General features: G+C 44.7%; 1 protein-coding gene and 18 non-coding genes across 19 annotated transcripts; 2 read left to right on the plus strand and 17 right to left on the minus strand.

Annotated features, from left to right (window-relative positions):
- Positions 1 to 71: 71 nt before the first annotated feature.
- Positions 72 to 153, minus strand: trnas-uga (transfer RNA serine (anticodon UGA)). The gene has a single exon. It is a non-coding gene; the product is annotated as a tRNA-Ser (tRNA).
- Positions 154 to 6,081: 5,928 nt separating this feature from the next.
- trnas-aga (transfer RNA serine (anticodon AGA)) lies at positions 6,082 to 6,163 on the minus strand. The gene has a single exon. It is a non-coding gene; the product is annotated as a tRNA-Ser (tRNA).
- A 1,591-nt stretch (positions 6,164 to 7,754) lies between these two features.
- On the minus strand, positions 7,755 to 7,836 carry trnas-uga (transfer RNA serine (anticodon UGA)). Its single transcript has one exon. It is a non-coding gene; the product is annotated as a tRNA-Ser (tRNA).
- A 1,491-nt stretch (positions 7,837 to 9,327) lies between these two features.
- Positions 9,328 to 9,409, minus strand: trnas-aga (transfer RNA serine (anticodon AGA)). Its single transcript has one exon. It is a non-coding gene; the product is annotated as a tRNA-Ser (tRNA).
- Positions 9,410 to 11,000: 1,591 nt separating this feature from the next.
- On the minus strand, positions 11,001 to 11,082 carry trnas-uga (transfer RNA serine (anticodon UGA)). Its single transcript has one exon. It is a non-coding gene; the product is annotated as a tRNA-Ser (tRNA).
- A 5,483-nt stretch (positions 11,083 to 16,565) lies between these two features.
- On the minus strand, positions 16,566 to 16,647 carry trnas-aga (transfer RNA serine (anticodon AGA)). Its single transcript has one exon. It is a non-coding gene; the product is annotated as a tRNA-Ser (tRNA).
- Positions 16,648 to 18,239: 1,592 nt separating this feature from the next.
- trnas-uga (transfer RNA serine (anticodon UGA)) lies at positions 18,240 to 18,321 on the minus strand. The gene has a single exon. It is a non-coding gene; the product is annotated as a tRNA-Ser (tRNA).
- A 1,216-nt stretch (positions 18,322 to 19,537) lies between these two features.
- trnas-aga (transfer RNA serine (anticodon AGA)) lies at positions 19,538 to 19,619 on the minus strand. Its single transcript has one exon. It is a non-coding gene; the product is annotated as a tRNA-Ser (tRNA).
- Positions 19,620 to 26,433: 6,814 nt separating this feature from the next.
- On the minus strand, positions 26,434 to 26,515 carry trnas-aga (transfer RNA serine (anticodon AGA)). The gene has a single exon. It is a non-coding gene; the product is annotated as a tRNA-Ser (tRNA).
- Positions 26,516 to 28,007: 1,492 nt separating this feature from the next.
- On the minus strand, positions 28,008 to 28,089 carry trnas-aga (transfer RNA serine (anticodon AGA)). The gene has a single exon. It is a non-coding gene; the product is annotated as a tRNA-Ser (tRNA).
- A 7,223-nt stretch (positions 28,090 to 35,312) lies between these two features.
- Positions 35,313 to 35,394, minus strand: trnas-aga (transfer RNA serine (anticodon AGA)). The gene has a single exon. It is a non-coding gene; the product is annotated as a tRNA-Ser (tRNA).
- A 1,592-nt stretch (positions 35,395 to 36,986) lies between these two features.
- trnas-uga (transfer RNA serine (anticodon UGA)) lies at positions 36,987 to 37,068 on the minus strand. Its single transcript has one exon. It is a non-coding gene; the product is annotated as a tRNA-Ser (tRNA).
- Positions 37,069 to 38,659: 1,591 nt separating this feature from the next.
- Positions 38,660 to 38,741, minus strand: trnas-uga (transfer RNA serine (anticodon UGA)). Its single transcript has one exon. It is a non-coding gene; the product is annotated as a tRNA-Ser (tRNA).
- Positions 38,742 to 44,300: 5,559 nt separating this feature from the next.
- trnas-aga (transfer RNA serine (anticodon AGA)) lies at positions 44,301 to 44,382 on the minus strand. The gene has a single exon. It is a non-coding gene; the product is annotated as a tRNA-Ser (tRNA).
- Positions 44,383 to 45,970: 1,588 nt separating this feature from the next.
- Positions 45,971 to 46,052, minus strand: trnas-uga (transfer RNA serine (anticodon UGA)). Its single transcript has one exon. It is a non-coding gene; the product is annotated as a tRNA-Ser (tRNA).
- A 1,217-nt stretch (positions 46,053 to 47,269) lies between these two features.
- trnas-aga (transfer RNA serine (anticodon AGA)) lies at positions 47,270 to 47,351 on the minus strand. Its single transcript has one exon. It is a non-coding gene; the product is annotated as a tRNA-Ser (tRNA).
- A 1,591-nt stretch (positions 47,352 to 48,942) lies between these two features.
- On the minus strand, positions 48,943 to 49,024 carry trnas-uga (transfer RNA serine (anticodon UGA)). Its single transcript has one exon. It is a non-coding gene; the product is annotated as a tRNA-Ser (tRNA).
- Positions 49,025 to 61,270: 12,246 nt separating this feature from the next.
- On the plus strand, positions 61,271 to 61,352 carry trnas-aga (transfer RNA serine (anticodon AGA)). The gene has a single exon. It is a non-coding gene; the product is annotated as a tRNA-Ser (tRNA).
- A 56,745-nt stretch (positions 61,353 to 118,097) lies between these two features.
- Positions 118,098 to 141,610, plus strand: ipo4 (importin 4). Its single transcript, XM_088283073.1, has 30 exons — positions 118,098 to 118,469; positions 118,649 to 118,735; positions 118,925 to 119,004; positions 119,103 to 119,144; positions 119,782 to 119,911; positions 119,987 to 120,166; positions 121,570 to 121,635; positions 121,719 to 121,820; positions 121,917 to 122,000; positions 122,092 to 122,247; positions 122,341 to 122,394; positions 123,782 to 123,891; positions 123,972 to 124,080; positions 124,189 to 124,318; positions 125,568 to 125,681; positions 125,860 to 125,973; positions 126,036 to 126,159; positions 126,245 to 126,356; positions 126,436 to 126,563; positions 126,633 to 126,710; positions 129,762 to 129,819; positions 129,910 to 130,015; positions 130,130 to 130,323; positions 130,410 to 130,454; positions 131,341 to 131,466; positions 132,753 to 132,979; positions 135,977 to 136,109; positions 136,192 to 136,296; positions 139,761 to 139,830; positions 140,893 to 141,610. Exons 1-30 carry the CDS (start codon positions 118,404 to 118,406, stop codon positions 141,021 to 141,023), a joined length of 3,261 nt encoding a protein of 1,086 aa, XP_088139199.1. The 5' UTR covers positions 118,098 to 118,403; the 3' UTR covers positions 141,024 to 141,610.
- Positions 141,611 to 144,179: the final 2,569 nt, after the last annotated feature.

The following is a 144,179-nucleotide window of genomic DNA, read 5'->3' on the forward strand; positions in this document are numbered from 1 at the left end:
GATGCGATTTGTTCAACTGTTGAAAAGTCTTATCAGATAAGAGAACACCCGGTTCTCCTCTAAAAAGCCCACGTTGGCAGCAGGATTTGAACCTACGAGGGGAGACCCCAATGGATTTCAAGTCCATCGCCTTAACCACTCAGCCACACCAACAAAGTGTCCCCGTTGCAGGTTACATTTTCCAAGTACAATACAAATATTGCTACACTGCAGAAACCCATCAGCCACATGCACTCACTCCTCCCATTGAAGCAGATGAGGTTGCCGACTGTTGAAGGATCTAGAATACTCATCCTTGTTGTTCGACATTGGTGAGTATGAATTCCATCTTTCTCGTGTCTTGGGAATTCCGATGCTTTTGTTCCGAGAGGGAATGTGTTCTACCTTGTCCCTCTGGATCTGTGGCGGTTTCTCCGAAATTACATGTGGCATTCAGAAATTTGAATCAGTTTTTTAATTGCAAAAGAAATGAAGTCTAAAAACAGTCTTGTTCGAGCAAAACTGAGTTTGTAATGTCCTTCAAGGAGATGTGCTAGGGGGCAGAAATCCATCAGCCCCAAGTTTGCAATTTCCTTCAAGATGTGGACGCTTATCTAATAATATAAGCACTCTTTTTGATCCCAGAAGAGGTGGCCGACTAATGAAGGAGATAGAATACTCATCTTGTTGTGATATGCCTTAACGTGTCCGTTGCTACATAGTTGCTATGGTCCTTTTATGTTCTGGTCTTTTATGATGTCATATAGGCTTGATTCCTTGAGTATTTAAGAGCAAGTTATTCAGAGACACATCGTCAGTACGTTAAGCTTTCTTCATGTGAGGATGTCAGCCATTTTCCATGTGTTCTTTATCCAGGCCTGCTTGTTATTACTTGGAATTTTGTATATAAAGACTTTTACGTCGCCACCTCCGTCTCCTGTCTGCTTTTGGGTCCAAACCCCTCTCCTCACGTGACAGCACGTACTGACCATCATGGACCCAGCAGACCCAGAGGACCCAATCCACCGCGCCATGAGGGCACAAGGGGCACTGCTCGGCCAGCACGACCAAATCCTGAGGGAGGTTATGGAGTCTATTCAGAACCTCTCCAACACCGTCAACTCATTGACTATCCAGATGACGTCCAGCGCTCCACCACAATCGTCATCACCCACTCCGGCCCACACGTCCAATCAAGGAGTGACCGACTCACCCGCTACTGCTGTGCCTTTTCACCGTGAACCCAACATTCCGCCACCTGAACATTATTCTGGGGAGGTAGGAGCCTGTGTCCAATTCCTAGTAAACTGTTCCTTGGTTTTTGAGCAACAACCTTGCGCTTTTTTGGATGATCGCGCCAAGCTGGCCTCTGTCCTTAACTTGCTTCGGGGAAAAGCAGGGAAGTGGGCCAATTCCTTGTGGGAGTCAAAGTCGGAAACATTGAGATCATTTTCTGCTTTTTCCGAGGAGATTCGCAGAGTCTTTGATCAGCCCTTCCGTACCGAGTCTTCAGGCAAACGACTATGGGCATTACGTCAGGGCTCACAGTCAGCTGCAGAATATGCCATAGAGTTCAGGATTTTAGTCTCTGAAACAGGATGGAATGAGGCAGGACAGAGAACAGCCTTCGTTTGCGGACTGTCCGAAGAGCTTCAAGACAAACTGTCTACACAGGATGAGCCTGAGTCCCTCGAGCAATTAATCTCCTTAGTGATTCGGATTGACAACCGCATCAGAGAACGCCGTCGCAGTGCCAGACCTGCCCACCCTAACTCCCCTCACACGGCCATTCCGCGACGGATCGCCCAGCCTTTTGCAAGAACCTTGATGCCTGCTTCTGCCGGGGAAGAACCCATGCAACTTAGCAGAACTCGCCTCTCCCAGGAGGAACGCGCCCGGCGGGTTGCGCAGGGTCTTTGTCTCTACTGTGGAAAGCCTGGGCACTTTATCAATCAGTGCTCACTCGTACCCAGGGGTCCTCTTGATACCACAGAACGCCGCCTTAGGGTGAGCGACACTAGAACCTCTACTGAACCTCCTCGTCGCATTAACTTGCATGCCACTGTCTCCTCCCTCATGCATGATCAACCTTCAGAGAGGCAGGATCCGGAGACCATCATCCCCTCTTCATGTTTCATCAGGGCGGCTGTGTGGGACATTGAGCAAGCCGTCTTGCAGGCCCAACAACAGCAACCAGATCCTGGCTCGGGCCCTCCGGATCGACTCTTTGTCCCAGATTCTGTCCGCTCTCATGTCCTGCAATTGGGACATTCTTCCAAGTTGGCTTGTCATCATTGACTTGAACCCTCCAATTCCTGCGGCAACCCTTCTGGTGGCCCCGAATGGCTCAAGATGTGAGGGAGTTCGTCGCTGCTTGCCACACCTGCTCTCGGGGGAAGCCTTCTCACCATCGTCCAATGGGTCTTCTGCAACCCCTGCCCATCCCCAGCCGCCCCTGGTCCCACCAGTCGGTCGATTTCGTCTCTGGCCTGCCGCCCTCCGAGGGAAACACGGTCATACTGACTGTAGTTGACCGTTTCTCCAAGATGGTTCACTTCATTCCATTACCCAAACTTCCTTCCGCATTTGAGACGGCAAACATCCTAGTGAACCACGTCTTCAAGCTTCATGGCATCCCCATTGACATTGTTTCTGACCGGGGTCCCCAGTTCACATCCCAGGTATGGCAAGCTTTCTGTAAAGCTCTGGGAGCGTCCTCTAGCCTGTCTTCAGGTTATCATCCCCAGACCAATGAACATCAGAGAGAGTCAATCAGGATCTGGAGTTATCCCTCAGGTGTGTTTCGGCCCGCCATCCTGCTTCCTGGAGCCTACACCTACCATGGATCGAGTATTCCCACAATTCCCTCACCTCCTCATCCATGGGCATGTCTCTGTTCATGGTCGCATATGGATATCAACCTCCACTATTCCCTTCCCAGGAACAAGCGGTCGCCGTTCCCTCTGTCCGCGCTCATCTGCGGCGTTGCCATGCCGTATGGAGACATGCCAGAGCCGTCCTGTCCCGCACAGCCCAGCGCAACCAACAACTGGCCGATAGACATCGATCTCCGGCCCCTGACTATCGCCCAGGGCAAATGGTTTGGCTATCCTCCCGTGACCTTCCCCTCCAGACTGATTCCCGCAAACTAGCCCCCAGATTCATTGGACCGTTTGAGAATGAGAAGATCATTAAGATAAGATAAGATAAGATAAGATGTCCTTTATTAGTCCCACAATGGGGAAATTTGAGGTGTTACAGCAGCAAAGATATAGATCACACAGAGTCGGCGGCGTAATGTAGCCGTTAATGTATAACATTAGCAGCAGACATTCATAATGCATGCAAATATACACAGTATAAATGTATCTAGTTTAAGGAAACACTCCTAATGTATGTCCATTATACAGAGGGGGAAACACTGTAATGATAAAAACTACTAAATGATTGAAAATACTGCAATGATAAAAATATTGCAATGATAAAGTATACTGCAATGGTAAAAGTACTGTAATAGTAAAAGTACTGCAATGATAGAAAAATACTGCAATGATAAAAGTACTGTGATAGTAAAAGTACCGCAATGATAGGAATACTGCAATTATAAAAGTACTGCAAGGATAAAAGTACTGTAATAGTGAACGTCCTGCAATGGTAGAAATACTGCAGAGATAGAAGTACAGTAATAAGAATACGGTAATGTAAACAAAATACATCATTGGTCAATATTTAAGTACACCCTTGGCTGAAAGTGCAGTAGCGGTTTATATTGCATCCTAGGACTGCACAATTGCACTAATGCCCGCCCGTTTGTAGGCCTGACCCAATGTTCTTGTTAAAAAGTCTGACAGCAGTAGGCAGGAAGGAGCACCGAAATCTCTCTTTGGTACAGCGAGGGTGTAAAAGTCTATTACTGAAGGAGCTGTGAAGTGTTCTAAGAGTGTCATAGAGTGGGTGGGCTGGGTTGTCCAGCATTGATGACAGTTTTGCCGTATTCCTCCTGCCCCCCACTGAGTCCACAGAGTCCAGGGAGCAGCCCAGGACAGAGCTGGCCCTCCTCACTAGTTTGTCCAGTCTCTTTTTGTCCCGGCCCGAGATGCCTCCTGCCCAGGAGACCACTCCATAGAAAATGACCGGTGAAACCACCGAGTCATAGAAGTTCCTGAGGAGTGTTCCCCGAACACCAAAGGACCTCAGCCTCCAGAGTAGGAAGAGTCTGCTCTGACCCTTCCTATAGAGAGCATCTGTGTTGTCGCTCCAGTCCAGTTTATTGTTCAGATGAACACCCAGGTACTTGTAAGTTGAGACCCTCTCAACGTCTGTTCCCTGGATATTCCCTGGATATTCACTGGTGCAGGTGGAGAGTGCTGACGCATTAACCCTTCTGCTGTCCGTTTGAAGCTCCCGGCCTCCCTCCAGGTCCACCCAACTTTTCATGTCTCCCTCCTGAAGCCAGTCTCCTCCAGCCCCCTCAGTCCTCCTCCCGAGCTCCCCCCTCCGCCACTGGACGTTGATGGTCACCCCGCTTACATTGGGAAGAAGATTTTGGATGTACGTCGGCGTGGTCGGGGTTTTCAATATTTAGTTGACTGGGAGGGTTACGGCCCTGAGGAGCGTTCCTGGATTTCGAGATCCCTCATCCTGACACCCTCTCTGCTACGGGACTTCTACCGTGAGTTCCCTCACAAGCCAGGAAAGGCACCAGGTGGTGCCCATTGAGGGGGGGTACTGTTGTGAAATGCCTTAATGTGTCTGTTGCTACACAGTTGCTATGGTCCTTTTATGCTCTGGTCTTTTATGATGTCATATAGGCTTGATTCCTTGAGTATTTAAGAGCAAGTTATTCAGAGACACATCGTCAGTACGTTCAGCTTTCTTCATGTGAGGATGTCAGCCATTTTCCATGTGTTCTGAATCCAGGCCTGCTTGTTATTACTTGGAATTTTGTATATAAATACTTTTACGTCGCCACCTCCGTCTCCTGTCTGCTTTTGGGTCCAAGCCCCTCTCCTCACGTGACACATCTTTTGTTTTCTACATTTGCGAGTATGAATTCCATCTTCCTCGTGTCTTTGAAATTCCGATGCTTTTGTTCCGTGAGGCGATGTGTTCTACCTTGTCCCTCTAGATCTGTGGAGGTTTCTCCCAAATTACACGTGGCATTCAGAAAATTGAATCAGTTTTTTAATTGCAAAAGAAATTAAGTCTAAAAACAGTCTTGTTCGAGCAAAACTGGGTTTGTAATGTCCTTCAAGGAGATGTGCTAGGGGGCAGAAATCCATCAGCCCCAAGTTTGTAATGTCCTTCAAGATGTGGACGCTTATCTGATAATATAAGCACTCTTTTTGATCCCAGATGAGGTTGCCGACTAATGAAGGAGATAGAATACTCATCTTTTGTTTTCTACATTTGTGAGTATGAATTCCATCTTCCTCGTGTCTTTGAAATTCCGATGCTTTTGTTCCGTAAAGCAACGTGTTCTAGGTTGTCCCTCTGGAGTTGTGGCGGTTTCTCCTAAAACAGGCACGGTTTTCAGAAGTTTGAATCAGTCTTTCATATAAAAAAAAAAAAACAAGGTTTAAATCCCGTCCTGCTGCAATTGAAGGTAGTTTACACTAATACGTTTCTTGACCGAAAAGAATTTCGAACTTGAGATAAGTTGGCTGAGTGGTTAAGACAATGGATTATTAATACATTGTGTTCTGCACACTTGTCGATACTTGACATTTAAAATGGGACTGATACAATGGGAAAAGTGTCCTACCGTGCTAATCGGAATAGGTGGTGGGTTTATGGAAATAAGAACATTGTGTACTACACACGTGGGGATAAATTCCACCCTTGTTGGACCTTAACATATCAAATTAAGATGATGCTATTGGAAAGGTGTTTGACCTCTTTGGATATGGGAATGGTACTTTGGTAATATAAGAAGTTTTCGGAAATTTGTATGTCGTTAAATTGTGAAAGAAACACGGTCCTTGTCCGACAAAACGGGGTTTGCAGAAATGCAACCGATCCATGTATATAAATGGGAATGTTACGTGATATGTTTTATTAAATTCTGATATTAGAACATCAAGTTCCCTTCTAAAACGTACACGTTGGTGGCAGGATTTGAACCTGCGAGGGGAGACCCCAATGGATTTCTAGTCCATCGCCTTAACCACTCGGCCACACCAACACAATGTCCCATGCACAGGTGCCATTTTCCAAGTACAATACAGATATTGCTACACTGCAGAAAACCATAAGCCACATGCACTCACACTTCCCTTAGAAGCAGATGAGGTAGCCGACTGTTGAAGGAGATAGGATACTCATCCTTGTTGTTCTACATTGGTGAGTATGAATTCCATCTTTCTCGTGTCTTGGGAATTCCGATGCTTTTGTTCTGAGAGGGAATGTGTTCTACCTTGTCCCTCTGGATCTGTGGAGGTTTCTCCGAAATTACACGTGGCATTCAGAAATTTGAATCAGTCTTGACATTGCAAAAGATCCTTAGATTCTCCTCTGAAAAGCTCACTTTGGCAGCAGGATAAGAACCTACGAGGGGACACCCCAGTGAATTTTTAGTCCATCACCCTGACCACTCGGCCACACCAACACAGTTGCCCTCCAGAGGTGACATTTTCTGACGACAATACTTATTTTGCTAGGGGGCAAAATTCCATCAGCCCCAAGCACTCACTTTGATTCCATTGAAGCAGATGACGTTGCCGACTAATGGAGGAGAGAGAATACTCATCCTTTGTTTTCTGCATTTGTGAGTATGAATTCGATCTTCCTCGTGTCTTTGAAATTCCGATGCTTTTGTTCCGTGAAGCAATGTGTTCTACATTGTCCCTCTGGAGCTGAGGAGGTTTCTCCAAAAACAGGCACGGTTTTCAGAAGTTTGAATCAGTCTTTCATATCCAAAAGAACCACGTTTTAAATCCAGTCCTGCTACAATTGAAGGTAGTTTACACTAATACAATGTTTCTTGACCGACAAAAGGTTCCAACTTGAGATGAGGTGGCTGAGTGGTTAAGGCAATGCATTGCTAATACATTGTGTTCTGCACACTCGCCGATACTTGACATTTAAAATGGGACTCATATAATGGGAAATGTGTCTTACCGTGTTAATCGGAATAGGAGGTGGGTCTATGGAAATAAGAACATTGTGTTCTACACAAGTGGGTATAAATTCCACCCTCGATGGACCTTAACATATCAAATTATGATGATAATATTGGAAAGGTGTTTGACCTCTTTAGATATGGGAATAGTACTTTGGTAATATAAGCAGTTTTGAGAAATTTATGTCGTTAAATTGCCAAAAAGAAACACAGTCCTTGTCCGACAAAGGGCATTTGCAGAACTACGACCCTTCCATATGGATAAATGGGGATTTTACATGATATGTTTTGATAAATTGTTGAAGACCCTAATCTGATATTAGAAGATAAAGTTACCTGCGGAAAGATACACTTTGGTGGCAGTATTCGAACATGCAAGGGGCGACCACAATGGATTTCTAGTCCATCGTCTTAACCACTCAGTCATCACAGTATGCCAGTTTTAGGTGAGATTTTCCAAGTACAATACAGATTTTGCCAAATTGCCAAAGATCCATAGTCCAAACACTGTATTCGTCCAACAAAACACAGTTTACCCTAATGCAACCATTCTTGTAAAATAATGTGGATTTTATATTTTGCATGATGCGATTTGTTCAACTGTTGAAAAGTCTTATCAGATGAGAGAACACCCGGTTCTCCTCTAAAACACCCACGTTGGCAGCAGGATTTGAACCTACGAGGGGAGACCCCAATGGATTTCAAGTCCATCGCCTTAACCACTCGGCCACACCAACAAAGTGTCCCCCTTGCAGGTTACATTTTCCAAGTCTAATACAAATATTGCTACACTGCAGAAACCCATCAGCCACATGCACTCACTCCTCCTATTGAAGCAGATGAGGTTGCCGACTGTTGAAGGATCTAGAATACTCATCCTTGTTGTTCGACATTGGTGAGTATGAATTCCATCTTTCTCGTGTCTTGGGAATTCCGATGCTTTTGTTCCGTGAGGCGATGTGTTCTACCTTGTCCCTCTAGATCTGTGGAGGTTTCTCCCAAATTACACGTGGCATTCAGAAAATTGAATCAGTTTTTTAATTGCAAAAGAAATTAAGTCTAAAAACAGTCTTGTTCGAGCAAAACTGGGTTTGTAATGTACTTCAAGGAGATGTGCTAGGGGGCAGAAATCCATCAGCCCCAAGTTTGTAATGTCCTTCAAGATGTGGACGCTTATCTGATAATATAAGCACTCTTTTTGATCCCAGATGAGGTTGCCGACTAATGAAGGAGATAGAATACTCATCTTTTGTTTTCTACATTTGTGAGTATGAATTCCATCTTCCTCGTGTCTTTGAAATTCCGTTGCTTTTGTTCCGTAAAGCAACGTGTTCTAGGTTGTCCCTCTGGAGTTGTGGCGGTTTCTCCAAAAACAGGCACGGTTTTCAGAAGTTTGAATCAGTCTTTCATATAAAAAAAAAAAAACAAGGTTTAAATCCCGTCCTGCTGCAATTGAAGGTAGTTTACACTAATACGTTTCTTGACCGAAAAGAATTTCGAACTTGAGATAAGTTGGCTGAGTGGTTAAGACAATGGATTATTAATACATTGTGTTCTGCACACTTGTCGACCCAAGGGGGGGGCATCATACGTCACTCGTTGACTTTGAATGGGAAAATCGCCGCCTAGTGGAGAAAAATATATAAGCAGGAGCAGAGGTGGCTGTATAGTATTACCTGCCACCTCGTCTCCCGGCTCCACACACTCAATGGACAAAATGAATGAGAGAACAAGCCACGCCCACTTGACAACACGGAGAAGAGAATTTTCCTCTGAAGGCCCACCCCACCTTGGGGGGGTCGGGGGGGGGCATCATACGTCACTCGTTGACTTTGAATGGGAAAATCGCCGCCTAGTGGAGAAAAATATATAAGCAGAAAAGTGTCCTACCGTGCTAATCGGAATAGGTGGTGGGTTTATGGAAATAAGAACATTGTGTACTACACACGTGGGGATAAATTCCACCCTTGTTGGACCTTAACATATCAAATTAAGATGATGCTATTGGAAAGGTGTTTGACCTCTTTGGATATGGGAATGGTACTTTGGTAATATAAGCAGTTTTCGGAAATTTGTATGTCGTTAAATTGTGAAAGAAACACGGTCCTTGTCCGACAAAACGGGGTTTGCAGAAATGCAACCGATCCATGTATATAAATGGGAATGTTACGTGATATGTTTTATTAAATTCTGATATTAGAACATCAAGTTCCCTTCTAAAACGTGCACATTGGTGGCAGGATTTGAACCTGCGAGGGGAGACCCCAATGGATTTCTAGTCCATCGCCTTAACCACTCGGCCACACCAACACAATGTCCCATGCACAGGTGCCATTTTCCAAGTACAATACAGATATTGCTACACTGCAGAAAACCATAAGCCACATGCACTCACACTTCCCATAGAACCAGATGAGGTAGCCGACTGTTGAAGGAGATAGGATACTCATCCTTGTTGTTCTACATTGGTGAGTATGAATTCCATCTTTCTCGTGTCTTGGGAATTCCGATGCTTTTGTTCTGAGAGGGAATGTGTTCTACCTTCTCCCTCTGGATCTGTGGAGGTTTCTCCGAAATTACACGTGGCATTCAGAAATTTGAATCAGTCTTGAAATTGCAAAAGATCCTTAGATTCTCCTCTGAAAAGCTCACTTTGGCAGCAGGATAAGAACCTACGAGGGGACACCCCAGTGAATTTTTAGTCCATCACCCTGACCACTCGGCCACACCAACACAGTTGCCCTCCAGAGGTGACATTTTCTGACGACAATACATATTTTGCTAGGGGGCAAAATTCCATCAGCCCCAAGCACTCACTTTGATTCCATTGAAGCAGATGACGTTGCCGACTAATGGAGGAGAGAGAATACTCATCCTTTGTTTTCTGCATTTGTGAGTATGAATTCGAATCTTCCTCGTGTGTTTGAAATTCCGATGCTTTTGTTCCGTGAAGCAATGTGTTCTACATTGTCCCTCTGGAGCTGAGGAGGTTTCTCCAAAAACAGGCACGGTTTTAAGAAGTTTGAATCAGTCTTTCATATACAAAAGAACCACGTTTTAAATCCAGTCCTGCTACAATTGAAGGTAGTTTACACTAATACAATGTTTCTTGACCGACAAAAGGTTCCAACTTGAGATGAGGTGGCTGAGTGGTTAAGGTAATGCATTGCTAATACATTGTGTTCTGCACACTCGCCGATACTTGACATTTAAAATGGGACTCATATAATGGGAAATGTGTCTTACCGTGTTAATCGGAATAGGAGGTGGGTCTATGGAAATAAGAAATTGTGTTCTACACAAGTGGGTATAAATTTCACACTCGCTGGACCTTAACATATCAAATTATGATGATAATATTGGAAAGGTGTTTGACCTCTTTAGATATGGGAATAGTACTTTGGTAATATAAGCAGTTTTGAGAAATTTATGTCGTTAAATTGCCAAAAAGAAACACAGTCCTTGTCCGACAAAGGGCATTTGCAGAACTACGACCCTTCCATATGGATAAATGGGGATTTTACATGATATGTTTTGTTAAATTGTTGAAGACCCTAATCTGATATTAGAAGATGAAGTTACCTGCGGAAAGATGCACTTTGGTGGCAGTATTCGAACATGCAAGGGGCGACCACAATGGATTTCTAGTCCATCGTCTTAACCACTCAGTCATCACAGTATGCCAGTTTTAGGAGAGATTTTCCAAGTACAATACAGATTTTGCCAAATTGCCAAAGATCCATAGTCCAAACACTGTAATCGTCCAACAAAACACAGTTTACTCTAATACAACCATTCTTGTAGAATAATGTGGATTTTATATTTTGCATGATGCGATTTGTTCAACTGTTGAAAAGTCTTATCAGATAAGAGAACACCCGGTTCTCCTCTAAAAAGCCCACGTTGGCAGCAGGATTTGAACCTACGAGGGGAGACCCCAATGGATTTCAAGTCCATCGCCTTAACCACTCGGCCACACCAACAAAGTGTCCCCGTTGCAGGTTACATTTTCCAAGTACAATACAAATATTGCTACACTGCAGAAACCCATCAGCCACATGCACTCACTCCTCCCATTGAAGCAGATGAGGTTGCCGACTGTTGAAGGATCTAGAATACTCATCCTTGTTGTTCGACATTGGTGAGTATGAATTCCATCTTTCTCGTGTCTTGGGAATTCCGATGCTTTTGTTCCGAGAGGGAATGTGTTCTACCTTGTCCCTCTGGATCTGTGGAGGTTTCTCCGAAATTACACGTGGCATTCAGAAATTTGAATCAGTTTTTTAATTGCAAAAGAAATGAAGTCTAAAAACAGTCTTGTTCGAGCAAAACTGAGTTTGTAATGTCCTTCAAGGAGATGTGCTAGGGGGCAGAAATTCATCAGCCCCAAGTTTGCAATGTCCTTCAAGATGTGGACGCTTATCTGATAATATAAGCACTCTTTTTGATCCCAGATGAGGTTGCCGACTAATAAAGGAGATAGAATACTCATCTTGTTGTGATATGCCTTAACGTGTCCGTTGCTACATAGTTGCTATGGTCCTTTTATGTTCTGGTCTTTTATGATGTCATATAGGATTGATTCCTTGAGTATTTAAGAGCAAGTTATTCAGAGACACATCGTCAGTACGTTAAGCTTTCTTCATGTGAGGATGTCAGCCATTTTCCATGTGTTCTTAATCCAGGCCTGCTTGTTATTACTTGGAATTTTGTATATAAAGACTTTTACGTCGCCACCTCCGTCTCCTGTCTGCTTTTGGGTCCAAACCCCTCTCCTCACGTGACAGCACGTACTGACCATCATGGACCGAGCAGACCCAGAGGACCCAATCCACCGCGCCATGAGGGCACAAGGGGCACTGCTCGGCCAGCACGACCAAATCCTGAGGGAGGTTATGGAGTCTATTCAGAACCTCTCCAACACCGTCAACTCATTGACTATCCAGATGACGTCCAGCGCTTCACCACAATCGTCATCACCCACTCCGGCCCACACGTCCAATCAAGGAGTGACCGACTCACCCGCTACTGCTGTGCCTTTTCACCGTGAACCCAACATTCCGCCACCTGAACATTATTCTGGGGAGGTAGGAGCCTGTGTCCAATTCCTAGTAAACTGTTCCTTGGTTTTTGAGCAACAAACTTGCGCGTTTTTGCATGATCGCGCCAAGCTGGCCTATGTCATTAACTTGCTTCGGGGAAAAGCAGGGAAGTGGGCCAATTCCTTGTGGGAGTCAAAGTCAGAAACATTGAGATCATTTTCTGCTTTTTCTGAGGAGATGCGCAGAGTCTTTGATCAGCCCTTCCGTACAGAGTCTTCAGGCAAACGACTATGGGCATTACGTCAGGGCTCACAGTCAGCTGCAGAATATGCCATAGAGTTCAGGATTTTAGCCTCTGAAACAGGATGGAATGAGGCAGGACAGAGAACAGCCTTCGTTTGCGGACTGTCCGAAGAGCTTCAAGACGAACTGTCTACACGGGATGAGCCTGAGTCCCTCGAGCAATTAATCTCCTTAGTGATTCGGATTGACAACTGCATCAGAGAATGCCGTCGCAGTGCCAGACCTGCCCACCCTAACTCCCCTCACACGGCCATTCCGCGACGGATCGCCCAGCCTTTTACAAGCACCTTGATGCCTGCTTCTGCCGGGGAAGAACCCATGCAACTTAGCAGAACTCGCCTCTCCCAGGAGGAACGCGCCCGGCGGGTTGCGCAGGGTCTTTGTCTCTACTGTGGAAAGCCTGGGCACTTTATCAATCAGTGCTCACTCGTACCCAGGGGTCCTCTTGATACCACAGAACGCCGCCTTAGGGTGAGCGACACTAGAACCTCTACTGAACCTCCTCGTCGCATTAACTTGCATGCCACTGTCTCCTCCCTCATGCATGATCAACCTTCAGAGAGGCAGGATACGGAGACCATCATCCCCTCTTCATGTTTCATCAGGGCGGCTGTGTGGGACATTGAGCAAGCCGTCTTGCAGGCCCAACAACAGCAACCAGAACCTGGCTCGGGCCCTCCGGATCGACTCTTTGTCCCAGATTCTGTCCGCTCTCAAGTCCTGCAATTGGGACATTCTTCCAAGTTGGCTTGTCATCATTGAATTGAACCCTCCAATTCCTGCGGCAACGCTTCTGGTGGCCCCGAATGGCTCAAGATGTGAGGGAGTTCGTCGCTGCTTGCCACACCTGCTCTCGGGGGAAGCCTTCTCACCATCGCCCAATGGGTCTTCTGCAACCCCTGCCCATCCCCAGCCGCCCCTGGTCCCACCAGTCGGTCGATTTCGTCTCTGGCCTGCTGCCCTCCGAGGGAAATACGGTCATACTGACTGTAGTTGACCGTTTCTCCAAGTTGGTTCACTTCATTCCATTACCCAAACTTCCTTCCACATTTGAGACGGCAAACATCCTAGTGAACCACGTCTTCAAGCTTCATGGCATCCCCATTGACATTGTTTCTGACCGGGGTCCCCAGTTCACATCCCAGGTATGGCAAGCTTTCTGTAAAGCTCTGGGAGTGTCCTCTAGCCTGTCTTCAGGTTATCATCCCCAGACCAATGAACATCAGAGAGAGTCAATCAGGTTCTGGAGTCATCCCTCAGGTGTGTTTTGGCCCGCCGTCCTGCTTCCTGGAGCCTACACCTACCATGGATCGAGTATTCCCACAATTCCCTCACCTCCTCATCCATGGGCATGTCTCTGTTCATGGTCGCATATGGATATCAACCTCCACTATTCCCTTCCCCGGAACAAGCGGTCGCCGTTCCCTCTGTCCGCGCTCATCTGCGGCGTTGCCATGCCGTATGGAGACATGCCAGAGCCGTCCTGTCCCGCACAGCCCAGCGCAACCAACAACTGGCCGATAGACATCGATCTGCGGCCCCTGACTATCGCCCAGGGCAAATGGTTTGGCTATCCTCCCGTGACCTTCCCCTCCAGACTGATTCCCGCAAACTAGCCCCCAGATTCATTGGACCGTTTGAGAATGAGAAGGTCATTAAGATAAGATAAGATAAGATGTCTTTTATTAGTCCCACAATGGGGAAATTTGAGGTGTTACAGCAGCAAAGATATAGATCACACAGAGTCGGCGGCGTAATGTAGCCGTTAATGTATAACATTAGCAGCAGACATTCATAACAATGCATGCAAATATACACAGTATAAACCTATCTAGTTTAAGGAAACACTCCTAATGTCTGTCCATTATACAGAGGGGGAAACACTGTAATGATAAAAACTACTAAATGATTGAAAATACTGCAATGATAAAAATATTGCAATGATAAAAGTACTGTGATAGTAAAAGTACCGCAATGATAGGAATACTGCAATTATAAAAGTACTGCAAGGATAAAAGTACTGTAATAGTGAACGTCCTGCAATGGTAGAAATACTGCAGAGATAGAAGTACAGTAATAAGAATACGGTAATGTAAACAAAATACATCATTGGTCAATATTTAAGTACACCCTTGGCTGAAAGTGCAGTAGCGGTTTATATTGCATCCTAGGACTGCACAATTGCACTAATGCCCGCCCGTTTGTAGGCCTGACCCAATGTTCTTGTTAAAAAGTCTGACAGCAGTAGGCAGGAAGGAGCGCCGAAATCTCTCTTTGGTACAGCGAGGGTGTAAAAGTCTATTACTGAAGGAGCTGTGAAGTGTTCTAAGAGTGTCATAGAGTGGGTGGGCTGGGTTGTCCAGCATTGATGACAGTTTTGCCGTCATGCTCCTGCCCCCCACTGAGTCCACAGAGTCCAGGGAGCAGCCCAGGACAGAGCTGGCCCTCCTCACTAGTTTGTCCAATCTCTTTTTGTCCCGGCCCGAGATGCCTCCTGCCCAGGAGACCACTCCATAGAAAATGACCGGTGAAACCACCGAGTCATAGAAGTTCCTGAGGAGTGTTCCCCGAACGCCAAAGGACCTCAGCCTCCTGAGTAGGAAGAGTCTGCTCTGACCCTTCCTATAGAGAGCATCTGTGTTGTCGCTCCAGTCCAGTTTATTGTTCAGATGAACACCCAGGTACTTGTAAGTTGAGACCCTCTCAACGTCTGTTCCCTGGATATTCCCTGGATATTCACTGGTGCAGGTGGAGAGTGCTGACGCATTAACCCTTCTGCTGTCCGTTTGAAGCTCCCGGCCTCCCTCCAGGTCCACCCAACTTTTCATGTCTCCCTCCTGAAGCCAGTCTCCTCCAGCCCCCTCAGTCCTCCTCCCGAGCTCCCCCCTCCGCCACTGGACGTTGATGGTCACCCCGCTTACATTGGGAAGAAGATTTTGGATGTACGTCGGCGTGGTCGGGGTTTTCAATATTTAGTTTACTGGGAGGGTTACGGCCCTGAGGAGCGTTCCTGGATTTTGAGATCCCTCATCCTGACACCCTCTCTGCTACGGGACTTCTACCGTGAGTTCCCTCACAAGCCAGGAAAGGCACCAGGTGGTGCCCATTGAGGGGGGGTACTGTTGTGATATGCCTTAATGTGTCTGTTGCTACACAGTTGCTATGGTCCTTTTATGCTCTGGTCTTTTATGATGTCATATAGGCTTGATTCCTTGAGTATTTAAGAGCAAGTTATTCAGAGACACATCGTCAGTACGTTCAGCTTTCTTCATGTGAGGATGTCAGCCATTTTCCATGTGTTCTGAATCCAGGCCTGCTTGTTATTACTTGGAATTTTGTATATAAATACTTTTACGTCGCCACCTCCGTCTCCTGTCTGCTTTTGGGTCCAAACCCCTCTCCTCACGTGACACATCTTTTGTTTTCTACATTTGCGAGTATGAATCCCATCTTCCTCGTGTCTTTGAAATTCCGATGCTTTTGTTCCGTAAAGCAACGTGTTCTAGGTTGTCCCTCTGGAGTTGTGGCGGTTTCTCCAAAAACAGGCACGGTTTTCAGAAGTTTGAATCAGTCTTTCATATACAAAAAAAACAAGGTTTAAATCCCGTCCTGCTGCAATTGAAGGTAGTTTACACTCATACGATTCTTGACCGAAAAGAATTTCGAACTTGAGATAAGTTGGCTGAGTGGTTAAGACAATGGATTATTAATTCATTGTGTTCTGCACACTTGTCGATACTTGACATTTAAAATGGGACTGATACAATGGGAAAAGTGTCCTACCGTGCTAATCGGAATAGGTGGTGGGTTTATGGAAATAAGAACATTGTGTACTACACACGTGGGGATAAATTCCACCCTTGTTGGACCTTAACATATCAAATTAAGATGATGCTATTGGAAAGGTGTTTGACCTCTTTGGATATGGGAATGGTACTTTGGTAATATAAGCAGTTTTCGGAAATTTGTATGTCGTTAAATTGTGAAAGAAACACGGTCCTTGTGCGACAAAACGGGGTTTGCAGAAATGCAACCGATCCATGTATATAAATGGGAATGTTACGTGATATGTTTTATTAAATTCTGATATTAGAACATCAAGTTCCCTTCTAAAACATACACGTTGGTGGCAGGATTTGAACCTGCGAGGGGAGACCCCAATGGATTTCTAGTCCATCGCCTTAACCACTCGGCCACACCAACACAATGTCCCATGCACAGGTGCCATTTTCCAAGTACAATACAGATATTGCTACACTGCAGAAAACCATAAGCCACATGCACTCACACTTCCCATAGAAGCAGATGAGGTAGCCGACTGTTGAAGGAGATAGGATACTCATCCTTGTTGTTCTACATTGGTGAGTATGAATTCCATCTTTCTCGTGTCTTGGGAATTCCGATGCTTTTGTTCTGAGAGGGAATGTGTTCTACCTTGTCCCTCTGGATCTGTGGAGGTTTCTCCGAAATTACACGTGGCATTCAGAAATTTGAATCAGTCTTGAAATTGCAAAAGATCCTTAGATTCTCCTCTGAAAAGCTCACTTTGGCAGCAGGATAAGAACCTACGAGGGGACACCCCAGTGAATTTTTAGTCCATCACCCTGACCACTCGGCCACACCAACACAGTTGCCCTCCAGAGGTGACATTTTCTGACGACAATACATATTTTGCTAGGGGGCAAAATTCCATCAGCCCCAAGCACTCACTTTGATTCCATTGAAGCAGATGACGTTGCCGACTAATGGAGGAGAGAGAATACTCATCCTTTGTTTTCTGCATTTGTGAGTATGAATTAGACCTTCCTCGTGTCTTTGAAATTCCGATGCTTTTGTTCCGTGAAGCAATGTGTTCTACATTGTCCCTCTGGAGCTGAGGAGGTTTCTCCAAAAACAGGCACGGTTTTAAGAAGTTTGAATCAGTCTTTCATATTCAAAAGAACCACGTTTTAAATCCAGTCCTGCTACAATTGAAGGTAGTTTACACTAATACAATGTTTCTTGACCGACAAAAGGTTCCAACTTGAGATGAGGTGGCTGAGTGGTGAAGGCAATGCATTGCTAATACATTGTGTTCTGCACACTCGCCGATACTTGACATTTAAAATGGGACTCATATAATGGGAAATGTGTCTTACCGTGTTAATCGGAATAGGAGGTGGGTCTATGGAAATATGAACATTGTGTTCTACACAAGTGGGTATAAATTCCACCCTCGCTGGACCTTAACATATCAAATTATGATGATAATATTGGAAAGGTGTTTGACCTCTTTAGATATGGGAATAGTACTTTGGTAATATAAGCAGTTTTGAGAAATTTATGTCGTTAAATTGCCAAAAAGAAACACAGTCCTTGTCCGACAAAGGGCATTTGCAGAACTACGACTCTTCCATATGGATAAATGGGGATTTTACATGATATGTTTTGATAAATTGTTGAAGACCCTAATCTGATATTAGAAGATAAAGTTACCTGCGGAAAGATACACTTTGGTGGCAGTATTCGAACATGCAAGGGGCGACCACAATGGATTTCTAGTCCATCGTCTTAACCACTCAGTCATCACAGTGTGGAAGTTGTAGGTGAGATTTTCAAAGTACAATACAGATTTTGCCAAATTGCCAAAGATCCATGGTCCAAACACTGTATTCGTCCAACAAAACACAGTTTACCCTAATACAACCATTCTTGTAGAATAATGTGGATTTTACATTTAAGCATGATGAGATTTGTTCAACTGTTGAAAAGTCTTATCAGATGAGAGAACACCCGGTTCTCCTCTAAAAAGCCTACGTTGGCAGCAGGATTTGAACCTACGAGGGGAGACCCCAATGGATTTCAAGTCCATCGCCTTAACCACTCGGCCACACCAACAAAGTGTCCCCGTTGCAGGTTACATTTTCCAAGTCTAATACAAATATTGCTACACTGCAGAAACCCATCAGCCACATACACTCACTCCTCCCATTGAAGCAGATGAGGTTGCCGACTGTTGAAGGATCTAGAATACTCATCCTTGTTGTTCGACATTGGTGAGTATGAATTCCATCTTTCTCGTGTCTTGGGAATTCCGATGCTATTGTTCCGTGAGGCGATGTGTTCTACCTTGTCCCTCTAGATCTGTGGAGGTTTCTCCGAAATTACACGTGGCATTCAGAAAATTGAATCAGTTTTTTAATTGCAAAAGAAATTAAGTCTAAAAACAGTCTTGTTCGAGCAAAACTGAGTTTGTAATGTCCTTCAAGGAGATGTGCTAGGGGGCAGAAATCCATCAGCCCCAAGTTTGTAATGTCCTTCAAGATGTGGACGCTTATCTGATAATATAAGCACTCTTTTTTATCCCAGATGAGGTTGCCGACTAATGAAGGAGATAGAATACTCATCTTTTGTTTTCTACATTTGTGAGTATGAATTCCATCTTCCTCGTGTCTTTGAAATTCCGATGCTTTTGTTCCGTAAAGCAACGTGTTCTAGGTTGTCCCTCTGAAGTTGTGGCGGTTTCTCCAAAAACAGGCACGGTTTTCAGAAGTTTGAATCAGTCTTTCATATACAAAAAAAAACAAGGTTTAAATCCCGTCCTGCTGCAATTGAAGGTAGTTTACACTAATACGTTTCTTGACCGAAAAGAATTTCGAACTTTAGATAAGTTGGCTGAGTGGTTAAGACAATGGATTATTAATACATTGTGTTCTGCACACTTGTCGATACTTGACATTTAAAATGGGACTGATACAATGGGAAAAGTGTCCTACCGTGCTAATCGGAATAGGTGGTGGGTTTATGGAAATAAGAACATTGTGTACTACACACGTGGGGATAAATTCCACCCTTGTTGGACCTTAACATATCAAATTAAGATGATGCTATTGGAAAGGTGTTTGACCTCTTTGGATATGGGAATGGTACTTTGGTAATATAAGCAGTTTTCGGAAATTTGTATGTAGTTAAATTGTGAAAGAAACACGGTCCTTGTCGGACAAAACGGGGTTTGCAGAAATGCAACCGATCCATGTATATAAATGGGAATGTTACGTGATATGTTTTATTAAATTCTGATATTAGAACATCAAGTTCCCTTCTAAAACGTACACGTTGGTGGCAGGATTTGAACCTGCGAGGGGAGACCCCAATGGATTTCTAGTCCATCGCCTTAACCACTCGGCCACACCAACACAATGTCCCATGCACAGGTGCCATTTTCCAAGTACAATACAGATATTGCTACACTGCAGAAAACCATAAGCCACATGCACTCACACTTCCCATAGAAGCAGATGAGGTAGCCGACTGTTGAAGGAGATAGGATACTCATCCTTGTTGTTCTACATTGGTGAGTATGAATTCCATCTTTCTCGTGTCTTGGGAATTCCGATGCTTTTGTTCTGAGAGGGAATGTGTTCTACCTTGTCCCTCTGGATCTGTGGAGGTTTCTCCGAAATTACACGTGGCATTCAGAAATTTGAATCAGTCTTGAAATTGCAAAAGATCCTTAGATTCTCCTCTGAAAAGCTCACTTTGGCAGCAGGATAAGAACCTACGAGGGGACACCCCAGTGAATTTTTAGTCCATCACCCTGACCACTCGGCCACACCAACACAGTTGCCCTCCAGAGGTGACATTTTCTGACGACAATACATATTTTGCTAGGGGGCAAAATTCCATCAGCCCCAAGCACTCACTTTGATTCCATTGAAGCAGATGACGTTGCCGACTAATGGAGGAGAGAGAATACTCATCCTTTGTTTTCTGCATTTGTGAGTATGAATTCGATCTTCCTCGTGTCTTTGAAATTCCGATGCTTTTGTTCCGTGAAGCAATGTGTTCTACATTGTCCCTCTGGAGCTGAGGAGGTTTCTCCAAAAACAGGCACGGTTTTAAGAAGTTTGAATCAGTCTTTCATATACAAAAGAACCACGTTTTAAATCCAGTCCTGCTACAATTGAAGGTAGTTTACACTAATACAATGTTTCTTGACCGACAAAAGGTTCCAACTTGAGATGAGGTGGCTGAGTGGTTAAGGTAATGCATTGCTAATACATTGTGTTCTGCACACTCGCCGATACTTGACATTTAAAATGGGACTCATATAATGGGAAATGTGTCTTACCGTGTTAATCGGAATAGGAGGTGGGTCTATGGAAATAAGAAATTGTGTTCTACACAAGTGGGTATAAATTTCACACTCGCTGGACCTTAACATATCAAATTATGATGATAATATTGGAAAGGTGTTTGACCTCTTTAGATATGGGAATAGTACTTTGGTAATATAAGCAGTTTTGAGAAATTTATGTCGTTAAATTGCCAAAAAGAAACACAGTCCTTGTCCGACAAAAGGGCATTTGCAGAACTACGACCCTTCCATATGGATAAATGGGGATTTTACATGATATGTTTTGATAAATTGTTGAAGACCCTAATCTGATATTAGAAGATAAAGTTACCTGCGGAAAGATACACTTTGGTGGCAGTATTCGAACATGCAAGGGGCGACCACAATGGATTTCTAGTCCATCGTCTTAACCACTCAGTCATCACAGTGTGGAAGTTGTAGGTGAGATTTTCCAAGTACAATACAGATTTTGCCAAATTGCCAAAGATCCATGGTCCAAACACTGTATTCGTCCAACAAAACACAGTTTACCCTAATACAACCATTCTTGTAGAATAATGTGGATTTTATATTTTGCATGATGCGATTTGTTGAATCAGTTTTTTAATTGCAAAAGAAATTAAGTCTAAAAACAGTCTTGTTCGAGCAAAACTGTGTTTGTAATGTCCTTCAAGGAGATGTGCAAGGAGGCAGAAATCCATCAGCCCCAAGTTTGCAATGTCCTTCAAGATGTGGACGCTTATCTGATAATATAAGCACTCTTTTTGATCCCAGATGAGGTTGCCGACTAATGAAGGAGATAGAATACTCATCTTGTTGTGATATGCCTTAACGTGTCCATTGCTACATAGTTGCTATGGTCCTTTTATGTTCTGGTCTTTTATGATGTCATATAGGCTTGATTCCTTGAGTATTTAAGAGCAAGTTATTCAGAGACACATCGTCAGTACGTTAAGCTTTCTTCATGTGAGGATGTCAGCCATTTTCCATGTGTTCTTAATCCAGGCCTGCTTGTTATTACTTGGAATTTTGTATATAAAGACTTTTACGTCGCCACCTCCGTCTCCTGTCTGCTTTTGGGTCCAAACCCCTCTCCTCACGTGACAGCACGTACTGACCATCATGGACCCAGCAGACCCAGAGGACCCAATCCACCGCGCCATGAGGGCACAAGGGGCACTGCTCGGCCAGCACGACCAAATCCTGAGGGAGGTTATGGAGTCTATTCAGAACCTCTCCAACACCGTCAACTCATTGACTATCCAGATGACGTCCAGCGCTCCACCACAATCGTCATCACCCACTACGGCCCACACGTCCAATCAAGGAGTGACCGACTCACCCGCCACAGCTGTGCCTTTTCACCGTGAACCCAACATTCCGCCACCTGAACATTATTCTGGGGAGGTAGGAGCCTGTGTCCAATTCCTAGTAAACTGTTCCTTGGTTTTTGAGCAACAACCTTGCGCTTTTTTGGATGATCGCGCCAAGCTGGCCTATGTCATTAACTTGCTTCGGGGAAAAGCAGGGAAGTAGGCCAATTCCTTGTGGGAGTCAAAGTCAGAAACATTGAGATCATTTTCTGCTTTTTCCGAGGAGATTCGCAGAGTCTTTGATCAGCCCTTCCGTACCGAGTCTTCAGGCAAACGACTATGGGCATTACGTCAGGGCTCACAGTCAGCTGCAGAATATGCCATAGAGTTCAGGATTTTAGCCTCTGAAACAGGATGGAATGAGGCAGGACAGAGAACAGCCTTCGTTTGCGGACTGTCCGAAGAGCTTCAAGACGAACTGTCTACACGGGATGAGCCTGAGTCCCTCGAGCAATTAATCTCCTTAGTGATTCGGATTGACAACCGCATCAGAGAACGCCGTCGCAGTGCCAGACCTGCCCACCCTAACTCCCCTCACACGGCCATTCCGCGACGGATCGCCCAGCCTTTTACAAGCACCTTGATGCCTGCTTCTGCCGGGGAAGAACCCATGCAACTTAGCAGAACTCGCCTCTCCCAGGAGGAACGCGCCCGGCGGGTTGCGCAGGGTCTTTGTCTCTACTGTGGAAAGCCTGGGCACTTTATCAATCAGTGCTCACTCGTACCCAGGGGTCCTCTTGATACCACAGAACGCCGCCTTAGGGTGAGCGACACTAGAACCTCGACTGAACCTCCTCGTCGCATTAACTTGCATGCCACTGTCTCCTCCCTCATGCATGATCAACCTTCAGAGAGGCAGGATCCGGAGACCATCATCCCCTCTTCATGTTTCATCAGGGCGGCTGTGTGGGACATTGAGCAAGCCGTCTTGCAGGCCCAAAAACAGCAACCAGATCCTGGCTCGGGCCCTCCGGATCGACTCTTTGTCCCAGATTCTGTCCGCTCTCATGTCCTGCAATTGGGACATTCTTCCAAGTTGGCTTGTCATCATTGACTTGAACCCTCCAATTCCTGCGGCAACCCTTCTGGTGGCCCCGAATGGCTCAAGATGTGAGGGAGTTCGTCGCTGCTTGCCACACCTGCTCTCGGGGGAAGCCTTCTCACCATCGCCCAATGGGTCTTCTGCAACCCCTGCCCATCCCCAGCCGCCCCTGGTCCCACCAGTCGGTCGATTTCGTCTCAGGCCTGCCGCCCTCCGAGGGAAACACGGTCATACTGACTGTAGTTGACCGTTTCTCCAAGATGGTTCACTTCATTCCATTACCCAAACTTCCTTCCGCATTTGAGACGGCAAACATCCTAGTGAACCACGTCTTCAAGCTTCATGGCATCCCCATTGACATTGTTTCTGACCGGGGTCCCCAGTTCACATCCCAGGTATGGCAAGCTTTCTGTAAAGCTCTGGGAGCGTCCTCTAGCCTGTCTTCAGGTTATCATCCCCAGACCAATGAACATCAGAGAGAGTCAATCAGGATCTGGAGTCATCCCTCAGGTGTGTTTCGGCCCGCCATCCTGCTTCCTGGAGCCTACACCTACCATGGATCGAGTATTCCCACAATTCCCTCACCTCCTCAACCATGGGCATGTCTCTGTTCATGGTCGCATATGGATATCAACCTCCACTATTCCCTTCCCAGGAACAAGCGGTCGCCGTTCCCTCTGTCCGCGCTCATCTGCGGCGTTGCCATGCCGTATGGAGACATGCCAGAGCCGTCCTGTCCCGCACAGCCCAGCGCAACCAACAACTGGCCGATAGACATCGATCTCCGGCCCCTGACTATCGCCCAGGGCAAATGGTTTGGCTATCCTCCCGTGACCTTCCCCTCCAGACTGATTCCCGCAAACTAGCTCCAGATTCATTGGACCGTTTGAGAATGAGAAGATCATTAAGATAAGATAAGATAAGATAAGATGTCCTTTATTAGTCCCACAATGGGGAAATTTGAGGTGTTACAGCAGCAAAGATATAGATCACACAGAGTCGGCGGCGTAATGTAGCCGTTAATGTATAACATTAGCAGCAGACATTCATAACAATGCATGCAAATATACACAGTATAAACGTATCTAGTTTAAGGAAACACTCCTAATGTATGTCCATTATACAGAGGGGGAAACACTGTAATGATAAAAACTACTAAATGATTGAAAATACTGCAATGATAAAAATATTGCAATGATAAAGTATACTGCAATGGTAAAAGTACTGTAATAGTAAAAGTACTGCAATGATAGAAAAATACTGCAATGATAAAAGTACTGTGATAGTAAAAGTACCGCAATGATAGGAATACTGCAATTATAAAAGTACTGCAAGGATAAAAGTACTGTAATAGTGAACGTCCTGCAATGGTAGAAATACTGCAGAGATAGAAGTACAGTAATAAGAATACGGTAATGTAAACAAAATACATCATTGGTCAATATTTAAGTACACCCTTGGCTGAAAGTGCAGTAGCGGTTTATATTGCATCCTAGGACTGCACAATTGCACTAATGCCCGCCCGTTCGTAGGCCTGACCCAATGTTCTTGTTAAAAAGTCTGACAGCAGTAGGCAGGAAGGAGCGCCGAAATCTCTCTTTGGTACAGCGAGGGTGTAAAAGTCTATTACTGAAGGAGCTGTGAAGTGTTCTAAGAGTATCATAGAGTGGGTGGGCTGGGTTGTCCAGCATTGATGACAGTTTTGCCGTCATCCTCCTGCCCCCCACTGAGTCCACAGAGTCCAGGGAGCAGCCCAGGACAGAGCTGGTCCTCCTCACTAGTTTGTCCAGTCTCTTTTTGTCCCGGCCCGAGATGCCTCCTGCCCAGCAGACCACTCCATAGAAAATGACCGGTGAAACCACCGAGTCATAGAAGGTCCTGAGGAGTGTTCCCCGAATGCCAAAGGACCTCAGCCTCCTGAGTAGGAAGAGTCTGCTCTGACCCTTCCTATAGAGAGCATCTGTGTTGTCGCTCCAGTCCAGTTTATTGTTCAGATGAACACCCAGGTACTTGTAAGTTGAGACCCTCTCAACGTCTGTTCCCTGGATATTCCCTGGATATTCACTGGTGCAGGTGGAGAGTGCTGACGCATTAACCCTTCTGCTGTCCGTTTGAAGCTCCCGGCCTCCCTCCAGGTCCACCCAACTTTTCATGTCTCCCTCCTGAAGCCAGTCTCCTCCAGCCCCCTCAGTCCTCCTCCCGAGCTCCCCCCTCCGCCACTGGACGTTGATGGTCACCCCGCTTACATTGGGAAGAACATTTTGGATGTACGTCGGCGTGGTCGGGGTTTTCAATATTTAGTTGACTGGGAGGGTTACGGCCCTGAGGAGCGTTCCTGGATTTCGAGATCCCTCATCCTGACACCCTCTCTGCTACGGGACTTCTACCGTGAGTTCCATCACAAGCCAGGAAAGGCACCAGGTGGTGCCCATTGAGGGGGGGTACTGTTGTGATATGCCTTAATGTGTCTGTTGCTACACAGTTGCTACACAGTTGCTATGGTCCTTTTATGCTCTGGTCTTTTATGATGTCATATAGGCTTGATTCCTTGAGTATTTAAGAGCAAGTTATTCAGAGACACATCGTCAGTACGTTCAGCTTTCTTCATGTGAGGATGTCAGCCATTTTCCATGTGTTCTGAATCCAGGCCTGCTTGTTATTACTTGGAATTTTGTATATAAATACTTTTACGTCGCCACCTCCGTCTCCTGTCTGCTTTTGGGTACAAGCCCCTCTCCTCACGTGACACATCTTTTGTTTTCTACATTTGCGAGTATGAATTCCATCTTCCTCGTGTCTTTGAAATTCCGATGCTTTTGTTCCGTAAAGCAACGTGTTCTAGGTTGTCCCTCTGGAGTTGTGGCGGTTTCTCCAAAAACAGGCACTTTTTTCAGAAGTTTGAATCAGTCTTTCATATACAAAAAAAAACAAGGTTTAAATCCCGTCCTGCTGCAATTGAAGGTAGTTTACACTAATACGTTTATTGACCGAAAAGAATTTCGAACTTGAGATAAATTGGCTGAGTGGTTAAGACAATGGATTATTAATACATTGTGTTCTGCACACTTGTCGATACTTGACATTTAAAATGGGACTGATACAATGGGAAAAGTGTCCTACCGTGCTAATCGGAATAGGTGGTGGGTTTATGGAAATAAGAACATTGTGTACTACACACGTGGGGATAAATTCCACCCTTGTTGGACCTTAACATATCAAATTAAGATGATGCTATTGGAAAGGTGTTTGACCCCTTTGGATATGGGAATGGTACTTTGGTAATATAAGCAGTTTTCGGAAATTTGTTTGTCGTTAAATTGTGAAAGAAACACGGTCCTTGTCCAACAAAACGGGGTTTGCAGAAATGCAACCGATACATGTATATAAATGGGAATGTTACGTGATATGTTTTATTAAATTCTGATATTAGAACATCAAGTTCCCTTCTAAAACGTACACGTTGGTGGCAGGATTTGAACCTGCGAGGGGAGACCCCAATGGATTTCTAGTCCAAAGCCTTAACCACTCGGCCACACCAACACAATGTCCCATGCATGAGGTGCCATTTTCCAAGTACAATACAGATATTGCTACACTGCAGAAACCCATCAGCCACATGCACTCACTCCTCCCATTGAAGCAGATGAGGTTGCCGACTGTTGAAGGATCTAGAATACTCATCCTTGTTGTTCGACATTGGTGAGTATGAATTCCATCTTTCTCGTGTCTTGGGAATTCCGATGCTTTTGTTCCGTGAGGCGATGTGTTCTACCTTGTCCCTCTAGATCTGTGGAGGTTTCTCCCAAATTACACGTGGCATTCAGAAAATTGAATCAGTTTTTTAATTGCAAAAGAAATTAAGTCTAAAAACAGTCTTGTTCGAGCAAAACTGGGTTTGTAATGTACTTCAAGGAGATGTGCTAGGGGGCAGAAATCCATCAGCCCCAAGTTTGTAATGTCCTTCAAGATGTGGACGCTTATCTGATAATATAAGCACTCTTTTTGATCCCAGATGAGGTTGCCGACTAATGAAGGAGATAGAATACTCATCTTTTGTTTTCTACATTTGTGAGTATGAATTCCATCTTCCTCGTGTCTTTGAAATTCCGTTGCTTTTGTTCCGTAAAGCAACGTGTTCTAGGTTGTCCCTCTGGAGTTGTGGCGGTTTCTCCAAAAACAGGCACGGTTTTCAGAAGTTTGAATCAGTCTTTCATATAAAAAAAAAAAAACAAGGTTTAAATCCCGTCCTGCTGCAATTGAAGGTAGTTTACACTAATACGTTTCTTGACCGAAAAGAATTTCGAACTTGAGATAAGTTGGCTGAGTGGTTAAGACAATGGATTATTAATACATTGTGTTCTGCACACTTGTCGACCCAAGGGGGGGGCATCATACGTCACTCGTTGACTTTGAATGGGAAAATCGCCGCCTAGTGGAGAAAAATATATAAGCAGGAGCAGAGGTGGCTGTATAGTATTACCTGCCACCTCGTCTCCCGGCTCCACACACTCAATGGACAAAATGAATGAGAGAACAAGCCACGCCCACTTGACAACACGGAGAAGAGAATTTTCCTCTGAAGGCCCACCCCACCTTGGGGGGGTCGGGGGGGGGCATCATACGTCACTCGTTGACTTTGAATGGGAAAATCGCCGCCTAGTGGAGAAAAATATATAAGCAGAAAAGTGTCCTACCGTGCTAATCGGAATAGGTGGTGGGTTTATGGAAATAAGAACATTGTGTACTACACACGTGGGGATAAATTCCACCCTTGTTGGACCTTAACATATCAAATTAAGATGATGCTATTGGAAAGGTGTTTGACCTCTTTGGATATGGGAATGGTACTTTGGTAATATAAGCAGTTTTCGGAAATTTGTATGTCGTTAAATTGTGAAAGAAACACGGTCCTTGTCCGACAAAACGGGGTTTGCAGAAATGCAACCGATCCATGTATATAAATGGGAATGTTACGTGATATGTTTTATTAAATTCTTATATTAGAACATCAAGTTCCCTTCTAAAACGTGCACATTGGTGGCAGGATTTGAACCTGCGAGGGGAGACCCCAATGGATTTCTAGTCCATCGCCTTAACCACTCGGCCACACCAACACAATGTCCCATGCACAGGTGCCATTTTCCAAGTACAATACAGATATTGCTACACTGCAGAAAACCATAAGCCACATGCACTCACACTTCCCATAGAACCAGATGAGGTAGCCGACTGTTGAAGGAGATAGGATACTCATCCTTGTTGTTCTACATTGGTGAGTATGAATTCCATCTTTCTCGTGTCTTGGGAATTCCGATGCTTTTGTTCTGAGAGGGAATGTGTTCTACCTTCTCCCTCTGGATCTGTGGAGGTTTCTCCGAAATTACACGTGGCATTCAGAAATTTGAATCAGTCTTGAAATTGCAAAAGATCCTTAGATTCTCCTCTGAAAAGCTCACTTTGGCAGCAGGATAAGAACCTACGAGGGGACACCCCAGTGAATTTTTAGTCCATCACCCTGACCACTCGGCCACACCAACACAGTTGCCCTCCAGAGGTGACATTTTCTGACGACAATACATATTTTGCTAGGGGGCAAAATTCCATCAGCCCCAAGCACTCACTTTGATTCCATTGAAGCAGATGACGTTGCCGACTAATGGAGGAGAGAGAATACTCATCCTTTGTTTTCTGCATTTGTGAGTATGAATTCGAATCTTCCTCGTGTGTTTGAAATTCCGATGCTTTTGTTCCGTGAAGCAATGTGTTCTACATTGTCCCTCTGGAGCTGAGGAGGTTTCTCCAAAAACAGGCACGGTTTTAAGAAGTTTGAATCAGTCTTTCATATACAAAAGAACCACGTTTTAAATCCAGTCCTGCTACAATTGAAGGTAGTTTACACTAATACAATGTTTCTTGACCGACAAAAGGTTCCAACTTGAGATGAGGTGGCTGAGTGGTTAAGGTAATGCATTGCTAATACATTGTGTTCTGCACACTCGCCGATACTTGACATTTAAAATGGGACTCATATAATGGGAAATGTGTCTTACCGTGTTAATCGGAATAGGAGGTGGGTCTATGGAAATAAGAAATTGTGTTCTACACAAGTGGGTATAAATTTCACACTCGCTGGACCTTAACATATCAAATTATGATGATAATATTGGAAAGGTGTTTGACCTCTTTAGATATGGGAATAGTACTTTGGTAATATAAGCAGTTTTGAGAAATTTATGTCGTTAAATTGCCAAAAAGAAACACAGTCCTTGTCCGACAAAGGGCATTTGCAGAACTACGACCCTTCCATATGGATAAATGGGGATTTTACATGATATGTTTTGTTAAATTGTTGAAGACCCTAATCTGATATTAGAAGATAAAGTTACCTGCGGAAAGATACACTTTGGTGGCAGTATTCGAACATGCAAGGGGCGACCACAATGGATTTCTAGTCCATCGTCTTAACCACTCAGTCATCACAGTATGCCTGTTGTAGGTGAGATTTTCCAAGTACAATACAGATTTTGCCAAATTGCCAAAGATCCATAGTCCAAACACTGTATTCGTCCAACAAAACACAGTTTACCCTAATACAACCATTCTTGTAGAATAATGTGGATTTTACATTTTGCATGATGCGATTTGTTCAACTGTTGAAAAGTCTTATCAGATGAGAGAACACCCGGTTCTCCTCTAAAAAGCCCTCGTTGGCAGCAGGATTTGAGACTACGAGGGGAGACCCCAATGGATTTCAAGTCCATCGCCTTAACCACTCAGCCACACCAACAAAGTGTCCCCGTTGCAGGTTACATTTTCCAAGTACAATACAAATATTGCTACACTGCAGAAACCCATCAGCCACATGCACTCACTCCTCCCATTGAAGCAGATGAGGTTGCTGACTGTTGAAGGATCTAGAATACTCATCCTTGTTGTTCGACATTGGTGTGTATGAATTCCATCTTTCTCGTGTCTTGGGAATTCCGATGCTTTTGTTCCGTGAAGCGATGTGTTCTACCTTGTCCCTCTAGATCTGTGGAGGTTTCTCCCAAATTACACGTGGCATTCAGAAAATTGAATCAGTTTTTTAATTGCAAAAGAAATGAAGTCTAAAAACAGACTTGTTCGAGCAAAACTGAGTTTGTAATGTCCTTCAAGGAGATGTGCTAGGGGGCAGAAATCCATCAGCCCCAAGTTTGCAATGTCCTTCAAGATGTGGACGCTTATCTGATAATATAAGCACTCTTTTTGATCCCAGATGAGGTTGCCGACTAATGAAGGAGATAGAATACTCATCTTGTTGTGATATGCCTTAACGTGTCCGTTGCTACATAGTTGCTATGGTCCTTTTATAGACTGGTCTTTTATGATGTCATATAGGCTTGATTCCTTGAGTATTTAAGAGCAAGTTATTCAGAGACACATCGTCAGTACGTTAAGCTTTCTTCATGTGAGGATGTCAGCCATTTTCCATGTGTTCTTAATCCAGGCCTGCTTGTTATTACTTGGAATTTTGTATATAAAGACTTTTACGTCGCCACCTCCGTCTCCTGTCTGCTTTTGGGTCCAAACCCCTCTCCTCACGTGACAGCACGTACTGACCATCATGGACCCAGCAGACCCAGAGGACCCAATCCACCGCGCCATGAGGGCACAAGGGGCACTGCTCGGCCAGCACGACCAAATCCTGAGGGAGGTTATGGAGTCTATTCAGAACCTCTCCAACACCGTCAACTCATTGACTATCCAGATGACGTCCAGCGCTCCACCACAATCATCATCACCCACTCCGGCCCACACGTCCAATCAAGGAGTGACCGACTCACCCGCTACTGCTGTGCCTTTTCACCGTGAACCCAACATTCCGCCACCTGAACATTATTCTGGGGAGGTAGGAGCCTGTGTCCAATTCCTAGTAAACTGTTCCTTGGTTTTTGAGCAACAACCTTGCGCTTTTTTGGATGATCGCGCCAAGCTGGCCTCTGTCATTAACTTGCTTCGGGGAAAAGCAGGGAAGTGGGCCAATTCCTTGTGGGAGTCAAAGTCAGAAACATTGAGATCATTTTCTGCTTTTTCCGAGGAGATTCGCAGAGTCTTTGATCAGCCCTCCCGTACCGAGTCTTCAGGCAAACGACTATGGGCATTACGTCAGGGCTCACAGTCAGCTGCAGAATATGCCATAGAGTTCAGGATTTTAGCCTCTGAAACAGGATGGAATGAGGCAGGACAGAGAACAGCCTTCGTTTGCGGACTGTCCGAAGAGCTTCAAGACGAACTGTCTTCACGGGATGAGCCTGAGTCCCTCGAGCAATTAATCTCCTTAGTGATTCGGATTGACAACCGCATCAGAGAACGCCGTCGCAGTGCCAGACCTGCCCACCCTAACTCCCCTCACACGGCCATTCCGCGACGGATCGCCCAGCCTTTTACAAGCACCTTAATGCCTGCTTCTGCCGGGGAAGAACCCATGCAACTTAGCAGAACTCGCCTCTCCCAGGAGGAACGCGCCCGGCGGGTTGCGCAGGGTCTTTGTCTCTACTGTGGAAAGCCTGGGCACTTTATCAATCAGTGCTCACTCGTACCCAGGGGTCCTCTTGATACCACAGAACGCCGCCTTAGGGTGAGCGACACTAGAACCTCGACTGAACCTCCTCGTCGCATTAACTTGCATGCCACTGTCTCCTCCCTCATGCATGATCAACCTTCAGAGAGGCAGGATCCGGAGACCATCATCCCCTCTTCATGTTTCATCAGGGCGGCTGTGTGGGACATTGAGCAAGCCGTCTTGCAGGCCCAACAACAGCAACCAGATCCTGGCTCGGGCCCTCCGGATCGACTCTTTGTCCCAGATTCTGTCCGCTCTCATGTCCTGCAATTGGGACATTCTTCCAAGTTGGCTTGTCATCATTGACTTGAACCCTCCAATTCCTGCGGCAACCCTTCTGGTGGCCCCGAATGGCTCAAGATGTGAGGGAGTTCGTCGCTGCTTGCCACACCTGCTCTCGGGGGAAGCCTTCTCACCATCGCCCAATGGGTCTTCTGCAACCCCTGCCCATCCCCAGCCGCCCCTGGTCCCACCAGTCGGTCGATTTCGTCTCTGGCCTGCCGCCCTCAGAGGGAAACACGGTCATACTGACTGTAGTTGACCGTTTCTCCAAGATGGTTCACTTCATTCCATTACCCAAACTTCCTTCCGCATTTGAGACGGCAAACATCCTAGTGAACCACGTCTTCAAGCTTCATGGCATCCCCATTGACATTGTTTCTGACCGGGGTCCCCAGTTCACATCCCAGGTATGGCAAGCTTTCTGTAAAGCTCTGGGAGCGTCCTCTAGCCTGTCTTCAGGTTATCATCCCCAGACCAATGAACATCAGAGAGAGTCAATCAGGATCTGGAGTCATCCCTCAGGTGTGTTTCGGCCCGCCATCCTGCTTCCTGGAGCCTACACCTACCATGGATCGAGTATTCCCACAATTCCCTCACCTCCTCATCCATGGGCATGTCTCTGTTCATGGTCGCATATGGATATCAACCTCCACTATTCCCTTCCCAGGAACAAGCGGTCGCCGTTCCCTCTGTCCGCGCTCATCTGCGGCGTTGCCATGCCGTATGGAGACATGCCAGAGCCGTCCTGTCCCGCACAGCCCAGCGCAACCAACAACTGGCCGATAGACATCGATCTCCGGCCCCTGACTATCGCCCAGGGCAAATGGTTTGGCTATCCTCCCGTGACCTTCCCCTCCAGACTGATTCCCGCAAACTAGCCCCCAGATTCATTGGACCGTTTGAGAATGAGAAGATCATTAAGATAAGATAAGATGTCCTTTATTAGTCCCACAATGGGGAAATTTGAGGTGTTACAGCAGCAAAGATATTGATCACACAGAGTCGGCGGCGTAATGTAGCCGTTAATGTATAACATTAGCAGCAGACATTCATAACAATGCATGCAAATATACACAGTATAAACATATCTAGTTTAAGGAAACACTCCTAATGTATGTCCATTATACAGAGGGGGAAACACTGTAATGATAAAAACTACTAAATGATTGAAAATACTGCAATGATAAAAATATTGCAATGATAAAGTATACTGCAATGGTAAAAGTACTGTAATAGTAAAAGTACTGCAATGATAGAAAAATACTGCAATGATAAAAGTACTGTGATAGTAAAAGTACCGCAATGATAGGAATACTGCAATTATAAAAGTACTGCAAGGATAAAAGTACTGTAATAGTGAACGTCCTGCAATGGTAGAAATACTGCAGAGATAGAAGTACAGTGATAAGAATACGGTAATGTAAACAAAATACATCATTGGTCAATATTTAAGTACACCCTTGGCTGAAAGTGCAGTAGCGGTTTATATTGCATCCTAGGACTGCACAATTGCACTAATGCCCGCCCGTTTGTAGGCCTGACCCAATGTTCTTGTTAAAAAGTCTGACAGCAGTAGGCAGGAAGGAGCGCCGAAATCTCTCTTTGGTACAGCGAGGGTGTAAAAGTCTATTACTGAAGGAGCTGTGAAGTGTTCTAAGAGTGTCATAGAGTGGGTGGGCTGGGTTGTCCAGCATTGATGACAGTTTTGCCGTCATCCTCCTGCCCCCCACTGAGTCCACAGAGTCCAGGGAGCAGCCCAGGACAGAGCTGGCCCTCCTCACTAGTTTGTCCAGTCTCTTTTTGTCCCGGCCCGAGATGCCTCCTGCCCAGGAGACCACTCCATAGAAAATGACCGGTGAAACCACCGAGTCATAGAAGTTCCTGAGGAGTGTTCCCCGAACGCCAAAGGACCTCAGCCTCCTGAGTAGGAAGAGTCTGCTCTGACCCTTCCTATAGAGAGCATCTGTGTTGTCGCTCCAGTCCAGTTTATTGTTCAGATGAACACCCAGGTACTTGTAAGTTGAGACCCTCTCAACGTCTGTTCCCTGGATATTCCCTGGATATTCACTGGTGCAGGTGGAGAGTGCTGACGCATTAACCCTTCTGCTGTCCGTTTGAAGCTCCCGGCCTCCCTCCAGGTCCACCCAACTTTTCATGTCTCCCTCCTGAAGCCAGTCTCCTCCAGCCCCCTCAGTCCTCCTCCCGAGCTCCCCCCTCCGCCACTGGACGTTGATGGTCACCCCGCTTACATTGGGAAGAAAATTTTGGATGTACGTCGGCGTGGTCGGGGTTTTCAATATTTAGTTGACTGCGAGGGTTACGGCCCTGAGGAGCGTTCCTGGATTTCGAGATCCCTCATCCTGACACCCTCTCTGCTACGGGACTTCTACCGTGAGTTCCCTCACAAGCCAGGAAAGGCACCAGGTGGTGCCCATTGAGGGGGGGTACTTTTGTGATATGCCTTAATGTGTCTGTTGCTACACAGTTGCTATGGTCCTTTTATGCTCTGGTCTTTTATGATGTCATATAGGCTTGATTCCTTGAGTATTTAAGAGCAAGTTATTCAGAGACACATCGTCAGTACGTTCAGCTTTCTTCATGTGAGGATGTCAGCCATTTTCCATGTGTTCTGAATCCAGGCCTGCTTGTTATTACTTGGAATTTTGTATATAAATACTTTTACGTCGCCACCTCCGTCTCCTGTCTGCTTTCGGGTCCAAACCCCTCTCCTCACGTGACACATCTTTTGTTTTCTACATTTGCGAGTATGAATTCCATCTTCCTCGTGTCTTTGAAATTCCGATGCTTTTGTTCCGTAAAGCAACGTGTTCTAGGTTGTCCCTCTGGAGTTGTGGCGGTTTCTCCAAAAACAGGCACGGTTTTCAGAAGTTTGAATCAGTCTTTCATATACAAAAAAAAACAAGGTTTAAATCCCGTCCTGCTGCAATTGAAGGTAGTTTAGACTAATACGATTCTTGACCGAAAAGAATTTCGAACTTGAGATAAGTTGGCTGAGTGGTTAAGACAATGGATTATTAATTCATTGTGTTCTGCACACTTGTCGATACTTGACATTTAAAATGGGACTGATACAATGGGAAAAGTGTCCTACCGTGCTAATCGGAATAGGTGGTGGGTTTATGGAAATAAGAACATTGTGTACTACACACGTGGGGATAAATTCCACCCTTGTTGGACCTTAACATATCAAATTAAGATGATGCTATTGGAAAGGTGTTTGACCTCTTTGGATATGGGAATGGTACTTTGGTAATATAAGCAGTTTTCGGAAATTTGTATGTCGTTAAATTGTGAAAGAAACACGGTCCTTGTGCGACAAAACGGGGTTTGCAGAAATGCAACCGATCCATGTATATAAATGGGAATGTTACGTGATATGTTTTATTAAATTCTGATATTAGAACATCAAGTTCCCTTCTAAAACGTACACGTTGGTGGCAGGATTTGAACCTGCGAGGGGAGACCCCAATGGATTTCTAGTCCATCGCCTTAACCACTCGGCCACACCAACACAATGTCCCATGCACAGGTGCCATTTTCCAAGTACAATACAGATATTGCTACACTGCAGAAAACCATAAGCCACATGCACTCACACTTCCCATAGAAGCAGATGAGGTAGCCGACTGTTGAAGGAGATAGGATACTCATCCTTGTTGTTCTACATTGGAGAGTGTGAATTCCATCTTTCTCGTGTCTTGGGAATTCCGATGCTTTTGTTCTGAGAGGGAATGTGTTCTACCTTGTCCCTCTGGATCTGTGGAGGTTTCTCCGAAATTACACGTGGCATTCAGAAATTTGAATCAGTCTTGAAATTGCAAAAGATCCTTAGATTCTCCTCTGAAAAGCTCACTTTGGCAGCAGGATAAGAACCTACGAGGGGACACCCCAGTGAATTTTTAGTCCATCACCCTGACCACTCGGCCACACCAACACAGTTGCCCTCCGGAGGTGACATTTTCTGACGACAATACATATTTTGCTAGGGGGCAAAATTCCATCAGCCCCAAGCACTCACTTTGATTCCATTGAAGCAGATGACGTTGCCGACTAATGGAGGAGAGAGAATACTCATCCTTTGTTTTCTGCATTTGTGAGTATGAATTCGATCTTCCTCGTGTCTTTGAAATTCCGATGCTTTTGTTCCGTGAAGCAATGTGTTCTACATTGTCCCTCTGGAGCTGAGGAGGTTTCTCCAAAAACAGGCACGGTTTTAAGAAGTTTGAATCAGTCTTTCATATACAAAAGAACCACGTTTTAAATCCAGTCCTGCTACAATTGAAGGTAGTTTACACTAATACAATGTTTCTTGACCGACAAAAGGTTTCAACTTGGGATGAGGTGGCTGAGTGGTTAAGGCAATGCATTGCTAATACATTGTGTTCTGCACACTCGCCGATACTTGACATTTAAAATGGGACTCATATAATGGGAAATGTGTCTTACCGTGTTAATCGGAATAGGAGGTGGGTCTATGGAAATAAGAACATTGTGTTCTACACAAGTGGGTATAAATTCCACCCTCGCTGGACCTTAACATATCAAATTATGATGATAATATTGGAAAGGTGTTTGACCTCTTTAGATATGGGAATAGTACTTTGGTAATATAAGCAGTTTTGAGAAATTTATGTCGTTAAATTGCCAAAAAGAAACACAGTCCTTGTCCGACAAAAGGGCATTTGCAGAACTACGACCCTTCCATATGGATAAATGGGGATTTTACATGATATGTTTTGATAAATTGTTGAAGACCCTAATCTGATATTAGAAGATAAAGTTACCTGCGGAAAGATACACTTTGGTGGCAGTATTCGAACATGCAAGGGGCGACCACAATGGATTTCTAGTCCATCGTCTTAACCACTCAGTCATCACAGTGTGGAAGTTGTAGGTGAGATTTTTCAAGTACAATACAGATTTTGCCAAATTGCCAAAGATCCATGGTCCAAACACTGTATTCGTCCAACAAAACACAGTTTACCCTAATACAACCATTCTTGTAGAATAATGTGGATTTTACATTTTGCATGATGCGATTTGTTCAACTGTTGAAAAGTCTTATCAGATGAGAGAACACCCGGTTCTCCTCTAAAAAGCCCACGTTGGCAGCAGGATTTGAACCTACGAGGGGAGACCCCAATGGATTTCAAGTCCATCGCCTTAACCACTCGGCCACACCAACAAAGTGTCCCCGTTGCAGGTTACATTTTCCAAGTCTAATACAAATATTGCTACACTGCAGAAACCCATCAGCCACATGCACTCACTCCTCCCATTGAAGCAGATGAGGTTGCCGACTGTTGAAGGATCTAGAATACTCATCCTTGTTGTTCGACATTGGTGTGTATGAATTCCATCTTTCTCGTGTCTTGGGAATTCCGATGCTTTTGTTCCGTGAAGCGATGTGTTCTACCTTGTCCCTCTAGATCTGTGGAGGTTTCTCCCAAATTACACATGGCATTCAGAAATTTGAATCAGTCTTGAAATTGCAAAAGATCCTTAGATTCTCCTCTGAAAAGCTCACTTTGGCAGCAGGATAAGAACCTACGAGGGGACACCCAAGTGAATTTTTAGTCCATCACCCTGACCACTCGGCCACACCAACACAGTTGCCCTCCAGAGGTGACATTTTCTGACGACAATACATATTTTGCTAGGGGGCAAAATTCCATCAGCCCCAAGCACTCACTTTGATTCCATTGAAGCAGATGACGTTGCCGACTAATGGAGGAGAGAGAATACTCATCCTTTGTTTTCTGCATTTGTTAGTATGAATTCGATCTTCCTCGTGTCTTTGAAATTCCGATGCTTTTGTTCCGTGAAGCAATGTGTTCTACATTGTCCCTCTGGAGCTGAGAAGGTTTCTCCAAAAACAGGCACGGTTTTAAGAAGTTTGAATCAGTCTTTCATATACAAAAGTACCACGTTATAAATCCAGTCCTGCTACAATTGAAGGTAGTTTACACTAATACAATGTTTCTTGACCGACAAAAGGTTCCAACTTGAGATGAGGTGGCTGAGTGGTTAAGGCAATGCATTGCTAATACATTGTGTTCTGCACACTCGCCGATACTTGACATTTAAAATGGGACTCATATAATGGGAAATGTGTCTTACCGTGTTAATCGGAATAGGAGGTGGGTCTATGGAAATAAGAACATTGTGTTCTACACAAGTGGGTATAAATTCCACCCTCGCTGGACCTTAACATATCAAATTATGATGATAATATTGGAAAGGTGTTTGACCTCTTTAGATATGGGAATAGTACTTTGGTAATATAAGCAGTTTTGAGAAATTTATGTCGTTAAATTGCCAAAAAGAAACACAGTCCTTGTCCGACAAAGGGCATTTGCAGAACTACGACCCTTCCATATGGATAAATAGGGATTTTACATGATATGTTTTGTTAAATTGTTGAAGACCCTAATCTGATATTAGAAGATAAAGTTACCTGCGGAAAGATACACTTTGGTGGCAGTATTCGAACATGCAAGGGGCGACCACAATGGATTTCTAGTCCATCGTCTTAACCACTCAGTCATCACAGTATGCCAGTTTTAGGTGAGATTTTCCAAGTACAATACAGATTTTGCCAAATTGCCAAAGATCCATAGTCCAAACACTGTATTCGTCCAACAAAACACAGTTTACCCTAATACAACCATTCTTGTAGAATAATGTGGATTTTATATTTTGCATGATGCGATTTGTTCAACTGTTGAAAAGTCTTATCAGATAAGAGAACACCCGGTTCTCCTCTAAAAAGCCCACGTTGGCAGCAGGATTTGAACCTACGAGGGGAGACCCCAATGGATTTCAAGTCCATCGCCTTAACCACTCAGCCACACCAACAAAGTGTCCCCGTTGCAGGTTACATTTTCCAAGTACAATACAAATATTGCTACACTGCAGAAACCCATCAGCCACATGCACTCACTCCTCCCATTGAAGCAGATGAGGTTGCCGACTGTTGAAGGATCTAGAATACTCATCCTTGTTGTTCGACATTGGTGAGTATGAATTCCATCTTTCTCGTGTCTTGGGAATTCCGATGCTTTTGTTCCGAGAGGGAATGTGTTCTACCTTGTCCCTCTGGATCTGTGGAGGTTTCTCCGAAATTACACGTGGCATTCAGAAATTTGAATCAGTTTTTTAATTGCAAAAGAAATGAAGTCTAAAAACAGTCTTGTTCGAGCAAAACTGAGTTTGTAATGTCCTTCAAGGAGATGTGCTAGGGGGGCAGAAATCCATCAGCCCCAAGTTTGCAATGTCCTTCAAGATGTGGACGCTTATCTGATAATATAAGCACTCTTTTTGAACCCAGAAGAGGTTGCCGACTAATGAAGGAGATAGAATACTCATCTTGTTGTGATATGTCTTAACGTGTCCGTTGCTACATAGTTGCTATGGTCCTTTTATGTTCTGGTCTTTTATGATGTCATATAGGCTTGATTCCTTGAGTATTTAAGAGCAAATTATTCAGAGACATCGTCAGTACGTTAAGCTTTCTTCATGTGAGGATGTCAGCCATTTTCCATGTGTCTTAATCCAGGCCTGCTTGTTATTACTTGGAATTTTGTATATAAAGACTTTTACGTCGCCTCCTGTCTGCTTTTGGGTCCAAACCCCTCTCCTCACGTGACAGCACGTGCTGACCATCATGGACCCAGCAGACCCAGAGTACCCAATCCACCGCGCCATGAGGGCACAAGGGGCACTGCTCGGCCAGCACGACCAAATCCTGAGGGAGGTTATGGAGTCTATTCAGAACCTCTCCAACACCGTCAACTCATTGACTATCCAGATGACGTCCAGCGCTCCACCACAATCGTCATCACCCACTCCGGCCCACACGTCCAATCAAGGAGTGACCGACTCACCCGCTACTGCTGTGCCTTTTCACCGTGAACCCAACATTCCGCCACCTGAACATTATTCTGGGGAGGTAGGAGCCTGTGTCCAATTCCTAGTAAACTGTTCCTTGGTTTTTGAGCAACAACCTTGCGCTTTTTTGGATGATCGCGCCAAGCTGGCCTATGTCATTAACTTGCTTCGGGGAAAAGCAGGGAAGTGGGCCAATTCCTTGTGGGAGTCAAAGTCAGAAACATTGAGATAATTTTCTGCTTTTTCCGAGGAGATTCGCAGAGTCTTTGATCAGCCCTTCCGTACCGAGTCTTCAGGCAAACGACTATGGGCATTACGTCAGGGCTCACAGTCAGCTGCAGAATATGCCATAGAGTTCAGGATTTTAGCCTCTGAAACAGGATGGAATGAGGCAGGACAGAGAACAGCCTTCGTTTGCGGACTGTCCGAAGAGCTTCAAGACGAACTGTCTACACGGGATGAGCCTGAGTCCCTCGAGCAATTAATCTCCTTAGTGATTCGGATTGACAACCGCATCAGAGAACGCCGTCGCAGTGCCAGACCTGCCCACCCTAACTCCCCTCACACGGCCATTCCGCGACGGATCGCCCAGCCTTTTACAAGCACCTTGATGCCTGCTTCTGCCGGGGAAGAACCCATGCAACTTAGCAGAACTCGCCTCTCCCAGGAGGAACGCGCCCGGCGGGTTGCGCAGGGTCTTTGTCTCTACTGTGGAAAGCCTGGGCACTTTATCAATCAGTGCTCACTCGTACCCAGGGGTCCTCTTGATACCACAGAACGCCGCCTTAGGGTGAGCGACACTAGAACCTCGACTGAACCTCCTCGTCGCATTAACTTGCATGCCACTGTCTCCTCCCTCATGCATGATCAACCTTCAGAGAGGCAGGATCCGGAGACCATCATCCCCTCTTCATGTTTCATCAGGGCGGCTGTGTGGGACATTGAGCAAGCCGTCTTGCAGGCCCAACAACAGCAACCAGATCCTGGCTCGGGCCCTCCGGATCGACTCTTTGTCCCAGATTCTGTCCGCTCTCATGTCCTGCAATTGGGACATTCATCCAAGTTGGCTTGTCATCATTAACTTGAACCCTCCAATTCCCGCGGCAACCCTTCTGGTGGCCCCGAATGGCTCAAGATGTAAGGGAGTTCGTCGCTGCTTGCCACACCTGCTCTCGGGGGAAGCCTTCTCACCATCGCCCAATGGGTCTTCTGCAACCCCTGCCCATCCCCAGCCACCCCTGGTCCCACCAGTCGGTCGATTTCGTCTCTGGCCTGCCGCCCTCCGAGGGAAACACGGTCATACTGACTGTAGTTGACCGTTTCTCCAAGATGGTTCACTTCATTCCATTACCCAAACTTCCTTCCGCATTTGAGACGGCAAACATCCTAGTGAACCACGTCTTCAAGCTTCATGGCATCCCCATTGACATTGTTTCTGACCGGGGTCCCCAGTTCACATCCCAGGTATGGCAAGCTTTCTGTAAAGCTCTGGGAGCGTCCTCTAACCTGTCTTCAGGTTATCATCCCCAGACCAATGAACATCAGAGAGAGTCAATCAGGATCTGGAGTCATCCCTCAGGTGTGTTTCGGCCCGCCATCCTGCTTCCTGGAGCCTACACCTACCATGGATCGAGTATTCCCACAATTCCCTCACCTCCTCATCCATGGGCATGTCTCTGTTCATGGTCGCATATGGATATCAACCTCCACTATTCCCTTCCCAGGAACAAGCGGTCGCCGTTCCCTCTGTCCGCGCTCATCTGCGGCGTTGCCAGGCCGTATGGAGACATGCCAGAGCCGTCCTGTCCCGCACAGCCCAGCGCAACCAACAACTGGCCGATAGACATCGATCTCCGGCCCCTGACTATCGCCCAGGGCAAATGGTTTGGCTATCCTCCCGTGACCTTCCCCTCCAGACTGATTCCCGCAAACTAGCCCCCAGATTCATTGGACCGTTTGAGAATAAGAAGATCATTAAGATAAGTTAAGATAAGATAAGATGTCTTTTATTAGTCCCACAATGGGGAAATTTGAGGTGTTACAGCGGCAAAGATATAGATCACACAGAGTCGGCGGCGTAATGTAGCCGTTAATGTATAACATTAGCAGCAGACATTCATAACAATGCATGCAAATATACACAGTATAAACGTATCTAGTTTAAGGAAACACTCCTAATGTATGTCCATTATACAGAGGGGGAAACACTGTAATGATAAAAACTACTAAATGATTGAAAATACTGCAATGATAAAAATATTGCAATGATAAAGTATACTGCAATGGTAAAAGTACTGTAATAATAAAAGTACTGCAATGATAGAAAAATACTGCAATGATAAAAGTACTGTGATAGTAAAAGTACCGCAATGATAGGAATACTGCAATTATAAAAGTACTGCAAGGATAAAAGTACTGTAATAGTGAACATCCTGCAATGGTAGAAATACTGCAGAGATAGAAGTACAGTAATAAGAATACGGTAATGTAAACAAAATACATCATTGGTCAATATTTAAGTACACCCTTGGCTGAAAGTGCAGTAGCGGTTTATATTGCATCCTAGGACTGCACAATTGCACTAATGCCCGCCCGTTTGTAGGCCTGACCCAATGTTCTTGTTAAAAAGTCTGACAGCAGTAGGCAGGAAGGAGCGCCGAAATCTCTCTTTGGTACAGCGAGGGTGTAAAAGTCTGTTACTGAAGGAGCTGTGAAGTGTTCTAAGAGTGTCATAGAGTGGGTGGGCTGGGTTGTCCAGCATTGATGACAGTTTTGCCGTCATCCTCCTGCCCCCCACTGAGTCCACAGAGTCCAGGGAGCAGCCCAGGACAGAGCTGGCCCTCCTCACTAGTTTGTCCAGTCTCTTTTTGTCCCGGCCCGAGATGCCTCCTGCCCAGGAGACCACTCCATAGAAAATGACCGGTGAAACCACCGAGTCATAGAAGTTCCCTAGGAGTGTTCCCCGAACGCCAAAGGACCTCAGCCTCCTGAGTAGGAAGAGTCTGCTCTGACCCTTCCTATAGAGAGCATCTGTGTTGTCGCTCCAGTCCAGTTTATTGTTCAGATGAACACCCAGGTACTTGTAAGTTGAGACCCTCTCAACGTCTGTTCCCTGGATATTCCCTGGATATTCACTGGTGCAGGTGGAGAGTGCTGACGCATTAACCCTTCTGCTGTCCGTTTGAAGCTCCCGGCCTCCCTCCAGGTCCACCCAACTTTTCATGTCTCCCTCCTGAAGCCAGTCTCCTCCAGCCCCCTCAGTCCTCCTCCCGAGCTCCCCCCTCCGCCACTGGACGTTGATGGTCACCCCGCTTACATTGGGAAGAAAATTTTGGATGTACGTCGGCGTGGTCGGGGTTTTCAATATTTAGTTGACTGGGAGGGTTACGGCCCTGAGGAGCGTTCCTGGATTTCGAGATCCCTCATCCTGACACCCTCTCTGCTACGGGACTTCTACCGTGAGTTCCCACACAAGCCAGGAAAGGCACCAGGTGGTGCCCATTGAGGGGGGGTACTGTTGTGATATGCCTTAATGTGTCTGTTGCTACACAGTTGCTACACAGTTGCTATGGTCCTTTTATGCTCTGGTCTTTTATGATGTCATATAGGCTTGATTCCTTGAGTATTTAAGAGCAAGTTATTCAGAGACACATCGTCAGTACGTTCAGCTTTCTTCATGTGAGGATGTCAGCCATTTTCCATGTGTTCTGAATTCAGGCCTGCTTGTTATTACTTGGAATTTTGTATATAAATACTTTTACGTCGCCACCTCCGTCTCCTGTCCGCTTTTGGGTCCAAGCCCCTCTCCTCACGTGACACATCTTTTGTTTTCTACATTTGCGAGTATGAATTCCATCTTCCTCGTGTCTTTGAAATTCCGATGCTTTTGTTCCGTAAAGCAACGTGTTCTAGGTTGTCCCTCTGGAGTTGTGGCGGTTTCTCCAAAAACAGGCACGGTTTTCAGAAGTTTGAATCAGTCTTTCATATACAAAAAAAACAAGGTTTAAATCCCGTCCTGCTGCAATTGAAGGTAGTTTACACTAATACGATTCTTGACCGAAAAGAATTTCGAACTTGAGATAAGTTGGCTGAGTGGTTAAGACAATGGATTATTAATTCATTGTGTTCTGCACACTTGTCGATACTTGACATTTAAAATGGGACTGATACAATGGGAAAAGTGTCCTACCGTGCTAATCGGAATAGGTGGTGGGTTTATGGAAATAAGAACATTGTGTACTACACACGTGGGGATAAATTCCACCCTTGTTGGACCTTAACATATCAAATTAAGATGATGCTATTGGAAAGGTGTTTGACCTCTTTGGATATGGGAATGGTACTTTGGTAATATAAGCAGTTTTCGGAAATTTGTATGTCGTTAAATTGTGAAAGAAACACGGTCCTTGTCCGACAAAACGGGGTTTGCAGAAATGCAACCGATCCATGTATATAAATGGGAATGTTACGTGATATGTTTTATTAAATTCTGATATTAGAACATCAAGTTCCCTTCTAAAACGTACACGTTGGTGGCAGGATTTGAACCTGCGAGGGGAGACCCCAATGGATTTCTAGTCCATCGCCATAACCACTCGGCCACACCAACACAATGTCCCATGCACAGGTGCCATTTTCCAAGTACAATACAGATATTGCTACACTGCAAAAAACCATAAGCCACATGCACTCACACTTCCCATAGAAGCAGATGAGGTAGCCGACTGTTGAAGGAGATAGGATACTCATCCTTGTTGTTCTACATTGGTGAGTATGAATTCCATCTTTCTCGTGTCTTGGGAATTCCGATGCTTTTGTTCTGAGAGGGAATGTGTTCTACCTTGTCCCTCTGGATCTGTGGAGGTTTCTCCGAAATTACACGTGGCATTCAGAAATTTGAATCAGTCTTGAAATTGCAAAAGATCCTTAGATTCTCCTCTGAAAAGCTCACTTTGGCAGCAGGATAAGAACCTACGAGGGGACACCCCAGTGAATTTTTAGTCCATCACCCTGACCACTCGGCCACACCAACACAGTTGCCCTCCAGAGGTGACATTTTCTGACGACAATACATATTTTGCTAGGGGGCAAAATTCCATCAGCCCCAAGCACTCACTTTGATTCCATTGAAGCAGATGACGTTGCCGACTAATGGAGGAGAGAGAATACTCATCCTTTGTTTTCTGCATTTGTGAGTATGAATTCGATCTTCCTCGTGTCTTTGAAATTCCGATGCTTTTGTTCCGTGAAGCAATGTGTTCTACATTGTCCCTCTGGAGCTGAGGAGGTTTCTCCAAAAACAGGCACGGTTTTAAGAAGTTTGAATCAGTCTTTCATATACAAAAGAACCACGTTTTAAATCCAGTCCTGCTACAATTGAAGGTAGTTTACACTAATACAATGTTTCTTGACCGACAAAAGGTTCCAACTTGAGATGAGGTGGCTGAGTGGTTAAGGCAATGCATTGCTAATACATTGTGTTCTGCACACTCGCCGATACTTGACATTTAAAATGGGACTCATATAATGGGAAATGTGCCTTACCGTGTGAATCGGAATAGGAGGTGGGTCTATGGAAATAAGACATTGTGTTCTACACAAGTGGGTATAAATTCCACCCTCGCTGGACCTTAACATATCAAATTATGATGATAATATTGGAAAGGTGTTTTACCTCTTTAGATATGGGAATAGTACTTTGGTAATATAAGCAGTTTTGAGAAATTTATGTCGTTAAATTGCCAAAAAGAAACACAGTCCTTGTCCGACAAAGGGCATTTGCAGAACTACGACCCTTCCATATGGATAAATGGGGATTTTACATGATATGTTTTGATAAATTGTTGAAGACCCTAATCTGATATTAGAAGATAGTTACCTGCGGAAAGATACACTTTGGTGGTAGTACTCGAACATGCAAGGGGCGACCACAATGGATTTCTAGTCCATCGTCTTAACCACTCAGTCATCACAGTATGCCAGTTTTAGGTGAGATTTTCCAAGTACAATACAGATTTTGCCAAATTGCCAAAGATCCATAGTCCAAACACTGTATTCGTCCAACAAAACACAGTTTACCCTAATACAACCATTCTGGTAGAATAATGTGGATTTTATATTTTGCATGATGCGATTTGTTCAACTGTTGAAAAGTCTTTTCAGATGAGAGAACACCCGGTTCTCCTCTAAAAAGCCCACGTTGGCAGCAGGATTTGAACCTACGAGGGGAGACCCCAATGGATTTCAAGTCCATCGCCTTAACCACTCGGCCACACCAACAAAGTGCCCCCCTTGCAGGTTACATTTTCCAAGTCTAATACAAATATTGCTACACTGCAGAAACCCATCAGCCACATGCACTCACTCCTCCCATTGAAGCAGATGAGGTTGCCGACTGTTGAAGGATCTAGAATACTCATCCTTGTTGTTCGACATTGGTGAGTATGAATTCCATCTTTCTCGTGTCTTGGGAATTCCGATGCTTTTGTTCCGTGAGGCGATGTGTTCTACCTTGTCCCTCTAGATCTGTGGAGGTTTCTCCTAAATTACACGTGGCATTCAGAAAATTGAATCAGTTTTTTAATTGCAAAAGAAATGAAGTCTAAAAACAGTCTTGTTCGAGCAAAACTGAGTTTGTAATGTCCTTCAAGGAGATGTGCTAGGGGGCAGAAATCCATCAGCCCCAAGTTTGTAATGTCCTTCAAGATGTGGACGCTTATCTGATAATATAAGCACTCTTTTTGATCCCAGATGAGGTTGCCGACTAATGAAGGAGATAGAATACTCATCTTTTGTTTTCTACATTTGTGAGTATGAATTCCATCTTCCTCGTGTCTTTGAAATTCCGATGCTTTTGTTCCGTAAAGCAACGTGTTCTAGGTTGTCCCTCTGGAGTTGTGGCGGTTTCTCCAAAAACAGGCACGGTTTTCAGAAGTTTGAATCAGTCTTTCATATAAAAAAAAAAACAAGGTTTAAATCCCGTCCTGCTGCAATTGAAGGTAGTTTACTCTAATACGTTTCTTGACCGAAAAGAATTTCGAACTTGAGATAAGTTGGCTGAGTGGTTAAGACAATTGATTATTAATACATTGTGTTCTGCACACTTGTCGATACTTGACATTTAAAAATGGGACTGATACAATGGGAAAAGTGTCCTACCGTGCTAATCGGAATAGGTGGTGGGTTTATGGAAATAAGAACATTGTGTACTACACACGTGGGGATAAATTCCACCCTTGTTGGACCTTAACATATCAAATTAAGATGATGCTATTGGAAAGGTGTTTGACCCCTTTGGATATGGGAATGGTACTTTGGTAATATAAGCAGTTTTCGGAAATTTGTATGTCGTTAAATTGTGAAAGAAACACGGTCCTTGTCCAACAAAACGGGGTTTGCAGAAATGCAACCGATCCATGTATATAAATGGGAATGTTACGTGATATGTTTTATTAAATTCTGATATTAGAACATCAAGTTCCCTTCTAAAACGTACACGTTGGTGGCAGGATTTGAACCTGCGAGGGGAGACCCCAATGGATTTCTAGTCCATCGCCTTAACCACTCGGCCACACCAACACAATGTCCCATGCACAGGTGCCATTTTCCAAGTACAATACAGATATTGCTACACTGCAGAAAACCATAAGCCACATGCACTCACACTTTCCATAGAAGCAGATGAGGTAGCCGACTGTTGAAGGAGATAGGATACTCATCCTTGTTGTTCTACATTGGTGAGTATGAATTCCATCTTTCTCGTGTCTTGGGAATTCCGATGCTTTTGTTCTGAGAGGGAATGTGTTCTACCTTGTCCCTCTGGATCTGTGGAGGTTTCTCCGAAATTACACGTGGCATTCAGAAATTTGAATCAGTCTTGAAATTGCAAAAGATCCTTAGATTCTCCTCTGAAAAGCTCACTTTGGCAGCAGGATAAGAACCTACGAGGGGACACCCCAGTGAATTTTTAGTCCATCACCCTGACCACTCGGCCACACCAACACAGTTGCCCTCCAGAGGTGACATTTTCTGATGACAATACATATTTTGCTAGGGGGAAAAATTCCATCAGCCCCAAGCACTCACTTTGATTCCATTGAAGCAGATGACGTTGCCGACTAATGGAGGAGAGAGAATACTCATCCTTTGTTTTCTGCATTTGTGAGTATGAATTCGATCTTCCTCGTGTCTTTGAAATTCCGATGGTTTTGTTCCGTGAAGCAATGTGTTCTACATTGTCCCTCTGGAGCTGAGGAGGTTTCTCCAAAAACAGGCACGGTTTTAAGAAGTTTGAATCAGTCTTTCATTTACAAAAGAAACACGTTTTAAATCCAGTCCTGCTACAATTGAAGGTAGTTTACACTAATACAATGTTTCTTGACCGACAAAAGGTTCCAACTTGAGATGAGGTGGCTGAGTGGTTAAGGCAATGCATTGCTAATACATTGTGTTCTGCACACTCGCCGATACTTGACATTTAAAATGGGACTCATATAATGGGAAATGTGTCTTACCGTGTTAATCGGAATAGGAGGTGGGTCTATGGAAATAAGAACATTGTGTTCTACACAAGTGGGTATAAATTCCACCCTCGATGGACCTTAACATATCAAATTATGATGATAATATTGGAAAGGTGTTTGACCTCTTTAGATATGGGAATAGTACTTTGGTAATATAAGCAGTTTTGAGAAATTTATGTCGTTAAATTGCCAAAAAGAAACACAGTCCTTGTCCGACAAAGGGCATTTGCAGAACTACGACCCTTCCATATGGATAAATGGGGATTTTACATGATATGTTTTGTTAAATTGTTGAAGACCCTAATCTGATATTAGAAGATAAAGTTACCTGCGGAAAGATACACTTTGGTGGCAGTATTCGAACATGCAAGGGGCGACCACAATGTATTTCTAGTCCATCGGCTTAACCACTCAGTCATCACAGTATGCCTGTTGTAGGTGAGATTTTCCAAGTACAATACAGATTTTGCCAAATTGCCAAAGATCCATAGTCCAAACACTGTATTCGTCCAACAAAACACAGTTTACCCTAATACAACCATTCTTGTAGAATAATGTGGATTTTACATTTTGCATGATGCGATTTGTTCAACTGTTGAAAAGTCTTATCAGATGAGAGAACACCCGGTTCTCCTCTAAAAAGCCCACGTTGGCAGCAGGATTTGAACCTACGAGGGGAGACCCCAATGGATTTCAAGTCCATCGCCTTAACCACTCAGCCACACCAACAAAGTGTCCCCGTTGCAGGTTACATTTTCCAAGTACAATACAAATATTGCTACTGCAGAAACCCATCAGCCACATGCACTCACTCCTCCCATTGAAGCAGATGAGGTTGCTGACTGTTGAAGGATCTAGAATACTCATCCTTGTTGTTCGACATTGGTGAGTATGAATTCCATCTTTCTCGTGTCTTGGGAATTCCGATGCTTTTGTTCCGAGAGGGAATGTGTTCTACCTTGTCCCTCTGGATCTGTGGAGGTTTCTCCGAAATTACACGTGGCATTCAGAAATTTGAATCAGTTTTTTAATTGCAAAAGAAATGAAGTCTAAAAACAGTCTTGTTCGAGCAAAACTGAGTTTGTAATGTCCTTCAAGGAGATGTGCTAGGGGGCAGAAATCCATCAGCCCCAAGTTTGCAATGTCCTTCAAGATGTGGACGCTTATCTGATAATATAAGCACTCTTTTTGATCCCAGATGAGGTTGCCGACTAATGAAGGAGATAGAATACTCATCTTGTTGTGATATGCCTTAACGTGTCCGTTGCTACATAGTTGCTATGGTCCTTTTATGTTCTGGTCTTTTATGATGTCATATAGGCTTGATTCCTTGAGTATTTAAGAGCAAGTTATTCAGAGACACATCGTCAGTACGTTAAGCTTTCTTCATGTGAGGATGTCAGCCATTTTCCATGTGTTCTTAATCCAGGCCTGCTTGTTATTACTTGGAATTTTGTATATAAAGACTTTTACGTCGCCACCTCCGTCTCCTGTCTGCTTTTGGGTCCAAACCCCTCTCCTCACGTGACAGCACGTACTGACCATCATGGACCCAGCAGACCCAGAGGACCCAATCCACCGCGCCATGAGGGCACAAGGGGCACTGCTCGGCCAGCACGACCAAATCCTGAGGGAGGTTATGGAGTCTATTCAGAACCTCTCCAACACCGTCAACTCATTGACTATCCAGATGACGTCCAGCGCTCCACCACAATCGTCATCACCGACTCCGGCCCACACGTCCAATCAAGGAGTGACCGACTCACCCGCTACTGCTGTGCCTTTTCACCGTGAACCCAACATTCCGCCACCTGAACATTATTCTGGGGAGGTAGGAGCCTGTGTCCAATTCCTAGTAAACTGTTCCTTGGTTTTTGAGCAACAACCGTGCGCTTTTTTGGATGATCGCGCCAAGCTGGCCTATGTCATTAACTTGCTTCAGGGAAAAGCAGGGAAGTGGGCCAATTCCTTGTGGGAGTCAAAGTCAGAAACATTGAGATCATTTCTGCTTTTTCTGAGGAGATGCGCAGAGTCTTTGATCAGCCCTTCCGTACCGAGTCTTCAGGCAAACGACTATGGGCATTACGTCAGGGCTCACAGTCAGCTGCAGAATATGCCATAGAGTTCAGGATTTTAGCCTCTGAAACAGGATGGAATGAGGCAGGACAGAGAACAGCCTTCGTTTGCGGACTGTCCGAAGAGCTTCAAGACGAACTGTCTACACGGGACGAGCCTGAGTCCCTCGAGCAATTAATCTCCTTAGTGATTCGGATTGACAACCGCATCAGAGAACGCCGTCGCAGTGCCAGACCTGCCCACCCTAACTCCCCTCACACGGCCATTCCGCGACGGATCGCCCAGCCTTTTACAAGCACCTTGATGCCTGCTTCTGCCGGGGAAGAACCCATGCAACTTAGCAGAACTCGCCTCTCCCAGGAGGAACGCGCCCGGCGGGTTGCGCAGGGTCTTTGTCTCTACTGTGGAAAGCCTGGGCACTTTATCAATCAGTGCTCACTCGTACCCAGGGGTCCTCTTGATACCACAGAACGCCGCCTTAGGGTGAGCGACACTAGAACCTCGACTGAACCTCCTCGTCGCATTAACTTGCATGCCACTGTCTCCTCCCTCATGCATGATCAACCTTCAGAGAGGCAGGATCCGGAGACCATCATCCCCTCTTCATGTTTCATCAGGGCGGCTGTGTGGGACATTGAGCAAGCCGTCTTGCAGGCCCAACAACAGCAACCAGATCCTGGCTCGGGCCCTCCGGATCGACTCTTTGTCCCAGATTCTGTCCGCTCTCAAGTCCTGCAATTGGGACATTCTTCCAAGTTGGCTTGTCATCATTGAATTGAACCCTCCAATTCCTGCGGCAACGCTTCTGGTGGCCCCGAATGGCTCAAGATGTGAGGGAGTTCGTCGCTGCTTGCCACACCTGCTCTCGGGGGAAGCCTTCTCACCATCGCCCAATGGGTCTTCTGCAACCCCTGCCCATCCCCAGCCGCCCCTGGTCCCACCAGTCGGTCGATTTCGTCTCTGGCCTGCTGCCCTCCGAGGGAAACACGGTCATACTGACTGTAGTTGACCGTTTCTCCAAGATGGTTCACTTCATTCCATTACCCAAACTTCCTTCCGCATTTGAGACGGCAAACATCCTAGTGAACCACGTCTTCAAGCTTCATGGCATCCCCATTGACATTGTTTCTGACCGGGGTCCCCAGTTCACATCCCAGGTATGGCAAGCTTTCTGTAAAGCTCTGGGAGTGTCCTCTAGCCTGTCTTCAGGTTATCATCCCCAGACCAATGAACATCAGAGAGAGTCAATCAGGATCTGGAGTCATCCCTCAGGTGTGTTTTGGCCCGCCGTCCTGCTTCCTGGAGCCTACACCTACCATGGATCGAGTATTCCCACAATTCCCTCACCTCCTCATCCATGGGCATGTCTCTGTTCATGGTCGCATATGGATATCAACCTCCACTATTCCCTTCCCCGGAACAAGCGGTCGCCGTTCCCTCTGTCCGCGCTCATCTGCGGCGTTGCCATGCCGTATGGAGACATGCCAGAGCCGTCCTGTCCCGCACAGCCCAGCGCAACCAACAACTGGCCGATAGACATCGATCTCCGGCCCCTGACTATCGCCCAGGGCAAATGGTTTGGCTATCCTCCCGTGACCTTCCCCTCCAGACTGATTCCCGCAAACTAGCCCCCAGATTCATTGGACCGTTTGAGAATGAGAAGGTCATTAAGATAAGATAAGATAAGATAAGATGTCCTTTATTAGTCCCACAATGGGGAAATTTGAGGTGTTACAGCAGCAAAGATATAGATCACACAGAGTCGGCGGCGTAATGTAGCCGTTAATGTATAACATTAGCAGCAGACATTCATAACAATGCATGCAAATATACACAGTATAAACGTATCTAGTTTAAGGAAACACTCCTAATGTATGTCCATTATACAGAGGGGGAAACACTGTAATGATAAAAACTACTAAATGATTGAAAATACTGCAATGATAAAAATATTGCAATGATAAAAGTACTGTGATAGTAAAAGTACCGCAATGATACGAATACTGCAATTATAAAAGTACTGCAAGGATAAAAGTACTGTAATAGTGAACGTCCTGCAATGGTAGAAATACTGCAGAGATAGAAGTACAGTAATAAGAATACGGTAATGTAAACAAAATACATCATTGGTCAATATTTAAGTACACCCTTGGCTGAAAGTGCAGTAGCGGTTTATATTGCATCCTAGGACTGCACAATATCACTAATGCCCGCCCCTTTTTTCCTCTTTCTTTCCCCCGCGAGACAGTCCATTATGCCCCATCCTAACACTTCCTAGCACTTCCTAACCAAGTCCGAACACTTCCTAACCAAGTCCGAACCAAGTCCTAACGCTTTCCTAACGTGAGTTCCTAACTCGGAGGATTTCCGGCAAAGAGGGGTAAAAGAGCCAATCATCTTTCGACTTCCTGACTTGGGGGCGGAGCAGATGAACCAATCATGGCCCTTTGTTTAACTTGGGCGCGGGGCAGATGAACCAATCATGGCCCTTTGTTTAACTTGGGGGCGGGAGGATGAACCAATGACGGCTCGTCTCATCGCGCTACGCCCCACAATCGCTTCCGTGAATGGAGGCTCCGCAGAGCAACCCTCGAAGACCAAGAGCGAGGGAGAAGAGGCGAGTCACATAAGAAGCGGCAGAGGAAGACCACTTTATAATTGCAGCAGACATTCATAAAAAGCATGCAAATATACAAAGTATATACGAACACTTAGATCCCACAACATATACAATTGTAAGGAAACACTCCTAATGTCTGCCCATGGTACAGAGGGGTGATAAAAGTACTGTAATGGTAAAAGTACTGCAATGATAAACAAATACTGCAATGACAGAAAATACTGCAATGATAAAAGTATTGAAACAGTAAAAGTACTGCAATGATAGAAAATACTGCAACGATAAAAACAATGATTTATTTATTTTAAAATTGTTTATATTTTGTAAGTTTTTGCTTTCCCTATATAAGTTTATATATACTGTTCATGTTTTCCTTTTTTATCATTTATTTATTTATTTTATAATTTTTTATATTTTTTAATTTTTGCTCTCTTATCTATACAAGTTTGTATATATTGTTAATAAAGATTAAGATGTCCTTTAATAGTCCGACAATGGGGAAATTTGCAGTGTTACAGCAGCAAAGATATAGATCACACAGAGGCGGCGGCGTAATGTAGCCGTTAATGTATAACATTAGCAGCAGACGTTCATAAAAAGATACTGCAACGATAAAAACAATTATATTTTGTAAGTTTTTGCTTTCTCTATACAACTTTATATATACTGTTAACGTTTCCCTTTTTTATTATTTATTTATTTATTTAGTTTATAATTGTTTATTGTATATACTGTTAACGTTTCCCTTTTTTATTATTTATTTATTTATTTAGTTTATCATTGTTTATTGTATATACTGTTAACGTTTCCCTTTTTTATTATTTATTTATTTATTTAGTTTATAATAGTTTATATTTTGTAAGTTTTTGCTTTCTCTATACAACTTTATATATACTGTTAACGTTTCCCTTTTTTATTATTTATTTTGTTTATAATAGTTTATATTTTGTAAGTTTTTGCTTTCTCGATACAACTTTATATATACTGTTAATGTTTCCCTTTTTTATTATTTATTTATTTATTTAGTTTATAATTGCTTATATTTTGTAAGTCTTTGCTTTCTCTGTATAAGTTTATATATACTGTTAATGTTTCCCTTTTTTATTATTTATTTATTTATTTAGTTTATAATAGTTGATATTTTGTAAGTTTTTGCTTTCTCTATACAACTTTATATATACTGTTAACGTTCCCTGTTTTATTATGTATTTACTTATTTTATAATTGTTTATATTTTGTAAGTTTTTGCTTTCTCTATACAACTTTATATATACTGTTAACGTTTCCCTTTTTTATTATTTATTTATTTATTTAGTTTATAATAGTTTATATTTTGTACGTTTTTGCTTTCTCGATACAACTTTATATATACTGTTAATGTTTCCCTTTTTTATTATTTATTTATTTATTTAGTTTATAATTGCTTATATTTTGTAAGTCTTTGCTTTCTCTGTAAAACCACCATTATTCCTGTCCCCAAAAAGTCACCAGCCGTCCACCTGAATGACTACCGTCCTGTTGCTCTCACACCAGTCATTATGAAGTGCTTCGAGAGGCTGGTTCTCCAGCACATCAGGGATTGCCTTCCTCCCACTCTGGACCCCTACCAGTTTGCATACCGGGCTAACAGATCCACTGAGGACGCCATCGACACTGCTTTGCATGTTGTACTGGGCCACCTGGAACAACAGCGGAGCTATGCAAGGATGCTCTTTGTGGACTACAGCTCGGCATTCAACACGATCATCCCAGACATCCTCGTCGCCAAACTGGACACTCTCGGCCTCCCTGCCCTCACACGCATCTGGATTAAGGACTTTCTGACCAACAGACCCCAGACTGTGTTGCTCGGCCCCTACACGTCCTCCACCCTCATGCTGAGCACCGGTTCCCCCCAAGGATGCGTGCTGAGCCCTCTCCTGTACGCCCTCTACACCTACGACTGCAGCCCGGCCCACGGCAACAACACCATCGTCATGTTTGCTGACGACACGACAGTGGTCGGTCTGATCTCGGAAGGTGACGAGACAGCCTACAGAGAGGAGGTAAAGAGACTGACAACTTGGTGCAAGGACAACAGACTGCACCTTAACTCTGCTAAAACAAAGGAGATTGTCGTCGACTTCAGGAGGAACAAGACGCTGCCGCCCCCCCTCTGCATCGAAGGCGTGTGTGTGGAGAGGGTCCACACGTTCAAGTTCCTGGGAGTACAGATCTCCGATGACCTTTCTTGGAGTCACAACACCACAGCAGTGGTAAAGAAGGTCCTCCAACGTCTGCACTTCCTGAGAGTCCTCAGGAAATTCAACCTGGACAGGAAGCTGCTGCTGGCCTTCTACCACTCGTCCATCGAGAGCCTGCTGACGTACTGTGTCTCCACCTGGTACAGCGGCTGCACTGAGGCGGACAGAGTGAGGCTCCAGAGGACAGTCAAAACAGCGCAAAGGATTATTGGCTGCCCTCTCCCCTCGCTGTCGGACATCTACACCGCCCGGTGCCTCAGAAGGGCTCTCAACATCGTCAAAGACAATACCCTCCCAAACTCACACCTGTTCGACCTGTTGCCCTCTGGCAGGCGCTACAGATGCATCAAATCAAGGACCAATAGACTGAGAAACAGTTTCTTTCCGAGAGCCATCTCCATACTGAACTCTCACACACACACGAGACCACCCTAACCTTGCAAAACAGCATTGTGATGTGTTTCTATATGCCCTATTCAGTCTTATTTATTTATCTAATTTATATATTTGTCTGTATTATTGTTGTATTGCACTGGAGAGGGGAGCCCTCTAATCTCATTGCACACTCGAGTACAATGACAATAAAGGGATTTCTATTCTATTCTATTCTATAAGTTTATATATACTGTTAATGTTTCCCTTTTTTATTATTTATTTATTTATTTAGTTTATAATAGTTTATATTTTGTAAGTTTTTGCTTTCTCTATACAACTTTATATATACTGTTAACGTTTCCCTTTTTTATTATTTATTTATTTAGTTTATAATTGTTTATTGTATATACTGTTAATGTTTCCCTTTTTTATTATGTATTTATTTATTTAGTTTATAATAGTTTATATTTTGTAAGTTTTTGCTTTCTCTATACAACTTTATATATACTGTTAACGTTCCCTGTTTTATTATGTATTTACTTATTTTATAATTGTTTATATTTTGTAAGTTTTTGCTTTCTCTATACAACTTTATATATACTGTTAACGTTTCCCTTTTTTATTATTTATTTATTTATTTAGTTTATAATTGCTTAGAATTTGTAAGTCTTTGCTTTCTCTGTATAAGTTTATATATACTGTTAATGTTTACCTTTTTTATTATTTATTTATTTATTTAGTTTATAATAGTTGATATTTTGTAAGTTTTTGCTTTCTCTATACAACTTTATATATACTGTTAACGTTTCCCTTTTTTATTATTTATTTATTTAGTTTATAATTGTTTATTGTATATACTGTTAATGTTTCCTTTTTTATTATTTATTTATTTATTTAGTTTATAATAATTTATATTTTGTAAGTTTTTGCTTTCTCTATACAAGTTTATATATACTGTTAACGTTCCCTGTTTTATTATGTATTTACTTATTTTATAATTGTTTATATTTTGTAAGTTTTTGCTGTCTCAATACAACTTTATATATACTGTTAACGTTTCCCTGTTTTATTATGTATTTACTTATTTTATAATTGTTTATATTTTGTAAGTTTTTGCTGTCTCTATACAACTTTATATTTACTGTTAACGTTTCCCTGTTTTATTATGTATTTACTTATTTTATAATTGTTTATATTTTGTAAGTTTTTGCTTTCTCTATACAACTTTATATATACTGTTAATGTTTCCCTTTTTTATTATTTATTTATTTATTTAGTTTATAATAGTTTATATTTTGTAAGTTTTTGCTTTCTCGATACAACTTTATATATACTGTTAATGTTTCCCTTTTTTATTATTTATTTATTTATTTAGTTCATAATTGCTTATATTTTGTAAGTCTTTGCTTTCTCTGTATAAGTTTATATATACTGTTAATGTTTCCCTTTTTTATTATTTATTTATTTAGTTTATAATTGTTTATTGTATATACTGTTAATGTTTCCCTTTTTTATTAGTTATTTATTTATTTAGTTTATAATTGTTTATATTTTGTAAGTTTTTGCTTTCTCTATACAACTTTATATATACTGTTAACGTTTCCCTGTTTTATTATGTATTTACTTATTTTATAATTGTTTATATTTTGTAAGTTTTTGCTGTCTCTATACAACTTTATATATACTGTTAAGGTTTCCCTGTTTTATTATGTATTTACTTATTTTATAATTGTTTATATTTTGTAAGTTGTTGCTGTCTCTATACAACTTTATATATACTGTTAACGTTTCCCTGTTTTATTATGTATTTACTTATTTTATAATTGTTTATATTTTGTAAGTTTTTGCTTTCTCTATACAACTTTATATATACCGTTAATGTTTCCCACCAAGCCCGCGCCGAGATTCGAACCGCCTCAGTTTCCTCGTCCTCTCCCCTCCTCCTCCTCCTTCCCCCTCCCTTTTCCCCCCTTTTTTCCTCTTTCTTACCCCGCGAGACAGTACGTTATGCCCCATCCTAGGGCGAGTGGTTAAGGTGATGGACTTGAAATCCATTGGGGTCTCCCCTCGTAGGTTCAAATCCTGCTGCCAATGTGGACTTTTTAGAGGAGAACCGGGTGTTCTCACATCTGATAAGACTTTTCAAAAGTTGAACAAATCGTATCATGCGAAATATAAAATTCACATTATTCTACAAGGAATGGTTGTATTAGGGTAAACTGCGTATTGTTGGACGAATACAGTGTTTGGACTTTGGATCTTTGGCAATTTGGCAAAATCTATATTGTACTTGGAAAATGTCACCGACAGCTCGCATACTGTGATGACTGAGTGGTTAAGGCGATAGACTTGAAATCCATTGGGGTCTCCCTCGTAGGTTCAAATCCTGCTGCCAACGTGGGCTATTTAGAGGAGAACCAGGTGTTCTCGCATCTGATAAGACTTTTCAACAGTTGAACAAATCGTATCATGCGAAATATAAAATCCACATTATTCTACAAGGAATGGTTGTATTAGGGTAAACTACGTATTGTTGGACGAATACAGTGTTTGGACTATGGATCTTTGGCAATTTGGCAAAATCTGTATTGTACTTGGAAAATGTCACCAACAACTGGCATACTGTGATGACTGAGTGGTTAAGGCGATGGACTAGGTATACATTGGGGTCGCCCCTCGCATGTTCGAATTCTGCCACCAATGTGTATCTTTCCGAAGATAACTTAATCTTCTAATATAAGATTCGACTCTTCAAAAATTTAACAAAACATATCATGTAAAATCCCCATTTATCGATATGGAAGGGTTGTAGTTCTGCAAACGCCGTTTGTCGGACAAGGACTGTGTTACTTTTTGGCAATTTAACGACATAAATTTATGAAAACAGCTTATATTACCAAAGTACTATTCCCATATCTGAAGAGGTCAAACACCTTTCCAGTAGCATCATCATAATTTTATATGTTAAGGCCCAACGAGGGTGGAATTTATACCCACGTGTGTAGAACACAATGTTCTTATTTCCATAGACCCACCTCCTATTCCGATTAACACGGTAAGACACATTTTCCATCATATCAGTCCCATTTTAAATGTCAAGTATCGGCGAGTGTGCAGAACACAATGTATTAGCAATGCATTGCCTTAACCACTCAGCCACCTCATCTCAAGCTGGAACTTTTTGTCGGTCAAGAAACATTGTATTAGTGTAAACTGCCTTCATTTGTAGCAGGACTGGATTTAAAATTTGGTTCTTTTGTATATGAAAGACTGATTCAAACTTCTGAAAACCGTGCCGGTTTTTGGAGAAACCTCCACAGCTCCAGTGGGACAACGTAGAACACATTGCTTCACGGAACAAAAGCATTGGAATTTCAAAGACACAAAGATCGAATTCATACTCACAAATGCAGAAAACAAAGGATGAGTATTCTCTCTCCTCCATTAGTCGGCAACCTCATTTGCTTCAATGGAATCAAAGTGAGTGCTTAGGGCTGATGGGTTTTTTCCCCCTAGCAAAATCTGTATTGTAGTCAGAAAATGTCACCTCTGGAGGGCAACTATGTTGGCGTGGCCGAGTGGTCAGGGTGATGGACAAGAAATCCACTGGGGTGTCCCCTCGTAGGTTCTTATCCTGCTGCCAAAGGGAGCTTTTCAGAGGAGAATCTAAGGATCTTTTGAAATTTCAAGACTGATTCAAATTTCTGAATGCCACATGTAATTTCAGAGAAACCGCCACAGATTCAGAGGGAAAAGGTAGAACACGTTTCCTCGCGGAACAAAAGCATCGGAATTCCCAAGACACGAGAAAGATGGATTTTATACTCACCAATGTAGAACAACAAGAATTAGTATTCTACCTCCTTCAACAGTCGATAACCTCATCTGCTTCTATGGGAAGAGTGAGTGCATGTGGCTTATGGTTTTCTGCAGTGTAGCAATATCTGTATTGTACTTGGAAAATGGCACCTGTGAATGGTATATTTTGTTGGTGTGGCCGAGTGGTTACGGCGATGCTCTTGAAATCCATTGGGGTCTCCCCTCGTAGGTTCAAATCCTGCTGCCAACGTGGGTTTTTTAGAGGGGAACCGGGTGTTCTCACATCTGATAAGACTTTTCAACAGTTGAACAAATCGTATCATGCGAAATATAAAATCCACATTATTCTACAAGGAATGGTTGTATTTGGGTAAACTGCGTATTGTTGGACGAATACAGTGTTTGGACTATGGATCTTTGGCAATTTGGCAAAATCTGTATTGTACTTTGAAAATGTCACCGACAACTGGCATTCTGTGATGACTGAGTGGTTAAGGCGATGGACTAGGTATACATTGGGGTCGCCCCTCGCATGTTCGAATTTTGCCACCAATGTGTATCTTTCCGAAGATAACTTAATCTCCTAATATAAGACTCGACTCTTCAAAAATTTAACAAAACATATCATGTAAAATCCCCATTTATCGATATGGAAGGGTTGTAGTTCTGCGAACGCCGTTTGTCGGACAAGGACTGTGTTTCTTTTTGGCAATTTATCGACATAAATTTCTGAAAACAGCTTATATTACCAAAGTACTATTCCCATATCTGAAGAGGTCAAACACCTTTCCAGTAGCATCATCATAATTTGATATGTTAAGGTCCAACGAGGGTGGCATTTATACCCACGTGTGTAGAACACAATGTTCTTATTTCCATAGACCCACCTCCTATTCCGATTAACACGGTAAGACACATTTCCCATTATATGAGTCCCATTTTAAATGTCAAGTATCGGCGAGTGTGCAGAACACAATGTATTAGCAATGCATTGCCTTAACCACTCAGCCACCTCATCCCAAGTTGGAACCTTTTGTCGGTCAAGAAACATTGTATTAGTGTAAACTACCTTCAATTGTAGCAGGACTGGATTTAAAACGTGGTTCTTTTGTATATGAAAGACTGATTCAAACTTCTTAAAACTGTGCCTGTTTTTGGAGAAACCTCCTCAGCTCCAGAGGGACAATGTAGAACACATTGCTTCACGGAACAAAAGCATCGGAATTTCAAAGACACGAGGAAGATCGAATTCATACTCACAAATGCAGAAAACAAAGGATGAGTATTCTCTCTCCTCCATTAGTCGGCAACGTCATCTGCTTCAATGGAATCAAAGTGAGTGCTTGGGGCTGATGGAATTTTGCCCCCTAGCAAAATATGTATTGTCGTCAGAAAATGTCACCTTTGGAGGGCAACTGTGTTGGTGTGGCCGAGTGGTCAGGGTGATGGACTAAAAATTCACTGGGGTGTCCCCTCGTAGGTTCTTATCCTGCTGCCAAAGTGAGCTTTTCAGAGGAGAATCTAAGGATCTTTTGCAATTTCAAGACTGAATCAAATTTCTGAATGCCACATGTAATTTCAGAGAAACCTCCACAGATTCAGAGGGAAAAGGTAGAACACGTTTCCTCACAGAACAAAAGCATCGGAATTCCCAAGACACGAGAAAGATGGATTTTATACTCACCAATGTAGAACAACAAGGATGAGTATTCTACCTCCTTCAACAGTCGATAACCTCATCTGCTTCTATGGGAAGAGTGCGTGCTTGTGGCTTATGGTTTTCTGCAGTGTAGCTATATCTGTATTGTACTTGGAAAATGGCACCTGTGAATGGTATATTGTGTTGGTGTGGCCAAGTGGTTAAGGCAATGGACTAGAAATCCATTGGGGTCTCCCCTCGCATGTTCAAATCCTGCCACCAACGTGAATGTTTTAGAAGGGAACTTGATCTTCTAATATCAGAATTTAATAAAACATATCACGTAAAATCCCCATTTATATACATGGAAAGGTTGCATTTCTGCAAACGCCGTTTTGTCGGACAAGGACTGTGTTTCTTTCGCAATTTAATGACATCCAAATTTCCGAAAACTGCTTATATTACCAAAGTACCATTCCCATATCCAAAGAGGACAAACACCTTTCCAATAGCACCATCTTAATTTGATATGTTAAGGTCCAACAAGGGTGGAATTCATCCCCACGTGTGTAGAACACAATGTCTTATTTCCACAGACCCACCACCTATTCCGATTAGCACAGTAAGACACATTTCCCATCGTATCAATTTTAAGACTGATTCAAATTTCTGCAAACCGCTCATATTACGAGAGAACCCTCCACAAATCCTGAAGAACAGGGTCATACGACTTTCCAACATAAGATGCTTTGGACATGTCAAGGTCCGACGTGGGTGGGATTCAAACCCAGGTGTATAGAACACAATGGATTAGCAGTCCTATGCACTAAAAAGTACATCTCAATCCAGAGGGTTTAGCCTAAAAAGCAAGTTTAAATTGGAGCATTGTCGAAGTCAAGAAAAGTAAAATTGGTGAAAACTCCTTTTTGTTGGACCATGACTTTGTTTAGACTCTGGTTCTTTTGCAATTTAAAGACTAATTCAAATTTCTAAAAACCACACATATTTCTAGAGAACCCTCCATATGTCCTGAGGAACAGGGTCAAAAACCTTTCCAGGAGTATTAGATTTATTTGAAATGTTAAGGTGCGACGAGAGTGGGATTCATACTCATGTGTATAGTACACAATGGTTTGGCAGTCCTTTGGATCTAAATGTGTCTCTTGATTTAGAATGATTCACAGAATAACCAAGCTGAATTTGGAGTTTTTTCTAAATCAAGAAAGGTTACATTTTAGTAAACTCAATTTTGTTGGTCCAAGACTGCTTAAACCGGTTCCGCGCGAGTGGCTGCCTGTTTACAGCAGCGTGGCTCACTATTGAGCCTTTTTCGTGTGTTTTTTCCCTTTACCCTGTTTTATTTTATTTTTACCTCATCTCAGCAATGGACATACAACTTGCGGTGGTTTTACTGCTGTTGGGGGCTGTTTTTTGCGCGATCGTGTCCGGAGACGAAACTCGGAGCTACGGATCGATCGTGTACTCAAGAGATCAGCTGTTAGCACTCCGTGCTAACCCCGCGTCGACTCCCGGAGCGAGACCCGATATCCCCCGCGAGCTGAGGAGGAAGAGACGGGGATGTCGTGCGGGGGCTAAACGCCAGGCAAGGATGAGACGATACCACCCCGTCCTCCCATCCGTTATTATGGGGAATGTTAGATCCCTCCCCAATAAAATGGACGAGCTAACAGCGCTAACCCGGCACGAGAGGATTGTCCGGGAGGCTAGCTTGCTGGTGTTCACGGAGTCGTGGCTAACAGAGCTAACGCCGGACGCCGTCGTGGAATTGGACGGCTTCCAAATACTACGCGTGGACAGGACACTGGAGAGCGGTAAGAGGAAAGGGGAGGGCTGGCTGTGTTTGTTAATGATAGATGGTGTAACCCTGGGCACATAACTGTTAAGGATCAACTTTGCAGTCGGTACATTGAGCTGATAGCTGTTAGCATGCGTCCGTTCTATTTACCGCGAGAGTTCAGTCATGTGATTGCGGTGGCGGCGTATGTGCCACCCTCTGCTAACAGTGAGACAGCCTGTGACGTACTGACTGCAGCTGTGAGCAGGCTACAAACACAGCACCCAAATGCCCTGCTCCTTATCTCTGGTGACTTCAATCATGCTTCTCCTTCCTCCTCTCTGCCTTCATTCACACAATATGTAACCTGCCACACCAGAGACAATAAAATATTGGACCTTTTCTCTGCCAACACCAAGGAGGCGTACACATCACTGCCCCTCCCCCCGCTGGGCAAAGCTGACCACAACTTGGTTGAGAAGCCGAGGAGGCCTTAAAGGACTGTTTCAAAACAACTGTGTGGGAGGTATTCAGCGAAGCTCACGGTGAGGACATTAATGGTCTAACAGACACAATTACAGACTATATTAACTTCTGCATGGCGAACACCATTCTCACCAGGACTGTAAGATGTTTCTCCAACAACAAACCCGGGATCACACCGGACATTAAAGCTCTCCTGAAGGAGAAAAAGAGGGCTTTTGTGTCAGGCGACAAGGACGAGCTGAAGAGAGTGCAGCGTCAGCTGAGAAGGAGGAGGGGAAAAAGTCCTACAGGATGCGGATGGAGGAACAACTGCAGCGGAACAATGCCAGGGATGTCTGGAGGGGCCTGAAGACCATCTCAGGCCACGGAAAACCAGGTAAGACCCAGAAGTGGGGGGGGGCTTCAGTGGGAAAATGAGTTGAACCGTTTTTTCAATAGGTTTGATCAAATACCTGACCCCGCTCAGGCTCCCCTGCTGCAGCCCCCACCAACCCCTCCTGCCACTGCAAACGAGACCCTCTCTCCCCCTCTCTCTCCCCTCTCTCTCTCCACAGGCTCCATTTCCCAGCGTCATCAGACAACCACCACTTCCTCCTGCTCAGCCTTGTTCCTCACAACATCTCAGGTGAAGAACCAGCTGAGAAAGATGAAGGCGAGGAAGGCAGCAGGCCCAGATGGGGTTAGCTCCCAGCTCCTCAAATCCTGTTAAGACCAGCTGTGTGGAATCGTCCAGCACATGTTCAACCTGAGCCTGAAGCTGGGCAGAGTCCCCCTGCTGTGGAAAACATCCTGCCTGGTTCCGGTTCCAAAGACACCCCATCCGAAGGAGCTCAACAACTTCAGACCAGTGGCGCTGACGTCTCATCTGATGAAGACCCTGGAGAGACTGGTCCTCGTCCATCTGCGCCCCCTGGTCAGCTCCTCAATGGACCCACTCCAGTTCGCATACCAGCCTGGCATCAGTGTGGATGATGCCATCATCTTTACTCTCCCACCTGGAGAAGGCGGGGGGCACAGTGAGGATCATGTTCTTTGATTTCTCAAGTGCTTTCAACACCATCCAGCCCGCCTCATTGGGAGACAAGCTGGAGCAGGCGGGAGTGGCCCACCACCTCATCACATGGATCCACGACTACCTCACAAACCGGCCACAGTACGTGAGGACACAGGACTGTGTGTCTGACGTGCTCCTCTGCAGCACAGGAGCGCCGCAGGGAACTGTTCTGGCTCCCTTCCTGTTCACCCTTTCTACACCTCGGACTACAAATACAATTCCACAACCTGTCACCTGCAGAAGTTTTCTGATGACTCTGCGATTGTCGGCAGGGGTTCGTGGACTGGTGTCAGCAGAACCGCCTCTAAATCAACGCTGGGAAATCCAAAGAGCTGGTGGTGGATTTCCGCAAGCGTCGGCACTCTCCACCTGCACCAGTGAATATCCAGGGAACAGACGTTGAAAGGGTCTCAACTTACAAGTACCTGGGTGTTCATCTGAACACTAAACTGGACTGGAGCGACAACACAGACGCTCTCTATAGGAAGGGTCAGAGCAGACTCTTCCTACTCAGGAGGCTGAGGTCCTTTGGCGTTCGGGGAACACTTCTCAGGAACTTCTATAACTCAGTGGTTTCATCAGTCATCTTCTATGGAGTGGTCTCCTGGGCAGGATCTCGGGCCGGGACAAAAAGAGACTGGACAAACTAGTGAGGTGGGCCAGCTCTGTCCTGGGCTGCTCCCTGGACTCTGTGGACTCAGTGGGGGGCAGGAGGATGACAGCAAAACTGTCATCAATGCTGGACAACCCAGCCCACCCACTCAATGACACTCTGAGAACACTCCACAGCTCCTTCAGTGATAGACTGTTACACCCTCGCTGTACCAAAGAGAGATTTCGCCGCTCCTTCCTGCCGACTGCTGTCAGACTTTTTAACAAGAACATTGGGTCAGGCCTACAAACGGGAGGGCATTAATGCAATTGTGCAGTCCTAGGATGCAATATACACTACTACTGTACTTTCAGCCAATGGTGTACTTAAATATTGACCTATGATGTATTTTGTTTACCATTACAGTATTCTTATTACAGTACTTCTATCACTGCAGTATTTCTACCATTGCAGGACGTTCACTATTACAGTACTTTTATCATTGCAGTACTTTTATCATTGCAGTATTTCCCATCATTGCGGTACTTTTACTTTTACAGTACAAAAACCACAAATCTCAGTGGAATCAAGGCGGACGCGCCAAGGGAGGGGTCTCTGTGCGGAATTGGAAAGTATCTTTTTGGGGAATGAAAGTGTGAAAGAAAAAGTGTTTGTATGCATATGTGGTTTGAGTGAATGTTTAAGGGACGGGCCTCAGGAAAGAAACAGAAAATTGATTGAGTACACCAGAAGCCCTTACAGTACTAGGGATGCAATGGGCGGACAGGCCTGATCACCCTGAATCCCTATTGCACTCCCAAGTATTGATTTTCAAATTGTTATTGGAGAAACATTGGAGTAATTAAATTCAAACATCAAGTGAATGGTTGATTGACGTTATTACACAAAATTTATGCAAAACTGAAAGTTTTGGAAGGAAGATAATTTGGCCCGTCTCACTGGCAATTGTCACTCCTCCAGCTCTCTCCACACGTTTGAAGTGACATGTGACCTGTGTGACCAGAAGGCCGGAGAACGTTTCAAATAGCGCCTCACCACGCCCATCCCGGAGGTTCTCCTCAACAAGGAGGGAGATATAAGATATTCTCATTTAGGGTCCACGGTACAGATTAAGATATAGTTGTTGCTTTAGCCTGCTCATGTGCTCCACAGGAGTTATTATTATTCACATTGAATGCGCGACTAGATAACACACGCCCAGTCAAGGATAGGGCAAACTTTTCTTGGATTGTTCAGACTTTTCCATATAATACAGCACCACAGCAGTGATACTTGAAGTTAATGTCGAATTAGTGGCACTGTTTTTAGGAAAAATACTCACTTAATGCAAGGGTAGGTTCGTTGTAGAGGAGATATTTCAGACAAAATGACCCTGAAGTGGTGACAAGCAGCTGTCTTATGTTGGATGTATGCAATGTTATTCTGATATTTTCCATTGTATCGTATTTCATTGTATTTAGGACTAAGACATTGTAAAACACTGTTTGGAAGAACTTATAGAATACCTCAAATTTAAGAACAAATGGGAAATAGATGTTGAAGCAACTTTAGCTGACCATAGGTGAAAAGTGTGAGGAAAACAAAAGACAGGCGCAAATTTAGAGTGACAAGGATCTTTCTGTCTCCCAGCAGGGCAGTAAACTAGTAAAGCCAGGATACTGGGTGCGTGTAAGAAGTTTGAAGATAAGACATTTGTAATTACCCAAGGGGGAAGGAAGTGTTAGTGACAGCTCTCACAGCTGTAAAGATAGCAGAAAGGTCAACATTGGTTTATTTGACATGTTGTAAAAAGGTCACGTTGGTTGAAATCTCCTACAAAGGAGACACCAGACTAAGAGAGGTTTATACAGAGTTACAAGCGGGACAAAATTTACTTAAGAGGAACTGTCCTCACTTGAGGCCGAGGCCAGACCTGCTGACCAGCATGATGGCCACCAGCTAAATGGGGACACCTCAGGTGAGATTGGCCGTGCCGTGCATCAGATATTTCTGGCCCGTTGGGGTCGATGTTGCTGTGTCTTTCAGGTGGAGAAGGGGGAGACAGGCCTGGTCTATGTGGCCAGGGCGAGACGTGAATGGAGTGAGACTTCCGGCAGTGACCCATCCAATAATGTCGACATTACACAGCTGTTCCAGTTGGCCGTCGACAAGGGCGTGCACCTTCCAGTGGCAGACATCAGGCAAAATAGTCCATCAATGAAAAAATGCTAATCGGCCTAAGTAGAACACATTTTGTACCTAATTTTGCACGACATCAGAAAAGGAAAATATGGGATTGGATTAAGGAGCGTGACTAAAAATTGTTGTACTTGCAGGATTAGGAGGCCAAGAGAGATAAAAATATTAAAAAAGAGGAAGCAGCTAAGGCAGCCACCGACGCACGCGGCTCCCATTGGACCTGCTCCTTCCAGTTCTGCTGCTTCTGGGCAAGGTTCGGGTGACGCAGCGCCACAGCAGACTGGCGTCCAAAGCAGGCCGGTCAACGAGGTTGGGACCGCGGTAACAGAGGTACGGGTGGTTATGGACAGGGATTGTGAGTGGGGTGTGCTCTTGCTGCGGGGTGTGGGGTCACTGGGTGATGAGCTGTCCATGCCGAGCCACTTTCTGGAATGTGCCATCCTCTGGTCCGGTGCCATATCTGTCACAAAGAGCTCCACCAGCGCAGGGGGCGCCACCGTTACCCACTCCCAACGCACTTGACAAACCCGCTCGTACCCCATTCCATGACAGGGGGCCGCGGAGCTTCAGCGTTCGAGGACTAGCAGGTCCCAGCATTCCGGGGACGGTGGATGGACAAGTTTTCGATGGTGCTGGATATTGGGGCGAGCTATGAGCTCCTTCCGCATCTCCCAGTGAGCCATGTGAACTCTCGAGATTGCCTGAGTCACTGCCCTAGACAGAACAAACACTGGAATTCGAGTGGCATTTCCGGATGGGACTGAACTTGACTGTGCACATCCTTCGGAGGGAGCATATGTCGTGCTCTCTTCCTTCCCAGTGGCTCAACTAAACTGAAACATCAGAGGGCAGCTCTGAAACCTGGTTCTCCATCCTCCCGCGGTGGGTATGCCCTGTTCCTGCTCTGGTCTGAGTGGTGTAGCAGCCTCCACCCATTCAATTCACCAATTGACACATTACATTGTACATGTGGTCACACACATGGTTTGGTTTATCAAAATGCATTCATCTAAATTTAGTCAGGAGTAGATCTTCCATTAGGATTATATGTTTATGTCTACCGGCGTTGCCTCGCACGCGTGCCGGAAATGGTATGAATTGTTTAATTTTACCGAGCCACAAATCACATTGAATATTGATGCGCGTCATCATACTAAAGATCTAGGCCCCATATTTGTTGAATACTCCGCGTCACTTACTTCAGCACCCACTACAAATTGTTCGGTTTTGGGAACGTCACTAAATTTCTAAATTTCCAGAGAAGGGTCGCTCGGAAGAGGTAATTCTGTATGTGTCTCTGCTCGAGGAGTTGTGGACCCAGGGCCCGACTAATTTGGGGCTCGGCTCCACAGCTCCGCAATTGTTTTTACTGTCTCTACCCTGTTGGAATTTAGCTCTAAATTAATGTTAGAATTTAATTTTAAACCAATGTAACCTCAAATTAGGAATCTGACTCCAATTTGCGACCTTACCCAACTCTCACTCATCCAACAATATGCGCGCTCGTTCTGCAATAGAAAGGTATCAGGAAGCCGGCATTTTCACGCACGAGTGGATTTATTCCCAATACACAGATTTATTACATAATTGCCTGGGTCTCGGATCCCTCTCAATACAACTCTACACCTCTCCTGCCATCCACAGAACTCTACTCTACTTTTTCTGAGTTCCCCAGTAGTGACTATACAATATGTAAATGACACACAGACAAAAGCATCCTGGCATGATTCTATTGGCTATGTGTATCCTGCAGTTAACTTTAGCTTGCTCTTATTGGTCTTTCTTCTCCCGCCGAATCCCGTGGCTCCTCCTGCATGCGATCCCCCGATGGCCGCTCCTTCATCCACTGCTCCCGGAGTCATCTCGTCTCGCTCAGCACCGTCTGCTTCTAAAACATTCCATTCTTGCCCAACCCCCGCAACCAGTTTCGCTCCACCAGTCACACTCTCAGCATTTTACAATATCACATTTTCATACACTGGATGTAGCAACATCTAATGAACTATGTTAAGCTCAAACTCTTATATTCCTTTAATAGTCAAATGTATGAAATCCTTTAAGTGTAACCGAAGTTTAGACCATGCTAATGACAAGACCCTCAGGAGAGGAATGCAGGAAGATTGGATCAAGGCTGCAACAAAGGTGGTGTGAACGAGACCCCTCTGAAACAATGGACTTCCATGCCGGGATCACAAAAGTGGCTCCTAGCAGTCTACCCTTTGTTCTGTTTAGATTGACTGCCATGATTACATTATCCTTTAACCCCCTTTCCCAGTTGACAGAATCAGTGTGGGCACAGCCTGGAGGTGGATTGAAGCATTCGGGAGACAATAGGAGGTGAAGACTGCAGCGGTCTTGGAGCTGTCTATGTCTTGGAGAGCACCTATTCTTCCCGTAAAAAAAAAAAAAAAAGAGGGTTTAATTTGCGTTATTGTAGTTGTGAGATTTTTTGTTTTAAGCATAAATTGTTGCTATTTCATTTGGGTTGCTTTAAAAATTTGTCAAAAAAAAAAAACCAGTGGAAATTGGAGCGTTAGCTCGAGGCTTAATTTGTAATCTCTAAACACAGTTAGATATTTGAACTCAGTGAACTCAGCATCACTGGAGTCGGACACCACTCCGTACGTCTAAAGGGCCGTTTAGAGTTCTGGCTAGAACCTCACACGCCATCCAATTGGAAACTAAAGGACAAAAGTGGTACCATAACTCACAGTTGCGCCCGGCCCCAGACTTTGTGCCTGCCAAGGTTGAGCTTAAAGGTTGACCGCCCGGACGGGCAGGTCAAGAGAGGGAATGTGAAGATGGCGAGAATTGGATCAAAGTCGGACTCGAAAGTGTCTGAACAAAGACGATGACGATGCAAATGTATAACTTTATTGACTATTTTGCTTGCTGGCGTGTGCTTTGTGTGGACGATGTTGGCGTTTGAACATAGGATGCGGGATGACAGAAGTGATGGAGCAAAAGGAGCATGTAATGGAATGGTATGGTATGGAGCAGAGCGAGATGATGGTAAGACGCTGACACAGACACAACAACTACTGCTAAATCTGAAATGTAAACAACCGACACAGGTGAACACTTGGGTGACAATTTTTAATTGGACACACCCGTGGAATGATGTGGTAATGGAAAAGAAAAAGCCTATTTCTGACACCCAAGTTGCAAAACAAAATTTCACCTGCCTAAAGTTAAATGGGACTGGCCCTGGGATTGGAAATATCCAGGAGTCATGGTGTAATGAAAATGTGTCTTTGCCAGTAGGAATCCCTCTCGCTCGTGCTGATGTTTGGCTGTGGTGTGGAGAGAAAGTGCTGTACGATAGGCTTCCCACCAATGCCTCAGGTAAGTGCGCCCTGGTAACGCTGATCATGCCAGTGAGTGTGCCAGCCTTAGATCTGGCCAAAATGGAATGGGAAGGCGTTGGACAACGGAGAAGAATCCCCTTCCTTACAAGGAAGAGAAGGGACATGCAAGAATGGTTGAATGCAGGAGATCCCACATATATAGATGCAATTGGAGTCCCAAGAGGGGTCCCTGATGAGTATAAATTGGTGGATCAAATTGCGGCAGGATGGGAGAGTCTTTTCCTGTTCGTTACAGTAAACAAAAATGTGGACCGGATTAATTATGTCCACTATAATGTCCAACGATTGGCGAACTTCACCACCTCGGCACTCCAGGCGGTGCATGAGCAACTGGCTGCCACGTCTCTTATGGCATTCCAAAATAGAATGGGCTTAGCTATGGTGTTGGCTGAAAGAGGAGGAGTGTGTGGTATTTTGGGGATCAGTGTTGTACACTGATTCCCAACAATACGTCTCCTGACGGTCGCCTTACCAAGGCATTGGAGGGTCTGCGCACGCTAAGTAACAAAATGAAGGAGCACTCAGGTGTGGACACCAGTTGGTATTCTGACTGGTTAAATGTCTTTGGTAAATATAAAAGCTTGATTGCATCAGTACTGATTTCTATCGCTGTGTTTGCCGCTATTATGGTGTTATGCGGATGTGGCTGTCTTCCATGTATCAGATCATTAACTGTTAAGACAATTGAACACACGTTGGGGCCACTCCCTCCGGGTGGCCAATACATGATGATCCCTCAGAAGGACCCCCGGGAGGCGGAGACAGCTGTGGCCCTCCGGGAGTCCAGGATGTGAGTATGTTGTCACGATCCGGCTATTGTGGTTCCAGCGAGTGGGCTTTTGCACGGCGGCTCCGCTCCGGGAAGCGGCCACGAGCGGGACGCGCTCCCGATCGCCACAGCTGCGCTTCATCAGGACTCTTATGAATGACTATTTAAGCAGCCGATGCGGACATACCCGCATCGGATTATTATCCTGCGTTGCTCATGCTTTGCTCTTGCTCATGTTCACAGTTTTGTTCTCGTCGCGTGTGTTGTTTGCGTATCGTGTGTTATTGAGTTATTCCCAGCTACTTGACGGCTCTCTTTAAGTTTCTCGTTGCAATTGGATTTTCCTTCACCCTTTTGTGGTAAGCACTACTCGTTTTTCGGTACCTTGCGTTGCAAGCGTTTTCTGTTCCTTCGTTATTTATTTCTGGTGTGACTCGGTCACCCAGCGTTTTTCGTTTCGCCCTCCCGGCGTTGGTACTCATAGAACCCTTGCGGTTAATAAATTGATAAAGAGATTCTTCATAGTGATTATTGTGTGTGCTTGACGGTCTTAAATAAACATCCTGTCTACACTACCTCCTGAGTCTGCGCTTAAGGGTCCACCTTACACCGCTTTCCAGCCTCGGCTGGGAAGCGGTCCTGACATATGTGAAGATGGCCTCAGGGACCTGAGGCCATGAGGAGGGAATGAAATTTTCTCCTGGAATGAAATTTTCTACTGATTTTCTACTAGAATGAAATTTTCTATTGATTTTTAATTTTTTACTAATTTTTAATTGTTTGATGATTTTTAGCTTATGGCAATTGATTTTTAGCTCGTGTTTAACAATAAAACAAGGTGTTCGAGTGATGACCTCAGTCGTCTGAGGTCATGAGAGGGATTAAAGGATAATGTAATCATGGCAGTCATAATCTAAACACAGAGCAAAGGGTAGATTGATAGGAGCCGCCAGCATGACTTTTGTTGTCCCGGCATGAAAGTCCATTGTTTCAGAGGTGTCTCGTTCACACCTCCTATTGTTGCACCCTTGATCCAATCTTCCTGCAGCGTCTTGTCATTAGCATGGTCCAAACTTCGGTTACACTTAAAGGATTTCATACATTTGACTATTTAAGGAATATAGGAATTTGAGCCTGGTGTAGATCATTAGATGTTGCTGCATCCTGTGTGTGACTGGTGGAGCGGAACGGTGTGTGGGGTGCAGGAATGTGCAAGAATGGAATGTTTTAAAAGCAGACGGTGCTGAGCGAGACGAGATGACTCGGGGGGGCAGTGGATGAAGGAGCAGCCATCAAAAGATCACACGCAGGAGGAGCCACGGGATTCGGCGGGGGAAGAAAGACCAATAAGAGCAAGCTAAAGTTAACTGCAGGATACACATAGCCAATAGAATCATGCCAGGATGCCTTTGTTGCTGTGCCATTTGCATATTGTATAGTATGAATCGTTACTGGGCAACTCGGATGTAGAGTACGTCTGCTGGTGGCAAGAGAGGCGTACAGAGTTGTATTGAGAGGGACCCGAGACCCAGGTGCACATGTAATCAATAATCTGTGTATTAGGAATAAATCCACTCGTGCGTGAAAATGCCGGCTTCCTGATACCTTTCTATTGCAGAACGAGCGCGCATATTGTTGGATGAGTGAGAGTTGGGTAAGGTCACAAATTGGAGTCAGATTGCTAATTTGAGTTTACATTGATTTAAAATTAAATTCTAACATTGATTTAAAACTAAATTCCAACAGCATTTAACCTTGGGTTTCCACATACAATACAATACAACTTTATTTATACGCCGCATTATACAAATCAATGTACACTTTTGCACATTTTTGTCATACCTTTGTGACTTGAGTCACACATTTGTTGATTCTCGTGACACATTTGTGGATTGAAATACACATTTGTAAATGATTTTGCTACAATAATGGCCCCATAAAAAACGGTTACTATTGGCCGTAACCACACCGAGGCAACCAACACAACGCTAACCAGTGCGTTGTAAAATCAATGCCAGTCTTGTGGACCAGATGGGAATCAACCTTCCAGGCGATAACCAACCTGGAGAGGACCTTCCCTTGGACGTGGACTCGTGCCGTGGGAGGGAGCGAGGACGATCAATTTCAACCTACATCACCCTTGACATAGGAACCTGGCTAGAGAAACCCTATAAAATGTGAGGGTGGGCTGAGATAGGGTGCAATTTTTCAACTGTACTTGCTTGAGTACAGTTTATTGCGAGATTAAGAAAAAGCCACCCAGATATCTGTCTTTGTACTATTTCCTGAACTCCAGAGAATTTAAGAAACTATCAGGACAAAACTTGGATCAGTTGTTGAATCTTTATTTGACATCTTCTTCTTGAATATAAAAAAAATAAACATGCATTGAATAAATTTATTTAACTAAGGGTTTATTACCTAGTAATTTGCATCTATCTGGCGACTAATTCCAACAACACGTATAGCTTTACATCTGAATGTGATTGTTTTGGGATGGGTGGGAGTGACGTGTTGGATTTGTTTTCTTCATGTTGTGTTATGTTTATTGACTTAATGACTTTGTATGTGGTAACCCCTTTTACTCATCGCAAGATGTGTGTCATTATTTGTATTTGTTATTTTTGATTTAGTATTTAGTTTCATGTTTTGGCTTTGTGTTCCTGTGTCTTGTCTCGTCAAGTCTATTGTGTCCACCTGTGTTCATTTACCCAAGCCCTTGTGTTAACCAATCCGGTCCTTCCAACCCTCCGTGTCTTGTCCAGGTGCTCCTCGTTGTCTCTTCAATTTGTGTGTATTTAGTTCCCTGGTTGCTTTCAGTTCTTGTTGGTCCATTGTCATTGTCACTGTCGCTTGTCCCTGGTCCCTATCGCTTGTCCCTGTTGCCTGTCCCTGTCAGTGTCCAGGTCCGCATCCTTCCTGCCTGTTTCTTCAAGTTTAGTTTGGTCAGTCATGTTTTGTTCATGTCTGTTATTTTGCACTTTTTGATATTTTAGTTTTTCCAAGTTCCTCTTTTGCCTTTTGTTTTTTGTTTATTAAATACCCTTTAAGTTACCCCTGCCTAGCTTCCCTGCATTTGGGTCCTCCTCAACACCAACCCGGTATGTGACAGGGTGCTTCCGAAATAAAGTTGAACTAAATTTTCATGTTACATAACGCATTCTTTGATGTTCCCAGTTAAAGTGCACCACACATGTCAGTACGTTGTGCTGAGCTGGAGTAATTTCATTTTGCTTTGATTTCACCATTATACTCAGCACCTTTGTGCCCTCTTAAAGGCCCCCTGCCAACCGCCCTCTCGCTCTGCCGGTGATATCCAAGCGTCCAGATAGAGTTTTTTTTCATTCAACTCTTTATGACGCGCGTTTGGGCGCGTGCGTATGATATTTTACTGAGCAGGCTTCGCAAGCTCCTTGTCCATTCGGTAGGCAAACCCGCTGGCTTCGTCAGATCGAACAGTATTTTTTCACACCTGACCAGATTGCCTATCTCTTCTCGTGAAGGACCGCTGTAGCAGAGTCACCATGTCTCCATCTAGGCTGACAGCGTGGTTCTTCAGCTTATTGGCGTCTGTCATGTATAAGTATGGATGAAAGATGGTGCCGTTTTATTTTGGGCGACTGCATACTTAATTCCTTTAAAAATATCGACAAGAAGTTAATGTACGTTCTAAAAGCTGTTTTCAACTTTTCTTCATCCATGTCACTTTTTCTAAACATTATCAACTTTTTACTTTTAATTTTTTGGGGGGTGCGTCAGAGTCAATTGTAAAATGAGGGGAACAGCAATCAGAATTACTATATAATATGACACTAACGACACAAAGTGTATGGAAATTTACGGGCATGGGCCGATGCAAATAAACTAAAAACACTCGGTGTAGCTCGAAAAAAATCTGCTACTTAATTTCAACGCGCTGCTCAGTTGCGCATGACTTTATATGCTCAACGAATTTAATTATTTCTCGAAATTGGAGGAGAGGGTATAAATTACATCGCTATATCACCATTCTAATCATGTGCAACCGAAGTCAATGAAGTCAATTATGAATTTTTCTGTGTCAAAAAACATGACATTAAAGACAGCAACGCGATCTTGCCCGACAACATGTAATTCATTGTATTAGATAAAGAGAACGTTTACCACATTCTAATTAATTGCACCCAATCTCCACGTTGGAATAAAGTAAATTAAAGGAGTTTTCCTTCTCTTCATGTTTATCAAACTGGCTTTACTGTGTCGGGTAATGTAGCTGAGTGTGTGTGTGGATGCACATGTTGTGAAATGGCGCACGTTTGTGGTCTGGTGTGCTGACCATCAAAACATATTCAAACATACAAAATTTGCAGATTGTATTCACTTAATTGTTGAGATATTACAAACATTTTGGGGTAAGAATCTCTCTTTTAAAATTTGATTTATTTTAATATATTTTTCTACTGACTTTATTTTAAAAGTAGTTATACGTCAATTTGTTGTGGTTTCACAGTGGACTGAGATTAAACTCTTCCTTAATCTTAAAAGAAGTATTTCTACCATCCATCCATCCATTATCTGAACCACTTCTCCTCACAAGGGTCACGAGGGTGCTGGAGCCTATGCCAGCTGCCTTCGAGCAGTAGGCGGGGCACATCCTGAACTCGTCGCCAGCCAATCGCAGGGGACACAAAGGCGAACAACCATCCGCGCTCACAATCACACTCACACTTTAGAGCAGGAGTCCCCAAACTTTTTCCTGTGAGGGCCACATAACTTTTCCCTTCTCTGATGAGGGGCCTGGGTCAGTTTGTAACAGAAAAATTGTGATGATTGCAGGAGTGCCTAAATGTAAAAATGTATTGTTTTCCAGAAAGCCACAATCAAATAACCCTTTCTGGATTCTTTACGGAACAAAAGTCAGAAAATAAATAACACTATTAATTAAATAAATAATAACCAAAAAAACATCTCTAGGTTCTTATCACAAAAAGAAAGTCCATGGAACATAAACTTTCTGTTGTGCCGTGCACAGTCTTAATAGGTCCAAGTTCCATGGTTTGGTACAATTTGCCGAAAATATCCTCCCCCGTCGTAGTCCCTTTCAGACTTTGGAGTGCTGCCAGCTCCTCGCACATCTCAAAGTTTGCACTCACTCCACGAATAAAAATGAGCAGCTGCGCAGTGTCCTGCACGTCTGTGCTCTCATCCAGTGCTAATGAAAAAAATTCAAATTCTTTTGTCTTCTGCTGCAGCTGGGAATATACATTACCCCCGATTTCTTCAATGCGTCTGGTGATTGTACTCGCTGATAGACTCACGGCATTAAAGACATCTTTCTTCTCGGGACACACCTCCTCCGCGACAGCGTTCATGCATTTCTTGACAAACTCTCCCTCAGTGAAAGGTTTACCACTGCTTGCTATCAGTCGAGCAACCCGAAAGCTGTCCCGAACAGATGACTGGTTCAGCTGAGCTTGGCGTACAAATATATACTGCTGAGCTAACAGTCCACTTTTTAGCTTTGAGAGTTTGTCTGCTCGCATTTGGCCTTGCAAGCTATCATACTTGTCTTGGGGACGGGATTCATCGTGTTTTCGCAGATCGTATTCTTTGAATACCTCCACCGCCTCTTGACAGATCAAACTACACAACTTTCTTTGCATTGAACAAAAAAATAATCGTTTGTCCACTGCAGGTTAAATGCCCTGCATTCTGAATCAATTTTTCTCGTACCTAATCTTTTCACCATCATTCCGCTCTCTCTTTGAGAGGGGCGTGTTTAGGATTTTTTTTCTGGGGGTTGCCAGATAGGGGCACAGACTGCAGAAGGTTGTAACAGAATGTCGCGTTATATGCGTGTATAAAATAGTTACTAATTGTTAATAATGAAAATAGTTCATAACTAAGGAACATTTTATTGCAAAAGTCCAACTTTATTATCAAATACAAATACACATATGAAAAAAAAATCAATATGCTTTCTGGTATTGTTCAGGGGGCCGGACCAAATGTGGAGGCGGGCCGTATCCGGCCCGCGGGCCGTAGTTTGAGGACCACTGCTTTAGAGTGTTCAATTCACCGACCATGCATGTTTTTCGAATGTGGTTGGAAACCAGAGTACCCAAAGAAAACCCACGCAGGCGCGGGGAGAACATGTAAACTCCACACAGGACGGCCAGAGCCGGAATCGGACCCTGCGCCTCGGCCCTGTGAGGCCATTGTGCTAACCAGTCATCCACCGAGTCGCCCTGTATTCCTGCCATTTGTCAGAATGTATAAAATGTTTGTTGAAGCATATCTTCCAACAAAATACAATCTCAACATTCATCATGTAAGAACATGCGTGTGCTTGCATCCATGTGTGTGCGATTGTCTGTGCATTCATTTCCTTCACTCGCATTTTTTTGGGAGGTTGTGGTTGGATAGTCTACCAAAGGGTACACACCTTATTGCTCAACACCCCAATACACGGTGAGAGTTGGAGTTCATACACTGATATGGGGGGATTATCCCAGCCAAATTGAAGCCAGCCAGAATCATCGGTCCTACAGATTCCAGTGCTTAACAACCGTGCACAATTTGCATAAGAAAGTACGACAATTCATTGGTTTCTTCACATTTTATTGTTTCATATCCTGTTATAATTCGATTATTGGGATTCTATATCTCTCTGATCTCTTTGTACAATGTGTACAATGACAAAAAAGGGCATCTTGATTCTGTATGGAAAAATATACATAGCTTACATTTATTATTAAAATTACTCTTCCCGAATCTTATTGTAATTTTTGAATTACTAAGGCTTTCAGTAATTTAAAAATGACAGCGACAAAGACAGCGTGATACAGGAGTTTGTCTTGGCTTTACTCGAACTACGCAATTTGTAGTTCGCAGTCATCCCATAAATTCTCCTTTACAGTTTATTTCATGTTTGTTTGTGAGACAGTTTGTTAATACAGTTGTTTATTGCTTGGCTGGTCGCATGAGCGTGGACCTGAAACTATCAAGCTGATGGTTAATATGACCACGCAAATTTAGCGACTCGTCGCAGTGCAGACGTCATGGTATCCATTCCGCCTCCGGCCTTGCTGTTTGCAGATTTCATGTTTTTCCCGTGCCTGCGTGGGGTTTCTCTGGGTCCTCCGTTTCCTCCCACATTTCAAAAAAATGCATGGTGAGTTGATTGAACACTCTAAATCAGGGGTCCTCAATCCTGTTCCTCGAGGGCCGTTGTCCTGCAGGTTTTCCACTCTCCCTGCTGCAACACTGCTGATTCAAGTGATCAGATAATCAGCAAGGTCTGCAGAAGCTAGATAACGATTGCTCAGGTGTGTTGTACCAGGGAGAGGTGGAAAACGGGCAGGACACAGGCCCTCGAGGAACAGGATTGAAGACCCCTGCTCTAAATTGTCCCTAGGTGCGATAGTGAGCGTGAGTCATCGCTTGTCTGCGAATGGCTGGCAACCAGCTCAGGGAGTACCCCGCCTATTGCCTGCAGACGACCCTTGTGAGGATAAGCGGCTTGGATAATGGATGGATGGATGCACTTTTAGGAAAACAAAAAAAAATGGCAATTTCCAAAGGAAACTCTGTGAGGTGTAGCATATGGCTCCAAAAGACTTTTTTCTATACATTGTGAGCTATTGCTTACAGATCCAAATGTTAGTAGTAGATCTGGGTGAAACGTAAACCCAAAAATGCTTCGTTCAGTAGGATATTTTTAAAAGCAAAATTCGTCTTGTAGCATTTGCTGCTGTGGTAATAATTAGAGCTCCAAGCAGCTATAAAGGGCTCTCGCAGTGACTGGGGTTTGGGTATTAAAATAGATGTTTTTCAATTGAAGTACGTCAATTTAAAAGCTACTTTGTTCAAATATGACCTCTATATAAAAGGCCAAAAAGGGGCAAAATGTGAAAGCAAATGAAAAATGGTCACCTTCCTGTTGGAGTTTCGTGTAGGGGTCTGACTTTTTTTCATAGTTCTTGGGCTGTAACATAAGCCTCCATCCTTTGGCGGGTCTTGGTGAAACTAGGGCTGTTTTGTAAAAAAATTTAAGCTTTTTTTTTTTTAAAACCTCATAATAAACTCGTAAAATAGTGATTAAGCGTGATAAGCGTGTCAAGTTTCATATGTTGTCACAAAGTTTCATATGTTGTCACGAATGTTAAGTCGGTCATTTTTCCTAGCAATTAGCACATCACCAGAGCAACAGTGTGGGATGAAATGAAAAGCATTGATTTTATATCTTCAACATCTTCAGATGAAGCACCCACAGTTTCAAAACAAACTGATAAAATCAGTGACAAAATCGGAACAGTGCCGTTACAGCACCCAGCGGGCGCTATTATTGCCGTGTTGTACTCGTCATCGTAGCGCTATTGTAGCCCTTGTTATATCATTGTAATGTAAATGTGGATTTATGTTCCCTTTTGGTCTATATTCATATTAACTCGGACATATTGTTTTCTTCGGTTTCAGACCACACACACACACGCATGTCCACCCCCACATGCATACACGCGCACACACACTCACACATTCATACACTTATCCATACCCTTCCAATTATATGCGACTCCACCTGTTGACATTAACGTATTCACGATATTTCAGTGTCCTGATTCTCTGACCGGAATCAACGGTCCATACTGCCCACTTTAGCCAGTGTAATTTCTCATTTAATGTGTACAACACTGCATTACAAAATTGTTCCTTCGAGCCGAATTGAAGCCAAGCTAAAGCACTATGGACCCTGCAGCAACTACGGAAGCAACATTCAGCAGGCCCAGCAGAGAATCCTGTCTCCCCACTCATATAATGGACTATGAAGTTGGCTATTCAGTCCACGACTCACATCCTCCAATCACTTCATCCCGCTCCAGCGGCAGACTCAGAAGTACTTCGAGGAGACCCCGCAGCACTGTAGCCAACTCCAGTTAACCAACCTAACCTTCAGATGCAGAAGCTGAGCGCGAGCTCCAACAACTACAAGCTCAAGCCAAAGCTGCTCAACAGGCACAAGAGGAAGCCATACCAGCAAAGGAGGCCGTTAGCAAACGCCTCGATCAAAGCCGCAGACTACAACAATGAAGAGTGGCAATAGGTAAACTGGTCACGTCAATGCTCAGCAACACTGCATCAGCCGATTCCACCAGCTACCCCTGCACCAGGCAACTTTGCACTTCCTCATTCCAACTCATATCCAAAAATGGGCAAACAACAACAATCCCCCAATCTAGCCCAAACAGCTGCTGTAGCACAACCGTTACCTACAGAAGCGCCAACAATGATCCATGACAGAGCGGCTGCTCCAAAACAAACATCGACGAGCCGTCAACAAGAAATACCACCGACAGCAGGCCAAGGACGGGAGCAGCCTCGAGCTTCTTCCATTCCCATCCAGGCTCCAACATCAGCACCTGCCCCGTATCCTGGTCTACAGCCACCACTCGGAGCAGATATGCTGATTGCTTCTGCCTTTGGCATCCTAAAGCCCACGCTACCAGTGTTTGAGAGCGGTCGTGAGGGTGACTTTGCTCTGCTGAAGATGGCATTGGACAGTCTACTCAACAACCACACCCATCTGAGTGCACTGGCGGAGCCAGAGGGGAGGCCAGGGTAGCACTGGACCCCCCTGAATTCTGATTGGACCCCCCCAGGTGCCGCCCCAGATGACTGGCATATCGTGGCACCGAGTGCTAAGTCCCTCCTGTACAGTAGTTGGCGTATGTACCACAAAGCGTTGCAATCTACGTTCAGTAGGAGAAGAAGAATTACCACTGAAGTAGGAAGATTTGAACCTGAGTTGACTCTGTTATCGTTGCTGGAGACAAGATCAACAAAGTAACAAAAAGTTTAGGACATACTCATCATGGACAGTGAAATCATCGTCGCAAAGTAAGTTTAAAATAACTTTTGTAGATAGGTGATTTTGTTGTTGCGACAAGCAGAGTGAAATCCTCGTCGCAAAGTAAGTTTAAAATAACTTTTGTAGATTGGTGATTTTGTTGTTGCGACAAGCAGAGAGCCACGGCATCAAGCAAACGGACTTTATATCTCATGGCAGCTCGATATTAACGTCTACTTATTTGAGTCGCCATTTATGTACATATTTCTCCAATGATAAATGAAACGTAACGTGAAGACGGTAGTTGCTCGTTAGCCTGCTGTCAACTGGCTTAAAAATCTGAATATTTAACTTTCTTCTACGGTGGTTTATTAGCCCTGACATTTTTAGGCTTGAAGTAGGGATTTACTAACATTGTGTGATTATAAGTGATGCTAGGAGTGACGTTAACAAGACTGGGCTATTTTTTCATAGGGTCAGTTGAGAATGAAAAGGCAGGAGAGAACATTTATAACCTCTTTTTGAAGATAACCAAGTCAGCAAAAAAATGAGGCAGGCAGACAACCAGAATTCAGGTCTGCTAGCAGCTCCCATCTTGGGACAAGTAAGAGGAGAGGGAATCTGATTCAACACTGCCCATCACCAGGTCAGAGCCATAGAAGCAGTCACATGCTCTCTTCAGTCGTAATTTGAAGTTACAGTCTTCCCAAGATAGTATGGAGCTTGATTTTCTATATTTCCAGGTCTATAGTAATATGGGAAATGGAAACAATTGTATGGAAATATATTTATCTTTATAGTTATCTGGGTTATTTTAAGATATTTGGATTAATTATTTTGCAAACACCACTTATCTACAATCTCCTAGGTATAATTTAGTGAGACACTAAATACAATATTCAATACATACAAATTAACAATAATTATAACAAATGATTTGCAGGATGAATTGCATAATCTTTTCACATGATGCACATCTTATTGCTCAAATGTCACAAAAAGATTAGTGTTTAATATTGAGAAGTCTGGGAATTAGGGTTTCGACATTTTAAATGTATAGGAACCCTTATTTTAGTAATTCTTTTGGGGGGGAGGGTGTTTTGAAGTGTTGGTTACGATGTGTTTTTTTTTTTTCTTTTAATGGTGGTAGTGGTGCTGGATTTTGCTGACACTAATGTTTTCATTTTTATACAATGGTGTTCCATTGACGGAGGTCACAGAAGCCAAAGGTGGCAGCTCCCTTCCTGGGACAAGTCCGGAGAGAGAATGCACAATACAGCTCAGCCCATCATCACCAGGTCAGTGCATAGACAGGAACGGTCACATGTTCAATTCAGTAATTAAGTTTAGTTTTAGATATTTTGAAGTGTTGGTTACTGGATAGTGTTCTTATTTAAAGGTGGTTGCATATTTATTTTGATTACACAATACAATGTAGTTCCATCGAAGGAGGATACGGAGTCCTCTGAGGATAAGGCTATCGATGAGCAACAAGAGCCAGACCCAGAGCCAGCCGTCCACAGTACGAATTTCGCTCAGCTGAGAGGCCCCGGTGGTAGGTCGACTTAACAGAAATTTGCTAGTTAGTTACATTTATTGTCTATCTCCTGGATCCTTAACTATCAATGTGTTGGTGCATTTTCACAATTTTTGTAAAAATAAGTTATTACTAATGCATTATTGAAATATTGGTGCCAAATTGTTTTCCATTTTCAGCATTGTTAATAAACTGAAATTTATTCATAAATCTCATCTCTCCTTAGTATGTACATTTAAACATATGACACTCAATTTACAATTGATAACTCGAGAAACAAATTTGTTGTTATAGTCTGTGGACCCCCTGAAATAGCCTTGGCCACCCCCTGGCCACCCCAAGGATAAAAGTCTAGCTCCGCCAACTGCATCCAAGTACTAACCAGTAATATAGACTTGTGTGTGGCTCCGTAGCTACACGTTCGGACCACAAGGGGGCACTGTTATACCAGCCCACTACCATCAATACAGTGAACCCCCGCGACTTCGCGGTTCACCTTTCGCGGGTTCAGTGCTTCGCGGGTCTAAAAAATATTCGGGGGCATTGTAGTTTCGCCGAGTGGCACAAGGGGGCGCTGAAGCGGTTAGACGGCCGGCGTGCGCCGAAGAGGATAGTGGACGAAGAAGAGAGTGGACGAAGAAGAGCAGGTTCCCCCGGACACGATTGGTGGCGACGGACACGATCGGGGGCGACGTTTCGCGCGGTTCGGACCGTACCCGAGCTGCGGCCGGCGTGCGTGGCAGTTAAGCCGAAGAGAAACAACTTCCGCCCGGGCACTCGCGCGGCGACATTTTGCTTCGTTCGGGACCGTGCGTGAGCTCCGAAGGAGACCGGCCGGCGTGTGTGGCTGTCAAGCCGAAGAGAAACAACTTCCGCCCGGGCACCGGCGGAGCGCGAGGCTGTCAGTTATGAATGAATAAATGAATAAATAAATAAATGAAGAATGCCACCTTTCATTTCACTGTCATGATCCGTGCCTGTCATGCCGCGTGTGTTTTTGTTTTTTCAGCTGTGTGGGCGTTCCTCCAGCGATCGTCTCGCGCCATGCCGTCAGTTGCTGCGAGACGCGCTGATTACACTGACTATATTGTGATTATAATAAATATCTTTGTATCACCACCTTTTTTCCCGGGTCTGCGTTTGGAGAGTCCTGTTCAATCCTCCAGTTCTGCTGGAGGATCATAACATTCACAGGGCACACCGGACGGCGTACCAGCAGGTAAAAGTCGAAGTAATTAAATAAATACAAAAAGAAGTAATTGAATAAATACAAAAATAATGGCTGGGGAATAAAAAAATAATAAGTTTTAATAATAATTTGTTTTTTTGTTATAACATGAATTTCACTCTGTCTCTCTCTACCAGTATGTATGTATATATATATATATATATTTTTTTTTTTAAGCATTTTTGAAGGTGTGCCGCGACTTTGCACCTATATATATTTATAGATATATATATATATATATATATATATAGGTGCGAAGTACATATATACACGGTGTTTTGTTTTTTGTTTTTTTTGAAGGTGCGACGCTACTTCGCGGATTTTCAGTTTTCGCGGGTGGTCTCGGTCCCCATTAACCGCGATAACCGGGGGTTCACTGTATATACAACAATAACATGGATGAGCTTTTACTGCTATCCACCCATGGTCACGGACCATTTATTTGACATTCTTTAAATTGGAATAAATGCAAGAATGAAGTGGAACTAATAAAATAAAACAAATAATATAATTAGTGAAGCTAAAAAAAATCGAATGAAGCTTCCCTACACCTGTTAATTGATACATTAGCAATGCTTCCCTTTATTGCATTCAGTAAACACTTTCTAATAAATTAATAATTTTTTATTGAGTAAACACTCACTGCGCCAACCCAACCGGACTCCATCGGGTCATCTGTCTGCTGCACCTGTAGAATAGTGGTCTGAATGTGTCGCTACGCTCATTGTTGGCATTTTGTGCTCTCAGCCTGTCAGGCGAACATGTGGATATTTATTAAAAAGCAGCTCGCATCCTTGCTTACATTTGTGAAAGTTTTTTTTTTGCGGTGCAAAAGCTTACAGCACCTGGTATTCCCAGGCGGTCTCCCATCCAAGTACTAACCAGGCCCCCGACCTTGCTTAGCTTCCGAGATCGGGCGTTTTTTTTTTTTGTTTTTTTTTTACGAGATCGGGGCGTTTTTTGTTTTTTTTTAATTATTATTATTGTAAAAATTAACTGTACAAAAAGAGGTCTGATTCAAAATCCTAACATTCGTGAAAAACCATCAATAGGGACATCCAAAGATGTGATAATAACAGTCATAACAAAACATGCGTATTAAAAATGCAAGTCCAGACTGTTGACAGCAGAGACAGAAACTGGTCCATTGTTCACGACCAAGTCGCCTTCAAAACGGTGGGGTCGATGTGCATGAAGATGGGCGAGATGGGAAATAACCAAAGGATTTGAAGATGGACCAGTGATTTTCATGCAGATGGATGTTTCTGGTGATGACGATGGAATTACGTGCGATGGCCAAGAGCAGTTTGAGGGCTTTGACATTCAGGCCTTTCAATGGCGAAGGGATGACACCGAACAGGAGAAGCCAGGAATTTGGGTCAACACCACCACAAGCTGCCAGCGAGGGGAGTCTCACTCCCAGCCTCCTGGCAATGAGATCCTCCAGTCTGGATCTAAATTGTCGCACGACTCGGCATTGAAAGATGAGATGGTGGAAATCCTCAGGCTCCTCTCTGCACACCGGACATGTTCTGTCATATGCACTTGGCATAAAAGCATGCAACATTGTACATGGAAAGATTGTCCTATGTGTTACTTTAAAATCCGTGTTACTAACCTTGGGTGGGGTATACCAGTTGAACATGTCAGCCCAAATGGACGAGGAAGCCAGGGCCTGCCGTCACGCGTTCTCTGCAGTAGGCTTTTTCAGTACTTTGGTTAGCAACACCTTATAGAATAGTTTAGTTGTGCACTCTGCCAGTCTACTCAGTCGAGCCCCGAAGGTCAGCACATAATTTAGATCTGACGCAGTGATGGAGTCTTCGCTCTGTGACATCCGCCCCAGAAGGTGCCCCCAGTGGCAATGCACAGAGTCTCTGATTTTCTCAACTGAGCGCAACACAGTGGCCCTTCGAAAGGGAACTCTGTGGAACCGAAACAAGGTGCGAATGTTAAAATTCCCTTTCTGGTCTAATAAATCACCGATTATTCTGATGTGTGCACTTTCTAAAACCCCGCTTAACATCCTTTCCCCACTCCCTGGCTCACCGCCCAGTAGATCGGGGTTGAACCTCAGCGGAAAGTGCTTCAGTTGATGCAGTGACATTGGCTCTGTCCTAACCCATGGCCGCAATGACCACCACACCTCAAAGATTTCCTTTCCAAAGGGATCAAGAGGGGGTAACATAGTCCAAGGCAACATCTGGCAGAGATTAAAAATGGTGTAGCGGCCTAAACCCTCTAAAATTGGCATACGAAAGTCCTTCCAGGGAGCAGCGAAGGCAGGATTTAAAAACTTTCTGAGCAGCTTCAAACGTAGTGCAGCCTTTTTTGTACCAATGTCTGTCAAATTTAAGCCACCCAATTTGACATCACCGATCAAGCTATAGTGCCCAATGAAACCTCTTTCCCTCTTCCACAAGAAATAATTAAATGTTAAATTTAATCTATTTAAAACATTCGCAGACATGTGAGTGACAGTCACTGAGTGAATTAACTTTGAAACGCACAAGTTATTGATGACCAAAATTTTCCCTTTCAGAGTTAAATTCCTGAATTTCCTCATATCTAAAGTGGATTTTACCTGCAGTAAAACTGTTTCCCATAATTGTTCATCACAATGAGAAGTGTTCTCCCCAATCCAAACACCAATAATTTTTTGGCTGAGTGTGGCCTCTTTAAAACCCCAAGTCTTTGGCACAGCACTGGTGGTACCAAAAACGGCCATGGTGGACTTATCAAAATTGACTTTAGCACCCGAGGCTTGGCAGAAAATGTTGAGCTCGTTAAGAGCTACACTTAGACTCTCCACGTCTCTGACAAACAGGTTCGTATCGTCCGCATACTGTAGAATCTTAACTTCGCGTCTACTCGGTGTCCAAATGCCTTTTATGCTGTTATTTTGTTTGAGGAGGGCCGCTAGTGGTTCTACAACAAGGCTAAAGAGTAGTGAGGACAGGGGGCACCCCTGTCTCACTGACCTTCCCAATCCTGTCAGTAGTCCATTCACTTTGATTTTACTGGCTGCGTTTGCGTACAGACGTTTCATCCAATTGGTAAAAGAAGACCCAAATCCAAATTTGTCAAGCACCTTCCATAAAAAAGAGTGCTCCACCCTATCAAAGGCTTTTTCGAAATCGAGGCTGACATGAATTCCGCACGAGGCATGTGTTTAGTTAAATACTTTATATTTAAAATAGTGTCTGAAATATCCCTTGTCGGAATGCTATATGACTGCGTTTCGGAGATGATGGTAGCTATTACTCTCTTGAGACGAGCTGCTAAAACTTTGGCTAAGATTTTATAGTCAGTGTTCAAAAGACTAATCGGTCTATAGTTGCTCAATTGTTCAGACGCACCTTTTTTGTGTATTAACGTAACGGTACCTTCGCAAAATGATGAAGGGACCAGATCTTTTTTTTTCCATGTGATGAAACAAATTAAGCAAAATAGGTGACAGCTTTTCCCTAAAAGCCTTAAAGAACTCTGACGTTAGACCATTGCAACCTGGGCTTTTTTTATTATTTAAATTTTGGATTGCCTTCGTGATTACAAATTCGGACATTGAGTTGTCGCACATGTCTTTATCGTCCACACTCAGGACATGGTTTAAGGCGGCAATGGCCTCGGTGGCATGATCTGTCGACGGTTGTCAGAATTTGAAGAGATCGGAATAAAATTGTTCGACCTCTTCCAAAATGTCATCAATATCCGTGATCATTGTGTTAGATTTGTGAGACCACAATTTAGATATATATGCTTTTCCTTGTTTATTTTTTTCCAGTCCCAAAGAATACGCTGTCGATCGCTCGCCCTCTACAGCATTTTGAGCTTTGGCCCTTAGGGCCGCCCTTCTACACTTCTTTGCTTCAAGCAGCTCAGATTTGTGTTGCCTCGAGAAAAAGAACGGGTCCACAGGCCCGCGCGTTTTCGCTGCAGATTAATTTCCAGCAATTGGTCCCTCACAGTGTTCTCCTCTAACTTTTCCATCCAAGACTTAGCTCTACAATGATTAATTGACAATTTTTTTTAATTGTAGTTTGACACCTTCCCACCAGTCTATGACACTGTCTACATACCTAAACTCCTCCCTTATCCCATCTAGAAAAGAGTTTCCTTTTGAAATTAAGCTCTCATCCTCTAGAAGCGAATTATTGAAGACCCAGAGACCACTGGTCCGCCTGCTTTTGTATAGACATAGATCAAACGACAGGAGCGCGTGATCACTCTGTCCAGACCATGTGTACTTGGGATTGTCTAGTCTCTGCGCAAGGGAAGCAGACGCTAAGCACAAGTCAATGCACGATTGTTTAAGCGTGCCCAGTACTACTTGTTTGCGCGAGAAAGCCCTCCCCCTGAGGTTTAGGGTTCTCCAGATTTCTGACATGTTAATTATTATTGATCAAGTTAAGTAGACAATTTCTGCTGATATCATTTTTGTAGGTGTTGTTGACACTAATATCCAATTTATTCAGGGCGACATTAAAGTTGCCAATCATGATTGTTCTCGTGTTGACAAAAGAAAATACATGCAAGAAAAAGTCTCGTCTTTTCAGCTCCAGATTTGGAGCGTGAATGTTGATGAGTCGTAGAGGCAATGAGCCATCAAAGTCTACCACTATCAATCTACCCCCCGGCTCAGCATGCACCAGGTTGGGGTGGCCCAGAGCACAGGTCTCAGACAGGATCGCTACACCATCAGACCAGGAGGAGCCTAAGGCTACTTGCACAGAGCCCCGTACCATGCAACGAATCTTATCAACATGCTCTTGGCTTCACCAGGTCTCTTGCAGGCAAAGAACATCCCACTTTGTATTCTATAAAATGTTATCAATTTTTAGGTTGCTCCGCAGCCACAGGCATTAGCTGACACGAAGAGAAGAGTCATTGTAAAGATAGAAGAGGAAATGGCTTATCACTTTAACTTCTTCAATTTTCCTTTCCTCAAGCCTTCAGATTGCCTCTTTTTGGATTCCGCTGTGCTGTGTTCCATTTTGTTGTCAAACGATCTACAAAGATCATGGGACTTGTCGACAGGTAAGGGGCCTTCCGCTATATGGCATTGCGACGTCAGTCGGGGAAATGATGACCCCTCAGGCGGACCAACATTCCTACCCACCGCAGATGTCTCGCTTTCTCCTGTATCTCTGGTGCACGAGACATTTAGGGAGGGTAATAGGGAAAAATTGATACTGCTGGTCCTTTCTGGATGTTATTTCTTCCCAGGCCGAGGGATACAACTTTCCATGGTTGCTCCCCCCCTCTCAGGGGCAGAGAGTGGAATCTGCCCAACACTCACCCCCTTCAAGGGTTCGGCCCCTGTTGACATGGAATCAGGGGTAGGGCTAGGGCTGGATCCGGGAGAAAAAAAGGGGGGGGCGGTTAGGGGAGAAGAAAGAAAAAAAAAAACTTCCACAGCACGGAGGCTGGGAGGAGAAAAACCTAAACAAAATTCCCCAAAAAGTCAGAAAAGATCAACCAAGATTAACCACAAATATAAAAAAAACATAAGCCGGGAGCATAGAGCTCTAACTGTCATCTCTGCACACTCACGCAGAGTGACAATCAGGCACACCTGCAACCACTCAACTAACCACACATCCAGGCGTTCTTTGGGTAGTATTGCCGTAACCAATGATGCCTCTCAAAATTTAGCATTTTATACATGTGGTCTTTATTGTGGCAAAGATTTCATTTAAAAAATACGTAACAAGAATCTGTAACTGTAACCACAGTCACAAATGTGTAACAACAATCTACAAATGCATGATTGAAGTCACAGATATATTACAAATATCAGCAAATGTGTACAATGATTTGTTGGCACATACACTGTGATGGTTCGGTGAACCGTGTGGAGGGAAAACAGGACCCAAGAGCAACCGGGGAGAGGTGAAGAGGTTTTATTGGTATGGGAAGAGGGGAAGCAGCGAGATCTGGAACCGGGGAAGGGGAGCTGGAGGTGGAGCGGCGCGGCGGGTCAGACGAGACTGCGGAAGGGAGGATCGGCGGGCAGGTGGCGAGGCAGCGGGAGCTGGGTGCGGGAGGCAGGCAGGTGGCGAGGCAGCGGGAGCGGCGAGCGGGAGGCAGGCAGGCGCCGTAGCGGAAGGAGCGCAGGCGAGGTGATCGGCGTAGCGGGGGAGACGCGGACGAGGAGGCGGGAGCGGGAAGCGGCGGGCAGGCAGGATCAGGGCGGCCAAGGTGCAGGCGGCGATCAGGAACTCGAAGGTGGGCAGCAAGGACACGGACTCGGACGGGCGCTGGGCGGCTGGGGGGAGAACACGGAAACACAGGGGTCAAACACGAACGAGCGTCAAGGCAACCAGGCGAGAGCGAGGTGGGCGAAGACATGAGCCAAATACCACGGTTGGTCACGGGATAATCCGGCGTCTGGCTCCTGGCAGCACTGAGTTTTAAACCCGCGGTGATTGCAGCTGATGTGCTGCAGGTGCGCAGGAGCCAACGCCTGCGAAAGCCGGGGGCGTGCCTGGATGTAGCTGACAGAAGCCGCCGGAGTCCTGAAACACAAAATCCCTCAATTCCACCAGGCCCCCCAAACCCGAACCACCACAGTACCCCGCCCCCTCAACGGACTTCTCCTGGCGTCCTACCCGGCTTGTCCGGGTGTGCTGCGTAGAAGTCTTTGATTGGGGAATCGTCAAGGAAGAGCTTACGAGAAATCCAGGAGCGCTCCTCTGGGCCATAACCCTCCCAGTCTACCAGGTACTGGAAGCCTCTTCCCCGGGGCCTCACGTCCAACAACTTGGACACCGTGAAGGCAGGGTGATCGTCAATCATCCGGGGAGGTGGAGGGGAGACGGTCGGAGGACTCAGAGGGCTGGAAGAAACGGGCTTGAGGAGAGAGACGTGAAACGTGGGATGAATCTTTAGGGAGTCCGGAAGCTTGAGCCTGACGGAGCACGGGTTAATTATCTTTGTGATGGGGAAGGGACCAATGAATCGAGGAGCCAGCTTACGTGAGTCCGTTTGAAGGGGAAGGTCGCGAGACAAGAGCCAGACCATCTGGCCGGGCTTGTAGTCTGGAGCCGGGGTTCGATGGCGGTCGGCCAGGCGCTTGTTCCGCTGCGCCGAACGGGTGAGGGAAGCCTCCACCTCGGCCCAATACTCGATCCAGGGCAGAGCCTCACTCCATGACACAGGGTTACGGGCCACCACGCACCGCAGCGCCGCTTCCAGGTCCTGGTTGGCCCGCTCGGTCTGCCCGTTGGTCTGGGGATGGTACCCGGAGGAGAGACTGGCCGTAGCGCCCACCGCCCTGCAAAATTCTCTCCAGACCTGTGACGAGAACTGGGGAGCTCTGTCGGAGACTATGTCCAACGGGATGCCATGGAGTCGGAAGACGTGCTGGGTGAGTAGTTTGGCCGTCTCCAGAGCGGTGGGCAATTTGGAAAGGGGAACGTAGTGCACACACTTGGAGAAGCGGTCGATGAGTATGACGGTGTGTCCATCGGATGGGGAGAGACCCGTGACAAAATCCACGGCGATGTGGGACCAGGGACGGCTCGGGATAGGCAGAGGGCAGAGGAGACCCGCCGGGGCTGAGTGGGAGGCCTTCCCTCGAGCACATACCGAGCATGCCAGCACGAACTCGCGAGTGTCCTTGGCCATGCTGGGCCACCAGAAGTGTTCTTGGATGAACTGGAGGGTGCGAGTAACGCCCGGATGGCAGGTGAGCGAGGACGAGTGACCCCACTGGAGCACCTGGGACCGCACGGCGTCGGGGACATAAAGACGGTCTGAGGGGCCCGGTCGGGGATCGGGTTGCTTCCGCTGAGCCTCCCTCACCGTGTGCTCGATCTCCCAGGAGGCCGCTCCCAGGAGGCACGAGGGCGGCAGGATGGGTTCCGGTGTATCTGGACTGGCGGGAGACCAAAACAGGCGGGAGAGGGCATCAGCCTTGCCGTTGTTTGAGCCGGGCCGAAAGGAGAGGGTAAAGTTGAAACGGCTCAAAAAGAGGGACCAGCGAGCCTGGCGAGGGTTCATCCGTTTGGCGGACTGCAGGTAGGCAAGGTTCTTGTGGTCTGTCCATACGAGAAATGGAATCGAGGTACTCGAAGTGGCCCAGGGGGGTGTTGAACGCCGTCTTCCATTCGTCGCCCTCTCGAATTCGGACCAAGTGATAGGCGTTCCTGAGGTCCAGCTTTGAGAAGATCTGGGCTTCGCAGAGGGGCTCGAATGAGGGGTCGATGAGGGGAAGCGAGGTCTTGTTTTTCACGGTTATTTCGTTCAGACCCTTGAAGTCGATGCAGGGGCGAAGCGAGGAGTCCTTCTTCTTCACGAAGAAGAAACCTGCCCCCAGGGGAGAAGAGGAGGGCCGAATGAGACCGGCGGCAAGGGAGTCCCGGATGTACGTCTCCATAGCTCCCTTCTCCGGTCGGGAGATGTTGTACAAACGGCTGTTGGGAAGGGGAGCCCCGGGGAGAAGGTCGATGGCGCAGTCGTAGGGTCGATGGGGAGGAAGGGTGTGGGCGAGGTCCTCACTGAAAACCTGGGCGAGGTCATGGTAGTCGGAGGGCACCGAGGAAAGGTCTGGAGGGGTCGGAGCGAGAGGAGGAGATCGGGGAGCCGGGTCCGCGGAGCGCAGGCACTGCGAGTGGCAGAGCTCGCTCCAACCCGAGATGGAACATCTCCTCCAGTCGATGGTGGGGTTGTGCATCTGGAGCCACGGAAACCCCAGCACCAGGGGAACTTGGGGTGAATGAATGAGGAGGAGCTGGATGGTCTCCCGGTGGTTGCCTGAGACGATGAGGGTGAGGGGAGTGGTCTGCTGGAAGACCTGGGAGATGAGGTGGCCATCCAGCGCCACCACTCGCCGGGGGGAAGGGAGAGGTTCCAGGGAAACTCCTAACCGGCGAGCCAGGGCTAGGTCATGAAATTCCCGTCTGCTCCGGAGTCGACCAGTACGGGGACTGGGAGGAACTGGTGTTGCCACAGGATGCGAGCGGGGATCGACATGCGAGGGGAAGAGCCAGTAGCAGACGCGATAAGGCTCGCCGTTGGGCTCTTTGTCAACGGCGAGCCCGATCTTTTGGTTTAACAGGACAGGTAGCAAGGTAATGTCCGGGGTTGCCACAGTAGAGGCAGAGTTGGTTCGTCAGGCGTCTCTGGCGTTCCTGGGCGTCCAAACGTGTCCTTCCCAACTGCATGGGCTCCTCTTGACCGATGGGAAGTTGTACCGGTCCGGGCAGGCTGGTTTTGGCGAGGGGCGCGGCGGGACGTGCAACTGGCCTGGCCGGCCTCCGCATCCATTCGGCCTGTCGCTCTCGTAGCCGGTTGTCGACTTTGATGGCGAGGGCGATTAATTCCTCGAGGTTGGAGGTCTCGTCGCGGACGGCCAGCTCGTCCTTAAGTTGGTCCGTCAGACCGTTAACAAAAACTCCCCGGAGGGCGGGCTCGTTCCACCCGCACGCGTGAGCCAGGATGCGGAACTCTATCGAGAAATCGGCTGCGGATCGGGAACCCTGCCGGAGAGCGAGCAGCCTCCGGGTCGCCTCGCGTCCCTTGACGGGATGATCGAAAACTCGCCGCAGCTCTTGGCAAAAATCGGGGTAGGAGGACATCGCAGGCGACGACGCCTCCCACAAGGCCGTAGCCCATTTCGCGGCGCGGCCGCGGAGCAGATTGACCATGTAGGCAATCCTGGCTCGGTCGGTAGGGTAACTGAGGGGTTGCAGGTCGAATACCAGCGAGGTACTTAAGATAAACTGGCTGCACGAGCCTAAGTCCCCGGAGAACGGCTCCGGCGTGGGGACATGAGGTTCCCTGCCGCCCGGAGAGGGCATCGCGGGAATAGGGGGAACCGGGGGAGTGCTTCCGGGGGGATCGGAGGAGGAAGAGAGAGAGCTAACCTGGTTGGAGAGGTGCGTGAGTTGGTGGTGGAGTGCCTGGACGGAGTCCATGAACTCCTGCAGCATCCTCTCATGGCACCCTAGCTGTCTTCCCTGGAGGGAGAGAGCCTCCTTGAGGGGATCCGGGGTCGCTGAGTCCATTGTTGGGGCCGGATTATTCTGTGATGGTTCGGTGAACCGTGTGGAGGGAAAACAGGACCCAAGAGCAACCGGGGAGAGGTGAAGAAGTTTTATCGGTATGGGAAGAGGGGAAGCAGCGAGATCTGGAACCGGGGAAGGGGAGCTGGAGGTGGAGCGGCGCGGCGGGTCAGACGAGACTGTGGAAGGGAGGATCGGCGGGCAGGTGGCGAGGCAGCGGGAGCTGGGTGCGGGAGGGAGGCAGGTGGCGAGGCAGCGGGAGCGGCGAGCGGGAGGCAGGCAGGCGCCGTAGCGGAAGGAGCGCAGGCGAGGTGATCGTCGTAGCGGGGGAGACGCGGACGAGGAGGCGGGAGCGGGAAGCGGCGGGCAGGCAGGATCGGGGCGGCCAAGGTGCAGGCGGCGATCAGGAACTCGAAGGTGGGCAGCAAGGACACGGACTCGGACGGGTGCTGGGCGGCTGGGGGGAGAACATGGAAACACAGTGGTCAAACACGAACGAACGTCAAGGCAACCAGGCGAGAGCGAGGTGGGCGAAGACATGAGCCAAATACCACGGTTGGTCACGGGATAATACGGCGTCTGGCTCCTGGCAGCACTGAGTTTTAAACCCGCGGTGATTGCCGCTGATGTGCTGCAGGTGCGCAGGAACCAACGCCTGCGAAAGCCGGGGGCGTGCCTGGATGTAGCTGACAGAAGCCCGCCGGAGTCCTGAAACACAAAATCCCTCAACTCCACCAGGCCCTCCAAACCCGAACCACCACATACACATGGTTAAATGCGGCCGGAAAAATCCATAGATGGGCGACCTGTAAAAACGGGGCTTTCCATAGTTGCTCCCCCCCGCTCAGGGTCAGAAAGTGGAATCTGCCCAACACTCACCCCCTTCAAAGGTTCGGCCCCTGTTGACATGGAATCAGGGGTAGCGCATTGACGCCTCCATATTGCCCCTGCTTGCCACATTTTCTGCACAAGAATTCCGGACAATCCCTGTACACATGTTCCGGGGACAGGCAACCTCTACTCACTTTTACTTGTCTATCATGGATCACCCTGAAATATTCAGGCCCTGAAGCAGTTATGAAGCGAGCCGAGTATGGTAAGGATTTTACAGTGTCAGTAAATCTCACTTTAACAAAATGGGTCCCGTCAGCTACATCTGTGCCCGGCCATTTTCCTCCGTACATTGGAGGTCACCGATACTCCTCAAGACTGATGTTTATCAAGTATTTCGGAGTCTTCAATCTAAGCCGGCGGATGTAAAAAGGATACGGCCATTTCTTCGGTTGTTATTTCCCTTCCATGTATTTGCGCCTCGCCCAACCGGAAGCCATCAAGCAGCGTCTTCTTCGCTTGAATAGAGCTAACAGTAACTTCAAATATGTCTGAGGAAATCGTCCGACAGGCCCTTATCCGCCCACACACTTCCTTAATTCTCCTAATCAACATTAAAGTGACAATCAGGCACACCTGCAACTACACAACCAACCACACCTGGACATTCTCAGGGTAGGAGGGCCGTAAGCAATGATCACTCTCAAAGTATCACTTACAGGACCTGGTATTCCCAGGCGGCTTCCCATCCAAGTACTAACCAGGCTGACCCTGCACAGCTTCCGAGATTGGACAAAATCGGGCGTTCTCTGGGTAGTAAGGCCGTAAGCAATAATCGCTCTCAAAATTTTGCACTTTATTCATGTGGCCTTTATTGTGGCAAAGATTCCAATCCAAAAAGACGTAACAAGAATCCGTAACTGTAACCACAGTCACAAATGTGTAACAAGAATCTACAAATGCATGATTGAAGTCACAGATATATTGCAAATATCTGCAAATGTGTACAGTGATTTGTTGCCGCAAACACATGGTTAAATGCGTACAGAAATCCGTAGGCGCGCGACCTGTAAACACGGGACCTCTTGATTGGCTGTGTTCTTACATGTGACTTTTGCTCCAGTCCTGCCACGGACGACTTGCAAATGCGTGTGCTGATTTGCAAATGCGTGTCTGGAGGCTTGTGTCTGGCTCCGTAGCTACACATTCATACCACAAGGGGCACTAATATTCTATCAGCCCAGTACCACCAATATATACACAACAATAGCATGGATGGGCTTTCACTGCTATCCACCCATGGTCACGTACCATTTATTTCACATTCTTTAAATTGTAATAAATGCAAGAATAAAGTGGAACTAATAACACAAATAATACAACCAGTGGAGCTAAAAAAAAAAAAATGAATGAAGCTTCCCTACATCTTATAATTGCCACATTAACAATGCTTCATTTTATTGCATTCAGTAAACACTAGTTTTTTAATTGATTCATATATTTTTTATTTAGTAAACACTCTGCGTCAACCCAACCTGATTCCATCGGGTCATCTGTCTGCTGCAGCTGTAGGACACGAGCGTTCCCTTGTGTATGTAAAATTATCAATTTATTTTTACATGATATATGTTTTACGTGATAATTTTCACGTTTTCACATAATTTTCACGTTTTTACATGATCATTTTCACATTTGTAGATGATCATTTTTACGTTTTTACTTGATATCACGTTTTTACATGGCAAGTTTCACGTTTTACATGATAATTATCAAGTTTTTACATGATAAGTTTGAGAAGATTTTTTTCCTGGTGTGGCAGCAATACACTTGCGTAATCACGGAATATATTGCAACAAACTTAATTATGCTTTTTACTGCTATGTGATGCCAAAGATGGCAGATATGTCATGTTTTGTTATTTTGAGTTATGAAATTTCTCAGTTGTTTGTGAACGCATCACTCGTTCACGAGAGATCTTTCTGCTACGGTGTCAAACACGGGATGCACACATTGTTTTCGTTTAAAAACTCGAGTTTGCTGCGCTGTATATTACAACAAATGTAATTAAGTGTTTTATATTTATGTGATGCTAGTTAGGGCTTTTGGCAAATATGTCACATTTTGTTACTTTGAGTACTGGAATTTTCTAGTTGTTTGTGAATGCATCACTACGTTGCGCGAGAGCGTTATATCTTTCTTTTGTCAAACAAGGCATTCACAAAGTGTTTTGGTTGTTAAAAAAACATGAGTTTGCTTACTAAAGCCTCCTTAATCCTGTTGGAGTTTTTAACTTTAAATGTACCAAAAGTTTACCAAAATAGTTTGAATTAATTATCTGACTCCATTAATGGTTAGCCAAACACGACCTCCATTCATCCAACAATTATGCGCGCTTGTTTTTGAGAGAAAGATGACCAGGATGCCGGCAACTTCACACGGGAGCGGATTTATTCCTAACAGATCTAATACAAAGCCTGGGGCTCGGTTCCTACCATTACAGCTCTGTACGCCTCTCTCGCCACCAGCAGACGTACTCTACCTCCGAGTTGCCCAGTAACGATTCATACTATACAATATGCAAATGGCACAGTGTTAGAATAATATTTGGAGGTTATTATACATTTGCCATGACGCAACTTTATTTCAATACATGGTGCACATATCATGTTGCAAATTAGTGGAGTGGACTATGCTTGAGTGTTTACAGTCAGAGTGGAGGTACAGGAGGACATCTCTACTGCAGAGAGGTGCCTGCAATTGGCAGGGCGGTGGCACTTCTTCAGAAGTGAGGATGAAGTAAACAACGTCGTGATGAGTCCTGATAAAGAAGTTGGCCTCAAAGTCTGAAGCAAGCAACATCGTGCTAGGTCCTGATAAAAGATGCTGACGTCAAAGTCAGCTGCGACCCATGGCGGCACGCTCATGATAAACCGGACTAAACCAGCTTTTGAGAAGACGAACTGTACCACCCTTGAATGTAATCTGATTTCTCGAAGCGTAATCTGATTCCTCGATGTTATAAAAGGGAATGTATGAAAAACATCGAGGAACAGAAGGGAGATGAAGTTGCCAAATAAACTTTGTTAACCTTTTTGTCTCCACTTGGGCTGCGTGTCTCTCCTTTCAGCTATGAACCCTATATGACAAATTGGCGAACCTGACATAAAATTGGTCCTTCAACGCCGTGAACCCAACTTACTGGAGGTGTCCAGGGGCGGAGCCGACGACCGGGGACAATCGTGGCCACGACGAGGATTACTATTCTTTTTTACCTGGTCCTCGACTCTGCTGCTGAATACTGAAGGTTGAAGGGAGCTGCGAAGGGAGACACTCGGCTCATCTTTAGTGAGTGTGTCATTTCCGAATGGGATGAATGTGTGCATGTGAAGGTACGTAGTTAAATTCCGCATAAACAGGAGGGCTGACTCCTCTGCAAATTAGTAGTTAAATTCCGTGGATATAGGAGGGCGGACTCCACTACGCCTAGACAGAGTAAGTCTTTAAAACTGTGTAAAACCGTAAGAATACTAGTCAATGTTACGTGAAGAGACAGAGATAGTCTATAAAACTGATAGAGGATAACAGGGGTGTATCCTCCACGCGCGTTTGAAAGGGAAAAAAAGAGGGAAAAAAGGGAAGAGAAATAAGGGAAAGAGAAAACAGGGGAAAAGGAAAAAGGGGGAAAAAAGACAAGGGAAAAAAGGAAAAGGGGGCAAAATAGTGTGAATGAATAAGTGTGCATGGAGGCTTGCAACCTCATTTTGGAACAGGAAATTTAACTGACAACTGTCTGGGAAGCAGAAGCTTGGGAATTACCTAAAACAGAGTAATTGTTAGCCTGTTCAGGGATTGGAGAACAGTTTAGGGAAACATGGGGAAATCAAACAGTAAAAAAGCTAGCAAAAAGGATCCGAAACAACAATTGACGTGTAAGGACTGGAAATGTATAGAAAGCCAATGTCCGGAAAAAGTAAAACATTTAAACTCATGGATAACAAAATATAAATTCGCTGGTCAGCTTAATACACAAAAAATAGTCGACTTACAAAATAAAAGGAAGAGAGGAGAAAAAAAAAAAAAAGCGGTGAATAAAGACGGATATGAAGATACAGAATTTTGGCTGGCAATGGCACAAAGACAGAAACTAGATAGAAATAGCAAAACCAAATTGCAATAAGTAAATGTTCCACACATACTGTGGATACTGATGACATTACTTTAGGAAAGATAAGACAGCAAAAGAAGCAGCTACCAAGCCATTCATAGGTGTGGCTGTGTGTGCGCTGATAGATAACGTTCTGCGAGGCAACATCCTTGCAGACATGTAACAACAAAGTCTTATGCAAGAGAAAATCTATGGCTAGAAAAAGGAGCTACTTTGACTCATGGCATATATGTCAGTTCAGATAAAAAAAAAAATTTAAAAAAAAAAACAATTCTTCCAAAAAATATTTTTCGCAATATTGACACATGTTGTCACACATGTCAAACAGGAGGGAAGGTATGGTAAGACAGATAAACCAATTTTATACAACAAATGGTTTTAATTTTTCTGTGCTCGACACAATTGTCAGGGAAACATAAGCCCAAAACGAGGACAGTTTCCCCAAGCAACATACACCTTGTGCATTGTAAAAAGTCATCTCAACCCTACCCTATTAGGGGTCTCTCGGTTGACATGATTTTCGCGTGGATAAAAAATTGAGATTTTGTGTTGTATAGTTTTGGTTGCACTAAAAGCTGTGTTTCATGCATGTGTCCGAGACCATTACTATGAGTAATTCCAACAGCTCTTCCATCAACATGCCTTTTAGAAGTAATGACAAAATTGACACCTAATGCGGACTGCATTGCTTGGAATGATGTGTACGCTGCGATTAAGGCAACGAAAGATAAGCCTATCTTTTCTACCGATATGGCAGTGGCTAACTTTACTTGTGTTAATCTCACAGGAACACAAGTGGTGTAAGACAACTGTACTCCAAGCAGGTACACTACTGCCACGCAGCGATGTGTGGTGGTGGTGCGGGGTACTAAATTATTTGATTCATTAAAGGACGCAGTTGGAACTTGTGCATTGGTGTCACTTCTCTTACCAGTGTCTATTTTTCCATCCTCTGCAGGGGACATTCAAAGAGCAGTTGAAGCCCACGAATCCCCCTATTATTACGCCAGGAAAAGACGAAGTGCTTCCTGGAGGGATGGTGATATGATATGCAATTGGCCAACCAAGGGGCGTGCCAGATGAGTATGAGTTGGTAAATCAAATCGCGGCAGGGTTCGAGTCCATTCTTCTTTGGATTACACCGAATAAGAATGTGGATCGAATAAATTACATACACTATAACGTACAAAGATTGGGGAACTTCATTGAAGAAGGATTTATAGCTATTAAAGAACAATTGGTCCTTCGTCGTCCTTCCATCTGGGGTGACGTAAAATTGGTCCAAAAGAACAATTGGCAGCAACATCACTCATGGCATTTCAAAACCGCATCGCAGTGGACATGCTGTTGGCAGAGAGAGGAGGGGTTTGCGCCATGATTGGGGATCAATGTTGTACTTTCATTCCTAACAACACTTCTCCGGAAGGGTCCCTCACAAGAGCCATTGCAGGCTTGCGCACCCTGAAGCATAAGCTGAAGGAACACTCAGGTGTGACTACCTCTGCATGGGATGAGTGGTGGAACAAAACGTTTGGTAAATATAAAAATATGGTATTTTCTGTAATGATTTCTATAACAATGTTCACCTCAATCCTTGGACTGTGTGGATGTTGTTGTATTCCCTGCATTCGCGTTTTGCTTTTCCCTGTAGACCAATATGACGGCTTTCTTGAAGACAAACACAGTCATTTCTGGGTCTTTTCTCATGCGGCCCAATGACGGATGCGGATTGAGCCAGACTGCAGTGGAATGCAGAAGAAACTCACCCATAGAGATTTCAGTGACCTCTCTATCGTGGCCGGCCTGCTTGGTAACAAGTTGACCAAAGACTGTGCCGTAATCCTCGTAGATTTTCTGCATCTCATTGATGTGGCTGGCCACCTTCTCCATGGCCCAGAGCGCCTCTGTGAGGTGGCAGTGCTCTTCGCTGTTGGCGTCGGTCAGGGAGACCAGCTCCCTGAGCAGCAGGGGGTACTTGAGAACTCTTTGCACTGGTTTAATCAGATAGGACTCCAGGGTGGAGGAGTGCTGCTTGGTGGGGTTCCTTGCATCCAAAAATTCCTTGAAGGCCCGGTCCGTCTTGGCTCTCTCCAGGACTTTCTGGACCTTGATATGGTTGGCACAGAAGCCACTGTAGAGCTTGAAGTGGTCAGCGTAGTACAGGAAGGAACCCCCAAGAGAAAACAGAAGCTTCTTGAACTGGGAGGGCGTCTCAAGCGTGCTGAAGTCAACATCACTCATGGCATTTCAAAACCGCATCGCGGTGGACATGCTGTTGGCAGAGAGAGGAGGGGTTTGCGCCATGATTGGGGATCAATGTTGTACTTTCATTCCTAACAACACTTCTCCGGAAGGGTCCCTCACAAGAGCCATTGCAGGCTTGAGCACCCTGAAGCATAAGCTGAAGGAACACTCAGGTGTGACTACCTCTGCATGGGATGAGTGGTGGAACAAAACGTTTGGTAAATATAAAAATATGGTATTTTCTGTAATGATTTCTATAACAATGTTCACCTCAATCCTTGTACTGTGTGGATGTTGTTGTATTCCCTGCATTCGCGTTTTGCTTTTCCGACTTATCTCAACAGCTCTCGCTCCAACAAATTCCAAACTACAGGAAATATATCCTTTGATTAATTACAGAGGTGCTGGTGATGGAGGAGACACTGATGACCAAGTTGATGACGACGACTGAATTTACCTGGGAGATCCTATTCGTTAATCCAAAACGCTCAAATACATTAAAAATAAACAAAGAAAAATAGAGGGGTTTACATTTGCTATCAAGCTAATGATTTGATGGAATTAAATCTTTGGAAATTCCATTGATGATAATATTTGGGGCAAATGTAGAATAAACAGGGGGGAATGTTAGAATAATATTTGGAGGTTATTATACATTTGCCATGACGCAACTTTATTTCAATACATGGTGCACATATCATGTTGCAAATTAGTGGAGTGGACTATGCTTGAGTGTTTACAGTCAGAGTGGAGGTTCAGGAGGACATCTCTACTGCAGAGAGGTGCCTGCAATTGGCAGGGCGGTGGCACTTCTTCAGAAGTGAGGATGAAGTAAACAACGTCGCGATGAGTCCTGATAAAGAAGTTGGCCTCAAAGTCTGAAGCAAGCAACATCGTGCTAGGTCCTGATAAAAGATGCTGACGTCAAAGTCAGCTGCGACCCATGGCGGCACGCTCATGATAAACCGGACTAAACCAGCTTTTGAGAAGACGAACTGTACCACCCTTGAATGTAATCTGATTTCTCGAAGCGTAATCTGATTCGTCGATGTTATAAAAGGGAATGTATGAAAAACATCGAGGAACAGAAGGGAGATGAAGTTGCCAAATAAACTTTGTTAACCTTTCTGTCTCCACTTGGGCTGCGTGTCTCTCCTTTCAGCTATGAACCCTATATGTCAAATTGGCGAACCTGACACACAGCAACAAAGGCATCCTGACATGATTCTATTGGCTGTGTATATGTATGTATGTATGTATATGTGTATCCTGCAGTTAACTTTAGCTTGCTCTTATTGGTCTTTTCTTCCCCTGCAGAATCACGTGGTGGCTCCTCCTGGTTGTGCTTTGAGTCATCTCGTCTCCGCCCCCTCCTTGCGGTTATCACCGTCTGTTCTAAAACATTCCATTCTTGCACATTGTTGCACCACATACCCTGTTCCGCTGCACCAGTCACACGCTCAGCACTTTACAGTCTCACACTTTCATACACTGGATGCAGCAACATCTAATGAACTACGTTAAGCTCAAACTCTTATATTCCTTTAATTCATATGAGACGATACAATATGTTGGCGCTGCAAAAAGGACATCGTATCCGTGTACATTAAACACAGACTAGAGCTAGCTTGCAGACACGACTGAACTCGTCAGGAATTTAAAAAAAAGTATGAGCCATCATGTACTTCCTTTCTCGACGATCGCGCACCCTCTTCTTGCTGCCACAAAAGGGAGATTTGCATCCTTATACTTTGCGGGTGAAATGTATCGTAACATTAGCACTCTGTTGCTAACACCAGCTAGCCATGACACACCGCCTCATTACCCACAATGCTTCACAGGATGACCTGGTCGCTGCGAACTACACACGCGCGCTCTACGAGTGATGGGCATAACCGTTCTTTTTAGTGAACTGAATCATTAGAATCAGTTCATCAAAAAGATTTGTTCAAAAGAATCGTTCACCGAATCATTCAGGAGCCCCCCAAGACACCCCACCCTCCTCCACGGGGTGTCGACGATTTGGATCGTTGATGTCGTTGTGATTAGTCAACTAATTTTGGCAGCCCTACTGCAGGCACAAAATAAACACTTTTGACCGTATATATAAATTGCTTCACTCATTCTATACCTATCATTTTCAGAAAGGTTTTTATTTCACAAATTGAACATCATTCTGGTCTTTTAAAACAGAGTATAACAAGGTGGATTCTCAAGCAATTACCAGATCGGAAGTGAGCACCGCAAAGGTGAACATTTTTGATTTCCTCTTCAGTCCAATTCTCATGTCGAAAAGCTTGCAGACATAAGTTGCAACAGTTTTTCTTTAAGGGGTGTTTTCCAGCAGCAGTCCTACAAAACGTTAATTCACTTTGTGTACTCTTTCTGTTCTGACAACTCAAGGCACAACATGAGGACGGCGTTGTTTCGTAATAGCATAGCCGGGTGGAAGCAGCCTTCCACCTCCACGCTGCGTGCGCAGTCTCATGTGTATGTCACCCTGAAACTGGTTGAGGGCTGGGTGATATGACCACGATAAAATGAGCAATTTTACCTCGATAACGATAAACGCATGATAAATTCCCCCCGTGGACTAAAATCAAAATAAATGCAGGAAATGAATATGAACTGCTTTTTTTTATTGACCAACTGGTACACATTACTTTCAATGAAAAATAAAAGAACAAAAGTATTTTGTATAAACATTCTAAAGAACTTGCTTTGCATGATTTGAACAAAGAACAGGAGAAAAGGGTGACCTTTTCTGCAAATGGTTTGCGCCAAGGTGCTGTAATGCCATCTGCAAAGGCCTAGATTTGTGTAAAGGTCTCTTGTAAACAATATAAATAATGCAATGTGCAAAGAAGCTAGTAAGGCCTGTAAACAAAATGCAAAATAAAATGAAAAAAATGTCAATGCAAGCCAAATAAACAAGTGTGCATCATCTGGAAAATGTGGCGTCTAGTGCGCAGTCGCCACTCGTCGTCTATGTAATGCACAGGCTCAAACAGGAATCCATGTTGCGACTCGACCACAAGTCGGGTGTGGATACTGTTGTGTAAAGGTTAATGTAACCAATCAAAGTTAATGTTGATATCTCAGCCAATCAGAGGGCTTGTTAGAGGAATGTGGTGTTGTAAGGAATTTTCCTTACAACACCACTTTCCGACTCTGCCGAGTACCAAAGTACTTTAAATGAAATCTGATGTGCATTTCAAAATAAAAGGCAGGAGAAATCTCAAAATTTGACCATTACTCATGATTTCGAAAAATCGTTAAAAATGAAGTTTTCGCTATCCCGCAACCAGACCGGTGTTGGGGCACACTAAGCCACCCCAAGTATCCAACCAAAGTACTTTAATCAAAATCTGATGTGGCATTTCAAAATAAAATGCGGAAGAAATCTAAACTTTCGGGTGTAACTGTCAAATTTGGATATTTCTTTCGCCTTCTATTTTGAAATGCCATATCAGATTTCATTCAAAGTATTTTGGTTGAATACCTGGGGTGGCCGAGTCTGTGGTTGCGGGATAACGAAAACTTAATTTTTAATGAATTTTTGAAATCTGGTGTAAAGGTCAAATTTTGAGATTTCTTTGGACTTTTATTTTGAAATGCCACATCAGATTTTGATAAAAGTACCTTTGTTGGATACCTGGGGTGGCGAAGTGTGCCCCAGCACCAGTCCGGTTGCGGGGTAACGAAAACTTAATTTTTAATGAATTTTCGTAATCGGTTGTAAAGGTCAAACTTTGAGATTTCTCCTGCCTTTTATTTTGTAATGCCACATCAGATTTTGATGAAAGTACTTTGGTTGGATACCTGGGGTGGCCTAGTGTGCCCCAGCGCTGGTCTGGTTGCGGGATAACAAAAACTTAATTTTTAATGATTTTTCGTAATCGGGTATAATGGTCAAAAGTTGAGATTTCTTCGGCATTTTATTTTGAAATGCAACATCAGATTTTGATGAAAGTCCCTCTGTTGGATACCTTGGGTGCCCTAGTGTGCCCCAGCATTTGTCTGGTTGCGGGGTAACGAAAACTTAATTTTTAATGATTTTTCGTAATCGGGTATAATGGTCAATAGTTGAGATTTCTTCTGCATTTTATTTTGAAATGCAACATCAGATTTTGATGAAAGTACCTTGGTTGGATACCTGGGGTGGCCTAGTGTTCCTCGGCAGTAGTCTGGTTGCGGGATAACGAAAACTGAATTTTTAATGATTTTTTTGTAATCAGTTGTAACGGTCAAACATTGAGATTTCTATGGCCTTTTATTTTGAAGTGCCACATCAGATTTCATTCAAACTACTTTGGTTGGATACCTGGGGTGGCCTAGTGTTCCTCGGCAGTAGTCTGGTTGCGGGATAACGAAAACTTATTTTTTAATGAATTTTCGAAATCGGGTGTAAAGGTCAAATTTGGAGATTTCTTCTGCCTTTTATTTGGAAATGCCACATCAGATTTTGATGAAAGTACCTTGGTTGGATACCTGGGGTGGCCTAGTGTGCCTCGGCAGTAGTCTGGTTGTGGGATAACGAAAACGTAATTTTTAATGATTTTTTGTAATCGGCTGTAACGGTCAGATTTTGATATTTCTTTGGCCTTTTATTTTGAAATGCCACATCAGATTTTGATGAAGGTACTTTGGTTGCATACCTGGGAGGGCCTAGTGTGCCCCATCGCTGGTCTGGTTGCGGGATAACGAAAACTTAATTTTTAATGATTTTTCGAAATTGTGTGTAACAGTCAAATTTGGATATTTCTCATACCTTTTTATTTTGAAATTCCACATCAGATTTTGATGAAAGTACCTTGGTTGGATACCTTGGGTGGCATAGTGTGCCTCGGCAGTAGTCTGGTCGCGGGATAACGAAAACTTAATTTTTAATTATTTTTTATTAAATCAGTTGTAATATCAGCCATTGATATACAGTTAGCATTCATTTCTCTTTCTATCTCAATTCAGGACATTTCTTGGTGCAATTCTGAGTCAGTTTGCATTCACCCTGGGTGAAAAGAGAAGTTTAATAACATTATTTTAAATCAAAACCACTGACGTGCAGCTTTTATTTTGAAGGTCGCCATTAACAAGCGCTTTTGGCGCATTACCGTAATGCACCGTGTTGCACAGTATTGAAAATAAGAGTGGCGGCTGGCTTGACTTCATCTTTGCGAGTGGAGGCTGGCCTGACTGCAGTGAAAGAATAGGTTGGATCGCGCTGTTTTTGGTGCTTACAATGCACTTTGTAGTTCGTGTTCTTTTGCTTAAACATCGTCTTTATGGAACGCAAAAGATTCCCAACCGGCAGATGTCGAATTTCTTTTCGGGACAAGCGCAACAGGAACAACTTCCACTAACCTTACGTCGTCTTCACCCGTGTCAGGCGCTTCTTGTTTTGAATCGACAGCCACGACCGCGTCGTCAGTTTTCTTTCTTGTTCAGATGGGTGGAATCACGTGAACACACGTGCTGTGGAGAAACTTGACATCGCCCGCAGACAGAAAAGACTTTTGTTTTTGTTTTTTTAACACCGAATTTACCAACGTGGACAAAATGACGTCGGTTATTGTAATCAATTTCGGTAATGGTAAATTTTCGGTATATCGCCCAGCACTAAACTGGTCTACATAACAAAATTATAATTGGTAGTTTGGGTTTGAGAAATATATTCTATGACGCCAGTCCTGGAACATTCCTAACACACCTTCACACATTATATATGTTTTTAACATACAAATTATTCCATGTTAAACTGTTATTTCTACAGTGTGTCAAAATTAATCAGTAAATGGCCCACTATGAAATTAATCAACAAACTTCTTCACTTCTTTATAGGACTAGCTGTTGAAAAATCCCTAATGTAAGTTGTTTGGAGAGTGTATGACATAATACGTGGCCCTAATGAAAAAGCTTAGCCTATTAGCCTCCATGCTCCACATCTCGTTCCACTTCATCTTCCTCCTTTCTACGCCCTCCCATCTCATCCAGCAGCCTTGCTGAGCTTGGGAGATTCCTTTGGCACACCTGGCTGCTTCTTCCTGATGTTGCACCTCTTCCACCACCATGTCAGTTGGAGTAGCCTTTTGCCATGTAGGTTTTGCTGCTTCGAAGCCAAGGTCCCCTCTGCCCCGTTGGAGATACCCCACTATGTTTGGGTGGCTGATGGCATTCTTTGCCACCTCAACTGCTGGCGATGGTTTCCATTTCCTCTCTGTTGCTTGGGGCAGCAACTCTGACAAGATCTCGGGATTCAGTGAAGGTCATTTCCAGCCTTGCTTTGGCTTATTTGTACTCCAGGCTTGAGATTGGTAGGGAGAGGGCTGCGTTGCCATACAGGCCGATATTGCTTTGGCTTCTTGGCAGTCCGAGCCACTTCCCCACTTGTGCATTGACAAGCCTCTCCAGGCAGTTGGCATGGGGTAGGGTGACCTCATAGATGGACATTGGCCACATGAGACGGGGAAGCAGTCCAAACTGAAAACACCACAGCTTCTGCCTTCCAGGGAGAGCAGTGTTGTTGATCTGCTTGAGGCCACTGATGGTATTTTGCTTGAGTTGCTCCACCTGCTTCGAGCCCTTGAGTTCTGCGCTGTACGAAGGGCCAAGACTCTTGATTGGTGTCTCCAGAACTGTTGGTATTGGCTCGTTGTTGATGTGGAACCTTTCGTTAGCAAGATGGCCTTTGACATTGGAGATACTGCAGGATTTGCTGGGTTTAATCTGCATCCGTGCCTACTTGATGTTTCTCCGGAGTGTATCTAGCAGGCGTTCAGTACATCCGCTTGTTGTTGTTATTGTCGTGTTGTCATCCATGTATGCCCTGATTGGAGCAAGATGCAGCCCCCATCTTCGACCGTTCCCCTCCGACCACCAGTATATTAATTGCGTAATCATTTAGAGGCAATGTTTAAGTTAAAATTGTCCAAATCCTCTGATTTGCGCCACTCAATGGTAATAACGGTACCTTCATAAAAACAGACTAATGTTCTTTTGTGCTTAATCAAATCAAAACATTCGCGAACATCTGATTTTGCTTTGGAAAATGATGACCAAACAAGAATTGAATCAGCCTCAAACAGGAAGGCAAATACAGCATCAGTCCTTGTGATATTGACTAATTGTTGATTAGTTGTTTTTTAAATCACTAAACAATACGAAATAAAAAACATAATTGGTTAAAATTATTTGATAGTGACAGCCCTAATATATCCATCCATCCATTATCTAAGATGGCGGGTCGCAGGCGTGCTAAAGCCTATCCCAATAGGCGGAGTACACCCCAAACTGATTGGCAGCCAATCGCAGGGCACACGGAGACAAACAACCATTCACACTCACAACCACGGGAAAATTTTGAGCAGGTGTTGGGAACTCCGGTTCCTGGAAAGCCATATTTTGCCTGTTTTAGATCACTCCCTACTCCAAAAAGACCTGATTCAAATGATCAGCACATCAACAAGTTCTGTAAAAGCCTAAAATAATCCTGATAATGTGAATCAGGTGTGTTTGGAGGAGGGAGATGTCTAACACAGACAGGATATGGTTCTCCAGGAACTGGAGTTCCTGACTGTCAGGCTCGCTTGTAGCGAGGTGGGGGAGGACCCAAAAATGCAGGGAAGCCAGACAAAGTGAAACTTAGAGGGAATTTAATAGTGAACTTAACAGGGCAACAAGGTGCTGCGGGAAACAAACAAACGTGACAAAGTGCGAAATAACGAAGAGGAACTAAACGTGACTAAACAGAACAAAATGACGAGGTAACATGGACAGTGACCGATCTCTAGGAGCGAGGGCGTGAACAAGAACGAGAACGAGATCGAGATCAGGGAGCGACCGTGACATTCACGCGAAGGAGGCAATGTCCCGACAACAAGCTGTCGGTCCTGAGCGCTTAAGTAGTCCGGGTGATTGACAGTCAATGTGACAAAGCTGCATGACTGATGAGGAACCGGTGTGTGGCTGGTGGGCGCGTCTCTCATGCAGCCATGACAAGGGAAGGGAACGAGCGCTGGAGGAAACGCCCCCACTCAGCTGGGACAACAAAACAAAGACATGACATGACCGAACGGGACATGACAGTACCCCCCCCGAAGGGACGGATCCCAGACATCCACACGCAAACAAAAAGAAAAAAAAATGTCCAAAAACGAGGGTGGGCGGAAGGGGGCCGGAAGGCGGGACCACCACCCGCAATCGAGACTGGTCAGGCAGGCGTCCGGGAGGCCAGACCAGCGAGTACAGTCGTGGCCACTCAGGCGGACGTCCGGGAGGCCAGACCAGCGAGTCCAGTCGTGGGTATTCAGGCGGCCGTCCGGGGGGCCAGACCAGCGAGTCCAGCCGTGGCCATTCGGGCGGACGTCCGGGAGGACAAGGCAGCCGCAAGGAGTGCGCCGCCGAGGCCGAGACGAGAGGCGGCGGCGGATCGTTGGGCGCCGCCGGGACAGGAGCTTGGAGCGGCGGCGGGTTGTTGGGCGCCGCTGGAACCGGAACTTGGAGCGACGGCGGACCGTCGGGCGCCGCCGAGGCAGAGACGAGAAGCGGCGGCGGTTCGTCGGCCGAGACAGGAGCTTGGAGCGGCGGCGGGCCGAGCGCAACTGAGACAGGAACCTGGAACAGCGGCGGACCGGGCGCAGCCGAGACAGGAACCTGGAACGGCGGCGGACCAGGCACAGCCGAGACAGGAACCTGGAACGGCGGCGGAACCGAGCGCAGCCGAGACAGGAACTTGGAGCGGCGGCGGGTCGTCGGGCGCCGCCGAGGCAGAGACGAGAAGCGGCGGTGGTTCATCGGGCGCAGCCGAGACAGGAACTTGGAGCGGCGGCGGAACGTCGGGCGGCGGACCGTCGGGCGCCGCCGAGGCAGAGACGAGACGTGGCGGTAGATCGTCGGCCACCGCCGAGGCAGGAACTTGAGACGGACGCAGGACGTGCGCCGTCGGGTCATAGACTTGGAGCGGACGCTGGACGTGCTCCGCCGGAACAAGGACTTGGGGCGGACGCACGACGTGCTCCGCCGGAACATCAACTTGGCGCGGAAGCAGGACGTGGTCCGCCGGAACGTGGACTTGGGACGGACGCAGGACGTGCTCCGCCGGAACGTGGACTTGGGGCGGACGCAGGACGTGCTCCGCCGGAACGTGGACTTGGGGCGGACGCAGGACGTGCTCCGCCGGAACAAGGACTTGGGGCAGACGCAGGACGTGCTCCACCGGCACATCAACTTGGGGCGGAAGCAGGACGTGCTCCGCCGGAAAGTGGACTTGGGGCGGACGCAGGGCGTGCTCCGCCGGAACGTGGACTTGGGGCGGACGCAGGACGTGCTCCGCCGGAACGTGGACTTGGGACGGACGCAGGACGTGCTCCGCCGGAACGTGGACTTGGGACGGACGCAGGACGTGCTCCGCCGGGACTTGGGACGGACGCAGGGCGTGCTCCGCCGGGACATGGACTTGGGGCGCAGGCGAGGCGCCGGGACGGGGCTCAGCAGCTGGTGAGGCGCCGGGACGGGGCTCAGCAGCTGGCGAGACGCCGGGACGGGGCTCAGCAGCTGGCGAGGCGCCGGGACGGGGCTCAGCAGCTGGCGAGGAGCCGGGACGTGGCTCAGCAGCTGGCGAGGAGCCGGGACGGGGCTCAGCAGCTGGCGAGGAGCCGGGACGGGGCTCAGCAGCTGGCGAGGAGCCGGGACGGGGCTCAGCAGCTGGCGAGGAGCCGGGACGGGGCTCAGCAGCTGGCGAGGAGCCGGGACGGGGCTCAGCAGCTGGCGAGGAGCCGGGACGGGGCTCAGCAGCTGGCGGTGAGCCGGAGTGGGACTCTGGAGGCTGCAGCTGATGTGGGACCGGCACTGGAGGCTGCAGCTGACGTGGAGGCGGCGTGGGTTGCTGCAGCTGACGTGGAGGCGGCATGGGTTGCTGCAGCTGACGTGGAGGCGGCATGGGTAGCTGCTGCTGACGTGGAGGCGGCATGGGTTGCTGCTGCTGACGTGGAGGCGGCATGGGTTGCTGCTGCTGACGTGGAGGCGGCATGGGTTGCTGCGGCTGACGTGGAGGCGGCATGGGTTGCTGCGGCTGACGTGGAGGCGGCATGGGTTGCTGCGGCTGACGTGGAGGCGGCATGGGTTGCTGCGGCTGACGTGGAGGCAGTGTGGGTTGCTGCAGCTGACGTGGAGGCGGCATGGGTTCCTGCAGCTCCCGTGGAGGCGGCGTGGGTTGCTGCAGCTGACGTGGAGGCGGCGTGGGTTGCTGCAGCTGATGCGGCTGACGTGGAGGCGGCGTGGGTTGCTGCGGCTGACGTGGAGGCGGCATGGGTTGCTGCGGCTGACGTGGAGGCGGTGTGGGTTGCTGCGGCTGACGTGGAGGCGGCGTGGGTTGCTGCAGCTGACGTGGAGGCGGCGTGGGTGGCTGCAGCTGACGTGGAGGTGGCGTGGGTTGCTGCAGCTGACGTGGAGGCGGCATGGGTTGCTGCAGCTGACGTGGAGGCGGCATGGGTAGCTGCTGCTGACGTGGAGGCGGCATGGGTTGCTGCTGCTGACGTGGAGGCGGCATGGGTTGCTGCTGCTGACGTGGAGGCGGCATGGGTTGCTGCGGCTGACGTGGAGGCGGCATGGGTTGCTGCGGCTGACATGGAGGCGGCATGGGTTGCTGCGGCTGACGTGGAGGCGGCATGGGTTGCTGCGGCTGACGTGGAGGCAGTGTGGGTTGCTGCAGCTGACGTGGAGGCGGCATGGGTTCCTGCAGCTCCCGTGGAGGCGGCGTGGGTTGCTGCAGCTGACGTGGAGGCGGCGTGGGTTGCTGCAGCTGATGCGGCTGACGTGGAGGCGGCGTGGGTTGCTGCGGCTGACGTGGAGGCGGCATGGGTTGCTGCGGCTGACGTGGAGGCGGTGTGGGTTGCTGCAGCTGACGTGGAGGCGGCGTGGGTGGCTGCAGCTGACGTGGAGGTGGCGTGGGTTGCTGCAGCTGACGTGGAGGCGGCATGGGTTGCTGCAGCTGACGTGGAGGCGGCATGGGTAGCTGCTGCTGACGTGGAGGCGGCATGGGTTGCTGCTGCTGACGTGGAGGCGGCATGGGTTGCTGCTGCTGACGTGGAGGCGGCATGGGTTGCTGCGGCTGACGTGGAGGCGGCATGGGTTGCTGCGGCTGACATGGAGGCGGCATGGGTTGCTGCGGCTGACGTGGAGGCGGCATGGGTTGCTGCGGCTGACGTGGAGGCAGTGTGGGTTGCTGCAGCTGACGTGGAGGCGGCATGGGTTCCTGCAGCTCCCGTGGAGGCGGCGTGGGTTGCTGCAGCTGACGTGGAGGCGGCGTGGGTTGCTGCAGCTGATGCGGCTGACGTGGAGGCGGCGTGGGTTGCTGCGGCTGACGTGGAGGCGGCATGGGTTGCTGCGGCTGACGTGGAGGCGGTGTGGGTTGCTGCGGCTGACGTGGAGGCGGCGTGGGTTGCTGCAGCTGACGTGGAGGCGGCGTGGGTGGCTGCAGCTGACGTGGAGGTGGCGTGGGTTGCTGCAGCTGACGTGGAGGCGGCGTGGGTTGCTGCAGCTGACGTGGAGGCGGGGTGGGTTGCTGCGGCTGACGTGGAGGCGGTGTGGGTTGCTGCGGCTGACGTGGAGGGGCATGGGTAGCTGCCGCTGATGTGAAGGCGGCATGGGATGCTGCAGCTGATGTGGAGGCGGAATGGGTTGCTGCCGCTGACGTGGAGGCGGCATGGGTTGCTGCAGCTGACGTGGAGGCGGCATGGGTAGCTGCTGCTGACGTGGAGGCGGCATGGGTTGCTGCTGCTGACGTGGAGGCGGCATGGGTTGCTGACGTGGAGGCGGCATGGGTTGCTGCCGCTGACGTGGAGGCGGAATGGTTTGCTGCCGCTGACGTGGTGGCGGCATGGGTTGCTGCGGCTGACGTGGAGGCGGCATGGGTTCCTGCGGCTGACGTGGAGGCGGCATGGGTACCTGCGGCTGACGTGGAGGCGGGATGGGTTGCTGCGGCTGACGTGGAGGCAGTGTGGGTTGCTGCAGCTGACGTGGAGGCAGTGTGGGTTGCTGCAGCTGACGTGGAGGCGGCGTGGGTTGCTGCAGCTGACGTGGAGGCGGCGTGGGTGGTAGCAGCTGACGTGGAGGCGGCGTGGGTTGCTGCAGCTGACGTGGAGGCGGCGTGGGTTGCTGCGGCTGACGTGGAGGCGGCATTGGTTGCTGCGGCTGACGTGGAGGCGGCATGGGTAGCTGCTGCTGACGTGGAGGCGGCGTGGGTGGCTGCAGCTGACGTGGAGGCGGCGTGGGTAACTGCAGCTGACGTGGTGGCGGCATGGTCTGTGCAGCTGACGTGGAGGCGGCGGCGGGCCGGGCGCAGACGAGACGGGGGACCTGACTACGGGTGCTGGTGAACGTGAGCTATGAGACGCAACGGGAAGGTGACAAGGTGCAGAGACCGACGGTGGACGAGGTGAACGACGTGGCTGGGATTTACGTAACTTGGGGAGTGAAACGCGCGTGAAAGGGCAGGGTGCTCAAAATCGTCTTCAAAATCAGAATCTATAATAAGATGGGGAGGTATGACAGGTGGGTAATCATTATCGTGATTCTGGAATGAACGGGGTGAAACAGACGTGGAACGGAAGATGGAACCTACGCGAAGGACACGGGTTTGGTCGGCAGGCTGAGGGAGGTAGTCCGAGCGGCGACGACAACGACGCCGCCGAGGGCTTCCCGCTGGGTCCGTTTGTGGTCGGGACATTCTGTCAGGCTCGCTTGTAGCGAGGTGGGGGAGGACCCAAAAATGCAGGGAAGCCAGGCAAAGTGAAATTTATAGGGAATTCAATAGTGAACTTAACAGGGCAACAAGGTGCTGGGGGAAACAAACAAACGTGACAAAGTGCGAAATAACGAAGAGGAACTAAACGTTAGTGATGGGTCCAGCGACACCGAGCCGTCGATGCGCGCGCCGAGCTTCCAGGGAAAACCCCGTGTCGGTGCGCGTACTGCTTTGAGAAAGTCACGTGACCACTACCAGAATCGTGTCGACACAGCGGTCGCGCGCCAAACTGTGTTCATAAGGAAGCGCATCTGTCAACAGGATGGACGCTCAAAACAAGCATCGAGTTATTGGCGCGTTACTTTGCATTAAATATCCGCAAGATGGAAGACGTCACTGTTGATGCGCACTCAGAGGTGCAGCGCTATATGTCAGCAGGACACGTTGCACGTACGGAAGACCCGCTCTTTTACTGGAAGTCCATGGAGGCAACGTTCCCTCACCTATTTCTATTAGCCACACAGGCGTTGTGCACACCGGCCTCTTCAGTGCCTTGTGAGAGGATCTTCTCAAAGGCGGGGAAACTTGCCTCAAAAAAAGAAATAGACTGAATAACAAAACGCTGGAGAAACTATTTTTTTAAAATAAAAATCTTTAATTACAATGAGTCCATTGTCATTCACAACACTTTTACTTGGGCATTCACACAGATGTTCACTTAATTTATCAACTGCGTCTCGAATATCAAAGATTTTTTATGAAATTGCGTGTATGTAAAAATAATGTGAAAGCAAATGCCTAATCAGAATCAGAAATCCCATTGTCATTGTACTCAAGTGTGCAACGAGATGAGAGAGCTCCCCTCTCCTGTGCAATACAACAATAATTCAGTTAAATATATAAATTAGATAAATAAGAGAATAATTACTGCGATGGAAAGTAATACGAAATAGGATGTATAAAAACACATCACGTCGCAAATCAATGGAATTGGATAAAATTAGTTTGACAGTTCAGTGTCAGATGACCCTGTCAAATGTTTCCTGCAAGTCCACCAGGTGTCAGTATTCAGCAACACAGTGTCAACACAGTGTCAATACATTGTGTCACTGTGTCGAAACGATACAGGATGCCTCATCTACCCATCACTACTAAACGTGACTAAGCAGAACAAAATGACGAGGTAACATGGACAGTGACAGATCTCTAGGAGCGAGGGCGTGAACGAGAACGAGAACGAGAACGAGGACGGGGATCGAGAACGAGAACGAGGATCGAGATCGAGATCGAGATCGAGATCGAGATCGAGATCGAGATCGAGAACGAGGATCGAGATCGAGATCGAGAACGAGGATCGAGATCGAGATCAGGGAGCAACCGTGACATTCACGCGAATGAAGCAACGTCCCGACAACAAGCTGTCGGTCCTGAGCGCTTAAGTAGTCTGGGTGATTTACAGTCAATGTGACACAGCTGCGTGACTGATGAGGAACCGGTGTGTGGCTGGTGGGCGAGTCTCTCATGCAGCCATGACAAGGGAAGGGAACGAGCGCTGGAGGAAACGCCCCCACTCAGCTGGGACAACAAAACAAAGACATGACATGACCGAACGGGTCATGACACTGACCCCTGATTTAGAGAGTTCAATTAACCTACCATGCATGTTTTTGGAATGCGGGATGTTGTTGGCCTAGTACCCGAATATTATACATTTTTAGTGAGTTGATATTTGTGAAAAAATACACAAATTTAATTTTCACACTGAATGTTGGTTTGCTGTTCAGCAGTTTTGTGCCATCCCTTAATAGTATTTTTTTTATTGCATTAGAGTCCTCTGCACTGGGGGGGGGGGGATTCACATAGTGATTATTTTTTTATTCTTCACACCCTTAGTTGTTGAAGGCTGGGTCTTTCATACATGCATTGAGCATGAAGTATATTAACTCATTCACTATGGTGGAGTTGAGTCACAGAGAAAATGAGAAGTAGTTAGTAAATGAACCTTAAAAGCCAAACTTACTCCAATGCGTTTGTTTTTTTGTACTCAAGAAGAAAAGGGTTAAATAAAGAGTCAACAACTGAATAGAGTTCCGTATTTAGTTTCTTAAATTTCTGGAGTTCAGGAAATAGTACAAAGACAGATATCTGGGGTTCTTTTTCTTAATCTCACGAGAAACTGTACTCAGGTGAGCACAGTCGGAAAATGCGCGCCATCTTTCAGCCCAGCTTCAGTTTTTATTGGAGTTTTTTATGTCAAGGGTAATGTAGGTTGAATCGGTTGAATCGGTCATCCTCCATGCCTCCCACTGCATGGGTCCATGTCCAAGGGAAGGTCCTCACCAGGTTAGTCATCGTCTGGATGGTTGATTCCTGTCTGATCCCCAAGACTGGCACTCCAAGGCTGGCCTTCTCCGGCGGGCAGTCTCTCCGTCTCTCTCCCCGCTGGCATTTATCTGTAATCTTGTCGGTGTGCATGTGTATGCAGGTATGTGTGTATGTGCATGTGAATGTGCAGGTGTATGTATGTGTCTGTGTATGTCCAAGTGTGTATGTGCGTGTGCTGCGATCTCCAATTGTTATGTCTTTCGGAATGTGTCTTTTGCGATAGCGTCTATGTGACACCTCCAGTGCCCAATTTGGTATGTTTGCATCTTCTACAGCCAATGTGGAGAATGTGCTTTGTCGTATTTGTCCATGAAGTGCTGTGAATGTGAGTTCAGGTCATGGAAATGCAATGTGTGCAAGTTTGTCTTACTACTGAAAATTTTAATAAAGCTCACACATTTAAACTAAGTACTATAAATTTAGCATTTGAGAATAATGTAATAAATCAGTAGACATCAGAACTACAATCCCAGTCATTCTTGTGACCTATGCTTCTAGTTTCATTTGATAAATGCTTCTTGTTTCATCATTTAACATATTCAGTAAATATGAACCTGCTAAATTAAATAATTGACATTCTGTCCCGTAAGTGTTTAAAATAATGCCAGTAACTGTAATACAATCCTTCAACTATTAGCCAAGTAAAAAAAAAAGGATCTTTGACGTCTTTAGCCGTCAATGGCAGTAAAAGAGTTAAGATACTGTGGTGTAGTGTATATTGTCTCAAAAAAAAAAAAAAAACAGGTGACAGACTGTGAACATATGGGCATATGTTCCACAGCTTGGGGGCCTCTGGAAGAAGAGAGAGAGATTCAGTAATGGAGAAAATTTATGGAGAGATAGGTCAAGAGAATGGAAATCCCAACCAAGTGGAAAGTTGTGGAAGAGCAGGAAAATAAAGGGGTAAAACCTGACAATATATCATGGTAGTTTTTATTTATTTCTCTTAATTTAAATTCAGAAGTGTGTTGAAAACCCTTCTTGCGACTTGCGAGTGGTGAATGAGAAATAACATTTGTGTAATGTTTTTTTTCATATGTTTTTTTTCTCCCACAGTCCGTAGAGCAAGGGAAGTTCCCTGACACTACAATCCAGGATGTGAGGATAATTAGAAAAAAGGTAACATTAGTAATGCAAAAGAAATAAATGACGAGTTTCCCTTTCTCAATAAAGAAATATTTGATGTCCTAATTTTTATCTTCAATTTTATCATATATTTGGAAATGCACAGAAAGCTGTCTTAAAATGTACAGTAGAAATACAATCGTGTAAAAAATATAAATGAGTGTCTTCTTGGTACACTTTAAGTATAAACCTGTAAACTAAACTGTGGACTACAAGTACGAAAACTCGTGGTATACAAATAACTGTATTTGTAGCACACTTCGCGTATAAACCAATAAACTTGGTTCCAATTTAGTATAAAAAGTATTAAATTAGTATACTTGAAGTACACCTCAAGCATATTGTTCAGAACACTCTTTATATACTTCATACTCGGGTGTAAGTTCTAAAGAATACTATTTTTTTCGTAACGCTCGTTATTTTGTCCAGATTTAAAATGGCGTTTTGTCATTTTTGCAGATGGAAAATTGTGGCTTCAATATCCCTCAAGTTTCAATGTGCAATACAAATATGATAATATGCTCATCAATACTTATTCATACGCCGTACATCGGGTGGCTTATTATATCATTGCCAATACAGTTGTTTGCCCGCCCGCCTTGCAATATTGCTTAATGTAGTCCTCCTGTCCAGTTCGAGGCGCTGTTCGTTTTCGTCAGTGTAAAAGCAAAATAGAAAACGCAGGTCCTTTTAACGCCCCTCACGTGGGACACTGGCAGGCTCTGTCTCGCGTGCTGACAGGCTGAGGCAAACAAATCTCATATTTCTTTGCCTTCCAACTTGTCAGCCTCAATTCCACATCACCGCAATTTAATTTATGTTAGTGTAACAAGCGGAGTCATAGTCAACGTGTTAGCAAGCGACATAAACGCCAACTTTCCTTTGAGAATCGTCACTTGTTAGTGGGGGGGACTCTGATAGCCACACCAAGAAGTCAACGCGAGCACTCTATTAACTATTACTCTGTAAGTTTCATTTTCGTGACAATGACTGAAGAACTTGAGCAAATCCTCCTGCGAATGACACAGCCTGACAATGCTATCATCCAGCAGGTAAGCCCTTAAAATGATTGACGTTGTCAGCATAACAAAAATGAGCAACAAAGACCTAACAGTTGGATGTCAACCGGGATTCCTTATTAATTGGAGGCTTGGTTGCTATGGATACACTTGCGTGACTTTTGTACGAGTGTCAGACAATGTAAAATCTTGAGCTGTGTGCTCCCCTTTAGGCCACGATCCAGCTGAAGCAGGTTTTCAAAGACCCAGCCATCATTCCTGCCCTTTGTGCTGTCATGAGAGGCTCCCCAAATCCTCAGGTATGTGACTGCACACTTGCAAAATGTTTGTTTATATCCTGGGGCATTGCCATCTTCAAAGTGTGTGTCACTTTCATAAGAGGCATGTTTCTTTTCGTCCTGCATCAGTAAGACTGTTTTCATTCTCATAGAGGAGAAACAGATATGTTTTTTAAAAATTATTATTGTTATTATTATTGTGTCCCCTAGGTCCGTCAGTCAGCTGCAGTGATGCTCCGGCTCAGAGTGAAGAAACAATGGCGGAAGATAAGCCCTCCTGACAGAGAAAGGTCAGTTTCAATGCTTTTGATGAATATTCTTCATTTCACAGTTTGTTAAAAAATCTAAAGAATAATAATGATGTCACCTTTGACCTCTTGTCACGCAGCCTCAAGGCGGTGGTGTTACAAGCGTTCATGCAGGAAACAGAGTAAGCTACCTTTTACACAACAAAACCATATATGTTAAATGTCTCCTCGTTACTATAGAAAAGAAGTGTTTCAATGCGCCATAATACAACACAGTACATAAACAGTGAACATTTTATACTTGGTTACACTTAGTGTAGTTTTTGTTTGCCTTTTATTTGGTTAAGACTCATTTTGAATAACCTTGCCACACTTAAACACTTGACTCAAGCGTCTCGTTTGCAGGCCCCAACATAGGCTAAGTGGTAGAGAAAATAAATACAATCCCAGATTTAATGCTTCCCAATTTAATGTAGTGCTTGTACTACACATTTGTGTGAAGGAATGTTTTTTGCAGGCTTAACTATAACTACATGTCATAAGTAAAGAAAAATGTAATACGCTTCATGTTGTACAAACAAAAGATTTGTTAATAGTCCAAAATTTGAATGAGTTCATAGCGCTATAACCTGATTTCACAAAAGCTCTTGATTTAATTCCTCTTAATTTTAGCTGCTTAGACAAACAAGAGTGGAAGCTTGTGCTCTGTTATGTTCTGTCTTGAGAAAACTAACATGGTATGGTAACCGTGTATACGTGATATAAAACAAAAAGCTGACTGGGTAGAAGATTTGACTTGTTGCTTCTTGGCATTTGCAGACACCAAGTGCAGCACTCGCTCTCCCAGTTGTGCGCCATGATGGTCAAGCATGAGACCCCCGAAAGCTGGCCTGCCTTGCTGCAGCTCCTCAATCAAGCCACCAGGAGTGCCAACCCACATGATAGACAGGTCTAGCACTGCAGGTCAAAATGAATGCTAAAATGACCAATAGCCACTCTCTCAATATGCTGCTTCCTATTACAGGTTGGACTGCTGCTTCTAAACAAGGTGATCGAGTCCAACCCGGAGCCTTTCCAGCCTCACTACTCCCAGCTTCTGCAGCTTTTCAGCACCGTGTTACAGGACCACAACAACCCGACAGCCTTGTACTACTGCATCCTCAGCCTTACGGCCATGACAGTTTACACTGGAACCCAACATATGGTAAGACTAATCTTATGGTTGTTTTGTTCGTCCCTGTCTGCAGTTGAGTTTCAGAATTCTATATCAGTGTTTCCCATACTGTATTGCACCAAGGCTGATATTGATGGCCTTGTGTGGAATCCTTGCATCACCAAAGGTCACTGGTGGATAGACCGGGTACCTTGTACCATCTAGTTTAAGAGTATTTAATTGTTCTGCCTGGAATAGATGATTAAATGTATATTTTTTGTCGTCCCCCCCCAAATAAATTCTGAACAATTTGGTGAAATTTGATAAATTCCTGCAGCGCGAAAGCTGGCTACGTATCACTGGTCATGATACAACATTAGGCACAATGACACCATCCAACAAGCTCATACAGAAGCTGAGTGTATTTGTAGTTGAAGCACAACTTACAGTTGTAGTCGGCCAATTTCAAAGTTATCTTTTTTATTGCTACAAGTTACTTTTGCTACAAATTATTTTTGGTACCACTACAAAATCTGATTCTACAACATGTTATTTTAGCTCCTTTAACTTCAAATATACAATACAAGTACAAAACCCACCCAAAAATATTTTCTCCAAGTTCGTTTTGCTACAATTCTACATTTATTTTCTATAATTACAAGGTACAAAATGTACAAATGTACCTCCATAAAAACAGTCCTTAGCCTTCAGACACATAAATAAATAAATTACAGCGATACAAATAGTATTTGTCATAACTAAATCAAAACATAAAACTTGATGTGGCATGCATATAGCATTCTCTGTGACATGACAATGTATTTTGATAAACAGAACCTATCCATCCACTTTCTTCACTGATTGTTCTCATGAGTGTCTCGGGTAATCTGGAGTCTGTCTCCCCTGGGATACAAGTCGCCAAGACATACAGCCAAACAATTATTCACACTCAAATTCATACCTACTAACAATTGAGAGGCATCAGTGACCTAACACGTCTTTTTGGAATATGGTAGGAAACCAAAGTACCTGGATGGGATATTTATAACGGTCGACTTTTGTTTACAGCTCATCTAGTCGATCTCCTTGCATCAGGGGTGTCGGACTCGTTTTTGTTGCAGGCAACATTGTAGTTTTGTTTCATTCAGAGGGCCGTTAAGACTGTGAACCTAAATGTATGATTCCCCCATGTTATGTATCTCTAAAATTTGATGTATAGCCAGTTTTGAAATCCCATAGTAGTAAAAACTGTCTTCAAATATTACATTTATTTAAAAAAAATGCTTACAATTTCTCGCTGTTTTTAAAAGTGAAGACATCATGCAATTTTGATATTTTAGAACAACACAAGAAGTTGATGCACATAATCGGCTTTCGGGGGCCAAATAAAATCAATCAATGTGTTTACACAACTATTTTTATCAAGTTTTTAATCACAATTTTCTGCCTTTTAGAACCAGATGCGCTCCATCATCCCGAGTCTGATTGTAGCTCTGAAACACCTCATCAAAGCAGATGAGGTCAATATTTTGATAAATTTTTTTTTTTTATTATTATTTTTAAGCAACTCAAAGATATTTAACATGACTATTTGTTTCCTCAGAGCCAAGCTAGTGAGGCAATGGAGGTATTCAATGAGCTCATGGAGAGCGAGGTGTCCATCATTGTGCCACACGTTGCAGACATGGTTCACTTCTTCTTGGAGGTGGGGAGCTCCATGTCATCTATAATTGCAGGCATTTGTTGACTCCTGCTTTGAATGATATGACGCAAGCGCATGTGCGTTCGTTGTTGACGCTAGGTGGGCGGTGATACCACGCTGACTGACTCACTGCGTGTCAAAGCGCTCTCCTGCATTGCCTTTCTCATCAAGTTAAAGAGCAAGGTAGGGTCATCAGCAAGGTGTACAATAAAAAAAATTCAAGACAACTGTTTATTATTTTTTTTACCTTGTATTTTCCTTTTTAATGCTGTAGACGGTGCTGAAGCAGAAGCTGCTGCTCCCCATACTGCAGGCCATCTTCCCTGTATTGACTGCAACGCCGCCGCCCGGCGAGCACGACCCTGAGGATGATGAAGACGACGACGGAGATGGCGCAGACAATGACAATCCTAAACATTGTTCTGCTCAGGTTTGTTCACGTCTCGTGCAGCAATTTACAGTGTTGAGGAGGCTGTCGGTTAAAGTAAGCGCTTTATGAACAAATGTACTTGGTAATACACAGGTTATTGACACCATGGCACTTCATATGCCCCCAGAGAAACTTTTCCACCAACTGGTAAGTAATCCTAATTCTTTTTATGCACCTAAAGTTACCACTGTCCTCTGGTTTTAACAGTGGCAACGTTACTTGAATTTGTTGAAACGAGTTACAGTTAATAACTAACACAGTAGGAAGGTAAGATTTACAGTTAATTATTTTTAAAAACATGTCTAGAACAGCGGCACTGTGACAGACTGGTTAGCTCAATGGCCTCACTGCGCAGTGGTCGAGGGGTCGATTTCGGCTCCAGCCTTCCTTTGTGGAGTTTGCATGTTCTCCACGTGCCTGCATGGATTTTGATTGGGTACTCCGGTTTCCTCCCACATTCCAAAAACATGCATAGTAGCTTGATTGAACCCTCTAAATTGACCCTAGGTGTGGATGGCTGTTCGTCTTTGTGCGCCCTGCAATTGGCTGGCAACCAGTTCAGGGTGTACCCCGCCTAATGCTCAAAGACAGCTAGGATAGGCTCCAGCACCCCCTCGACCTGAGGAGAAGCGGAACTGACAATGGATGGATGACTAGAGCATAAATTAAACATAAGGCTGAACGTTTGAACCGTCCGATTTATAAGATTGTTCAAGGACATGATTCCTATTTATACAGTGGGGATAAAAGATGCATTCAGAAAGCAGATGAAAACATTGGATCCCCGACACAAGTTGTCCAGTCGGAAAGGTTTCACTGAGAGAAAGCATTGCTTGAATTTTATAACGGCGGGCGAAGGTATGGCAAGAGTGTCGATCATAAAATACTTCTCTCCTATTACCAACCTGTGGAGTAGTCGCACAATGTAACTGTCGTTCTCTTTACTACCTTGAAGGTGGGTGAAAAGTACGTGCTTACAGACGAAACAATTGCACAACTGCTTAAAGATGTCTTAAGTTCTTCGAAGTTGCTCAAGTAGAATCAGATTGTTACTGTGGCTTCTTTAAGATTATTATATTTTCAAATACCTGCGGGAAAATCTTTGTGGAGCTATAAAAATATTATCTAAAAGCAATCTATAGCTATTTTTAACCTATTTAAAATAATCCAAAACTAATTTATTAAAGATAATAAAATATTTCGTTACATGCACGTACGCCCCAGACACCAAGTACGTGCGTGCACACACTGCGTTGGTTTGGCAGCTTTTTCACCTCGGCAGGCGAGCAATCAGTGAACTAGACTCTCGAAATAGTTCTTGTGCGATCAAAACACACTTTGTGCGATCAAAACACGCTTTTGTGCTCAGAAGTTCCTCTGACGTGATTGTAATGTGTGTAGCCTTTGCCTACAACCCATATAATGCTGGGGTCGTTTGTTTCTTCTGACATCTGGCACCTCTTGTTGGGAAGGAGACAGAATCCTCATTTTTTAAAATTATTTAATTATTTTTGACTTTAAAATGTTATCTTAGATGCCGCTGACTCAGACCTGCCTGGCCAGTGATAACCCGTATCAGAGGAAGGGCGGCCTCATGTGTCTTGCTGTGCTGGCTGAAGGATGTGCTGATCATATACGCACCAAGTATGTGAAGTTGTTGAATATGAAACATTTTTTTGTCAGGGATGATGGATGAACCATGACCTGTGTTTACATCAATGCAGGATGCTGTCATCGGTGCTGCAGACAGTCTGCCAGAGTCTTTCGGATGCTAATCAGGTGGTACGCAGTGCTGCTCTCTTTGCACTGGGACAGTTCTCGGAACATTTGCAGGTAACCTTTTAAATCATGCTGTTTTGTTTCTTTATGTAAACAAAAGTACTCTCTTCTTTATTTCTGTACTGAAACATAAGTGAGTGAGGGTATCCTTCCATTTCACAGCCTGAAGTGAGTAAACATTGTGAGGAATTGATGCCTTTGCTGCTTGGCTATCTTTCGTCTTTAAACCAGGCCAAGGTTGGCCATGTCACAAAGGCCTTTTATGCGCTGGAGAATTTCATGGAGAACTTGGGTAAGTTATGAAATAGTGGTGTGTATCTTACAGACTCATCAGAAACTACACACTTTCCATCAATCAATATAATACTGCTTTATGGAAAAACAAAAAAACGGACTGCGACACACCACATTTGGGGTGAGACAACTCTCTCACTCCAGAAATCTCTATTGTCGTACATCATACAGAGACATTATGGATCTTGTTATGGGAACAGTTTGAGGAAAACTTATCCCTTTATCCCTTTCAAGCTACATAAAGAATTTGAATTTAGCATTACGAGAGCACAAGAGTGTAGGCAAAGTTTTATTCTTTCTGATTTGTTCTATGACCACGTTTGTAACTCATAACAGTCATATGACAAGTCATCTTTCCCCATTAAAATGATTCGAATTGACGATAATCTGTTCAAACCTCCCTCCAAAAAAAAAATATTTGCAATGCGTTTCTGGAAAAAAAAACACTCTGATCAGAGATTAAAACCTTCCCCTATTTTGCAGATCCGTCTTGCATCCGTGACGTGGGCACCCCTTTGTTATGATCCCTCTGTCCTTATTCATTAGATAATCATCCTTCGTCTCCGTTTGTCCCCGCTCGACCTTGTCTTTTTAAAGCGCTTTTGTCTTTTCCTTTCACTATTTCATCTTTATTTATTGCTCTTCATCCCTTTGCTCCAACGCTACATAAGATGCTTATTTTAGCTCTCAATTGCTTCTTCACACGCATGTGTGCGTGTCGCTTCCATGATCTTCTTTTCTCTCTCGCTCGCTTGCTCTTTCGCACTCTCTCTTTCTCTTTCTGTCTGTCACTCTCTTAGGGACAATTAAAGGGATGGATAAAAAACCTACTTCCGGCCTTCTTTAAAAATTCTCGTCCTTCGTCCCAAAAACGGACATCCGTCCAGGTTGAAATGCCCGTTTCTGTGTACTTTTACATAACCATACAGTAAGTAGTATAAGTACCAGTAATCATTAGTAAAATCATTTATACTCATAGAGCAGCTGATGCTAATCTTTTCATTTGACGACTCCAGCTAAGCTTACCTTTTGGTTTGGAAAGTTTAACAAGGGTGTTGCAGCTGTGGGGGATGTGGTTCTTTGTGCATCATAGGGGATCTTCGTAATACATACTTCGCGGCCGTCTTTTCTGCCATTTCCCACCTTAAGGGTTGGGCAGGCTTTTCAGAGACCTAACTGTGTGTGACTTGAGGTGAATTAAAAAAAAACAAACAAAAAAACATTGTTCCTTGTTTCTTATAAAACAGGAGCAGATATTGAGCCCTACCTTCCCACCCTGATGGACACCATGTTGTCTGCCCTCAACAGCACCGACAGCCTGAAAATCAAAGAGCTCACTGTATCTGCCATTGGCGCCATTGGTGAGACATGTTTTTGTAGAACTCTCTCAAACCATAGTACGCATCTGTGAAAATGAGGTTTAGACATTGTCATGCTATCATGAAAATAAGTTTATTCCGTGGGGCCGCTGGGCTGAAACCAGTTGATATCCCCAATGTGCAACTGCTCATTTGATATCTCATACCTCAATCTTATCAGCCAATGCTGCCAAGGAGTTGCTAGTTCCTTACTTCCCCCCGGTCATTGAAAGCCTTAAGGGCTTTCTCACAGCCACCACAGAGGAAATGAGGTCCCTGCAAACTCAGTCATTAGGTAAGTGGACCCCTCCCCACGAATGTTCAGAAAACATGATAGCTGGCAGCTTTCTGTTCTAGACACGCTCTCTGTGCTGGCTCGGACCATTGGCAAAGAGGTCTTCAGTCCTCTTGCTGCCGAATGCGTTCAACTGGGTCTCAAACTCACCGACTCCATAGATGACCCTGACCTAAGACGCTGCACGTATGTTAATCTTGTTTTCTCTCCCTCTCATTGTATCAGTCACGATAAAGGAACGTTGAAGGGTAACACATCCTGTCTCCATCAGGTACAGTCTGTACTCATCTGTGTCCACTGTCAGCCCGGACTGCCTGACTCCTCACCTCACTCCCATTACAACAGTCATGCTACTTGCTCTCAAGTCCAACGAAGGCATCACGGTATGAAGCATCCAGATATTATCTAAGCTGCACTACAGATCGTATGGAACGTAAAATAGGGATGGTTTCTCTTTCCCAGGCACACCTCGACGAGGACAAGACGTTTGTCCTGCTGGATGACGATGAAGACGACGACAAAGAAGAGTCAAAGGATTCGGATGAATTTGTGGATGATGAGCCTGAGACGGATGTCCACGATGCCGCAGCGTACAAACATAATTTCTTCATTATTCATAATAAACGAAAGTTCCCCTCATTCTTTATCTCTGGTCTTAGGTTTAGTGTGGAGAACGCCTACATTGATGAGAAGGAAGACGCCTGCGACGCACTGGGAGAGATTGCATACAACACTGGGTATTATACCTTAACTCATTTGCTTTCATTGACGGATATAGAAGCCCAAAAATACATTCATTTTAGCTGGGCTGGCTGTGAATGAGTTAATAATGTTTAGCGCTGACTAGAGCAAATACTGGACATATTCTCTAAATGAGTACAGTCAACCAAATTAAAATGAATCCTGACCATGAATAGCAAATTTTCGCAAATAGTACCTTGAGATACAATTTTAATTTGTCCCAGAACAATCGTATGTCAAAAAAATTGTATGTCAAATCAAAATTTCCCATATTAATACATGTAATATGTATTAATGCATTCCAGCGCTATAAAACCACCCCAGGAATCAGTTAAATAACATTTAATATAAACAATTTGTATAGAAATAAGCGAGTAATAACACACATAATTACAAAAAACATAAGATAATGTTAATAAAATCAATAGAAAAACTAATTTTATTTACCTCGGTGACGGTGAGCTGCGGCCTGCAGGCGGAAGACTAATACGTAAACACTACAACACTTGTTTCTACTTGCGTAACCCAAAAACATTTAAACACTTATTTCCACATATGTACAGTATACAAAATCTAAACTTATTCTAATCTTTTTTTGGCAGCTTTTCTCCATGCCGGATAACGGAATGCATACCACTTCGTTTCTTAAAGTTGTCAAACCATCCACGAATGGCTTTGAACACTTCACTCCCTTGCGATGATTCCCCCTCCGTCTCGGCTGCTTCACGCTTAAGGTCTTTGAAAATGTCGCTGGCTTTCTCACAGATGATCGCTTCCGAAACGGTGTCGCCAGCCAATTCCTTCTCCTTTATCCATATTAACAGTAGCCGTTCCATCTCGTCATGTATTTCAGTACGTGATTTCGAAATAATGGCGACGCCTTTTGATGGTTGCGGCTTCTTGATGTCTTCCTTCTCTTTGATGATCGTGGATATAGTGCGAGGATTGCGACCATATTCCTTTGCCAAATTGACGATACGAATCCCACATTCATGCCTGGAGATAATTTCGTGTTTAATTTCCATTGTGATTTTCTTAGTTTTTTTTTCTTCTCGCCACCTTTATCTTTGAGACCCATGGTTAATAACAAAATTGCATATTATTAACCAAAATAATACAAAAACCAGCACAAAACACTACGAATCACAAGACGTGTGTGTAAACAGTGAGGCGTCAGCAACCAAACAGTCGGACTGTGTGACGTCACCACAGACTGAGAAGGCAGGCGCGTTCGTATCTCAAAATTTTCCGTCGTATGTTAGGACATAAATTCATGAATATTTCCTTTCGTATCTCAAAAAAATCGTATATTAGGACGTTCGTATCTCAAGGTACCACTGTATATCAAACACGTATAAACATTTTCAAAAATGGATGTACGCATAGAATTAAAATATAGTACATGGCTTTCGGCTAAGGACTTGTACATGCATGTAAAAAATTAAGTAGTCCTATAACGGTTCAGTCGAGTGTGAAACAATTTGTTTATGCTTTGTTGAATGAACACACCATGGCCTCTCGTGTGCTGCTCCTTCTCTTTGCTGGTGTGAGTGGTCCAACAGTCACAGATTTTGCAATTAATGGGAGAATGATGAGCCCAACTGTGCTTGCTGACCTGAAACTGTGGATCCATGTAGTGACGACACAAACTTTTGGTCAGCGATGTTGCATTGAGCCGTTGTTACTGAAACTATTGGTTTTCATGCTGTGTTTAGTCCTATTTTGGCCCAACTCGTTAGATTGAGCCGTTGTTACTGAAACTATTGGTGTTTAGTCCTATTTTGGCAAAACGCTCATGAGCCAAAGTAGCCAGAGCAGACATGGGCATCACAACTCTCCCTGAGTGGAAATCACAAATTTAACACTTGAATGAGTGAGACAGTATTTAGTTACAGTCATGAATAGGCAACTTTTTCCACTAATGATGGATGATAGTTTTTAAAAGAAATCTGCAAATACAGTAGGTGAATTTGCAAATTCTCAACCGTGGATAAACAATGGTCTGCTGAACAATATATCCTTGAATAGTGAAGAGTTGAATTTAAAAACAAATTACAATTTGGGGGAATAAAATTAGTATAATCTTGGTCTTTCGGTCACGACCCACAGGTGAGGGTAGGCATGTAGATCGATTGGTAAGTCAAGAGCTTAGCCTTTTGCCTCAACTCCCTCTTCACCACGACAGACCGATAGAGCGTCCGCATAACAGCGGACGCTACACCGATCCGCCTGTCGATCTCTCGCTCCATCCTCCCCTCACACGTAAACAAGACCCCAAGATACTTAAACTCCTCCACTTGGGGCAGGATCTCCTCCCCGACCTGGAGAGGGCACTCCACCCTTTTCCGACTGAGAACCATGATTTCAGATTTGGAGGTGCTGATCTTCATCCCAACCGATGGTTACGAGCTGTGGGTCGTGACCGAAAGAACAAGATCTCGGATACAAGCGGCCGAAATGAATTTCCTCCGCTGGGCGTCTGGGCTCTCCCTAAGAGATAGGGTGAGAAGCTCGGCCATCCGGGAGGGACTCGGTCTCGAGCTGCTGCTCCTCCACGTTGAGAGGAGCCAGATGAGGTGGCTCGGGCATCTGATTAGGATGCCTCCTGGACGCCTCCCTGGTGAGGTGTTCCGGGCATGTCCCACCGGCAGGAGGCCCCAAGGACGACCCAGGACACGCTGGAGAAACAATGTCTCCTGGCTGGCCTGGGAATGCCTGGGCATCCCTCCGGCAGAGCTGGAAGATGTGGCTGGGGAGCAGGAAGTCTGGGCTTCCCTGCTGAAGCTGCTGCCTCCGCGACCTGACCCCCGGATAAGCGGCGGATAATGGATGGATGGAATAAAAGAAAATGATAAAAATTATATCGTAAATTATCATTTGTCCAAATGAAGTGTATTTTTGCCTCTCTCATGCACGCTTTATCCTTTGCTGCCATCTGATTGGTTGATTTGTCTGTTTGCATTAACATGGAGTGATACATGTTTTCCTAATGACCCCTTATCTCCTATTTGTTTTTTAATTATGCCCGTATTTTTTTTTTTAAACAGTGCTGTCTTCCAGCCCTTCTTGGAGTCCAGCTTCCAGCAGGTTTTTGAGATGAGAGATGTAAGTACCTCTGCCTGCCTTGCGATCATACGCTTCTTCACCTCCCATTTTTTGTAATTTTATTATTTATTTTTTAAACTTCTTGTCCAGTATCCCCATGAGGATGTTCGCCGGGCAGCTTTCGGAGCCATGGGTCAATTCTGTCGCGCACAGCACAAGGTTTGGAACGAGAATCCCACCGACTTCAATCACCAAGGTATTACTCTGTGTAGTCACATGAAAATAAATACAGATATGCAACATGCTAATTTGCAAATGAACACAGAAAATGATCCAGTAAAAAGCCTTGTCCTGTTTCGCCCGTCGGCAGCCTTATTGAAGATGCTGGATGTGGTGATTCCCAGCTTTCTGGAGACTGTGCGCACAGAGCCAGAGCGCCAAGTTGTGATGGGCATCCTGGAAACAATGAACAGTGTTATAAAGTTCTGCAAGGAGGAGGTTTTCAAGAACCCTTCTCGCCTCAAGGAGATCAGCACTGTGATCCGTGATGTTTTGAAGAAGAAGGTGACGGTCATAATTGTGTGTCAAAAATCGTTGTCGCTAAAGTTCAATGGTAATACCAAATTAACATTTTTCCCCCCTGTTTCCAGACTGCATGTCAGGACAGCGATGAAGCTGATGACGACGACCAAGAGGTTGGCTCCCAGCTACTGCTATCATAGACTGTTCAAATTCATGACGTTAGGTACACATACATAATCCATTTTGAGAGTTGAGCTTGGTGAGTTGCTCTATGTTTTACTATTCTCTATGTCAGGGGTGCCCACTCTTTTTCAGCATGCAAGCTACTTATAAAATAACCAAAACCAAGTCCAAGTGATCTACTCATATTGCACAATACAACTAGTGCACATTATCATTACTTTACTGATGACTTGTGCTGAATGAGTCAACCATAGAGTCCAGACAGACTCCCAATAAATATTAGGCATGTTGGAACGGGTACTTTGACTTAATGATTGCCTGCGCTATGGGTGCCGGTTGTGGTGGTGGACGGGTCCTGCGTCCCGCGTGTCATTCTCCAGCGCTGAAACTGCAAGCGCATACCTTCGCGCATCGACCGCCCCCCCTGGCCCGCTAGTTCTGCAGCCACTGCAAGACCCCCCGCCACGGAGCCCAAAGCAATTAAAAAATCCTCTTAAGCTGTGTGGAAATAATTAGCTTACATGTTCCCATCATTTTTATACTTTATTATTAGATTTAGAGTACATGGAACAAAATGGCAACTGCTAATTTTGCTCGTTAACGCCCTTGTGCATGCACGGTGAGGCATGCAACAAATCTGCCTGTGATGCGATCGACCGACACCCCCTTTGCAAGCGGCTGGTCGATCGCGATCTACGCAATGGGCACCCCTGCTCTATGTTGTACAATGTGCTAAACTTCTGAATTGTCCCTGCACTGCGTCATACACAGGAGTTTATTTTCGTTAGTGTGACTAAGTTCTGACAGCCATTCATCACAATATTGAACCACCTACTGCCGTGTGTAAGGCTGTGCTGGTATTGTTTCTGGTTTCAGGCAGAGTACGATGCCATGCTCCAAGAGTTTGCAGGTGAAGGGATCCCCCTCCTGGCCGCCTCTGTGCCTGCGGCCAGCTGCGCTCCTTTCCTCAATGACCTGCTGCCTCTCATCTTGAGCAAAACAGTGAGTTTACATTTTCTGACAAGAAGTGCATCACATACCAAGTCGTCAGTGTTTTTCCACCAATAGCTAACAGTTGACTGTTACATAATACATAATAGAGCTGAATGTATATCTTGATAGTTGTCTGAAAAATGACTGCTGTCCTGACAACTGGCTTTTTAATTCCTTTCTCTTCCTCAGCTCGCTTTTCGGCGGAAAGTTGGTGTCATATTTTCCATGAACAGTCCGAAAATCCCGCTCCACATTTCTCTTCTTTGGTATTGCGATGGTTGGCTGGCAGATGAGGCAAACGCACTTCGAAAATGTCATTGTGAAAAACAACAACTCCTCCCATTCCGTATTAAAGTGATACGTTTTTGTCTTCTTACTTGGTCCAGCACCCCCACTCGCTAGCTTGTTAGTTGTGCTGCATTAGCACCGTGGTTTGTGCATGCGTGGTGACCTATGTGTCACAAAAAAAAAGTCAGGTGTCATCTGACTGGGTGCCCTGTATCAATCACATGACGGATAATGATAGGCTGACATCTATTTTTTAATGTCATGCGATCTACCCATACTACCTTTGCGATCGACCAGTCGATCGCGATCGACGTAATGAGCACCCCTGCTTTAAGGGATGTCCATGGTTTTGCTTTTCATTGTGTTTGTACGAGGTACAAAATGGTAAATCACAAATTCGTTCATTTCAAGCCTTAAAGTTATACAAAAGATGTTTTTTTTATTAGCTGTTGGTCACATGTTGGCTGGACAGATACAATCAGCTGGGAACAAACATCGAATCAGCAATATTTCAAAAGTAACTACTCGAAACAACTTACAATTGACAATTTATATATGCAATTATTTCCCGTCTTCTTACAAAAGAGACCTTAAAGAAAGGGAATAAAGTCCAGTTTGCCATTGAGACCAGGAAACAAAGTGCCTCTTAAAGTAAAAATCCAGTAAGCCTCCCTCTGCAATACAAATTATGACTCACAAATCGCAATGCGAATATTTATTTCATGCTTTGCTTATTTAATGTTTTTTTTAAAATTATTATTCCTCTATCATCCATTCAATTTGTGTGTCCTGAGTTGCTCTGGAAAGCAGCTATTAATGTATGTTCCATTTTTTACGAATATATATTCCGACCAGAAACATTTTCCAGATCATGTTTGGATTGTTAGTTCTATTTAATAAAGTAAAGTGTATAAAGTTATAAAATGTTTGTTCAAACAAACAATTGCTTTGATTGAACTTGTTTTCTGTTGTCCTCATATTATCTATTTTCTTATTGTCTTCCAAAGAAATCATCATGTACCGAGGCAGAAAAGTCCTTTTCTCTGGGTACCATTGGAGAAATTCTGCAGGCTCTGATCAGCACGTCCGGAGGTCGGGAATTGGCAGGCCAACTGTCCAGTCGTCTCCTCCCAGTCTTGGTCGCCGGAGTGAAAGAGAGTGACGCGGAGGTCCGCAATAACAGTGTATTTGGACTGGGATGTCTCGCTCAGGCTGCTGGGCCCCTTGTTGCATCGTATCCTTTTTTAGTCATATGGGCGAGATTGGGGTAAACGGATCATCCGGTCGGGATGGCCCATTTTTCAGTCAAAAACTATGCATTGTTTGATCAGAAAAATTATATTAGCTTGCATTTTAAATTTTAGAAATTTGTTTTGGAGAAATCAGTAAAATTACTCACTACTCACAAAGCATCCGTTTCTAGGCAGCAATGTAGCCACGTCCCCATCCCGCTTCCCATGTCTTGGTGGGAGTTAGTGGAGAAACCAGACACAATGTGTATATTCAAAGTCTTTGTACATGTCTTAAACGCTACGTATGTCCACATCAGCCTCTCATGCCAGATAAGTCTCCAAGATAAACAATACAATAGAGTACAACTTTATCAATATAGCGCATTTCACAACAGCTTTTGCTGTGACAAAGCGCTTTCCATAGGGCGTAATATAAATTAGCGGGAAATTAAAAAACAAATTAGAACTAACACAAACAATAGATACCACAAGAACAGCAGAACGGCTAAAGTCTCATGTTGAGTCGGTCTGATACGGAAGAGAAAATGCAAAACATTTTCAGAGAAAAGTTGACGCTCCAACCAAATTTGAGTTGGAGAGAGCCCATCGTACTGGGAAATTCGAACCTGGCAGAATTACACCCAGGCCAGTTGTGGTGAAGTTTGAAAACTATAAGTACAGAACAAGAATACTGCAGAGAGCTAAATACTTAAAAGTATCCAACATTTATATAAAGGAGTACTTCACAGATGCTGTGCATCAAAAAAGAAAATAAATTAAAAGCTGCGCCTGACAGAATGGACATTGCTTATTTGAGACATGATAAACTTATAGTGTACCCCCGCATCAGCACAGCAACACGGCATACTCAAGTACAACACCACCAAGCAGCATGCAGGGAACTGTAAATAAACCACCTGATCAACAACTGAGCCAACCACAACAGTAAATCGATATATAAAAAATGGATTTCAAAACCTTTGAATATGCTGACCACAATCCTGAAAATAAGTTGGAGCCAGACAACCACTATTACAAAAATAATTACTGCATTGTAAATTCTGAATATTATATGGATGATAAATTTAACACAAATATAAAACTGGATGACACACTTTCAATTATACAATAGAAGTCTATAGAAAATTCACTAAAATAACTAAACAAATTCAGAATAATTGCTCTATCAGAAACTTGGCTTCATAATTAAAAAAAAATGAGTGATATGAATATGGAAGGATGTAGATTATTTACAACAAATGAGGAGAATAGAAAGAGTGGGGGTGTTGCAATATATGCAGACAATTCTCGTATAATAGATTGCATGACGAACACAATAGAGAACATAATGGAATGTTTAATTATTGAAACATACACCAGAATCATGCCTTTACATATTCAACAAAGAACTAATGGACATGTTTAGTCACTCAAATGACAAAACACGAATAATGTGTGCTGATTGTAACATCGATTTACAAAACCCTAAAGGACTCCAAAAAACAACAGATTTTATAAATACAGCCACGCTAATAGATAATATATTAATTGATCAAAATATAATGAACCACCAAATCCATTATTTATCAAATTAAACACTATGAAATATTATGACCTTGTTGAATTTAAAATCGCGCAAATCATGTACAAAGTACATAATAACCTGGTCTGCCACAACATTCAGAAACTGTTCACAATGAGAGAAAGTTGCAATTACTTAAGGGACACAAGTTTGCATAAAAAATCCAAACCAAGAACAAACATAACGCAAAGGTGTGTTTCTGTAAAAGGTGTTATTCTGTGGAATAATTTGACCTGAAAACTGACCTGAAAAGTTGTGACTCATTCATGTTCAAAAACATGTTCAAGAATAAAGTACAAAAAAACTATATAATGTAAGTAAATTGCCTAATGGTGAAATTCCTGTTATCTATAACAGTGAGTGTAATGTAAATATTATTATAAATTAGATTTCATATGGATGATCTATTGTATTAATTTAAATTAAGTAAAAATGCACTGAGAACAAGGGGTAGGACTAGATAAGTCCTCTACTTTTTCCTGCTCCCTATTGAACATGCAAACTGTGCATCTCTTTCTTTTTCCTTTTAAATCTTCTACGTATGACTATATTCATTTCTGTTCTTTTTACATGTTAAAAAAATATAGATCATAATTTTAAAAGTGGACTGAGTGCGGGCTCATTCTATAGGGAAGGACCGGCAACAGGAAAGGCACAATCCCCCCCCTGAGGCTGTGCTTAGTCCTCGGCACTTCCAGCAGCATTTGGTCCGCAGACCTGAGGCAGCGGGCAGGTGCGTCGGGGTGGAGGAGCTCAGAGAGTTACGCTGGGGCTAGACCATTTAAAGATTGGAGGACAAACATAAGTATCTTAATACAATACAAACAATTTTATGAATATAGTGCATTTCACAACAGCTAGAGCTGTAACAAAGCGCTTTCCATATGCTGTCATATAAATTAGGAGGTAATTAGAACACAAATTAAAACACAAACCCATTTTCTAGAGATACCAGAATAATAGCAGTACAGCGAGAGTCTCATGTTGAATCGAAAGCTAAAGAATAAAGTATTTGGTCTGGAGACCTGAGGCAGTGGGCTGGTGCGTAAGGGTGGAGGAGCTCTGAGAGGTACACTGGGGCCAGGCCATTTAAAACTTTGAAGACCAACAGAAGTAAAGCAAACTCTAAAGTGCACTGGGAGCTGGTGAAGAGAGTCCAAGATTGGGTTATGTGCTCCATCTACCGAGCTCCAGTTAAAAGGCAAGCAGCAGCATTTTGCACCAGTTTGAGACTCTTGAGGGAGGACTGGCTGACTCCAAAATAAAGTGCATTACTGTAATTACTAAGTGCTGCTGGGAAAGATAGGGCTTTACTTTAGCCAGCTGCCTCAGATGAAAGAAACTGGACTGAAGCTGAAACTGAAGATCTAATTTAAATACACTTCTAAAGCTGCTTCTTTAGCGATGTCCACCTCAGAGATTATCCCACCATGCTGTCAGTCTTTTCGAACTTGCTGGCCAAAGAGGCCGACCCCAGAGTGATTGATAACTTGTGCGCAGCCCTCTGCAGAATGATTTTAAGCAACATGGACGCCGTACCGTTGGAGCAGGTGACGTAACGCCTCGAGCATAGCAAGGTGCAATTTTTCAAATCTAAAAAAAAAAAAATTAAAAAGTCTTTTTTCCTGACAGGTTGTCCCTGTTCTGGTTGCTCGTCTTCCTCTCAAAGAGGACATGGAGGAGAACAAGACTGTGTTCAGCTGCCTGACAATGCTCTACTCGCACAATCCTGCTCTGGTACCGTACATTCCCCTTAATACTTGTGGCACGTGAACTGGTTGAATTCCGTGTAGTGTTTTTTTTTTTTTTTTTGATTGGCTCCGTCATACTTAACCAATATGCTGCAGTGCGCACTCTTTACTCTTCTCCTTGTCTTCTATTTTTACATTGAGAACCAGTTGATCCTCTACACCACAGGTTTCAAACTCCAATCCTCAACGTCCACTTGCCTACCTGTTCTAGATGTTTTTCTCGTCCAACACACCTGATTCAAATGAGCAGTATTGTTTTCAGGCTCCTGCTTAGCTTGCTGACGAGCTGATCATTTGAATCGGGTGTGTAGGAGGCAGGAATCATCTAAAATATGCAGGGTTTTTGAGGATTAGAGTTTGACACCTGCACTCTACACAGTGTGCACAATTATTTGGCAAATGAGGACATTCATTATTTTTATGCACATTTTCCCACTTAAAAACTGCATACATTGGAATACTTACTGGGTGTAAGCACATCAGGTGATGTGTATTTGTGTAATAGGACGGGTGTGGCCCGAAGGAGTTTAACACTGTTATATTAAGTATATTAGGCAGCTTATTTGTCTCAAGCAAAAGGGGCCAAAAAGAGATTTAACTGAAATGTAAAAGGTCTTGCAGAGGAACGTAGCACCCTTGAAATCGTTAAAATATTGGGGCGTGATCACAGAACCATAAAAAATTCTCAGTCTGGCTTGATAGGCTTCAGAATCATGGGGAAGACTGCTGACTTGATGGTTGTGCAGAAAATGAACATTGACACTTTCCATAAGGAGAAAGTCCCACAAAGAAATTGGGCAAGAAGTGTTATTAAGAGAAAAGGGAAATGGTGACTGGAAAAGCTGCACAAGTGACAGGGTTGACCGGGAGGTGTGAGAACTTGTCAACAATGGTGAGTCAGAAGTCTTAGGGAGCGTCATAAGGATTGGACTGAGCCTGGTGTCAGCGCATCAACAACCACCACAAAGAGACGTCTGCATGACATGGGCCACGGTTGCAGAATTTCATGACTCAAGCCGCTTCTGAATCAAAAGCAACTGGCTGCGCTACCGCTGCCCAGTGGTCCAGAGTCCTCTTTTTAGACTGAAGTAAATTTTGTGTTTGATTCTGAAATTAAGGTCCCAGAGTCTGGAGAAGTACAACAGTCAATCTGCTTGAAGTCCAATGTGAAGTTTTCACAGTAAGTGTCAGGGATGTTGCTATAAAAACAAGACTGAGCAAATGAATCAACCAGCCAAGATTGTCTTTGTCACTCGCGAGGAGCAGTCCTCTGGACCTCTTCAGTGAGACGGCCCAGAGAAAAAGCTGAAGCTTCCTGCTTTCTTGTGGTTTTTATTGCATCACAGCAAAGCAATTTGAATATGCAACTCATACAGAATGGAAAACTGGAAGATTGACTTTATCACACTCGCCAACGCTCTTCCTGTTTATTCCAACAGATTCCGTTTACAAGACATCTTTTGGTTCACACTTCTGCTAATTCTGAACCGCAAAGGAGTACATGTTCAGTTGTGACCTTGCAGCGCAGACACTTCTGCTAATTTTTAACAGTTTGTGCATCTGTTTTGTGGCTTCCTGTCTGTGCAGGCACTTCTGTTAACACTGAATCACAAAGGTACATGTTCACTTCAACTTCAATTGACCTAAAAGCATAGTTTGAAACTTGATTTGACAAATTAATTTGTTTGACAGTCAGCAATGGTATGGGGAGCTGTGTCATTCGCTGATGTGGCTCAGTTGTCCTTTCAAGTCCTCAGTCAACGTCGATAAGGTTTTTTGGAGATTTTATTTTCCAACAGGATTTGACACCTGCCCTCAAAGCCAGAGCTAACAATACTTGCTTTAATATCCGTGGAAAAACAGAACTTGATTTGCCAGCAACTTGTATCTACATTGAAAATGTAAGAGGGAAGCTGTGAGACAGAAACCCCAAAATGGAGACGATCGCAAGGTCAACATCTAAGTGACTTGGGCTATAACAACACCTGAACTGTGCTAAACGCATCATGATCACCTCCATGCCATGTTGCTTTGGTGCTGTAATAAATGCAAAAGGAGGCCCAACAAAGTGCTCAGGGGATAATACACTTTTCATAACCATAACTGAACTTTGTTTTTTTTTTTTAATTCGAATCAGTTTGAAATCGCATGTTCTCTGAAATTATTATTTTGCATCAGCAAGCCTGTTTGTGAGACGACACCTGATTACTTAGTTAGTTCATATAAAATGTCCATCAAGACAATATTTTTGATATCACGTTTGAATTACACGTTTTTGGATTGTGCAGTTGTCCTTAATTGTGGTGGCCAGTGGGATGATAATACAATGGCCTGCAAATAGCGGACATCTCCAGATTTGGCGCCAGTGTGCTGTACAGTCATTTCCATATAAACCCTCATGGCCTGTTTTTAGGACCTTCTTAATTTAGATTTTGTGTTAAAAAATATATCTCTTTTAATATATAATGCATACTAACAAAATGTCATGGTCGGTCATGTGATTGGAAATCAGGCCAGATCACATCATTTTCAGGTGATATTTGATGGGGAAAAATAGTATTTTCTTAATTTTTAACGGTCACAAAGTGACAAAATTATCTCAGGTACAAAGATACCACCATATATTTCATAATATATTTTTATATTACAAAATGGAACATTTACAGTTTGTTCCGTGAATTAGACAAACAAACAGGTCCACATTATTGCTGGGATTCCACAAAAATGCTCGTCATTTAATTCAAGCTGCAATTTATTAATTTGTTATTATATGAGCCCCAAATAATTAGACCACAACAGTCCCTCACATATACAGTGTTTTACTTCTACAAACCCTTTATTACTGATAATGCATTTAAAAATAAATTATGATTTCTATAATAATTTGAACGGCTGTACTAAACTGTGGCACGTGTCCGCCATGCATTGAGCACCTCAACCGCCTCCAAAATCTTGTGTAACAAATAAATGAATAATAAAAAAGAAAATACAAAAGCACTTGACCTATTCTACTACCCACACTGCTCTTCTAATGGATTACTGTTCCATTTTCGGTATTTAAATTGAGGTTTTAAGAGCTAGATATGCAATTTGAAACTTATGATAATTTTGATGCATCAAATTTTGCCCCGTATGAGCTTAATTGGAGAATTTCAATCTCAGACAGCAAAAACACCAACGATGAATTGAACATACTGATTATGTCAACCACAGTCATCTGCTTTAATGACCGAGTTTGCATATGGTCAGGAAGCAGTCGCTGGTGCAGCTAGCTCGACAGGGCGCTCAACACGCTCCAGACAGTATCGACAGTTGTTGACTATAAACTTGGGCTTTGTAAAACTAACCCATTTTTATATAGAGCAGAGTACAAGCTTGCATTTTATTGAATGCTCATTTCATGTGTTAATATTTCTGTCCAATTTCTAAGAAAGTTTTGATGCCTTCCAGATTGTGAAGCTAATGAAGCCCATAGTTGACTCGTCCCGTCATGTGCTTGGCAACAAGGAAGTAGATAAAGGTAACTACCGTATTTTCACGACCATAGGGCTCACCGAATTAAAGGGCCAAGTCTCAGTTGTGTGTGCTTTTTCTATATTCAATGCACCGTACGATCAGGCGCATGTTAGCTCACGCGTGTTAGCTCACACTTGTTAGCTCACACGTTAGCTCCCGCATGCTAGCTCCTACATGCTAGTTCGCAGCTGGAGAAAGCCAGTCTAGTAAGGCCAAATTGTGCTATTTACATGTCATTTGCAATCTTGCAGATGATAATGCCGCTTTTGTGACAACTCAACCATCCATTGGTTAGACACATTAACAGTGCGGGATCACCAATGTCAGGGGAAGGATGCCACTAGTCACCACACTCCTTACCGTCACGATTTTAAATCAAAACCAAGACAGGCAAACAATGAAACAACCAAAACAAGGAACAAAGAATTACAGTTCACACAAAGCATGCATCTCTCATGCCATCCACATCCCAAAAATAAATTAAAATACCACAAAACAACACATGTATCAAGTAGTACAAAGCATTCTGGGAGACTTTCAGTCTCAGCCAATCAGATGGCTGGTTAGGGAGATGTCACGAGTGGTACTTGTGAGTAGTACTAAGGGCGGCGTGATTTTTTTTTCCCCTTCAGAGTCTGTTGTCTGTAATGTTTCTTGCTTGTAATAACAAATACGACTACAACATCGTGGACAGCTGCCCTTTTATCCAGCGTTCTCTCGCACATACATACTTGTCTGTTGTAACTGTCTCAAACCATCACTAACAGTGTTCACACAATTTGTCACAGTCAATTCTGTGTCGTATTGTAGTCTCGGGCTTTACCAGCATGGGGTGCTAGCATGCACTGTGAAATGCTCAAAGGTTGTCAAGGGTTGCTCAATAGTATAGCCCTTGTACATGGCAATATAGGGGCTGCTTACAGGGCGACCTGTCTGTTTTGGAGAATATTTGGTACTTAAAAGTGCGCTGTATGATTGTGCAAATATGGTATTAAAACTACTACTATTAATACCATCAGAACTTTGATCTTGACATACGTATCTTTCTTTTGCCATTTGCGCTCAGAAACGCAGAAAATTCTGGCCACGCTGTTGAAGCAATTTGCTCAGCAGCACCTGGCAGACTTCCAAGCCGTGGTGAACTCACTTCCCAGAGAGGAGCAGGCTAAGCTCAGCGCTGTCATCAGCACGGCGTGATGGCGAGATGCTTGAAGGACACTCCGGCAGAGCATTTCATTTTTTACTTGCTTAAAAACAGATACAGCACTCATTGTTTTGCAGCTAATAACATTCAGTTGGAATTGGCTCATGATTTATTTATATTTTATGATCATAAGAAAAGTTTCTTGTACTTGTCATTCTTTTTTGGACAGAAAATTACTTTGGACTATTAAGTGGACGTCAGAGCTCATCAAACTGACAAACGAGTAAGCTGCACTATGGCCGAGTCACTGCTCTAACTCTCGAGGTGCTATTTAAGGTGCACCTCTCAAAAACAAGCTATTAAACAGTCATAATTTGATGAGGAAATTACATGAATTTGAAACGGCTCGCAAGCTTCATGCAGAAATAGACCCGGAACCTTTATAAAATAGCCCTCGATCGTAATAATGGCGTATCACGTAGCACAAGTTCATATCACAAGTTGCTGTTGCCGGATGGATTGTGACCTGTGAGCAGAGATGAGCAACTGGAGTTTGAGTTGGTTTCCAACTTTGCATCACACCTAAATAACATGTATTTTGTCACTTAAGCGGAGCATAAATAAAGCCACATTTTCTCAACATTTGTGGTAGTATTTTGATTGACTGTTTGCAGAATGAGATCACGACGTGGAATTTTCTGTGTTTCCGGGGTAGAAAAGCCTTGATGACCATTGACCAAGTTTCCATGCATGAAAAAAAAATAAAACTTAATGACCTGGAAAACCTTGCGTTTTCCTGGAAAATGACATTTCCTTTCTATACTTCTTTCTCCATTGTATCTGAACACAAATGGTTGAGCAGAGATGTCAATGGGCAACAATGAGCTCTAGCGCTTTTCTGCGTTATCTCGGCTTCTAACTGGCACAGTGCCCTACGTGATCTTACGAACAAATCAAATGGCATATTCTCGTTGGAACAGTTCTTGGCCAGTGTTCCCATATTGCCAGAGTTACTGAGAAGTACGAAATAAATTTTTCCAAAGATGTGCCAAAATTAGCGACTTTCACTTTGAGTGTTGCTGTAGCGCTGTATATTGAGAATGAGGATTTTCTCCCTGCCCGTCTGTTGAATGAAAGAGCTGTAGTGGGTGCACTCTGAGATGAAATACATGTCTGGATTAAAGGGACATTTGTATGAGCGTAACATCGGCTCTTAAATAATGGGTTTGCATGAATGACACGAGTACTTAAATTTAGCCCCCTAAAAGACTCTGTAGTGATTTGAGGGCTTTTTGTGATGAGGTTTGCGACAAATTGGCACGCCTCTTTTGGAGCTCAGCTTAATTTTTTTTCTGGTTTTCGCGTCTGTGTCGCAGCAGAGAGGCAGGCGTTGTAATATTGCTTGCTTTGTTGTTTTTGTTGTCTAAAACGGCGACGGATCGCCAACAAAATGCAAATTGACATTACTATTCTTCGTCTACTTCAACCTGTGAAAGTGTAAAAGTGTTCTGCACCATAGTTTGGATTTATTGACATCAAACGTCAGCTCATGTGAAAAAAAAATCAAAAATACCGTGATTGATCGTTTCTCCACTTACACAGGCTGAAGCAGCCAAGAACCTGAATGCGCACACAAACCCCGGCTGGTTATATTTCGGACATTACTCCACTAAAGTCGTGTCAACTCTCAGGAAGCAGACGGCGGCTGACACTGGCCAGCCAGCAGGCGGGCATGGATCTTTATCATTGAGAGGGAGCGGTTTGGAGCCCTCAGTAGTACATCTCTGCTTTTTGCAGATGATAGCACTGTTGGCCTCATCAAGCCGCAATCTCCAACTCTCACTGGTGCGTTTCACCGACGAGTGAAGCGGCCGTGGTGAAAATTAGCACCTCTAAATTTGAGACCATGGTCCTCAGTCGGAAATGTTGGGATGCTGTCTGCAGGTCTACGATGAGAACCTGCCCCAAGTAGAGGGATTCAAGTTGCAGCATAATTTAGAAACGTGAAAAGAATACTGGTACAAGCTGCAAAATTTAAAAGTTGAATGTAATCGTAACTGTCTATTCATTTGTACATAAGCTACATTAAAATAATTTGGGGCGTAAGATTATGATGGTTATGTATGAAAAGGTGTTTTTTTCAGCGATAGGCTGCGATTTATATGATCTGATTAGTCGACCAGTTAAAACTACTCTGGTAACTTGCAAAATACAATACAATACAATACAATTTTATTTTTATCGCGCATTTCACAACAGATGGAGCTGTGACAAAGCACTTTCTATATGGTGTAATATAAATTAGGTAATAAGAACACAAATTAAAACACAAACACATTTACAATAGATACCAGAAGACCAGCAGAACAGTGACAGTGTCATGTTGAGTCGAAAGCTAAATAATAAAAATGTCTTTAAATTTAAAAATGGACCAAGAGGGGGCTTGCCTAACATTTCATGGAAGCTCATTCCATAGGAAACAGAAAAGGGGCGATCCCCCCTGAGGCTTCACTTAGTCCTCGGCACCGCCAGCAGCATTTGGTCCGCAGAACTGAGGCAGCGGGCAGGTGCGTAGGGGTGGAGGAGCTCAGAGAGGTACGCTGGGGCTTGGCCATTTAAAGCTTTGAAGACGAACAGAAGTATCTTGAAGTGAACTCTAAAGTGCACTAGGAGCCAGTGAAGAGTGGCTAAGATTGGGGTGATGTGATCTGTCTTCCGAGCACCTGTTAAAAGGCGAGCGGCAGCATTTTGGACGAGTTGGAGGCGCTTGAGTGAGGACTGGCTGACTCCAAAGTAAAGTGCATTGCAGTAATTTAACCTGGATGTAACAGATGGTGGCCGACTGGTTAGCTCGATGGCCTCACAGTGAGAGACAGCATTGGGCGTGGGTTCAATCCCGGCTCCGGCCATCCTGTGTGGAGTTTGCATGTTCTCCCCGTGCTTGCGTGGGTTTCTTCCGGGTACTCCGGTTTCCTCCCACATCCCAAAAACATGCATTGCAGACCGATTGAACACTCTAAATTGCCCCTAGGTATGAGTGTGAGTGTGGATGGTTGTTCGTCTCTCTGTGCCCTGCAATTGGCTGGCAACCAGTTCAGGGTGTCCCCCGCCTACTGCCCGAAGATAGCTGGGATAGGCTGCAGCACCCCACTGCGACCCTAGTGAGGAGAAGCGTTACAGAAGATGGATGGATGTAACGAATGCATGGA

Source organism: Idiotropiscis lumnitzeri, chromosome 19 (assembly GCF_059441095.1).
Source record: "Idiotropiscis lumnitzeri isolate Australia: NSW breed Sydney's pygmy pipehorse chromosome 19, RoL_Ilum_1.0, whole genome shotgun sequence".
NCBI lineage: Eukaryota > Metazoa > Chordata > Actinopteri > Syngnathiformes > Syngnathidae > Idiotropiscis > Idiotropiscis lumnitzeri.

Coding starts and splice junctions, on each gene's coding strand:
- ipo4 (XM_088283073.1), top strand. CDS start 118,404: ATGACTGAAGAACTTGAGCAAATCCTCCTGCGAATGACACAGCCTGAC. Junction 122,001..122,091: donor TCATCAAGTTAAAGAGCAAG/GTAGGGTCATCA, acceptor TTAATGCTGTAG/ACGGTGCTGAAGCAGAAGCT. Junction 123,892..123,971: donor GCTGATCATATACGCACCAA/GTATGTGAAGTT, acceptor ACATCAATGCAG/GATGCTGTCATCGGTGCTGC.